The sequence below is a fragment of the Schistocerca gregaria genome, chromosome 11 (genome assembly GCF_023897955.1).
Source record: "Schistocerca gregaria isolate iqSchGreg1 chromosome 11, iqSchGreg1.2, whole genome shotgun sequence".
Taxonomy (NCBI): domain Eukaryota; kingdom Metazoa; phylum Arthropoda; class Insecta; order Orthoptera; family Acrididae; genus Schistocerca; species Schistocerca gregaria.
The window spans coordinates 91826539-91970717 of record NC_064930.1 but is presented as its reverse complement, the minus strand read 5'-3'; the positions used below and the strand labels follow the sequence as shown (position 1 = coordinate 91970717).

General features: G+C 43.1%; 1 protein-coding gene across 1 annotated transcript; it reads left to right on the top strand.

Annotated features, from left to right (window-relative positions):
• The first annotated feature begins 75730 nt into the window (after positions 1-75730).
• On the top strand, positions 75731-135896 carry LOC126294952 (homeobox protein Wariai-like). Its single transcript, XM_049987172.1, has 6 exons — positions 75731-75861; positions 94837-94966; positions 95088-95135; positions 113597-113846; positions 119505-119603; positions 135362-135896. The coding sequence occupies exons 2-6, from the start codon at positions 94879-94881 to the stop codon at positions 135840-135842; spliced, it is 966 nt and encodes a 321-aa protein (XP_049843129.1). The 5' UTR covers positions 75731-75861; positions 94837-94878; the 3' UTR covers positions 135843-135896.
• The last annotated feature ends 8283 nt before the right edge of the window (positions 135897-144179 follow it).

The window sequence follows — 144179 nt, the reverse complement described above, 5'->3', positions numbered from 1 at the left end:
CCTATAGATATGCCGAATGAAGTGAACACCCCACTGCTCTAAATTGGAGTGGTGCTTGTCGTCAGATTGCAAGAGAAGGTCGTGGTGGAAAACAGTCCCCTCGACCATGTTGTGGCTTTGATGGGGGATGACAGAAAGAGGAATATCACTCAGCAGGTCACAGGCGAACAATGCCCAGGGCTGGGCTAAGGATACTGTCTAGTTTAGGACTGACACATTTCTCATTTTCGACAATGCAGCCACTTCGTCAAACTCGTTCTCCAGGTTCTTGATAAAAAACTAGAGGCTGCAGACTAAATACCTTGGCGAACAAGGTTCTCTCTTTTCCATACTCCTTTGTTCCTCCCATGGTGCAACTACAGAGAGGGACAATTCAGGATCATATCTGTCTACCCTGCCCCTCTTAGAGATTGCTGGCCCCCGTTCACTAACATGAGATCAATTGCAGGTCATGCGCCCTGATGCCACGCACTCTGATCAGAGGCTCTCTCCACAGGCGCCACCCAGTTACAGTGAAGGCAACCTGGCACGATAGCTGTGGCCAGGAGTCCTGATTCCCCAAGAAGATGGGCATGTACCCCTTGGCACATGTGGGCAGTTTGCAGCTCAGGCATCAGCAGGACCAAGAGGGTACCTGACAACTGCCCAAGATGGTTGGCTACCGTGGTGGATAGTAGATGCAGAGAAATCGACTATGGTGAGGGGGACGAAAGAGGACAGTGGAGAATGGAAGAAGAAGATGTACCCTGGAATGTGACATCACCCAAACAGCTGAATTGTTGGCAGAGTTGAACAGCTGTGACAATACGAGGTGGTGAAGACCTAAATGTATAATGAATATCTGGTGCAGCACGTAAGGTGTCCTTCCCAAAATCGTCTGTACTTCTGTGCAGAATTTGGGAAGTTTTAGGTCAAACCTTACAAGGGGACCAGAAATTTCTTAATTTATTTATTTATTTATTTTTGTCATCAGTCTGCTGACTGGTTTGATGCGGCCCGCCACGAATTACTTTCCTGTGCTAACCTCTTCATCTCAGAGTAGCACTTGCAACCTATGTCCTCAATTATTTGCTTGACGTATTCCAATCTCTGTCTTCCTCTACAGTTTTTGCCCTCTACAGCTCCCTCTGGTACCATGGAAGTCATTCCCTCATGTCTTAGCAGATGTCCTATCTTCCTGTCCTCCTTATCAGTGTTTTCCACATATTCCTTTCCTCTACGATTCTGCATAGAACCTCCTCATTCCTTATCTTATCAGTCCACCTAATTTTCAACATTCGTCTATAGCACCACATCTCAAATGCTTCGATTCTCTTCTGTTCCGGTTTTCCCACAGTCCATGTTTCACTACCATACAATGCTGCACTCAAGACGTACATCCTCAGAAATTTCTTCCTCAAATTAAGGCCGGTATTTGATATTAGTAGACTTCTCTTGGCCAGAAATGCCTTTTTTGCCATAGCGAGTCTGCTTTTGATGTCCTCCTTGCTCCGTCCGTCATTGGTTATTTTACTACCTAGGTAGCAGAATTAATTAACTTTATTGACTTCGTGACCATCAATCCTGATGTTAAGTTTCTTGCTGTTCTCATTTGTACTACTTCTCATTACCTTCGTCTTTCTCCAATTTACCAGAACTTATTAGGCTGAAAAGTGGGAGACTCCATTCCATCGCCTCTTCCATTAAGCAGGAGTACCTTGGTTGTGCTATAACCCCCAAATCGACTGGGGGTGTAGTTTTAGTCTGCTGTTTACTAGACATGTTAAAATTTATAATCACTGTTAACTAATGTTAGCAATCTACAATCTTGCTTCATTATTCTTGGGAAAAACACCACCAGCCTGACAATAAAATCTCCTGGAAATATTAGTTACACATGTATACATGTACACTCTCTGCCCACTATCGCTGATAGCTGCGCAATGAGTTGCAAAGATATACCATAAATGTTCATTGCTTTATTTCTGAGTAGACCATCTCCTTTAGTTCAAGTCTGGTGAAAGTGAGAAATAAGCTGTTTTTACCTTTCTCAGTAATTCCGCCTGTCTCCTCATGAACAACCTATCTCTGGATTTACATACAAGGTGCTAGAATGCCTAGAACATGTTGTGTAATTCCTTCCTATGTGTGCTGTTGCGTTTGCTTCTCGCCCACTAACTGTTCCGTTGGCAACTACTTTGCTTTGCTTGTAGCGTGTAATGTGTAATGCAAAAGAATCAGCTTCAGTATAACTGTCACCCTCATTTAGCCTTCCTGTGCATAATTGTGATTAAATTTATGTGTGTGTTATCTCTACATTTACACAACACTGTGCTCTGGAAAATTATGGACTACTGCTTTGTAAGCGTGGAGGTGCCGTCTGATAGCGAGCCAGATGTTTTCCATCAGGTTCACACCATGCAAATTATGTGGACGAGATGAGTTCAGTGTCAGTCTGCTCCAGTCACTGTACCACAATGCTGTCTTCGTGACAGGGTCATCGTCGTTAAGGAAGACATAAAGTGTGAAAATGTACAGAGTATCTGCGTTAGTGTACAGGTAATCCTCAGCTGTCATGGTGGCATCGGTTACAGATGCCATGTAAGCCCAGATGATTGCACCCACCACATAGTCCAGCTCTCATTGTCCAGCATATATGGAGATGTGCATCTTTTGGGTAACTATTCACCTAGATGATGGCATGTCTGGACATGGCCATCAGCATAATGTAACCAAAAAAACATGATTCATCCTGCTACAACATAGGTTTCTAGTGATCCACTGCCCAGTCTCGATGAGCCTGCTCCCACGGCAGTGGTAATGACGGCTCTGGTGTAACCACAAGCGCCAGAACGAAGACAAAGAACGCAAGACCAGAGAAGGCAGTGAAACAACATGGGCCAATGGTGCACTGATTAGGACCGCACTGTGACAGGAGTGACACCTGCAAGAAATGAATATAGGCGCCGCTCCTGCCAGCCTCGGCCAGACATTAGTGGACAGCATTAGCATGGCCTAGCAGAGACTTGATAGTTGTGATCCACAAACTGAGAGACAGACTTGCCTGAACGTTGCATATTGCACTAGACTAATTTATATTGCATTTCGCCCATTGCTTGCGACACCTTTTTACATTAAAGTGAAGTACTGTCAATCTGCTTTAACGAAGTAAAACTATTAAAAGTTATTTGCTTGAATTGTTGTATAGCATTCTGAGAACGAAGCATCCATTAGGCATCCTATACAAGACGACTGGACAAGACCCAACAATGATGATTTAATTCTGTCCACATGCAAACTTGTATCAGTGCATACAGTATGAATATTCAATGGAGTTTTCAACGGAGGTTTAATGTAACCAAAGGACCGAAAAGCGGTACAATAAAGGATCTGTTTGAAAAATTTCAATGGACTTGGAACGTGACGGATGAACTTGCTGGAAAGGTAGGGCAACTGCGTACGGCAACCACAGAGGGCAATGCGCAGCTAGTGCAGCAGGTGATCCAACAGCGGCCTTGGGTTTCCGTTCGCCATGTTGCAGCTGCGGTCCAAATGACGCCAATGTCCACGTATCGTCTCATGCGCCAGAGTTTACACCTCTATCCATACAAAATTCAAACCCGGCAACCCCTCAGCGCCGCTACCATTGCTGCACGAGAGACATTCGCTAACGATATAGTGCACAGGATTGATGACGGTGATATACATGTGGGCAGCTTTTTGTTTACTGACGAAGCTTATTTTTACCTGGACGGCTTCGTCAATAAACAGAACTGGCGCATATGGGGGACCGAAAAGCCCCATGTTGCAGTCCCATCGTCCCTGCATCTTCATAAAGTACTGGTCCTGGCCGCCATTTCTTCCAAAGGAATCATTGGCCCATTTTTCAGATCCGAAACGATTACTGCATCACGTTATCTGGACATTCTTCATGATTTTGTGGCGGTACAAACTGCCTTAGATGACACTGCGAACACCTCGTGGTTTATGCAAGATGGTGCCCGGCCACATCGCACGGCCGACGTCTTTAATTTCCTGAATGAATATTTTGATGATCGTGTGATTGCATTGGGATATCGTAACACACAGGAGGCGAAGTGGATTGGCCTCCCTATTCGCCAGACATGAACCCCTGTGACTTCTTTCTGTGGGGACACTTGAAAGACCAGGTGTACCGGCAGAATCCAGAAACAATTGAACAGCTGAAGCAGTACATCTCATCTGCATGTGCAGCCATTACGCAAGACACGTTGTCAAAGGTTTTGGGTAATTTCATTCAGAGACTACGCCATATTATTGGTATGCATGGTGGATATGTGGAAAATATCGTACTATAGAGTTTCCCAGACCGCAGCGCCATCTGTTGTTGACAATTGTAACTACTGTAATTTCGAAAGTTTGTCTGTCTGAAAATGTACTGTTGTCCCAAGCATATTGCAACAAACGGTGTATTTCTATCGCTGCTCGTTTAGTTTGTATTGCCGTTTCAGATATACTGGTCATTTTTGAAACAACCTGTATGACACAGCTGTCTTGGATGCCTTACTATGCTTCGCAGCAGGTGCATAAACACACTGCCTGTGTCCAGTGGCCGATAGAAGCACAGTGAGGCTAGGACAGAGGAGCATGCTACTCAGAATGCTGCGTGCTTTTGGCAGCACATCAGTAGAAGCTGTGTGTGTGGTTCTGGGGTCTTGCCGGATTGACGTCATTATCCACCACAGAGCGGTGGTGTGCTGGGTCAAGAGGGGTACACATGCCTAGATTCCAGTAATAACAGGGGAAAACATTGTAGACATGAGTAAATTAAATAACTGCCACCTTGACACCTGAAAAATGGACTGAGAGATGACCGACAAAGGTCATCGTGTTTTCTCCTTCTTCCACAATTTACAGGTACAGCTTCATCACAAGCATACGGATCCAAGCCGTGCCATTGTTCACATTGCGACTGGGCTTGAACAGAGTGGGCCTTAGCTAGAGTACTGCACGCACGTGTGGGGCATATTACACTCCTGGAAATGGAAAAAAGAACACATTGAAACCGGTGTGTCAGACCCACCATACTTGCTCCGGACACTGCGAGAGGGCTGTACAAGCAATGATCACACGCACGGCACAGCGGACACACCAGGAACAGCGGTGTTGGCCGTCGAATGGCGCTAGCTGCGCAGCATTTGTGCTCCGCCGCCGTCAGTGTCAGCCAGTTTGCCGTGCCATACGGAGCTCCATCGCAGTCTTTAACACTGGTAGCATGCCGCGACAGCGTGGACGTGAACCGTATGTGCAGTTGACGGACTTTGAGCGAGGGCGTATAGTGGGCATGCGGGAGGCCGGGTGGACGTACCGCCGAATTGCTCAACACGTGGGGCGTGAGGTCTCCACAGAACATCGATGTTGTCGCCAGTGGTCGGCGGAAGGTGCACGTGCCCGTCGACCTGGGACCGGACCGCAGCGACGCACGGATGCACGCCAAGACCGTAGGATCCTACGCAGTGCCGTAGGGGACCGCACCGCCACTTCCCAGCAAATTAGGGACACTGTTGCTCCTGGGGTATCGGCGAGGACCATTCGCAACCGTCTCCATGAAGCTGGGCTACGGTCCCGCACACCGTTAGGCCGTCTTCCGCTCACGCCCCAACATCGTGCAGCCCGCCTCCAGTGGTGTCCCGACAGGCGTGAATGGAGGGACGAATGGAGACGTGTCGTCTTCAGCGATGAGAGTCGCTTCTGCCTTGGTGCCAATGATGGTCGTATGCGTGTTTGGCGCCGTGCAGGTGAGCGCCACAATCATGACTGCATACGACCGAGGCACACAGGGCCAACACCCGGCATCATGGTGTGGGGAGCGATCTTCTACACTGGCCGTACACCTCTGGTGATCGTCGAGGGGACATTGAATAGTGCACGGTACATCCAAACCGTCATCGAACCCATCGTTCTACCATTCCTAGACCGGCAAGGGAACTTGCTGTTCCAACAGGACAATGCACGTCCGCATGTACCCCGTGCCACCCAACGTGCTCTAGAAGGTGTAAGTCAACTACCCTGGCCAGCAAGATCTCCGGATCTGTCCCCCATTGACCATGTTTGGGACTGGATGAAGCGTCGTCTCACGCGGTCTGCACGTCCAGCACGAACGCTGGTCCAACTGAGGCACCAGGTGGAAATGGCATGGCAAGCCGTTCCACAGGACTACATCCAGCATCTCTACGATCGTCTCCATGGGAGAATAGCAGCCTGCATTGCTGCGAAAGGTGGATATACATTGTACTAGTGCCGACATTGTGCATGCTCTGTTGCCTGTGTCTATGTGCCTGTGGTTCTGTCAGTGTGATCATGTGATGTATCTGACCCCAGGAATGTGTCAATAAAGTTTCCCCTTCCTGGGACAATGAATTCACGGTGTTCTTATTTCAATTTCCAGGAGTGTACATTCAACACCCTCACACATATAAGATCTGTAACAGAGCATAACGACATCAAAGAAATGCTACGAGACACAGACAAATAGTGTGCTCTAAGCAACGGAACTGTTAAGGTTTAAAAAAAACTGTCCGAAATCCACAGACGAGGAAACTCATATGGCAGATCTCAGAAAAGCACATAACAACCACAACAACACGATCCTTGGGGAGGCCACAAACTCAGACATACCACAGACATTGATGTAGATGCAGGCACAGAAAATGACACAAGCACAGCAACAACATCAGACAAAGACTCATAACAGGTTCAATACCTAAAACAGACAAAAAATATAATTATAAGAAAGGAGGCATCACATGTGATTTTTTTCATTTACCTGATATGCATTTTCAATACAACAGTTAAAAATGGGAAGGAAAACGACTAATTGAAGAAGTGAAACACTCATTACAGCTAAGGAATATGCTATATGGTGAGGCGAATCTTAAAGTTTAAGTTCTGTGGTTCCACTCCAGCCTATGACAGTGCTTAAAGGTAAAAACATCATGCTCAGAGACATACAAGATAACAGCACACATATGACATGTATATGGGTAGCTACATCTAGCCATGGCAACACAAATAGTGCAATAGTATGCCCTAGATAAGATCTAATAAGTTTCACTACTCCATAGACAGTATAAACAAATACACTCCGAGTCACTCATGATGTATTTCATTTAGTAACGTTTCTGTCAAGGCCCTCCCACATGGAATGGCAAGCACAAAAATCATAATTTATATGTTACATTTTGTTTTAATAGTAAAATAATATTTGGAGATAATTCCTTTCCTACGTTTCTATTTTCTGTTCTAAATTACTATCATTTATTAATACTCTATTTCCTACAACTAATACATTGTTATTACCGTCCTTTTATAGCACAAAACTAATTTTACTAGTGATGTAGAACAATGCAGTATGGTATGTAAAATTGCATAATGCTCGACAAGCATTTTAAAATGTCAGGTAACAGATCTTTAAATATGCAACAAATGTAATGCAATGTGCACTCACAGTTTTTCGTGAAGTCAACTACCATTATGTGCTACCATCGACAATCGATTTGCAAAACTATAAGTCGATATCAGGATCCATTTACGCATAAATTTCCCCAAGCTGAGTCAAGATCTGTACCCAAAACACCTGTGACACACTGTCAATTGCAGGGATTTATTTACAGAAGACGTCGTACGCCACTGCACACGACTCGGCCTGACCACACGTGCAGCAGGATTGCCTGATTAACATGAGCAGCTATCTTGACCATTATGTAGTGACCACCGAAAATTTGTGCCATACTGGCTGTCGGATACGGACTTCTCGCTCATCACAAGCAGTCGCCTTTACTGCTAGGCTGCCTCACCACACGACTGTGTGTGTGACTTCCAGTGACATGGAGGCTGATGTTCCAACAGGTGTACTGCCAGACGACCTCATATTCAGCTCTCGTGGCAGACTGAACCTCCGTCTCTTACAGACGCCATTCATCCAACGGTGCTATTCCGGCTCATCCTGTGAAACGCAATTACAGTGTCTGCAAAACAAACATGGAAATAAAACTGACAGCTGAAAGTTTAAGCCAAGTGAGGTCGTTGGATAGGATGACCTACTAGTTGAGGCTACTGATTGTTGCAAATGTTAAACAAGTATTTTACACCCAGTACGGCGCAAGTTATCAATCGTTACTAAATAATGGAGCGTCAAAAACTAATTTGAAGAAAAAATGCAGGAAATCACATAAAAATTAAACTTTACAACATTCCATAAGCTTATTCTGCTGATGGATATTATTTTTACGTCTTTTCCTTCATAATGACCCATCATCATTTCCTTTTGACGACCATAACGAACTTGTACATAATTATTTATTCACATTAAAGTAATATTCTAGTTACAATGCATAAATATATCTGTAACACCAATTTTATACAAATTTACTTTAGGAGATGGGAAACCACCACTGAAATGATAGCTTTCACCCGACACACCTATTCATTCACTACATTTGGAGAGTAAAAGTTGTTTATGGTACCTTGCTCAAATAACTGCATGAGTGGACCAATTGTGGCCGAAACAGGTTGTAATTCACGCTCTGTTCTCACAAAAATTTCTCGAGAAACACAAAGATAAAAAATTAACAAATAAAATTCCTTTTCTTGACAATTATAACTTCTATTTTGTCGAAAAATACAATAAAGTTAAATTCTGTGTTTGGATTAGATCACTTGGCTAACGCCCTCCTAAGTGTTAAGGTGAATGTGGAAATCGTGCATGTATAGCGACAGTACTCACCGCAGGAAAGAGACGGAAGCATCGTCAAATGTGGGAGTGAGGCAGGTAGCTGTGTACTTTGCAGCTGGAAAAGGAGCCCTGCTGCAGTTTTTCTGGCTCATGTGCAGCTGACTTGTCGGGGTGACCTCGCTGTCTCCAGTGGCTGGAGTGCTGTGCAGAGACACAGGGTGTGGTCACGTAGTGCACACAGAGGACAGAGGCCAATCTACCGCAGACAATGCAGCTGAGAATTTGTCAAGACACAAGTAATAGAACACACACTTTCAACATCAGTAGTGGGTCCTCTGAGACGAAGGACTTACCCCTGTGCTAATTGGTTTAGCCCCCACACTAGTAGCATCGCTTAGCAAACGACAGGCTGAATAAATTAAAGTACAAATAAAAGGCACAGTCTACGGTCAACATTTAGGTAGAACAGATATGACAACTAGTCACCAGCGTAGTTTAAATACATAAAAACAACATTCCCACAGAAATAAAAATGGAAATAATCTTTACATATACAACTTGTACCATTATCATCAGATAGTATCGGTAACTGTTAGGGACTTGCCTTTAGGATGCACAGCTGGTAAACTACAGAAGAGCAGATTCTGAACTGTGCACCAAAAGAAATTTAGAAAAGCAGGGGATACAGAATGTGTGACACTGTGCAGCTATTCCCTTAATACACTCCTGGAAATGGAAAAAAGAACACATTGACACCGGTGTGTCAGACCCACCATACTTGCTCAGGACACTGCGAGAGGGCTGTACAAGCAATGATCACACGCACGGCACAGCGGACACACCAGGAACCGCGGTGTTGGCCGTAGAATGGCGCTAGCAGCGCAGCATTTGTGCACCGCCACCGTCAGTGTCAGCCAGTTAGCCGTGGCATACGGAGCTCCATCGCAGTCTTTAACACTGGTAGCATGCCGCGACAGCGTGGACGTGAACCGTATGTGCAGTTGACGGACTTTGAGCGAGGGCGTATAGTGGGCGTGCGGGAGGCCGGGTGGACGTACCGCCGAATTGCTCAACACGTGGGGCGTGAGGTCTCCACAGTACATCGATGTTGTCGCCAGTGGTCGGCGGAAGGTGCACGTGCCCGTCGACCTGGGACCGGACTGCAGCGACGCACGGATGCACGCCAAGACCGTAGGATCCTACGCAGTGCCATAGGGGACCGCACCGCCACTTCCCAGCAAATTAGGGACACTGTTGCTCCTGGGGTATCGGCGAGGACCATTCGCAACCGTCTCCACGAAGCTGGGCTACGGTCCCGCACACCGTTAGGCCGTCTTCCGCTCACGCCCCAATATCGTGCAGCCCGCCTCCAGTGGTGTCGCGACAGGCGTGAATGGAGGGACGAATGGAGACGCGTCGTCTTCAGCGATGAGAGTCGCTTCTGCCTTGGTGCCAATGATGGTCGTATGCGTGTTTGGCGCCGTGCAGGTGAGCGCCACAATCAGGACTACATACGACCGAGGCACACAGGGCCAACACCCGGCATCATGGTGTGGGGAGCGATCTCCTACACTGGCCGTACACCTCTGGTGATCGTCGAGGGGACACTGAATAGTGCATGGTACATCCAAACCGTCATCGAACCCATCGTTCTACCATTCCTAGACCGGCAAGGGAACTTGCTGTTCCAACAGGACAATGCACCGCTGTTACAACAGGACAATGCACCGTGCCACCCAATGTGCTCTAGAAGGTGTAAGTCAACTACCCTGGCCAGCAAGATCTCCGGATCTGTCCCCCATTGAGCATGTTTGGGACTGGATGAAGCGTCGTCTCACGCGGTCTGCACGTCCAGCACGAACGCTGGTCCAACTGAGGCGCCAGGTGGAAATGGCATGGCAAGCCGTTCCACAGGACTACATCCAGCATCTCTACGATCGTATCCATGGGAGAATAGCAGCCTGCATTGCTGCGAAAGGTGGATATACACTGTACTAGTGCCGACATTGTGCATGCTTTGTTGCCTGTGTCTATGTGCCTGTGGTTCTGTCAGTGTGATCATGTGATGTATCTGTCCCCAGGAACGTTTCAATAAAGTTTCCCCTTCCTGGGACAATGAATTCACGGTGTATTATTTCAATTTCCATGAGTGTACGTTTACCAAAATAGGGAAATAAATATATTTTTTCACATTAGCCAACGACACTCTCAATAAACTAGCGAACATTGAGCAATGAGTAAGATAAAAAAAAGGCAAACAGAAGCATTGTATACATACACTTATGCGTGATATTTAGTCAGAAGTTGTTATTCGAACGAAAATAGAAATTCTGTTTAATTCTTATATTCTATATATACAGTTCTATCAACCTGTGATAGGGAGATTTCCTGTAGAACGAAGGAAAGAGCTGGATCTAAATTAAGGAGACATGGGTTACATAACACAGGAGACAATCCAATGTTGTGTAAATACGCATAAAATCATTATCAGGAAATTTATGAACACACTGCAACACTCACTCACACACACACCCACACCCACAAACACCCACACAGCGAAAGGCTATTTAAAATTAGTACAGAAACCAGATGGCAGCTATAACAATTGACAGGCATGACAGAGAAGCAGTGTTTGGGAAGGGACTGAGACAGGGCTGTAGCCTATCCCTGATGTTATTCAATCTATATATAGATCAAGCAGTAAAGGGGAAAAAAAGAAAAATTCGGAGTGGGAATTACAACCCATGGAGACGAAATAAAGACTCTGAAGTTTGGCGAGGACATTGCAATTCTCTCACTGACAGCAAAGGACCTGGAAGAGCAGTCGAAAGAAATGGACAGTGTCTTGAAACGAGGATATAAGATGGACATCAACAAAAGCAAAAGGCGGATAATGGAATGTAGTCGAATTAAATGAGGTGATGCTGAGGGAATTAGATTAGGAAATGGCAAATTTAAAGCAGTAGATGAGTTTTGCTATTTGGGGAGCAAAGTAACTGATGATGGTCGAAGCAGAGGGTATATAAAATGTAGACCAGCAGTGGAAAGGAAAGCGTTTTTGAAGAAGAGATATTTGTTAACGTCGAGTATAGATTTAAGTGTCAGGAAGTCGTTTCTGAAAGTATTTGTATGGAGTGTAGCCATGTATGGAAGTGAAAGATGGATGATAAATAGTTTAGACAAGAAAAGAATAGAAGCTTTCGAAATGTGGTGCTACAGAAAAAATGGTGGAGATTAGATTGGTAGATCACATAACTAATGAGGATGCATTGAATAGAATTGGGGAGAAGAGGAATTTGTAGCACTTGAATAAAGGAAGGGACCCGTTCGTTGGACATATTCTGAGCCATCACAGGATCACTGATTTAGTATTGCAGGGCAGCGTGGGGGGTAAAAACTGTAGAGGGAGACCCAGACATGAATATATTAAGCTGGTTCAGGAGGATGTTAGTTGCAGTAGGTACTGGGAGATGAGAAAGCTTGCACAGGGTAGAGAAGCATGGAGAGCTCCTACAAACCAGTCTGGACTGAAGACCACAATAACAACATTAATCTATTTATTTATTTATTGTTCCGTGGGACCGAATTAAGGAGAAGTCTCCATGGTCATGGAACGAGTCTGTACATGAAATTGTGACACGATTGTAGAAACAGATAAAATGACATATAAGAAACATATTCAGGCGACAAGTCGTTAATTTAAATAAAGAAAATAAAAAATGTAACATTGGAATTTCCTTAATTTTTTAGCTCTTCCAGGAGCTCCTCGACAGAATAGAAGGATTGAGCCATGAGGAAACTCTTTAGTTTAGACTTAAAAGTGTTTGGGCTACTGCTAAGATTTTTGAGTTCTTGTGGTAGCTTATTGAAAATGGATGCAGCAGAATACTGCACTCCTTTCACTCCCTTATTAACATGAGAAATCAATGAAAGCATCGCGAGATATCAGAAAATGTCTCAGTGATGGTGTATTTTGCTGCACAGATACACATAAAGAAACTCAGGAGCTGGAAATACGCTCACAGACACAGAACTACACAGGAATGGACATTGTAGACATGTAGCTTGTCTTGTGTTTACCTGGTTTCTGCTTGTGGCTCAGACAGCAGCTTGAGCACTTCAATCAGATCTTCAGGCTGACAATGACTCGCATCTGCCCAGCCCTTCGTGGCCATCACGTGTAAAATATGAGTCTTTAGGAAGGAGGCGGCGGCCCTCTTAAGGCTACTACAGGAGTTCCGAACAGCGAGCACAGCTGTGGTCACCGCAGTCTCAACAGACAGCTGTGAGGCCAACTGCCGCTCGCACTGTGCCTTCAGGCCTGACAAGCCTACTTATCAGCCGCGACCACCAGCTGGGGGGCCATCCTGGCCAGCTGCGGCGCCTGCAGGGTATACATGTAGGCCACGGGGTGGCGCAGCAACGGGCCCCCCCACATCCGTCACTGTGGCCTCCAGCGTGCCGTGGCTGAAAACAGCGACGAACACGGTACTCCTGGCGGCCAGGACGGCCCTGTGGGCTGCCAGCCGTGTGTCGCCCGCCACCAGTCACCACGGCGCTGTCTCCAGCGTCCAGCAGGGTGCCCAGGTCCACAGCTGCAGCCTCTTTCCCCTCCTGGACCTGTCCTACTGTGGGCGATTCTGAAACACAGCATCACTGAATAAACCTTACCCCTTGCACAGCACCCTCCATGTGAGAACATGCTTGAGCCACAAGTGGATCTGCGTCAACCATCACTTCCTAATACTAAAAGAACCAAACTTCGCCATACCCCTTGTAGTACCATGTGGGTCATTTTTTACCCACCATAGAAAACCACCATTTCGTTCGTATTTTGGTGGTATTTTCAGTGTATTCATGTTGACAAATCGTCTCTAAAATGAATAGTACACAGTCAAATGTAAATTTTCTCTGAGTAAACATTTTTTTATTTTAAATGTTACAGAAGAAATTCCACAATCTTTCGTAAATTTGGTAAAGAAATGTTGTATTGTTTTTCTTTATAATAAGATTGAAACAGAACCAAAACATATTGTTTATGTATGATAGTATTTTTCCTTTTATATAAGAATAAGATAAGTACCAAATATTTGTGAAAGATTCTAAAAAGCAGTAGCTGACTAAAATGCTCTGCATTTTTTGTAGTTATTGCAATGAAAGAAATAAAACATAAGAACAAATAACTTCAGCCTATAATTATAAATATTTAAGTATATTTAAGACCAAGGACGTTACAGAATTGCCTATTCTGGGATTCAGAAAGCCGACAAGAGTTTTTGTTCGTCAACTTTTACACACATCCTCGTTGCACTTGACGTTTTATTTCCCTTTGTTGTTTTGTTGTCTGCAGGAAACCTGAATTTGAGAAGACCTTCTAATTCCTTATTGGCCATTGGCAGTATCGAGTGTAAGGGGAGACTCACTTTTGTCTGCAGTGTGTAAGAGGCAGCAAGGTCATCTGCTACTCTGAGGATAAGGTCCCGACATGAAATCTTCTTAGAGGTACGTAACTTAAAAATTGTGCGAGCGTTAATCATGGCGAGGTCAAGGAAAAGGCACGTACAGGGCATCGTTGGGTAACAACTCAGAGAGTATAGTATCTAGCGATTTGGTCAAAAACATTACAAAACTTCACAGTTTATGGAAGTTACCTCTCAGTATTCTGATTCATCTGACATCCAGCAGGCATGTTATTTTTTTCTTTATTCTTACTTAAACACCTTTACAAGAAAGGTAGGCCGGCAGCGGCCTATCTATGCCGCTCTTTGGTCAGAGACAACACACATGTAGCATGATGAGAGACGAAAAAACAAAACGAACATGGTGAATAAAAAACGGTAGTCAGACATATTAAACTACATGTAGTCATTCACAGGAGCAATGTCCGAATAAAAAACCTTCAGCACTTGTTCACAAACGGAGAAGACAGAAATTACACATGTGAAACGGTGGAGCACCAACATAGACACACTTAAGCACTAACTCGAAGACACACACAAACACTATCGACAATCTCTGGCCCACGAATATTCACTGTTCATGCAGAAAGCCAGGGACCTGCCAAAGGGAAGAGGTGGGGGTAGGACGGAGAGGAGGAGGGTGAAGATGCCAGTGACAGAGGAGAAGTGAGGGGGGGGAGAAGGAAGGGGGTATGGGAAGCCCGGGGGAGAAGAGTGGGGAAGGAAGAGACAAGAAAGAGAAGGGAGAGATGGTGCCCTGGGGAAAAACCAAAGGTGGAGGAAGGGGAGGATTAAAATTGGGAGGAGGAGTAGATGGAGGGGATGAGGGCATCATCAGAGAGGGGGAGTTGGCACAAGTGTGGAGAGATGGAGAGTGGGTGGGATGTAGGAGTACAAGTGCAGAAGTGGACGGGGGTGGGAAAGCATGGAAGAGACAAGTGGGTGAAGGGAATCAAGTCTCAGGAGGTGTAGAGGACCTGTATCAATTCAAGGAAAAGGAAGAGGTGTGGGAACGGAATGAGATCATACAGGATCCGCTTGGGGGAAGGTAGGCAGATACACTAGGTGAGGCAGAGCACATGGTGTTCCACGATTTGAAGGGATTTGTAGAAGGTGGAAGAGTCAGAGATCCAGGTGGTATGGACATAGCAGAGGATAGGGCGGATGAGGGATTTATAGGTGTAAAGGATGGTGGAGGGGTCCAGACCCCATGTGTGGCCAGAAAGGAGCTTGAGGTGGTGGAGTTGGGAGCGTGCCTTGGCTTGGATTGTCTGGAGGGGGATCCAGGAGAGGTGACGGTCAACGGTGACGCCAAGGTACTTGAGGGTGGGGGTGAGGTTGATAGGATGGCCGTAGATGGAGAGACAGAAATCCACAGAAGGAAGGGGTGGTTTGGCCTACAGTGATCGCCTGGGTCTTTCAAGGATTGACCTTGAGCAACCACTGGTTACACCATATGATGAACTGGTCAAGATGGGATTGGAGAAGATGTTGGCAGCATTGCAAGGTGGGTGTGAGGGGAAGGAAGGGAATGTTATCGGCGTACTGGAGAAGGTGGATGGGGGCTGAAGGTAGTGGCATGTCCACTGTGCATAGAAGGTAGAGAAGAGGGGAGAGGACAGAACCTTGCGGCACACCAGCAGAGGGGTAGAATGTGTAGGAATCCGTATTATGGATGGTGACATAGGAAGGACATTGCAAAAGATAGGACACGATCAGACAGACGTAGTTAATAGGAAGGGCGAAGGTTTGGAGCTTGAAGAGGAGACCGGAATACCATACACAGTCGTAAGCACGTTCAAGGTCGAGCGAGAAGAAGATGGCGGAGCGATGGGAGTTGAGTTTTTCAGAGGGGAAGTCAGTGAAGTGAAGGAGAAGGTCATCAGCAGCGAAGGAAAGCCACATTGGGTAGTGAGAAGGAGGTGGTGCTGCCTGAGATGCTGGTGGATGCGTCGGGTGGGGATGGAATGCATGCTACTCAGTATACGGTTATCTTTTACTTTTTCCTGTGGTAAGCTGCGAGAAGGTGGTCGCCTGACTTGGAAGTGTGTTGGATACCATGTGTCGTCTCCACTTCGTGCTGCAGGAAGAACCTCACTGAGTGATCTCCGAAGACCACAAACTAAACTAGTTCCTTTTCGTTTCAGCTCATCTGCCTGTTTCATGGAGGTGAAGAAGGTGTCAGTCGTGACGTTCCATAAGGGCGACGCGACTGACATCCGCTGTAGTGTAAGAGAACTGTTAGCAGTGCTTCAGACAGTAGTGTTGGAGGGGGCTAGGGGATTCTGCACTGTATAATATGTTGTCTCGAATGAAAAACAGCCACAGTTGCACTAAGTTTTGTTTATTTTAAATATGGACCATGGTTTCTGCTATGATAACATAACCTTGTTCAGAACTCATATACACAAATAAATGAAAAATGTCTTAGACCAGCAGCTGTGTCGAGACCAACAAAATAGCTTCAAGAGACATAAGACTGTTTCGAACATAAATAAAATTACATATGGCAACGTATGTCCTCCGCCACTACCTCTGTTATACTGTCGCTGCCACGATGAAAATAATGAAGTGTGATATGTCACATGTTATTTTGTAGTTTTGCAATGTTACTCCGCGTAGGTCTGCAAGTCGCCAGTCCATAGAAAACGGAAAGTCTCGCTGATATAAAGTATCATTCGACAACCGAATAACTTTTATTTAACTTTCTTTTTAGCCCATAGTATAACATACTGCAACAGCTCGTGAATAACGTCGAGGCGTGCCCAGAAACTAATTAGTGCCAGAAAACCAGTATTACCTGATATCAAACTGTGCATTAAATAGGTACGGGTCAAAAATGACCCACATCGTACTACTGGTATAATAGATAAATTTTTCGTAGTTGTAGGTGAGTGAGCTAGGGGGGAAGAATTTTGGTAAGTTGTACAACCCCATAAATGATGAAAAGTCACGGGAGCGTTCCGTCGTGCGATGATTATAGAGGCGGGTAACGTGGGTCAAAAACGACCCACGTAGTACTCCTAGTAGAAATACTGTTCTTCACAAGTCAGCACAACAATACGACATTCTTCCTGTGTCAAAATAATGAGTCACGCGAGTACCCACATATCCTTAACGACACCATTTGATCCAGCACATCTTAGATTCCACCTTAAACTGTATTACTAATGGTTTGTGACTAAACGACGGCAAATCAAGTACCTGCCGTGGATGGCCACGTACTCTAACACCTTGTTGCTTACTTAGGAAATAAAATTGCTGAAGGAGTAAGGTGCGAGGAAAAAAGTAAGAATGAGAACAAAACCTAGAAAAAAGATGTTAGCCTCTAAAACTGACTGCTAACACACTAGAAAAATGCTTCCAAAAGCGTGTTTGTAGTGTTGCATCTTGTAAATGTGAGACCTGGAGTCTGTGATATAAGGAACTGAAAAAAGGAATACTTTTGAAATGTGTTGTTAAAGGCACACCGTGGAAAGTCAAAGGGACTAATAAGATTACAAACAACGAAATCAATAAAATAATGCTGTCTATAAGGGGTTTGTTGATTATCTGTTTAGGTGCAATGGACATACATATATCATCAGAAAAATACCAGAGGAAGTCCGCGGTTGAAGTTCGAGAATCAAACTACGAGAGAAGCCAGCTGCTACATCCACACAGAGGTGACAAAATCATGGGACGGCAGTATGCACTTTTACATATGGCGGTAGTCCGGCATACAAATGGTATGAAGCGGCAGTTTATTGGCCGAGCTGTCGATTGTATTCAGGTGATTCACATGAAAAGGTTTCCAGCTTGATTATAGCCGCACGACGGGAATTAATAAACTTTGAACGCTGATTAGAAGGAGGAGGTAGACAAATGGGACATTCCATTTCGGAAATCGTCAGACAGTTCGACATTTGGAGATCCACAGCGTCAGGAGTACGCTGGTAGTACCTCTCACCACAAACAAGGCAGTGGCCGACGGCGTCCATTCAGAGGCCGAGAGCAGCGGCGTTTATCAGTGCTAAGAGGCAAGGAACACTTGGCGAAAATACCGCAAAAATCAATGAGAGGCATACGATAAACGCTTCTCTTAGGACAGTGCAGCGAAATTACGTTAATGGGTTACGACAGCAGGTGACCAACGCGAGTGCATTTGCATAACAGCACGACTTCCCCTGGTAAGATCTGATTGTAGAGTTCGAGGATGTAGCAGACTCCGACGAAGTCAACAAGACATAATGCAAGCTGGTGCTAGCATCATACTGGTGTGGACTGTGTTTAGATGGAGTGGAATGGGTAGGTTCAAATGGCTCTGAGCACTATGGGACTTAACATCTACGGTCATCAGTCCCCTAGAACTTAGAACTACTTAAACCTAACTAACCTAAGGACATCACTCAACACCCACTCATCACGGGAGTGAACTGGGTCCTCTGGTCCAATTGTGCCGATCATTGACTGGAAATGTTTATGTCTGGCTGCGTGGACACAGTACATTATCTGGCTGTAACTATGAGATAAGCATTTGTTCGCTAAGTATCAAAAAATTTTGATTACCACATGAAGCTACAACAATTCCAAAACTTTTCGGTACCTAATGCAATTTATAGATTTCCCATCACTTTGCAAATTTGCCAATATCAAACATTCAACTTTATTTAGTATACTCTGCCAAAGTGGACTGTGCCTTCTGTAAGTACTGTTTGTTTTTCGCTATGACAAGTCTGGTCAAGGTAGTAATCAGAATGTTGCAGCCCTGGGAAACTCCAAGTTTCTGGTGTGGAAACATGATCTTCAACATTTCAACATCCAGGCGTAAAATACTTACTATATAGCTACTCTAATCCATGGTCAAAATATTGTTCATATGATGATGAACAAGGCAAAAGATATGAAACATCACCAGGACCAAGGCTTGGCGAAGCTGGTGAGGAAGAAATAGAAAAGGACTATCATCGATGTGGTGAATATCTGTGAATGTCAGGAGATTGCATTAAGGCACCCTTAATGACTTAGATCTTACTGAAGTTGACAAACAAGATGACAAGTACATGGGTAACTTTCGTGCCATTGTAAAGCATCTCCCGATAAAATTTAGTCCTGATGTCTCGTGTTTCCGACGTTAAGTCTATGACTGTGCTGCATCTATGTAGGGGAATACCTGTGGGGCTTATGAATTCATACTACAGAACTACCCTTTACCTGCAGCTTATAATTTCTGCAAAATCCATCCATTTTTCGTTATTGAGTGTCCCAGTTGAAGCAAAAAAGGTTCTAAGTTTCTTTGTGTCCGTTCAAAAGGGATGTTAACTGTTTGTCACTATTTATAATTACAAACTGACTATACCTCCTCTGCGTTTCCGAACAAAATACAGTTCTATGGATCTGGCTCCACGTAACTCCCTGGAGCCAGAACTAAACGTTCAAATGACCAACACTTTGTGAGAACTGTTTTCCAAATCAGAAGCCTACTTCTCCCCGCTGCACTGTCGTCATCGATGGCATATAGACAATAGCTAACTCCTGTCGATGGGTACTGTCCCCAGTAATCATTGGGTTTCCTTAAATAGTTATTCTCCACGAAGAACCGTGCTGTCCCATTCTAACTCGTGACTGGATAAAGGCATGGTCTGGCGATAAGGGCAGCGACCTTTCACTGTTGCCTGGAGAGATATTTGTTGCTCTGTAGCTCTTGGTGCGCCTTCAGAAAATCTTGCAGGCTGCTATGGACTGCATGATTGTTGCATTCTGTGGCTTACACGTTACAACCATAATTCATGCAGCCACTGCCTGCCCTTCTCCCCCACCAGTGCTAGAAATCAAACATTGCCTGCCCAATCAAACGGAGAATAAAGGTAGGCTGTTCACACCTGCACTGGATCCTGCAAAGAAAACCTACACCGTCCATTGACCCAAGGAGGTATTGGTCAGAAGAAACACTGATCCGAGGAATGTGCCAGAAAAATCAAAATGAAGAAAGGACCAATGAGTCATCATAGGAAGCCATGGAAAATACTGACAGGGGGGCACAGCTCGCTTGTTTTGACATGCAAGGCACTCTTTCAACATCCTTGCATTGTCTCCATATCCTTCCAGTGGATGTATTGCTAAGAGCGACAAAATGACTTCCCAATGACCATCATGGAGATGCCAAAGAACTTTATGCCATAGGGTTCTGGGAATGAGCACCAGAGTGCGGCCCATTGCGACCTTCATCAGCAAAGTGCGATGCAAGGATAATAACTTTTGCTGTGAGTTACAGAAGGCTTGGAGGTCTGGGTACAGGAGACATTACTTTGTCTGCAGGCCATCCTTCTGTTGTATAATACAAAACCTCCTGGAGGACACAGCCTGTCACTGTGTGTTATCACACAAGGCGTGCACCAATCGGAAAATGGTCCTTTGATGATGGCACTCTCACTGTCCTCATGAAAACAGACTTCTGGATCCTCATGAAATTCTGGGTTCTGACAGATTTGCAATCGCGATAGGATATTGGCATTGGCATGGGTGTCGTTAGGACGATATTGGATACCACAGGCATATCCTTAGAGAAACAGAGCCCACAGTGGCAACTGGTGCACTGTGTGAGTTGGTATTGTTAGGTAGATATTGATGACGAATAACTCAAGAGACGCATTAGAGGTTTATGAACTGACTTGAGTGTGAAACGGTGGCTACAGGTGTAGTCATAGAAGCGTTTGCTGGCAAAGATGACCACAGCCTCCTTTTCTATGTGGTTGTACTTCCTCTATCCCGCTGTAAGTGTCTTGGATACAAATGCAGTGGGTTGCTCCACGCCATTCTCAATATGGGACAAAAGTGTGCCAGTCATCATCGGCCACTAATAACAATGGTTTCATTGGATTGTAGGCCATGAGACAAGTAGGTCTTCAGGTTTTGGAACGCCTTATTACATAAGGGTGGCCACTTCCAGGGAACTCTGTTACAAAGCGTGTGGTGCCACAATCGCTGAAGCATGGAGCATGAATAGGCGATAGCAGTTCGGCTGACTTAAACTTCAGCTGGGATGCATCAATCGAGGTCAGTAAATTTTGGACTGCAGGCACACAATGTAGTGGAAGACACATGCCTGATGTCGTGAGGATGTGTCCTAAATATTCGACCTGGTGGACGAAAAATGAACATTTGCCAAGATTACAACGAAGGTGAGCTGCTGTGAATGTGGAGAAGAGCAACATCAGCTGTATTATTTCCAGCAACCAGAAAATCATCAAGGTAGCTCATGATCCCTGAGACGTCCTTTAAGATTTGCTCATAGTACCTCCAAAAATTGATGTAACACTGGCGATGCCAAACGGAAGCTGTGTATACTGGAGCAATCGAAAAGGAGTGGTTATGGTGGTTATGATTACAATCTCGTGGGAGCTGTTACGCAGTGCGAGGTGGAGATAAGAATAATGAAGGTAATTTTTGGCAAATACCATAGAGCCAGCGAGATGGAAACAGTCTCCTGAAGCATGGGAGTGGGATATCTGGCGACTACAGATTGGGCATTCACATTTTCCTGGAAGTCACCACAAATGCAACTAGCACCTGATTATTTCTCCACAATCAAAATGGAATGGCCTATTGGCAATGTGTTACTGGGAATAGGACGCTCTCATCCTGAAGGTGTTTGCAAGACCTGTTGAACCTTATCCTGGTATGCAAACTCAACTCTACAGGCGTTAAACAATTGTGGAGCTGCAGTAGGTGTAAGGGATATATGTGACTGGAACCCCAGAATGCTCACTGGAAAACCACTGGTCCTAATTTGACGAAGATGTTGGTGATGTAGGGAGAGACCCAGGGCTTGGACTGTATCAGAGGTGGTGCAGATCTCAAGCCCCAAGGCATGGAACGAGTCTCGGCTGGACAGGTTAGAGACCCCAGGGTCCACAACTATCAGAATCCATGCTGGAGTTACTGTGGCACCACAGTAGCATCTGCTATGCAAATGTCCTATAACAGATACGTCTTCTAACAGAAATGATGTTGTTACTTAAAGTACATAACTTTGTTGTGAAGGGGTGCATGGAGGAGACTTAATGGTTTGTGTAGCCCAGTCGATTGATTACTGTAGCTGATGACCCAGTGTCAGTCTGGAAGGTGATTGGCTTGCTTTACAACTTGACTTGTATCGACAGCAACTGAGTTGACTGCAGGAGGATAGCCTGTACCAGTGTCGCTTCTGTAAAATATGGTTAGGAAGAATATTTCTTGGCGTCTGCCAGTCACAAGTCCATAGATATAGAACTGGAGGTGTGGCAGATTTTCAGCTTTGCGGGCACACTAATTCCTAGTAACACATTTCGCCTTGTGGAAACGGCATCGGGAACTTTTCCAGACTTGGGGCAACAACCAATGTGGCAAAGTTTCCAATTCGCAATAGGTTTCAAAAGCTGCTGCCGTGGCAGACTGCTCAGTAGCCCAAATGACAGGAAGTCATTAGATGAGCAATGTATCTTTGAGGTTCAGGAGGTTCTCCCGGAGGTTTTCATCCGGAGTGTGAGATAAAATCATGTCCAGATGGGAGCTGATGCAAAAGGGAGCTGGCATTGTGGCACATGGGGACCAGCATTCCTGGGAGAGACCGCAGAGCCTAGCTACCGATTTAGGAATGTAGATTCTGACAGCTAAAGAACTTGCTTTGAGCTACAGCAATGTGTGTCTGAGCACTGAAGTTTTATGTGGCTTTCATGCGTCCATGGCTGGACTATGGGTGCATGGCTTATGCATTGGCGAGGCCTTCTGATTTGAAGAGAATTGACACTGTCCACCTTGAGGGACTCCAGTTGGCCACAGGTCGCTATAGGACCAGTCCCTTACCCAACCTATGTGCCGAGGCTGGAGAATCACTACTTATCGTCCACCAGCATCTCCTCCCAGTGCATCAGGTGTGCAAGTTCCTCACAGCTCCAACTTCACCCACACACTATAATGTTGCTCATTCCCCTTATTTCCAACCGTTTAAGAGCCACAATGCCATTTGGGACCCACGTACCCCATGTCCTGGAGACCCTCAATGCAGAGACAGTACTGCCCCAAATCCAGGGCTTTAACTGCCTGCTGCCCTGGTTACTGGAGAGACCCACAGTGATTTTAGATTTGGGGCGCTACAAGAGAGATTACACTCCGGATTCCGTTTTCAATATTTTCTCACATTTTACCTGGGCACCACAACAATATAGCGGTTTTTAATGCATGGACCGCTACTAGGGGATTCTGTTGGTTGCTCTGTTTTTTTACCAGATCTTATCCTCAAGATCAGACTGCCTTCAGCGTTTACTGTCTTTGATGCAGAATTGTATGTGATCTTGGGGTCATTGGAGTAGGTGAGAGATTCTTCTAGTGATAAATTTCTTGTCTCTTCCGATTCTCTAAGTGCCCTTCACTCTGTGAAACGTTAGTACTCAGCAAGGAAGCTATTCCCTCCTCCAATTACAACGACTGGGAATTTAGGTGTATTTTTACTGGGTATCAGGACACTTCGGAATTGCGAGGAACGAAAGGACAGATCTGGTAGCCAAGAAGATTGCCTCGATTCTCAAGTATTACAGTGTGCCATCCCCCTGTATGTATCACCTCGCTGTTGAGCTTAAGAGTCTTGCAGAGGTGTGAGGGTAGCGGCTGGAAGAGACTGTTGTCCACATAAAAAGCTCCGCTCTGGAAAACAGATGTAGCGTCGGTGCATAGGAAACACGACAGAACGCAAAAGACAACTGATACATTTCAGTTGGTAATGTATGCAATAGTTAAGAAGAATCAGGATACTTGCATAGTATTCTTCAACCTAGAAAAAGCGTTCTACAGCGTAAAATGATTAGAAATACTCGGAAATTTGGGTAATATATAATATGTACGGGAGCGAAAAATAAGGTATAAGAACGGAAGACTATGAGAAAAGAGGTCGGCTTAATGAGGGTGTAAGATAATGAAACGGTGTTCCTACCCCGCTGTCTCATGTGTACATTTAGGAAACCGCAATGAAAATAAAAGACAAGTGCAGGAGTTGGATTAACGTTCATTGTTATAAAGTGCCATGGAGAAGATTCATTGAAAACATGTCAGTGAAGACCAGAAAGTATTGCAAGGTCTGTGGTATGGAATGGGGAGTCAAATGATTGCAGATATGTACTGAGTGTAAACAAATGAAAGATGAACGTAATGAAGAATACCAGAAATTAGATTAATTCTAAACTTAACGTCAAAGTCTGCGATCACAAAATAGAGGAAATTTGCTTCCTTGAAAGCAAAATTGCAGGTGAAGGAGAAAGTAATGCGGATTTAAGAGGCAGACTTGCAGAGGGAAAGATGGCTTTCCTCCATCGACGATGTCTACTACAATCAAACATAAGGAAAGTATTTCTAAGATTTTTCTTCCGGAGTACAGTCGTGTATGAATTTTGAACATTGAATGTGAGATAACAAGTGCTACTCTGAAGGTAAGAGGTTGGCACAGGGAGGAAGTCGCGACAGTGTATCAGACTAGGCAGACGGTATATGACACACACTGAGCAGGCACATGAGATGCTCAAATCTCACTGACATTAGACTTGCAATGTATATCCTAGAACAACTAACTCCCAATATTTTACATGAAATATCATGTAATATCCTGCCTTCTAGAAATAAGCATCAGATGATACGGCAGTACACAACCGAAAACCAACTCTGGGGAAATAGAGGGTATACATGGATTTCACTCATCTTTTAATGCAACAGTTCACCACGGTATTTGTCTTATCAAAATGAAATACACCATCATATGAAGTCTTTCGAAAAAGGCACCACACACAAAATCTCAAGGAATTCTAATTGGATGTTACAAATGTGGAGAACCTCAAATTATTAAAATAATTAATTCATACAATCAAATGTATTGAATATTTTGCAATTACGAATAAAAATGCTTTGGTTTTCAGACGAATATTCCAATCTTTGTATTTGTGAATATCTTAGAGCGTCGAAACAGAATTTGTTTTTCTGTAAATACCTTGTGTGATATGACTAAAGCCTTTCTGCTGTTCAGCCTGCCATTAGCAATTATAAAATCAGTAACTTATCAGTTAACCGGCTAAAACCTTTTCTCTTTCACAGGAAGTTTGTGTGGCATCAGAACAGGGAGTTACATATTTGTACAGCCTAGCGTCCCCTTCTGCTTCCAATTTCTGGTAACAATCTGCACGCAGCAGGCGTTAATTAGGTGTGAAGTTAAATTAATGTTTACAGACGACACCAACGTGGTTACTAAAAATTTATGGTCTACAGACATTTGTTTACCATGTGGTTCCTTTCAAACAATGTACATATCAAGTACATACTGTTACGCAAATGTAGACGAACATGTAGTTTCTTTCTATTACGTATTGCTACAGAAATGAAATAGCATTAATTTGATGGAAATTCACTCAGATAACAATCGTAATAGGGGACATTACATATATCACACTGTGAAGAGGTAACTCAACTGGTTTAGGTTTATTATTGGTTTAGTAATGTTACTAACAAGAGAATCACAATACTGGTGGTACAGTTGCAGCATGTGCCATATAACTGCTTCTTAAGGGCATACCTGTCTTCCTAAAATAACCATTAGTACCAAGAAAAGAGACTAGTACATTGCTCAAAATAAATTCAATGAATAAATGCTACAAGTTGTCTTTATAGATGGGAATAGTTAACACTCCTTCAAAATTTACTTTTTGTCCATTTGAACGGTTCTATGGAGCTCTGTTTCAGCTGAACCACAATGATGACATCCACTATTAATTTAAAAAATCTGCCATTGATGAAAGGACACGTTGGAAATAAACGTACCATGATTTTGAAGGCACACCTCACAGAATTCAAAAAGATAAAAACAGGGATATAATGTAACTACAATTTCTGATGGATGCCTCCTGAGATGATTACTATTATCAGATTCATGTTTTTAATTGGTTATGTAAGTATAGTGAACGTGAGAAAGTTTTTCTGTAGTCAATACAAATTTATGGAAGGCAGTGTACAATGTACTTCTGTAATCCTGGAATATCTGTATACCGTAACTACTTATTTAAAATAGATGCTGTTTAGTTTCGTCTGTTCGTGTGTTACATTGATCTAGATGGGACAACTAAACCTTTATGAAAATGTTGTTAACACATTCCACAAAATGGGTTGATTAGCACTCTAAAGATCTACCAACACGTATGTGACACATATGTAAACTGTATTCCAACTCATACTGTCTATAAAGTAATGGATATAGAAACTCAGTGATGTTACAGATTCCATACATAATAATCAAATGATTAAACGGTGACCAAAATCAGTTATTAAATCAAGAAATAAGCCTAGCACAATGACATAGGTTTGCACTGCATGAATTTCTTAAACCATGAAACGTTTCTGGAAGTAATGGAAAATAATGACACTTACTCGGATTGTCAGTTCCAAAGTGGTAGACGGTGAGTTCAGGACGGAATCCTGAAAAAAAAATTCATAAGTTACTTAGTGAAAATATAGAATATGTTTTTCATTACCTACTAAAACTGGTTATTCAGTATCATGTACAGACTTACGTAAATTTATACAAGTAAAATCTGTACCTGTACTGGGGTGAGAGTCGCTGCAGTCGGCAGCTGTGAGTACTGCGACAAAAGTGCAGGTGAACCAACTAACGCTTCTGCAGAACATGATGTAAGGACAATGCTGTCAGGCCAAATAAACAACTGCTGGAAAATCTGTAATTTTATGAGTAAATATAGCTCCACAATTCATTTACTTTCAACAAACTGGATAGAAAATCGACAAATCTAAATTAATATTATAACCTAATTTAGATTATGATGGTTAATGGGGATACCAGACTAGGAGATTCTAAAAATCCAATTTTTCTTGTATAAATCGCTAACTATCCAAGAACACTCTGTCAAAATTTCATAGCGAAATTCGAATTCGTTTAGATTTTGTGAACCTAGAATAGACGTACAGAAGGAAATTCTTCCGAAATAAGAAAATTTATCAAGGGATGAATTACTGGAGAAACGTTTAGATGGCCACACCAAAATGCGAATGAAACTTTTGATTCGACTATTTGGCGGTTAGCTCCCAAACACTTGCACTCCGGACTAAAATTGGTTGATTTGACAAGTTATTTAGCAGCTGGATTATTCAATGAAGGAATTTAATCCCTTCTGATGGTCATGAACGAGGCAGGAATCGTAGGAGCCACGTGAAGCTTCAATAATGCCGAACACATGGATAACCAGTGCGTGCGCCAGCAGAATCGACGTAGCTCATTGAATCGAAGGAAGGTCGGAAAGCTCGGAAAGCACTGCTGCAAGCGCAAAACGAAGCCTGTCAGGAAGAACAATGATTACTATATGGCTCCGGAATCGCAGATTAATTTGTAAACATTTTATATTATGGTTGACTTCCTTGAATTTTCAGTTTCCAAGAATTTACTTCTCAAACGCGTTCATTTCGAAATCACTTTTTTTCACATTTGCGTACAGTCTAACTCAAAAACTATTGAATCGATCATTATTAAAAGTGATAGTATGATTGTGTATTAAATTATGAATTATGTGAACCAACTTATGAGGAGATGTCATGATTTTAAGGGTATTTTTCTTATCTTAACTGGAGAAAAAAAACGTGAAGATCGAAGTAAATTGTTCCAACTACACAGTTTTTAATTTTCATTATGTTCACCTGAATTGACGTTCATATTCTTAGAAAATAAGTTATTAACGTAAAATCAGTTCCTTTCTGATTTCAAATGAAAATCGGAATAGCTACACTGCACGTAATTGGAGAAATATACCCACAGCCTTCAGCTGATATCATATAGCAACTTTGTTATTTTTGGCTGAAATTGATCAAAAAATTCACAAAAATTACGGACTTCGAACATGGTCTGGCGATTAGACGTCACTTGTATAATATTGATGTACGCGAGATTTTCACACTCCTACATCCATAGGTCCACTATTTGCCATGTGACAGTGAGATGGAAACGTGAAGCGACACATACAGCACAAAAGGGTACAGTCCGACCTCGTCTGTTGACTGACAGAGACTGCCGACACTTCAAGAGCGTCGTAATGTGTAGTAGGCAGGCATCTATCCAGACCATCACACAGGAATTCCAAGCTGCATTAGGATCCACTGTAACTACTATGACAGTAAGACGGGAGGTGAGAAAACTTGGATTGCATGATCGAGCGGCTGCTCGTAAGCCACACATCACGCAGGCAAATGCCAAACAAAGCCGCGCTTGCTGTAAGAAGCGTAAACATTGGACGACTGAACAGTGGAAGAACGTTGTGTGGAGTGACAATCACAGTACACAATGTGGCTAGGCGATGGCAGGTGTGGTTATAAAGAATGTTCAGTGAACGTCATCTGCCAGCGTGTGTAGTGCAAACAGTAAAATTCGGAGGCGGTGGTGTTATGGTGTGGTCGTGTTTTACATGGAGGGAGCTTGCACCCCTTGTTTTTTGCGTGGCTCTATCACAGCACAGGCTTCTCACTAATGAATAGTAATTCGGGAATGGTGATTGCAGCTTTCAATACGATCGAGCACCTGTTCATAATGCAAGGTATAAGGCGGAGTGGTTAAAAGACTATAACATCCCTGTAATGAACTGTGCTGTACAGATTCCTGACCTGTGTCGTATGGAACACCTTCGGATTCTTTTGGAAATCCGACATCATGTCAGGCATCACCGAAAGATATTGATATTTCTCTTCAGTGCAGCACTTCATGATGAATGGGCTGCCATGTCCCAAGAAACCTTCCACCACCTGATTGAACGTATGCCTGCGAGACTGGAAGCTGCCATCAAGCAAAGGGTGAACCAACACCATATTGTATTCTAGCATTAGTGGTGGAGAGGCCACGAACTTGTAAGTTATTTTCAGCCAGGTGTCCGGATACTTTTGATCACATTGTGGATTTTCAAGGTCAAAAGCTTACATGAGTCATCTGGCTCATATTAAGAGAAAATGCGGCACTCCCTCATACATTACTCACTCACTACCTTCATGTACAACCAAGGTTTTCTACAGCATTACACAGAATGTAACCAGTTTTCTGTATAGTGGTAAAGTCAAAACCAGTTCACAACAATTGTAGAAATCACACAATTTGTGGAACTGGACTGTGTCAAAAATGTGAGAGAAGAGCGCTAGCAGGGAAACCAACCTCATTGTAAGTTTTTGATGACTGGGTATTGTGTGCTGTCCTTAGGTTAGTTACCTTTAAGTAGTACTAAGTTCTAGGGGACTGATGAGCATAGATGTTAAGTCCCATAGTGCTCAGAGCCATTTTTTCATTGTACGTTTTGAAAATTACAGAATACACAAGGTCTTGTCCAGGATGGACTTTAGGGACATTCATCACTCTGTTAGTGAACTACTGGTGTAGGAAAGAGAGAAGAAGGTAGCGCGTGTTATGAGCAAGCTGCTTTCTGGTCCCAGAGAGCAGAGAAGGGAACAGTCGGCAAAGGGCCGTCAGATATGACTGAAAGCTGCAAATACAAGAGCGTCAGCTCTGCATGGCGACTGCATCACAAGAGGGCCACTTCAGTGTCCTCTGCTCCACAGGATGGGCCCATTGGCAACATGTGACCCCTTTCTCGATCTTCCCAAATGGCTGTTGGGTACATTCAGAAGAGGAATGAAATCCTACCCTGTCAGCGGATTTTTATAGATAGAACCTCATTTGCTATGAAGGGTTCTATATCTATACCTGTATCTACTTGATTGCTCTGCTACGCACAATAAAGTGCCTGGCAGAGGGTTAAATGAACCATCTTCAAGCAGTCTCTCTACCTTTCCACTCTCGAATGGCGCGTAGGAAAAACCAGTACTTAAATTTTTCTGTGTGAGTCAGGATTTCTCTTGTTTTATAGTGATGATCTTTTCTACCTATGTAGGTTGGTGCTAACAGAATGTTTTCGCAATCAGAGGAAAAAAAATAGTGATTGAAATTTCATAAGAAGATCCCATTGTGACGAAAAACGCCTTTGTTTTAATGATTGCTACTCCAATACCCATATTATTTCTGTGGCACTATCTCCCCTATTTCGCGATAATACAAAACGAGCAGCCCTTCTTTGAACATTTTCGGTGTCATCCCTCAGTCCCACCTGATGCGGATCCCACACCGCACAGCAGTACTCCAGAATAGGGCGGACAAGCGTGGTGCAAGCGGTCACTTTGGTAGACCTGTTGCACCTTCTAAGTGTTCTGCCAATGAGTCGCAGTCTTTGCTTTGCTCTAGCCACAACATCATTCCAATTTAGGTTATTTCTGATTGTCATCCCAACGTATTTAGTTGAATTTACAGCCTTCATATTTGTGTGACTTATCGTGTAATCGAAATTTAGTGGATTTCTTTTAGTACTTTAGAATAACTTCACACTTTTGTTTATTCAGGGTCAATTCCCATTTTTCGCACCACACAGGTATCTTATCTAAATCATTTTGCAATTCGGTTAGGTCATCTGATGAAATTACAAGACGATGAATCATAGCTTCATCTGCAAAGACCCTAAGACGGCTACTTAGTTTTTCTCGTACGTCTTTAATATAGATTAGGAACAATAGAGGGCCTAAAACACTTCCTTGGGGAACGCCGGATATTACTTCTGTTTTACTCGATGTCTTTTCGTCTGTTACTACGAACTGTGACATTTCTGACAGGAAATCACGAATCCAGCCGCACAACTGAGGTGATATTTCACAGGCACGCAGTTTGGCTAGAAGATGCTTGTGAGGAACGGTGTCGAAAGCCTTCTGGAAATCTAAAAATAGGAGTCCCCTGTCGATAGCACATATTACTTCGTGAGTAAAAAGAGCTAGTTGTGTTTTAAAAGAACGATATTTTCTGAGTTTCTGCTGATTATGTGTCAATAGATCGTTTTCTTCTCGGTGCTTCATAATGTTCAGATGTACCGGTTGGCTACATAAGAGCTGCAAGAACTCATGCTAGTTTCCAGGACAGTAGCTTGGTTGCTGCTATATGTGTAAAAGAAAATTTAAAGTATACATACAGGGTGGCAAACATAAAATTTGCACCGAAAGTATTGCTGAGATGGAGAGTGCTTTTGATGCGCAGTTATTAAGAGTGTGCTGGTAGTGAGGGGCTAATGTTGTTGGCCAATAAACAGTTTGTAATAATATTTATAGAGTGTATTTTATGTGCAAAAGTACACTTTTTAAATGAAACAATGCTTATTGACATTAAGAAACTAAAAATAGCGTAAATTATGACTTTAGTTGATATGTTTCAGGATTCTAGTGCAAGCTACTTACAATATAAATACTTTGGAAAGTTGCCACACTGTCACTTGTACAGTCCCCGTGGTAGTACACACTAAAGGACAACGTAAATGCATGCGCTAGTTATGTGGATTCTGGGCCATAACGAGGCAACTGACCATCACAGGTTGTGTTCAAAATGACCACCAACAGTGGCAGCACACGTCTCCTATGTGGCATGGAGCGACTGCTGCACACATGCTAGCATTTCGGCGAAGATCTCCTAGCAGGCTGCAGTTGTGTGTCGTTGCGCATCATGAAGTGCAGTCGGTATGTCCTTGCAGACAGCGTCTTTCAGCTTTCCCCACAGAAAAAGTCCCTGGCATGTACGCCACTCAGTGGGTATAGGTGTGTTGTGGGAGTATTATCGGCTTGTTTTGTCATCACGTTAAATAGGGGTTGAATGTCTGGATGGGTATGCCTGGGGGGAGGTTGAAATACATAGAGAAGGGGATGCTAGAGAGAGGGGCAGATGGTGGTGGATGGGGATAAAGAGGGATGGAAAGAGAGGTGGAGCACCAAGGAATGAATAATGAGAGCTTTATAGCGTGAACTCACGAATCTATGAATGTAATTTTATTAGAAGCTGGTTGTGAGGAGCGGTGTCGAAAGCTACCTGTAGGTCTAGAATTATGGAATCAACTATAGGTGCTCTGTCAATAGCAATAATTACTTTGTGTGAACAAATATCCAGTAGTATTCTATAAGAAAGATATTTTCTGTGTCAGTGCTGTCCCTGTGCTAATGACTTAAAGTACTTTATAAAGTTGGAACAGCCTGTATGTTCCAAAATCTTACTGACTATAGTGTTTGTGATATGGGTGTAAAGTTCAGAGGACCAGTTGTATGTTACTGTTCCTGCAGTTTCAGTTGCGAACGTATATGGCTCATACATTGCATACATCTCTGCCTGCACACTGTCTTCATCCATCTCCTCCTCACCCCTCTGTCTGTCCGTCTCGTCCTATGCCCTCATCATTTTCCATCTTACTGCTACTCATCTACTGCTACTCATTTGGCACCTGCATCCCCCCACTCAGTTCACCTCATTCTCCCTGTATCTCTAATTATCTCCTCCACACTCTCTCTACATCTCCTCCTCCCCTCCCTGAGTCCATCTTCTCCACCCCCTCTCTCCATTTTCTCCTTCCCCTTTTCTCACTGTCCATATCCTCCTCCCTACTTTGTCGATAGCTTCTCCACACTCTCCATCTCTTTCCGCCCCCAATCTGTTATTCCATCTAAATCTACCCTCTCTCTATATACATTTCCTCTTCCACCCTCTCCCTTCGCATCCCCATCCTTATCTCACCATGTCCTCCTGGCCTCTTTCTCTTATCCATCTCCTTCTGCCACCATTTCTCTTTCCATTATCTCCTACACCTCTTTAGCTTTCTGTCCTCATCTCCCTCTTCTCCAAACCCATCTCTTCTTCGCTGTCCATTGTGGATGAGTGGTTCTAGGTGCTTCAGTCGAGAACCACTTTGCTGCTACAGTCTTAGATTCAAATCCTACCTTAGGCATGGATGTGAGTGATGTCCTTAGTTTAGTTAGGTTTAAGTAGTTATAAGTCTACCGGACTGATGACCTCAGATGTTAAGTCCCATAGTGCTTAGAGCCATTTCGAACCATCTCTTCTTCCCCATCGTTTTTCCTCGCCTGTTCGACTCTCTCACCCATCTGCATCTATCCCCCACTCATTTCCCCAGTCCACTCTCCTCAATCATCTTCTTCTCCCAGTCACTCAGTTTTCATCTCCTCCCACTCCAATCTCTCCTCATATTTTCTCCTTCCCCGTCTCTCTTGGTCCATCACCTCCTATCATCTCACCCAGCCTCCACATACCCTGTCCATCATTTCCTGCTCCCTCTCTCAGTCCATCCCCCCCTCTATCTATTTCAACATTCCCCAGCCCTGCCCACCCACATATGTAGCGCCCACTAAAAAAGTCGATAAAGTATTGTGGAGTACAGCTTACACATCAGGGGCTTGAAACCAATCACTGCTCCTGACACATATGTTGTCATGCAAAGAAAATCGATAAACCAGGTCGTATCTACTTCAACGCTACAAATTGTCGTTCAGTACAGCCTACTCACTGTAAAACCATTTCGTACTCTCGATTAGTAGGCTTCACAGTAATTCAGGTTCAGGTTCATAAGGTCAGCCACTACATATGCCTATTGTATGGAGCTGCCAATATGCCATGGACTGACAGAATACGATATTGTCCATATTCCTAATCCTATCGAGCTGGAAGGCTAAAAGACAGGCAGTGATGATGCTCATTCCGGGACGTAATTTGTTTGCCATATTTCGGTCAATTGGGCCCAGGGGTTTCATGGGAGATCTTGGGCATACACTTTTTTTTTGGTCATCAGTCTACTGACTGGTTTGATGCGGCCCGCCACGAATTCCTTTCCTGTGCTAACCTCTTCATCTCAGAGTAGCGCTTGCAACCTACGTCCTCAATTATTTGCTTGACGTATTCCAATCTGTCTTCCTCTACAGTTTTTGCCCTCTACAGCTCCCTCTAGTACCATGGAAGTCATTTCCTCATGTCTTAGCAGATGTCCTGTCCCTTCTCCTTATCAGTGTTTTCCACATATTACTTTCCTCTCCGATTCTGCGTAGAACCTCCTCATTCCTTACCTTATCAGACCACTTAATTTTCAACATTCGTCTATAGCACCACATCTCTTCTGTTCCGGTATTCCCACAGTCCATGTTTCACTACCATACAATGCTGTACTCCAGACGTACATCCTCAGAAATTTCTTCCTAAAATTAAGGCCAGTATTTGATATTAGTAGACTTCTCTTGGCCAGAAATGCCTTTATTGCCATAGCGAGTCTGCCTTTGATGTCCTCCTTGCTCCGTCCGTCATTGGTTATTTTACTGCCTAGGCAGCAGAATTCCTTAACTTCATCGACTTCGTGACCATCAATCCTGATGTTAAGTTTCTCGGTGTTCTCATTTCTACTACTTCTCATTACCTTCGTCTTTCTCCGATTTACTCTTAAACCATACTGCGTACTCATTAGACTGCTCATTCCGTTCAGCAGATAATTTAATTCTTCTTCACTTTCACTCAGGATAGCAATGTCATCAGCGAATCGTATCATTGATATCCTTCCACCTTGTATTTTAATTCCACTCCTGAACCTTTCTTTTATTTCCATCATTGCTTCCTCGATGTACAGATTGAAGAGTAGGGGCGAAAGGCTACAGTCTTGTCAAACACCCCTCTTATCACGAGCACTTCGTTCTTGATCGTCCACTCTTATTATTCCCTCTTGGTTGTTGTACATATTGTATATGACCCGTCTCTCCCTATAGCTTATCCCTACTTTTTTCAATATCTCGAACAGCTTGCACCATTTTATATTGTCGAACGCTTTTTCCAGGTCTTTAGCCTTGCTTCCATTATTAGCCGTAACGTCAGAATTGCCTCTCTCGTGCCTTTACTTTTCCTAAAGCCAAACTGATCGTCACATAGCACATTCTCAATTTTCTTTTCCATGGTTCTGTATATTATTCTTGTAAGCAGCTTCGATGCATGAGCTGTTAAGCTGATTGTGCGATAATTCTCGCACTTGTCAGCTCTTGCTGTCTTCGGAATTGTGTGGATGATGCTTTTCGGAAAGTCAGATGGTATGTCGCCAGACTCATATATTATACACACCAACGTGAATAGTCGTTTTGTTGCCACTTCCACTAATGATTTTAGAAATTCTGATGGAATGTTATCTATCCCTGCTGCCTTATTTGACCGTAAGTCCTCCAAAGCTCGTTTAAATTCCGATTCTAATACTGGATCCCCTATCTCTTCTAAATCGACTACTGTTTCTTCTTCTATCACATCAGACAAATCTTCATCCTCATAGAGGCTTTCAATGTATTCTTTCCACTTATCTGCTCTCTCCTCTGCATTTAACAGTGGAATTCCCGTTGAACTCTTAATGTTACCACCGTTGCTTTTAATGTCACCAAAGGATGTTTTGACTTTCCTGTATGCTGAGTCTGTCCTTCCGACAATCATATCTTTTTCGATGTCTTCACATTTTTCTTGCAGCCATTTCGTCTTAGCTTCCCTGCACTTCCTATTTATTTCGTTCCTCAGCGACTTGTATTTCTGTATTCCTGATTTTCCCGGAACATGTTTGTACTTCCTCCTTTCATCAATCAACTGAAGTATTTCTTCTGTTACCCATGGTTTCTTCGCAGCTACCTTCTTTGTACCTATGTTTTCCTTCCCAACTTCTGTTATGGCCCTTTTTAGATATGTCCATTCCTCTTCAACAGTGTTGCCTACTGCGCTATTCCTTACTGCTGTATCTATAGCGTTAGAGAACTTCAAACGCATCTCGTCATTCCTTAGAGCTTCCGTATCCCACTTCTTAGCGTATTGATTCTTCCTGACTAATGTCTTGAACTTCAGCCTACTCTTCATCACTACTATATTGTGATCTGAGTCTATATCTGCTCATGGGTCGCCTTACAATCCAGTATCTGATTTCGGACTCTCTGTCCGACCATGATGTAATCTAATTGAAATTTTCCCGTATCTCCCGGCCTTTTCCAAGTATACCTCCTCCTCTTGTGATTCTTGAACAGGGTATTCGCTATTACTAGCAGAATCTTATTACAGAACTCAATTAGTCTTTCTCCTCTTTCATTCCTTGTCCCAAGCCCATATTCTCCTGTAACCTTTTCTTCTACTCCTTCCCCTACAACTGCATTCCAGTCGCCCATGACTATTAGATTTTCGTCCCCCTTTATATACTGCTTTACCCTTTCAATATCCTCATATACTTTCTCTATCTGTTCATCTTCAGCTTGCGACGTCCGCATGTATACCTGAACTATCGTTGTCGGTGTTGGTCTGCTGTCGATTCTGGTTAGAACAACCCGATCACTGAACTGTTCAAAGTAACAGACCCTCTGCCCTACCTTCCTGTTCATAACGAATCCTACACCTGTTATACCATTTTCTGCTACTGTTGATATTACCCGATACTCATCTGACCAGAAATCCTTGTCTTCCTTCCACTTCACTTCACTCACCCCTACTATATCTAGATTGAGCCTTTGCATTTCCCTTTTCAGATTTTCTAGTTTCCCTACCACGTTCAAGCTTCTGACATTCCAAGCCCCGACTCGTAGAACATTATCCTTTCGTTGATTATTCAATCTTTTTCTCAGGGTAACCTCCCCCATGACAGTCCCCTCCCGGAGATCCGAATGTGGGACTATTCCGGAATGTTTTGCCAATGGAGAGATCATCATGACACTTATTCAACTACAGTCCACATGTCCTGTGGATACATGTTACGTGTCTTTAATGCAGTGGTTTCCATTGCGTTCTGCATCCTCATGTCGTTGATCATTGCTGATTCATCCGCCTTTAGGTGCAATTTCCCACCCCTAGGACAAGAGAGTGCCCTGAACCTCTATCTGCTTTTCCTCCCTCTTTGACAAGGCCGTTGGTAGAATGAGGCTTTGACCGCCAATGCTGATTATTTATCAAAATTTAGGCAATGGCGGGTATCGAACCCGGGAACGAAGACGTTTGGATTATGAATCAAAGACGCTACCCCTTTTTATTCTTTTCGTTAATCTCATTTTGTTCGATACTGTTCGATGACTTTGTGCGTGGCGGACGTCGTATGATACTTGTTCTGGTTGTTCGTTGATCCGTTTACTCAGTTGTTTCGTACAGAGGATACCTAAACCCTCTGACCGAACACGCTGAGCTACCGTGCCGGCACCCCTAGACCACGGGTCTACTATGTGAACAAAAGTACCCCCATAAACATCAGTTTTTCATATTAGGTGCAGTGTTCTGCTACCTACTGTCAGGTACTTCATATGACCGACTCTGTAGTCATTAGTCACCGTGAGATAGCAGAATGGGGCACTTTGCGAAACTCACAATGTGGCCAGGTCATTGGGTGTCACTTGTGTCATACCTCCGCACACGAGATTACCACAATCCTAACTATCACTAGGTCCATTGTTTGCAATGTGATACAGCACAAAAGCGTACAGGCCGATCTCGTCTTTTGACTGACAGACAGCGCCTACATTTGAATGAACAGATATCTACCCAGACCATCATACAGGAATTTCAAACTGCAATACATTCCACAGCAAGTACTGTGGCTTAGGTTGGCGGTGAGAAAACTTGGGTTTCCCGGTCGAGCGGCTGCTCATATGTCAAACATCACGCTGATAACTGCTAAACGGCGCCTCGCTTGGTGTAAGGACTGTAAACGTTGGAAGATTCAACAGTGGAGATCCGATGTCAAGGTATGGGTAAGGCGAATTCCCAATGAACGTCATCTGCCGAGGTGTGTAGTGCCAACAGTACAATTCGGAGGCGGTGGTGTTATGGTGTGGTCGTGTTTTTCATGGAGGGGTTTGCACCCCTTGTTGTTTTACGTGGCACTATCACACCACAAGCCTAAACTGATGTTTTAAGCATCTTCGTGCTTATTACTGTTGAAGAGCAATTCGGGGATGGTGATTGCAACAAGATCGAGCACCTGTTAATAATGCACTGCCATTGGCGGAATGGTCACACGACAATAACATCCCTGTAATGGACTGGCCTGTACAGACTCCTGACGTGAATGCTATAGAACACATTAGCTATGTTTTCGAACGCCGTGCCAGGCCACACCGACTGACATCGATACCTCTCCTCAGTGCATCGCTCCGTGAAGAATGGGGTGCCATTCCCTAACAAACCTTCCAGCACTTGATTGAACGTATTTCTGCGAGAGTGGACGCTATCATCAAGGCTAAGGGTGGGCCAACACCATATTGAGTTCCAGCATTACCGATGGAGGGCGCCAAGAACTTGTACGTCATTTTCAGGCAGGTGTCCGGATACTTTTAATCACAGTTTACGTTATGCATAGCAGAATGTCTTCAATATAGCGAATGCCACATTCACTATAGTGCATAACATCTTTGTAGAGAAGTCTGGTGCGCTCTCCCGAGTATGTTCGGCATCTACAGGGGGCAAAATCTTCTTGTGATGCAGCAGGTATCCTGGCGAGAAGAGGCCCAACGTCGGAAACTGGTGGCACATACCCGGAGCCTTTGATGTGAACCCTCCTCCCGCACCGCTGTCGAGCTTTAATGACGTCCAAGACAAGAGATTGCAAGTAGGGTTAGTTTTCAATCCTGAGTGTCTCAAGCTGGGCCACATCGCAAATACATCTTCCATACAGGTTGATTCACGAAGATATGTGAATATTTTAAAATGTTATTATACGCGTAAAAATAAAGAAAAAAGTTCATATAAACGTAGGTCCGCCAACGTTTACTTAAGGGTAATAAAAGGTTTTGCCTGAAATTTAGCAACTTCGCTAATATGAAGACATCGCAAAACTGTACGAGGTTAAAGTAAAGCACTATTTCCATTTATCTTGTTGTTACTGGTCTGTTGAATCTAATAAAATAAGTCTCGGACGTGTATCTGCAGTGGAACGTCCAGAATAGGAAAGGTTGTTATACAAGTAAATTTGTTTACTTTTCATTAAGAATGTAGAAACGTTTAAGTCGTTGTTGGTTACCGTTAGTGAGTTGTTTCAGACGTTCCCTAACCGTGAAACGAGTTAGTTTTCTGTACTGTTCAGTGAAAGAACACAACAAGAACAGTGTATTTAAGTAAAACCATATAGTAACTGTTGTAGTTTGTAGATTATTTCTGAAATAGGGATGCCTTTCAAATTTACGACGTAGGAATGCGCCGATAAATGGTGTTTATTTATGGAAAATGTGATGGCAATGCTACAACTGAAATTAACGAATATCGCGTACGTTATCCAACTCGGAGGATTCCGAATGGACGAATCATTAGTGGAGTATTTCGAATGTTACAGGAGACATGTTCTCTACCTAGCGTTCATAATCAGTACGAGAGCTCCATAGGTGAAGACAATGATGAAGATATTATGGATGCTGTTCAAGGTAGCCCGGATACAGTACACGGCGTGTCCCCCAACGATTAGGCATTTCACAGTGTAAGGTATGGTGTACACTGAAGTACAATAATGTGTGTGTCTACCATAAACAAAAAGTTCATCACTTACGTCCGGGAGATCTTGCCCTCCGCTGGGAGTTGTGCAACTGGTTAAAAACTAATGGACAGTTACACAAATACGTTTTATTTATTGATGAGGCACAGTTTACTCGATACGGTATAAACAATTTTTTCAATGAGGACGTATGGTCTGAAGGAAACCCACAAGCAACAGTGCAACGCAATTTCGAGCAGCGATTTATCATATACCTGTTGTCTGGTATAATCAACATACACTTTTTATGTGATCATGCATTTTCCCAGGACGTCTATCTGGCGGGTTGTACTTACAATTCCCTCAAGAAGAAATGCCCCACTTGCCCGAAGATATTCCGCTTGCTACGCGATTGCAAATGTATTTTCAACATGACGGCGTGCCTCCACATTTCACCAAAGCAGTTACTGCACATTTAAATGAACATTTTCCCCAGAAATGGATTGGTCGTGGTGCTACACGTCTGTGGCCATACAGATTGCCCGATCTAACACCAATGGATTTTTGTGTATGGGGATGGGTGCAAGACAAAGTTAATACACGTGAGGCATTGCTTGCTCGGATTATGAATGAAATAGCCGAAATTAAGAACAACCCTGTGAAACTGAAACGAGCAACAAAATCTGTTCATTCAATTGCAGCTGAACGCACTCACGTCGGTGGAGACGTTTTTGAACATGTATTGTGATTGTGATTGTATTGCGAAATTGTATGTATTTTGTACAAGTTTCTTAACAGTGAGCTTTGTTTTTTTTCCGGTTTGACGGGAATTCACGTGTGCTGTGGTATAAATAAAAACAGATTATGTGGCACATTCATATAGTTTCAAATAACGCTTTTACCATAATATTTCCAAATTCCTTACAACTTCTGTTGAAAACTTTCTGCAATTGTCTGGAATTTAAAAAACAAACTGGCCCAAGTAGTTAATAAATTTAAAATTTTACAATATTATGCCTTTGCTTGTCTGGATATTCTGGGAAACTGTTGCAGATATACATCTGGCACATGTTTTATTATAGTCATCAGACCAATAACAACAAAATAAGTGGAAATCGTGCTTTACTTTAACGTCGTACAGTTTTGCGACGGCCTCATGTTAACGAAGTTGCTAAATTTCAGGCAAAATTTTTACCAGCCGTAACTCCCTAAATAAACATTTGCATATCTTCGTGGATCACCCTGTACATTAGGACTGTATGGCAGTATTCCAGCAGATCGCTGCTGCTTCTACTGTCGGATCTGACAAGTTGGCATCGAAAGTAGCATGCGCTCGGGAACCTGTTTCTACTGCACACAACAGTTAGTGTGACCAGTGGCGCCATCATGTGGACTGTGCCGCAAGAATGAGTAGCTGCTGAAATGCGTAGATGACGTGAACCGATACCGGAATGCCCATCAGGAGCTGTTGCGCTAGAGGTCGTAGAAACATTTGAGAAAATTGTGTTAAAACTCGGTTCTGCCTCTGGCTACTCTCGTTCTCACACATACCGGTTTTAAGGAGGGTACCATTGAGGACAGGAGACTGTCAGCTTGAGGAAAGTGATACGGACAGCACAGCTGGAAGAAGCACATAGATACTTACCAGATGAGTTGCGCTCTGTGCCGCTGGAGCCAGTGTAGTATTGCTTGTGGCGAAGACAGCCTTTTATCCATATCTTGGCCACTGCTGGACTGGGCTGACACCTCCCACCTACTCTGTCCGCAGTCTGCCCTCTGCTCCAGAACCCCTCCCACTCCCACCCCCTGCCCCCCCCCCCCCCCTCCCTCCCTCCAGCGCTCCCTCGTCAAACATTCTCGGCGTCCGACGTTGGAAGTATTCTTGCGCAACATCTCGCAGCACTGAGCTCAAGGGCACCTGATAATTATGGCAACCGCCCTGCTGCTCATTCTCACCTCGCGGCATCTTCCAAACCGACTCCGTGTACCTGCTCACCCCAGGGTGCTCACACCAGAGCTCGTTCCAGTCCAGCCCCTGAGAAGCACGCCCTGAGGATACTAATACCGACAACACTGCGTGTACACTTGACAGTGGCCTCCATTCGGCGACGAAGAAAACTCACCGATTTCGTATGGTATTGCACTAAATGATGACTACATCTGTAGAGCTACTTGTCGGGGGTGATCTGTGATCACACGCTGTCCCAAGTACTCCATCACTCGCATTTCTATGGGACAAAGATCGATAGATTTACTGGGACTATTAAGATGTGATCGGGTTCCTGAGCATTTGTCAAGAGGGAGACGTATCCATTCAGTCCTACGAATATGGCTGTTGTCATCTATGGAAACGGCAGTGTCTACAGCACGCTCATCAAGAAGTGCAGAAGTAAGTGGTAAGGTGGTAGAACGGTAAGCACATGGGCTTCTGGAGTGAAATGCTGACCTTATTTGTGGACACAAAAATTTATTTTCAACACGTTAATTAAAACAGAGCACTGTTAATAACACAATGCTTAATTAGCAAATTGGGATGATCTACACCGGTTATTCAATTGTATAAAAGCAATGAGAATAATTCAAAACATAATTTTAAAGAGAAACAGCCTCATGGCCACAACTTTAAATTAATAAGAAATTACTTTACAGAAATGTAACCGTATCACAACTACAGATCTGAGCTCACTAATCACTTGTGAATATGAAAAATTACAATTTGTGAAAGCCATTTGGTTTGTAAACAAATAGTCAAACAGCACGGTCTCATAAATAAGTGAATTAACTGTTTTGGAAAACACTCGTCAATATGATGGTGCGATAGCCTGAAAGATCTGAACAGCAATAAGCACCCTCTCGACGTTTGGCATTCACATCGGCCGCGCGTCTGAATTCCGTGCCAGAGAACTCAAGTGAGAACAACACGCAGGAAGGCCTGCGCAAACCAATAACGGCTTGTAGAAGACACAGACCCAGTATTAATACACAGTTCACTAAAATACTAAAACCAACAGCCAAGTACTGGGTAGCGTCAAATGCAGGGCGAGATGTTAAACGTTATAGTGTGAATTGCACTTACTGTTAAAGCAATAGTTCATTACACAGTCTCCAATGACGTCAAATTTCACTTGACAAATTTATAAACCACAACTACTTAAACGTGACAATGATCAGAAAATCCGCACACAACCTTAAAAAGGAAAACACCGTTTGAAGGTGCAAAGTTGTTACTATTAGCCAGCCGAAGTGGCCGAGTGGTTCTAGGCGCTAGAGTCGGGAACCGCGAGACCGCTACGGTCGCAGGTTCGAATCCTGCCTTGAGCATGGATGTGTGTGATGTCCTTAGGTTAATTAGATTAAGTAGTAGTAAGTTCTAGGGGACTGATGACCTCAGAAGTTAAGTCCCATAGTGCTCAGAGCCATTTGAACCGTTTTTGTTACTGTTATACACTCCTGGAAATGGAAAAAAGAACACATTGACACCGGTGTGTCAGACCCACCATACTTGCTCCGTACACGGCGAGAGGGCTGTACAAGCAATGATCACACGCACGGCACAGCGGACACACCAGGAACCGCGGTGTTGGCCGTCGAATGGCGCTAGCTGCGCAGCATTTGTGCACCGCGGCCGTCAGTGTCAGCCAGTTTGCCGTGGCATACGGAGCCCCATCGCAGTCTTTAACACTGGTAGCATGCCGCGACAGCGTGGACGTGAATCGTATGTGCAGTTGACGGACTTTGAGTGAGGGCGTATAGTGGGCATGCGGGAGGCCGGGTGGACGTACCGCCCAATTGCTCAACACGTGGGGCATGAGGTCTCCACAGTACATCGATGTTGTCGCCAGTGGTCGGCGGAATGTGCACGTGCCCGTCGACCTGGGACCGGACCGCAGCGACGCACGGATGCACGCCAAGACCGTAGGATCCTACGCAGTGCCGTAGGGGACCGCCCAGCCACTTCCCAGCAAATTAGGGACACTGTTGCTCCTGGGGTATCGGCGAGGACCATTCGCAACCGTCTCCATGAAGCTGGGCTACGGTCCCGCACACCGTTAGGCCGTCTTCGGCTCATGCTCCAACATCGTGCAGCCCGCCTCCAGTGGTGTCGCGACAGGCGTGAATGGAGGGACGAATGGAGACGTGTCGTCTTCAGCGATGAGAGTCGCTTCTGCCTTGGTGCCAATGATGGTCGTATGCGTGTTTGGCGCCGTGCAGGTGAGCGCCACAAGCAGGACTGCATACGACCGAGGCCCACAGGGCCATCATGGTGTGGGGAGCGATCGTCGAGGGGACACTGAATAGTGCACGGTACATCCAAACCGTCATCGAACCCATCGTTCTACCATTCCTAGACCGGCAAGGAACTTGCTGTTCCAACAGGACAATGCACGTCCGCATGTATCCCGTGCCACTCAACGTGCTCTAGAAGGTTTAAGTCTACCCTGGCCAGCGAGGTCTCCGGATCTGTCCCCCATTGAGCATGTTTGGGACTGGATGAAGCGTCGTCTCACGCGGTCTGCACATCCAGCACGAACACTGGTCCAACTGAGGCGCCAGGTGGAAATGGCATGGCAAGCCGTTCCACAGGACTACATACAGCATCTCTACGATCGTCTCCATGGGAGAATAGCAGCCTGCATTGCTGCGAAAGGTGGATATACACTGTACTAGTGGCGACATTGTGTATGCTCTGTTGCCTATGTCTATGTGCCTGTGGTTCTGTCAGTGTGATCATGTGATGCATCTGACCCCAGGAATGTGTCAATAAAGTTTCCCCTTCCTGGGACAATGAATTCACGGTGTTCTTATTTCAATTTCCAGGAGTGTAGTTGCCAACGACAAGGAAATTGGAAATTCTAATTTAAATTGGCCGCTCACCTTTGTACATATAATAGACTTTGATGCATAAAATTGACCACTTAACGCATTAACAGTAATAATAACAAACGGAATCGCCGAATATCCGCCACAGTTGTAATGCAACGGAACCATGGCAGAGCGCAGTTAGAAGGACTTGCAGTACCAAGTATCCCGGACACACGGCCAAGTGGTTTAAGGGATGACTGGCGGAAAATCAAAGAGGCTACACGGAGCAATGACATCCAAAAGTTCAACAACCAATGGCTCACCATTTACAGTCAGTCCAGCGGATCGCCGTTAACTTGCACGCCAGCGTAAGGTCCGGCGCTCTGCTCAGGATTCCAGTCAGACGCGGCTCTCAAGCAGAGCCTGTGTTGGCCGGTGCCTGCTTCCGCCAGACCCAGGCGCCGGAGTGCCAGCACGCCTCTCCTCCAGATGCGCGGCCGTCCTAATTAGAGGGCGCTGACCAGCCTGGACGCCGCAAATTGCGAAACTTCGACAGAGGAACTACCCAGCCGAGAGCGTCGCAGGAAGTCACGGCTCAGTAACGGCAACACCTGGACGCCGAGAATGTACCAAAGTACACACGGTGGTCCATGTTCACGGTAACCTGAATGAACGGGCCTGAGTAACGGTACACGAAACAACGTGAAAGCTCGCTGAGCCGCTTCCAGAGTGGAGTGCACCCTCCACACGTACCGGGCAAAACGCCTCGTTGGCTCTTCGGTGCTCTCAGGGCCTCGCGTCACTTGACGAGAGAGCAGACCTGTGATACGTCGGGCCAAACGGCACACCTCCAGCCGGCTACTGCCCAGTTCTTGTGCTGTCTGGCACAGCTGAAGACCAGCAGTCTCATGTTCTGCTGGCTACCAACGCTAAATGTCCATTGTATACTGTTCTCTTAGCAAAGTTCATTCGCAAACTTGTTGAAATGGCCAGTCATACAGTGACAGCAGCAATTAATAATAGGTTTGATGCCTGCTGTCGCTGAGGAGGTGTGACACTCGTCTTGCTGTTTACGATCTCTGTTCCCACGTCGCATTACATGGAGGTGAGCGTTAAGACACGTTGGGCAGTCCGCTTTGGCACACACTCAAATCAGCCAACTTTATTCAAGTTGTAGTCCTACCTCATTAAACAACTTCCGTTGATTGTTTCTGATGACGTCATCAGTCTGTTAATTTCTGTATAACTACAGCAATCTATATCCATTTCAACGTACTTACTTTATTGAAGCCTCGGTCTGCTTGCACAACTTTTACCCCCATTGTCTACGCATCTTTCCACAATGAAATTAAGAAGTCATTATTGCATCAAGACGTCTCCTATCAACCAGTTTCTTCCTTCACTCAAGTTGCGTCATAAATTTCCTTTCCCCCAATTCAGTTGAGTACGTCCTCACTTAATCAAATGAAAGTATGTGGTTCCAGAGATCTCTTCAAGTGTGAAACATCTGTAGAGGTTCAAATCCTGGTCTTGGTACGAGTTTTCATTCATCGCTCCAGTAGATATATATATACTGGGGCGATGAATGAAAATTCGTTCCAAGACCAGGATTTGAACCTGTGTGTCGTGCAGCCTAGGCAGATGTGCTGTTTAGTACCCAACCCTGCTACAGTGGCTTTGCAGAACAGTGTGCACTATCCTTGCATGACTCCCTGTTCAGTTCAAATTCCCGTTTCTACCAAGCGGCCTGAGGTGTGAATATGGATTTGGTTTGGGGAGGGAGGTGCTCTAGGATAGTCTGTGGAGTTGTGCAAAGCCATTGTGCCAGCGTGACGTACTGGTTACTGCTTCTCCATTGTGCACATGATCCTCATTTCAAATCCCTGTCTTGGTACAAATTTTCGTCTATCTCTTGTGTCTTCCTCATTTGTTATTCAGTCCACCATATTTTCAACATTTTTTTAAATACAACGATGGTGTAAAAGCTTATTTTCACTTCTTGTATGATCTGCTAATCATCCACGATTTACTGCCAAACAAATACCTTCACGTCATACTCCCAAACTCTTAAACTGATATTACACCTTACAAACACCTCTTTTTCCGTATTGCTTTTCTTGCTATTGTCAGTCTACACTCTATATCTTCAGCACTACAGTCTTCATCACTTACTTTGCTATCCAAATAGTAAACTTCATCTACTACTTTTAGTGTCTCATTTCCTAATCTAATTACCATGACACTGCCTCACGTAATTCCGTCACACTTACTTGTCGTTGTTTACTAATACCGATGTTCACCTTATAATATATTATGAAGTCGCTATCCATTTATTCCCAGTGCTCTTCCAAGTCCTTCGCAACCCTGATAATATTAGGATGTCGTAAGCATAGTTTAAAGTTTTTATTTTTCCACCCTCAGCTTTAATTACCTTCCAAAATATCTCCTGATTTTTCTTCAAAGCTTGCTCCATGTACAGACTTAATAGAAGCGGTGATTGTTTACAATCATGTCTCTCTCCATTCTCGACACTTCTAACGGCCTTCTTGTTTCTGTACTTAATTTGAATAACCTTTCACTACCTACAGTATCTGATCAAAACTATCCTCACATCTGGCTGAAAATGACTTACAAGTTCGTGGCGCCCTCCTTCGGTATTACTGGAATTCATTATGGTGTTCGCCCACGCTTAGCCTTGATGGCAGCATACACTCTCGCGGGCATACCTTCAGTTGGGTGCTTGAAGGTTCCTTGGGGAACCGCAACTCATCCTTCACAGAGTGCTGCACTGCGGAGATGGTCCGACGTCGGTCACTGAGGCCTGGTACGCGTTACAAAACATCTCGACGGTGTTCTATAGGATTCAGGATAGGACTCTGTGCAAGCCAGTTTATCCCCGATATTGTCGTGTCACCACTCCGCCACAGGGCGTGCATTATGAACGGGTAGTCGATCTTGTTGAAGGATGCAATCACCATCCCCGAATTGGTCTTCAACAGTGGGAAGCAAAACGCTACTTAAAACATCAGTGTAGTCGTGTGCTGTGATAGTGCCACGCAAAGCAATAAGGGGTGCAAGCCCCCTCCATGAAAATAACCACCACACCACAACACTCTAAACATTCATGGTGGTGTCTGATTGTACTATAACGTGTCTCGCTATCACTTTCGCGCAACGACGCTGTGAGCGTTTTTTTTAGGGAATTAACTAGTTTGAACCAGGGACCTGTTGCTGGTAAGGAGACGCCAGACCACACATGACATGTAGAATTCAGAAGAGTTCAGTGAGACTAGCGATGATATAACCAAATACTAAATGATCTCAGCGTCAGCTCCACTGCACTCCCTGTAAAAGAATCTTAATTCTAACTATATATATAGTGGAAAGGGTTCAAGGCTTTCCTATTTTTAGTTAGCTGGTAAAATAACGTCGAAAAAGCAGTTAAGTTTACCATTGGAAATTTATTCTAATCACAAAACATCGTTTATAAATTGCACTATTGATAAAAGGAAATGTTTTAATACAGGATGGTAAAAACCAACAGCGTTCAACAAAAATGTGAACGAATATTCCCTAAATGGGTTTCCAAGTTCTACAATCGATCGAAGGATGACCTATGCCATATCACATCTATAATCTAGGTTTAATTTAAGTTTCACAAAAGAGAAAACTATCAAAATGGTCTACAGTGACCCTCAATTATCTTTAATAACTTATCTAACTTGTCGTAAATTACAGTGGCTGATGTGGCTTCTCAATAACTATATAAAAGAAAAATCATCGCGCTTCAGATCTGTTCTTCAAGTGGCAAATGTGAACACCATGAGTTTTAATTAACGATCACCATTAGTTTTACGGAAAAAAGGGGTGTAACAGATGAGACTTCTGCAGTTCTGAGTGAAGCCTTATGCGCTCAAAAATGCGTGCGTTCATTACCTTGTCGGTGTCTAAGCAGCGTCAGGGCGGCAGCGGCCGGCGCAGCAGCCATCCAGCCCGCCGTCTCGGAACTAACTCTCGAACTTCTCCTTACTACAATTTACCGAAGTTAGTTCAAAAAAGCTATGTGGCTGTGTTTTCATCTGACCAATCTGGGTCTCTATGTTAACCTTACGCTCCGCCTACAAAAATTCTGTCTATCCAAAGGGGAAAAGTTATACTTTTCGTGGTGGGACAATGTTTTTAAAGTTTGCAACGTAACAGAGACGCTAAAAAGTCTCACGCTAAAACCTGCAGCTGGTGTGGTCCTTTTAGCGTTATCGTAAGATGTATACTGTTCTTCTGGAGGGCTCTATCTTTTAACATGGGCTGGGGAGTGATCCTAATGTAACAGACACGCGAAAAAGTCCCACGCTAAAACTTGCGGGTGGTAGTGGCCCTTTTGGTGTTATCGTAAGATCTGTACTGCTTTTCTGGAGGGCTCTAGCTTTTAACATGGGCTGGGGGTTGTCCTTGACATACCTGAGACGCGAAAAAGCCTGACGCTAAAACGTGTGGGTTGTATAGTTGTACAGGTAGGCTCGCGGCGTGGGTGCCCAGCCCCTCCCCACGGTTCTGCTCTCGGCTTCTGTCCTCGTTTCTCCCCTCGGAACTGCGTCTGCCTCACGGTGGAAAGGTACGACATGCATTTAGGCATTCTTGTGTTAGTCTGTGGTATTCCATTTGCTCACTCGTTACTCGTATTACTTTGGTTAATTTAATGTCACGATTTATTCGGAGCTATGTGACATACTACTGGATTTGATTATCATGTCAGGGTTTTCATGTGTTGGATTTACCTGACACCTTACATATCACCACCCTTCGAACTTAATTTTTGTACTGAATTTAGGCAATGATTGAATCGTTGTCTAAGTCAGTCAAAAATTTTCTAATTTATCTTAATTTTGTTGCACACTGTTCAGCCACATTATTCTGTTCTATGCTAGTTTGTATTACTAATTTATATTTTTATATTATTCCACATTATAATTAAAAATGACAAGAGAAGAATATTTTTATACTATTATAGTTTTTAATTATTTTCTTTCTTTATTTAAGTGTGAAGTTTTTTTAAGAAGTTTGTTTTCGAAAGTGAGGAGTCTTTCACATCGATTTTCTTAGAAACATTTTTTTTTATAAATGTAGTAATTGAGTAAAATCTATTCCTAACACATTTTCTAAATATCATGTACAAGTAAAATGCTTTTGTTTCTTGACACTCATTTCAACATTGTTAAACTAACAAATAAGAATTATTTCCAAAAAATTGCTTTGACAAAGAAATATACATACACAAGTATTGAGATATTATCCTAACAAATTTTACAAATGCTAAAAAAAATTGCTTTGACAAAGAAATATACATACACATGTATTGAGGTATTATCCTAATAAATGGTACAAATGTTAAAGAAAAGGAAAACATCCAACAAGATAATTTTTTATTCTTTGCTTTTATAAGGAGAAACTAAGTAAAATATAGTTATTCTTTCATTTTTATGAGGAGAAAATAAGTGGCATATTGTTTCTTTATATACTGTCCATTTCAGAACTAATGACTATTTTTATCGATAGTCTATTTTTTTTACGTAAGTCCATAGTCAATGACTTATTTTTTAGTTTATTAGCTGTCTGGTGTGCTTAACTTATTTAGTTTTTCACACGTTTCTTTTGTACAATTCCTACATCACATAATTTGATTTCACACACTCACACAATCCTATGAATGTTCAAGCATGAGGTTGGCGAATGTTTTTGCATGAACATGATGGACTTGAGCGAGATGGATGTGGGCAAGTATTTGATGTACAGCTTCGTTCGTCGTTCCTTGATGGCTTTGGAAGTGTGTGTTGCTGTTGTGGAGGTCCCATAATGGAATGGAGCTGTGAGTGCAGAATCTCGTGGTTTACTGGCTTTGTATGCGTGAAAGTCATCGTTATGTGTCGCTGAATGCGGTCGTTTTTCGTTGTAATACTTCGCAGACAACTAGTTTACAATAGGACAGGGATTTGGGAAGGTATGTCGTCTATTCTACACCCATCTTCTTTCTTGGTCTCAATCTTGCGAATCTTCAACTTCTGTTCTTCCCGCTTTTTCTCTGCTTCTTACTTGCTTCTTGGTTCTTCTCTGGGCAGGATATGGAAATATTTATTGATATCTAGTCGCTTTGAAGTTCTCGTCCTAGTAACAGTTTGATAAATTGTTTGGGCGCGTCATTTTTACTTTGTGGAAGTTCTTCTTCAGTTTCGTGCATCAGCGTGCTGTTTAATAGCAGTAGCGTGACTTTTACGCATATTTTTTTGCCAGCGGTGGCTTGCCCAAGCGGTCTTCTCGTCCGGCCGTTTTTTGCTCGCTCCGCTGAGTCGGGGGCGCCCTGGGGTTTACGAGCGGTGAAAATCCGGTGTCCTGGCGTCCCGTGGCGCCTCTGCAGGGCTGTCACTGTGCGGCTTCCTGTTCCATCCCAGCAAGGTTCCACCTAGCGGGCACATTTATTGCACACATTCGCTACAAGGGCCGTCTATTAGTTTCCCCTTCCTTGCTGGAGTTTTTACAATGGTTCTTACAAAAAGTTTTACTTATAATCATCTAACATACATCTACTATCTACTTGTTTGCGCCTACTTAAAAAAATTTACAAATTTCGGCGCCCTTTCCATGTTACAATTCTAAGATATTTGGAGTCTTAACGTCTACTCAAGAATCCTCAAATTCGTTTTTTTTTATTTTTGTGTAGTGTCGTGATGTATAGCATTTTAGTATTTCATGCTGTTAGACTATCTACGCTTTATCCCTTCACCTTAATCTATGGTACTATTGTGTTATTATTGAAACTACTTTCTTTTTCCCATCTTCCTCTCTCTTCATTCTTCTTTCACCTGACGATCTTATCTGCAACATAATCTTGAAATATTGTGCTGATTATTTACCAGTAATAAAATTAATCTTCAAACTTGTACTGAAAGTGTTTAATACTGCCAACCTTAGGTAAAAATACCTCTGCTTTATCTCGTAAAATACCTTCTAATTCTCTTTTACTGTGTTCCGAAATACCTTGAACTTCTTGCAGTTTTTCGTCGATTTCTTTATGGACTTCTAACATGAGTTGAGGCGATTCCCCCTTTTGTGCATACCATTCTAATTCTTCATCCTCTTTATCTCGCGTCATTCTTAATTGTTTGTTTATAACTGGTATTTCTTCTAATTTTAGCTTTTGCTCAAAGAGAAGTGTGACATTCCCGAATGTTACGCTACCTTTTCCCATATCTATTATCGCTCGTCTCTCATTTAAAAAATCTACACTTATAATCAAATCTACAGTTAGTTTAGGTATAATCACAAAGTTGGCTTCGATCTTTTGACCTTGGCACGAAAGAGTTAACATTGTTTGTCTCGTAACTGCCGCAGCATTGTTTCTAATAGGACCTCTTACTTTAATCTTTTGTGTTTTCAGAACTGGTAATTCCTCATTGGCATTACACTGCATGAATAAATTTTCTGAGATCGCAGTCAGTTCACTTCCGCTATCAATTACAATATTGACTGGGATATTCTTTACCATGGCCTTCACAATTGGTTGAATTTGAAAGGGTTGGTTCTGTTCCTCTTCTTCTTGCATCAACGAATCCTCCACTGAATCATACATGAGTCTTTTTAGGAATTTCCCTTGTGAATTCGAACTTTCTGTAGGATAAGCTTCGACTGCTACTTCTCTCTCTTTTATTTCCTCTTCTCTATTTCTTCCTTCATTTACGCTTTCTTCTGCATCCTCTACTTTTTCCTCATCCTCGTCTATCTTTTTCTTTTTCGCTACTTCCACATAATCGCATCTAAATGCTCTAATTATCGCTTCATAACTTCCTTCATTATATACGTTGGGTTGTGTGCCCACTTGTAACTTATTTTCAACTTCTGTCGACCGCGCATTATCCTCGTTGAATTCTCTTTCCCTGGTTTTCATCTCAAATAGCTCTGCAATACTCATTACTTCGTCCTCTCCTCCTACATTCGTTGTGCATGCCTCTGGTAATTCATCTTCCTCGTCAGTATTCTCCCACTTAATTTCGTCCCAACATGATATTGGTATTTTCTCTTCTTCGTTTTCATCTGGTCCCTGCGGATTTGTTTCTTCCTTCTTCTCTTCTCGTGATAAGATTTTTACTTCTCTGTTCAAGGTGCTGCAATTGTCCTGGGTCGGTGCGTCATTCTCTTTGGCATGGGCGCATAGCTGTCAACTCGAACGTTTATCGGGTTTTGGGGGTCTTACCTCAACCTCTTCTATCTGCATTCGCTTTTCTTGTTCAGCTTGCTGATAGTGATTTCTTTGTTGATAATTTGTCGGTCTATTGAGTCTCCACTACCCGTTCCGGTTGTCGTTATTCCCTCTGTAATAGTAGTTGCCGTTCCTGGGTGAATTATAGTTATTGCCATATTCTCTTCTAAATCCATAACCGGTTCTTTGTTGAAATCTATCACGTGGTTCTAAATTATTGTTTCTTCGTACTGTGTCTTGTGGGTTCCACTGCTTTTTGCTTTCGTTTTCAAGTGCGCTTCGTCCTTTTCTTGCGTCATCTTCCCAAAATATGAACTCTAGTTCCCTTAGAATACCTTTAAATGCTTCGATGTCATTGCCTCCGCGACCTACTAATGATTGCTGGTATTTCAATGGTAGCTTCATCGTGCATAATTTAATCAACTCTCCTTCACTGTATGGTACATCTAAGAATTGATTTTTGTTTGCCATTACTTCGAAAAATTTCACGGGACTCTTCTCTCCTGAATTTTCAAAATATGGGTTCTGTAATAATCCGTACTTCACTCTGTTCTGTGCTTCGCTGGACCAATATCGTGAGAGAAACTTCTCTCTGAAATCTTCGTACGATCGGCATGTCGTTGCAACATTCTGCATGGTTTCTGTGACTGTTCCTGACATGTGTGCACATATAAAGTCTAATTTGTGTGCTAGCGTCCAGTGTTCTGGTAATCCTACTCGGAATTGATCAAGAAAAGTTCGTGGATGTAATGAGTTTCCTTCTCGAAAGTGTTGAAATTTTCTGACTGTGAGGAAATGATCGTTGTCGTACTTCGTCATAGTTCCATATGAAATTCGCGATTCTTCGCCACTTTTGTTTCTGATCATTTCTCTCGTCGTTCTTACCTGTTGTGGTAGATCCATTGGATATTGTCCACTGTAACTTTCGCGTACCCGGGGTGCAGGCTGTCTGATTTCACATATGCTACTTTCCGCCTGTGATTGGAATCGCAAATACATAATATCTTCGTTAATTGCTTGATTTTCCGGAGCTGTTACAGATACGGATGTAGTTACAGACTTTGTGCTTGTTCGATCCTGTTCACTACGCTCTTCAATGGTTTGCAACAACTCTGTTCGCAATTTCTGAAATTGTCGCTTCGTTTGCGCTTCTATTTTGACTATGCGGTTATCATATCTTTTCAGCGCTGCTTTTGTGATACGTTTGTGTAACACACCGTTTTCGACAATTTCACGCGCTGTACCTGCTGCTTGTCTAGTAATTACGTTTATCTGTTTCTTTAGTTTCTTGACTTCTCCCTGGGTGTTGTTACGTAATGTTTTGATCTCGTCCTGAATGTCATTACGCAATGATTGTACGTCCGCTTGTACCTTGTCAATGTCTATTCTCAATTGATTGTGACCTATTATTAAGTTTCCTATCACTTCTCGGGATTCTTTTGCCTCGTCTTCAATGTGATTTAGGTGTAACTGAATTTTTTTGTTTTGTTCTTTAATCTCACGCATTTGTCTCGTGGTTTCCGCATTCTGAATTTTAATTTGGTTCGCAATTTCTTTATTTCGCCTTGTCATGGTTTCCGTAATTCGTTGTAATAATTCTGCCAGAATGGTGGGTCCTATTGCGTTTTCTTCCGACGTCCTACGCTCTGTGTTTTCGCCCAAGTGTTGGTTCGCAACAGTTTGCATTGATCTCTGCTGTGACACGTTTCTGCTCGCATTCCTTGTACTCTGTGCTGAGGGAGCTGTGATTACTTGTACTGTGGGTTCTACGTATTCAAGACGCGAGTTAGAATCCTCATCGACTGTCTCACTACTTTCCTGCTCCTCTGTCGTATGCTGACCTACGTTTTCTATGCCTTGACGTACATTATCCTCGTTATGGTGCGATATCTGTCCTATTTCTCGCGATACTGCATCGTCTGTTGTACTGTCCTCTATTCTCTGTCGATTTTCATGCTGGGTCTCTACCTCAATTCGGTCAAAGTCACGATGTGCCATTGCTAATGTTTCCGTATCCCTTATTTTCTGTTTTAAAAGCAATTCAAGTGCCCTACTTCGCGTCAACATGCGCTCATACGATCTCACACGTTTCATAAACTTTTTGTACACACGACTTGACACTACCAAGACTGACAATCCATTCACTTACTTGTTGGGTCAGAACCAACTTGTCAACGATGTATCCGCCACCTGCACGCTTGTATTGGAGAGAAAACTTAATTCTAACAATTTTCAAAACTCTTAATTTAATTATGCAATTGTCACTGCCAGACTCATTTCTATTTAACAATTCTACTATCTATCGCGCCAGCTACTGTTTTCGACTATGTATAACTTGAGAAAAAATTTTTACTACGAAAATTTTTTTAACAGGATATTTTTCTGATCTAGTTATGCATGTAGTCGACCTTCAATCATGGTATTTTACCATCCTGGCAGGGTCGCCATTTTCTAAACATTCATGGTGGTGTCTGTTTGTACTATATCGTGTCTCCCTACCACTTTCGCGCAACGACGCTCTGAGCGTGTTTTTTAGGGATTAACTCGTTTGAACCTGAGACCTGCTGCTGGTAAGGAGACGCCAGACCACACATGACATGTAGAATTCAGAAGAGTTCAGTGAGACTAACGATGATATAACCAAATACTAAATGATCTCAGCGTCAGCTCCACTGCACTCCCTGTAAAAGAATCTTAATTCTAACTAAATATAGTGGAAAGGGTTCAAGGCTTTCCTATTTTTAGTTAGCTGGTAAAATAACGTCGAAAAAGCAGTTAAGTTTACCATTGGAAATTTATTCTAATCACAAAACATCGTTTATAAATTGCACTATTGATAAGAGGAAATGTTTTAATACGGGATGGTAAAAACCAACAGCGTTCAACAAAAATGTGAACGAATATTCCATAATGGGTTTCCAAGTTCTACAAGCGATCGAAGGATGACCTATGCCATATCACATCTATAATCTAGGTTTAATTTAAGTTTCACAAAAGAGAAAACTATCAAAATGGTCTACAGTGACCCTCAATTATCTTTAATAACTTATCTAACTTGTCGTAAATTACAGTGGCTGATGTGGCTTCTCAATAACTATATAAAAGAAAAATCATCACGTTTCAGATCTGTTCTTCAAGTGGCAAATGTGAACACCATGAGTTTTAATTAACGATCACCATTAGTTTTACGGAAAAAAGGGGTGTAACAGATGAGACTTCTGCAGTTCTGAGTGAAGCCTTATGCGCTCAAAAATGCGGCATCGCGTGCGTTCATTACCTTGTCGGTGTCTAAGCAGCGTCAGGGCGGCAGCGGCCGGCGCAGCAGCCATCCAGCTCGCCGTCTCGGAACTAACTCTCGAACTTCTCCTTACTACAATTTACCGAAGTTAGTTCAAAAAAGCTATGTGGCTGTGTTTTCATCTGACCAATCAGGGTCTCTATGTTAACCTTACGCTCCGCCTACAAAAATTCTGTCTATCCAAAGGGGAAACGTTATACTTTTCGTGGTGGGACAATGTTTTTAAAGTTTGCAACGTAACAGAGACGCTGAAAAGTCTCACGCTAAAACCTGCAGCTAGTGTGGTCCTTTTAGCGTTATCGTGAGATCTATACTGCTCTTCTGGAGGGCTCTATCTTTTAACATGGGCTGCGGAGTGATCCTAATGTAACAGACACGCGAAAAAGTCTCACGCTAAAACTTGCGGGTGGTAGTGGCCCTTTTTGTGTTACCGTAAGATCTATACTGCTTTTCTGGAGGGCTCTAGCTTTTAACATGGGCTGGGGGTTGTCCTTGACGTACCTGAGACGCGACAAAGCCTGACGCTAAAACGTGCGGGTTGTATAGTTGTACAGGTAGGCTCGCGGCGTGGGTGCCCAGCCCCTCCCCACGGTTCTGGTCTCGGCTTCTGTCCTCGTTTCTCCCCTCGGAACTGCGTCTGCCTCACGGTGGGAAGGTACGACATGCATTTAGGCATTTTTGTGTTAGTCTGTGGTATTCCATTTGCTCACTCGTTACTCGTATTACTTTGGTTAATTTAATGTCACGATTTATTCGGAGCTATGTGACATACTACTGGATTTGCTTATCATGTCAGGATTTTCATGTAAGGTGTTGGATTTGCCTGACACCTTACAGGGGCACCATGAACTTGTAAGTCATTTTCAGCCAGGTGTCTTGGTACTTTTGATTACATAGCGTATAACGATGTGAAGTAACACCAATATTACAAATGTATCGTCAAATGTACAAATATACTGTGTATTTTTTCTCTTGCAGTGTCCCCTATGTTAAAAGAACGGTAATGAAACGATTTAGGGACATTTTGGAGTTAGTTTGAAAGCCGTCTGCTAGCTTCGCTAGTAAGGAGTTGCCAGCGATGACGCAGGCCCCGCCTCCATCAAAGCGGCGACGTCTGACGTCACACCGGCAAAGCGGATGCGACTGGTGTGGCTTTGAGAGGCGGTGGTGGTTTCTGGCGACAGCGTAGCGACTTAGCGAGCGAGGCGACAGGGGACTGACTGCTTCCCACGGAGCAGCCCTTTCGTCTTCCCCTGTAGTCCTTTCATCTTTAATTCATCTTTAACCTTTGTTGTCCTGCTGTGCTTAAGTGCATGTAACACGAAGCTCATTCAATACTTAGAGAGACAAATTTGTCTGGGAAAAAAAAACTCTTAGTAGGACGAGCTTGGTTGTTTCATGGCTTTAAGTTGGCATCACTGGAGTGAGCCCTGATCAGCTGACATATCAACGTCATTTTGTTTGGAACGTCAAAAATACATTTACAGATGGCGAGTCCGCTTGAAACGTCCACATCTGTTGACCAATGTTCTGTTATTCGTTTTTTATTTGCTGAAGGCGAGAAACCAGTGAATATATGCTGTAGAATGTCTGAAGTTTTTCGCGACGGATGTCTGAAGTGTGCAGATTTTTACAATTGGGTAGAGCAGTCCTAAAACCGTCGCGAATCAGAGACTGACGAATACCGTTCTGGCGAACGAGCTGCAGTTTCAACTCTCTCAGTCGCATTGATGACGTTATTCGTGGCGACCGCCGTGTGACTGTGGAAATGATAGTTGATAAGGTTCAAGGTAGTACTGCTACGGATCACAATATAAGAAGCTGAAGTACCGCAAAACACGTGCAAGATGGACCCCAAACCATTTGATGCGTCTACGCAAGGAAAGAATGTTGTGAGTGTGTACAGATCTAAAGGAACGCTATGAAAGAGAAGGTGAGCACTTCCTCAAGAAAATTTTAACTTGTGATGAAACATGGGTTCACTAACATGAGCCATAATCATGAAGACGTGGACTGGAAGCCCAACAACTCAACTGAAAAGAAAAAATTCAGAACCCAATCGTCAGCAGGAAAAGTCATGTTGACAGTGTTTTGGCATGGCGAAGGTCCCGTTTTTTGTGAAATCAGCGTACGATTAACATCCCGTACAACTAGGAATTGCTTTTAAACAAGGGGAGGCCGCCCATGATAGAGAGACGTCATGGATCTCATAGGAGAGGTGTGATTCTCCAGCAAAACAACACACTCCCTCATTTTGCTCACTAAGCCCTGAAACCATTTACAGTGTGTGCTGGGAAGTACTGCCTCATCCCCTTTACAGTCCTGATTTAGCTCCTACTTATTTCCATTTGTTTGGTGAGCTGAAGGAGGCATTATGTGGGAAGAGGTCCCAGGACAACGACGACGTGAAAAAGTTTGTGGGAGATTGGGTCAAACATCAAGATGTAGAGTTGTTTGCTGCTGAAATGAAAAACTTTATACTCCATTGGAACAAGTGCATAAATGTTCAGGGTGATTAGACGACGTGAAAAAGTTTGTGGGAGTTTGGTTCGAACATCAAGATGTAGAGTTCTTTGCTGCTGAAATGAAAAACTGTATACTCCATTGGAACAAGTGCATAAATGTTAAGGGTGAATATGTTGAAAAGTAGTGAGTATTATTTAGTAAAGGTAAGCGCCTTTTTCTCCAACCAATTTGTTTCTTTAGTTAGTGAATGACTCTCGTATTATGTTATTAATTGTCACATTAAGTCCCTTATATGCAACTAGATAAGTGAATTTTTTGGCCTAGATGCTTCGCCTATTCTTCTTTAAAAGGCAGAGGGTGACAATTATTGACCTAAACGAAGAAAAACGTAATTACAGGGTGTTTCAAAAATGACCGGTATATTTGAAACAGCAATACGAACTAAACGAGCAGCGATAGAAATACACCGTTTATTGCAATACGCTTGGGACAACAGTACATTTTCAGGCAGACAAACTTTCGAAATTACAGTAGTTACAATTGTCAACAACAGATGGCGCTGCGGTCTGGGAAACTCTATAGTACGATATTTTCCACATATCCACCATGCGTAGCAATAATATGGCGTAGTCTCTGAATGAAATTACCCGAAACCTTTGACAACGTGTCTGGCGGAATGGCTTCACATGCAGATGAGATGTACTGCTTCAGCTGTTCAATTGTTTCTGGATTCTGGCGGTACACCTGGTGTTTCAAGTGTCCCCACAGAAAGAAGTCACAGGGGTTCATGTCTGGCGAATAGGGAGGCCAATCCACGCCGCCTCCTGTATGTTTCGGATAGCCCAAAGCAATCACACGATCATCGAAATATTCATTCAGGAAATTAAAGACGTCGGCCGTGCGATGTGGCCGGGCACCATCTTGCATAAACCACGAGGTGTTCGCAGTGTCGTCTAAGGCAGTTTGTACCGCCACAAATTCACGAAGAATGTCCATATAGAGTGATGCAGTAATCGTTTCGGATCTGGAAAATGGGCCAATGATTCCTGTGGGAGAAATGGCGGCCCACACCAGTACTTTTTGAGGATGCAGCGACAATGGGACTGCAACATTGGGCTTTTCGGCTCCCCATATGCGCCAGTTCTGTTTATTGACGAAGCCACCCAGGTAAAAATAAGCTTCGTCAGTAAACCAAATGCTGCCCACACGCATATCGCCGTCATCAATCCTGTGCACTATATCGTTAGCGAATGTCTCTAGTGCAGCAATGGTAGCGGCGCTGAGGGGTTGCTGCATTTGAATTTTGTATGGATACAGGTGTAAACTCTGCCGCATGAGACGATACGTGGACGTTGGCGTCATTTGGACCGCAGCTGCAACACGGCGAACGGAAACCCGAGGCCGCTGTTGGATCACCCGCTGCACTAGCTGCGCGTTGCCCTCTGTGGTTGCCGTACGCGGTCGCCCTTCCTTTCCAGCACGTTTATCCGTCACCTTCCCAGTCCGTTGAAATTTTTCAAACAGATCCTTTATTGTATCACTTTTCGGTCCTTTGGTTACATTAAACCTCTGTTGAAAACTTCGTCTTGTTGGGACAACACTGTGTTCTAGGTGGTGGAATTCCAACACCAAAAAAATCCTCTGTTCTAAGGAATAAACCATGTTGTCCACAGCACACTTGCACGTTGTGAACAGCACACGCTTACAGCAGAATGATGACGTACAGAATGGCGCACCCACAGACTGCGTTGTCTTCTATATCTTTCACATCACTTGCAGCGCCATCTGTTGTTGAAAATTGTAGCTACTGTAATTTCGAAAGTTTGTCCGCCTGAAAAATGTACTGTTGTCCCAAGCATATTGCAAAAAAGGTTGTATTTCTATCGCTGCTCGTTTAGTTATTATTGCCGTTTCAAATATACCGGTCATTTTCGAAACACCCTGTAGTTACAAACCTCGACGTGCCCACGTTTTATACAGCATGTAAACGTCACAACAGATATTCCGATTTAGGCTATCACATGTTCTATATGCCTGCCACCATGGTCGATGATATGGCGCAGGGGAATAGCAAAATTCTGCATGATACGCTGAAGTGCCAGAAGATCGATGCTGTCGGTGAACCCCTGAATGGCCCTTTTTAGCCCAGCAATGGTTTTGGGGTTGTTGATCTACAGCCTGTCTTTAATATAGCCCCACAGAAGTTTCATGTGTTGAGATCCAGCGAATATGGCGACCATTCTAGGCCCATGCCAGTGGCCTCTGTGTACCCCAGGGCCAAAATGCGGTCCCCAGAATGCTCCTCCAGGGTGTCACTCTCCTGCTTCAAAGGGTCGAAGGTAGTTTAGAAAATAGGTAACCTACTGTACAATACTTACAGGTTCAAAGAAATCTTTTGACCCTGTTGATTCAACTACGATCTCAGAGGTTTGAAGGTAGAAGGCGTTAAGTACCTAGCGGAAATTTGTTTCCAGCATGTACAGAGACCTGACTACACTTAATAGAGTTGATAGACACTAAAATGAACAGGTAGCTGACAAGAGAGTGAGATAGCGTTGACAATACTCCCGAAGTCTATCTGTAGAGCGAGAAAGCTTTGAAAGAAACCAAGAATCATCTTGTTAAGTTCATTAAAGTATACTTTGAGGTTTCGCAGCAACATTGTAATTATGTGAGTGATGCAGAAGAAGCAGAACATTAACTGAATGCAATGGACACAGTTTTGAGGAGAGGTTACAAGATGAGAATCAATAAGAGAAATATAGGATATAAGAATGCTATCAACTAAATCAAGCCACCCTTAGGGAATTATGTTAGGAAATGAAACTCTAAAGGTTCTATATACCGTTTGCTATTTGAGTTTAAGAGTAACTTATGGTGGCTGAAGTAGAGATGATATAAATATAGAATGGAAATGGCAAGAAGAATTTTTGGAAAACAATAATGTTTTTAAAGTATAATATAAATTTAAGTCTTAGAAAATCCTTCATGAACATATTTTTCTGGAGTGCAGTCTTTTACGGGAGTATATCGTGGACGATGAGCAGTCAAGAAGAGAACAGAAGCTTTTGTAATCCAATGCTGCTGAACAGTGCTGAAGATTACATGGATAGATCAGATGAGGATACAATAAAGTGAATTGCGAAAAAAAATTATAGCGCAAGGTGACCAAATGAAGGGATCGGCTGGTAGGAAAAGGCCTGAGCCATCAAAAAATGGTCAGTATGGAAACAGAAGGAAGTTTGGAACGAGGGGGATATCGGGGGGGGGGGGGGGGGGGGAGGGGGGGAGTAGTAAAATTGTAGCGTGTGAGAAAGCATTGAATACAGTAAGCAGGTTGAAAGGTATGTAAGTTTCAGTAGTTATACAGAGGTGATGAGGCATGTCTAGAATAATGTGGTAATTTGCTGTAAAGCATTCTTCTGACCGAAGACAACAACACTTTTATTTTATTGTTTACTTATTTATTCACGTTGCGTAGAACCAGTATAGAACGAAGTTGTATGGATGTGGAACGAGTCATAATTATATATGAGAACAGTAGTCTACTTATTGATGCTAATAGATACAAATGGCAATATGTGTAAAGGAACAAAATGCAGTAACAATTGCAAGCTTAGGCACTTCGTAATGTAAAACAGAAGTATAACACAATACCATAATAAATTCCAATTGTTTCATATTAAGCTATAACTTTTCTAGAAATGAAGTGCATTGTTGTTCTGACAAACACTATGTGATCAAATGTATCCAGACACCTCCAAAAACGTACGTTTTTCATATTAGATGCATTGTGCTGCCACCTACTGCCAGATACTCCATATCGGCGACGTTAGTGATCATTACACATCGTCAGAGAGCGGAATGAGCGGCTCCAAGGAACTCTCGAACTTCGGACGTGGGCAGGTGATTTGCTGTCACTTGTGTCATACGCCTGTAACCGAGATTTCCACACCCCTAAACATCTCTAGGTCCACTGTTTCCAATGTGATAGTGAAGTGGAAACTCGAACGGACACGTACAGCACAGAAGCGTAAACGCCGACTTTGTCTGTTGACTGACACAGATCGCGAGACAGTTGAGGAGGGTCGTAATGTTTAATAGGCAGACAACTATCCAGACCATCACAAAGGAATTCCAAACTGCATCAGGATCCACTGCAAGTACTGTGACAGTTAGGCGGGAGGTGAGAAAACTTGCATTTCATGGTCGAGCGGCTGCTCATAAGCCACACATCACACAGGTAAATACCAAACGATGCCTTGCATGGTGTAAGGAGCGTAAACATTGCGTGGAGTGACGAATCACGGTACACAATATGGCTATCCGATGGCAGGGTGTGGGTAAGGCTAATGCCTGGGTGGATGTCATCTGCCAGCGTGAGTTGTGTCAACAGTAACATTCGGTTATGGTGTAGTCGGATTTTTCATGGACGAGGCTTGCACACATTGTTGTTTTGCGTGGTGCTATCACAGGCCTACATTGATGTTTTAAGCATCTTCTTTCTTCCCACTGTTGAAGAGCAATTCGTGGATGGTGACTGCATCTTTCTACACGGTCGAGCACCTGTTGATAATGCACGGCCTGTGGCGGAGTGGTTACACGACAATAACATCCGTACAATGGACTTGCCTATATAGAATGCTTACCTGAGTCCTGTACAACACCTTTGAGATGGTTTGGAGCGCCGACTTCGTGGCAGGCCTCACCGACCGACGTCGATACCTCTCCTCAGTTCAGCACTCAGTGAAAAAGGGCTGAAATCTTCCAGTAACTGATTCAACGTATACCTGCGAGAGTGGAAGCTCTCATCAACGATAAGGGTGGGCCAACACCATACTGAATTCCAGTATTCCCGATGGACTGCGCTCGAACTTTTAAGTCATTGTCAGCCAGATGTCAAGATACTTTTGATCACATACTGTAGGTCATCATGTCATGTCATTGCAACAGCGAATATTACAAGTCAGTGTGTTATATCTGGTTTACAATATTGAAGCGTTTATGGCAAAGAACTCTTCATGGGAGAAAAGGAGAGATCAAGAAGATATTCTTTTAATTCAGTGTCAAGTTGTGATGTTACTGTAGTAAGATTTTTTATGTTCATAAAAAGTACTTTAAACACCTTTTAGTACGAGGCTCAATTTCTTTCCCATCCATTTTCAAGTCGTGTTTTGATCTTGTGTGATAGTCATGACGGTTCTGTGCATGATTAGGTGCTTAACTAAATAGGACGTAAGAGATAGGATATATTTTGAGGTCCCTGTTAATATTTCTTGTCTTTTAAAAGGATTTCTGCATGCTTGATTTCCACTCAGTCCTCTTAGAATTCGGATTGGCCTTTTGTGAGTCACGAATACTTTATTTGCCATTGGTTTTCTCCGAAACTTTATGCCATATGACAACAATGAATGAAAATAGCCAAAATAAGCACCCTTTATATCGTCAGTATTTTTCATCTCCGATATAGAGCATAAGTCCTGAACTAAATCTATTTCTCAAGTCCAGAATGTGGCACAAGCAATTTAAGTTATTGTGGGTGTGGAGGCCTAAAAATTTAGAACGATATACTTGATGTATATCTTGATCATTACAGCATAGACTATGTCCTCGTGCACTTTCTGAGACCCATGGAAGTGATTGTGCTGTTTTCTCTTTATTTTATTTAAAGTCAGGTCATTGCAGGCGAACCATTTATAGATATCACTGAACGCGAAGTTGGCAGATTATACAATGTCTCTGTCAGGTGTTTTATTTTTCATCTAAAAGAGCTGTAGCTTCTGCAAAGAGAGTATAACGATCAAAAGGATGTTAATGACGCCTTGGCTGTTTGGACTTGCCTCTGACCACACTTTGATTGAAATTACCTAATTTCTCGGAGTATCAGCGTGGGTTGCCCAACGTGTCTGCAAGGAATAGTACGAGGGTGGTTTGTGTAGTATCACCAGGAGAGGTCAGCGCTAGCGCAACTTCGTAAAGAAAGATATGGAAGCAAAGGACAATCATGCCGATTTCCAGAATACACAGAGGGACTCTGCTCCTTCATATTCAACTATTGCCAAGTGGGCAAGTGAATTTAAATTTGTTCGGGAGAGCTTAGACGAAGCTCCAGGCAGTGATCGGCCGAGACATGTTCCTACTCCAGAAATCATGGCAAAAGTGCACAAAATGGTCACGGGGGATCGCCCATTGAAAGTGCGTGAAACTGCTCAAACTTGCCACATGTCATCTGAAAGTTTCCATGGCATTTTAACTGAAGAAATAAAAATAAAAAAAATTATGTGCTAGATGGACGTCGCGACTCTTGACGCTGGATCAAAAACGCATGAGAATGGACATATCGGAACAAACTTTTTACAAGAAACGAACAAGATTTTTTGCGTCGGTCTGTTACCACAGATGAAACTTGGGTGTGCTACTACAGAGACCAAACAACAGTCATAGCAGTGGAAACATGCTGATTCTCTGCACGAAAGAAAGCAAAGGTCATGGCATCAGTGTTCTAGGATGCAGAGGGTATTCTGTTTGTAGATTATCTTCCCACTGTTAAAACAATTAATGGAGAATACTATGCTAACCTCCTAGGCAAATTACAATAAAAGATACTCGAAGAAAGGCCAGGTTTAGCAAGGAAGAAAGTCATCTTCCATCAATGCAACGCCCGCCTGAACACAGATCCGGCGCCATGGCAAAATTACACGAAATAAGGTACGAATTGTTGCCACACCCAACTTATTCACCTGGTATGGCTCCGGCAGACTTGCATCTCTTCCCAAAACAAAATTTTTCTTGGTTTTCGAAGATTAACTCCAAACGAAGATTTGACAGTCGGAGTGGACAACTACGAGCACTTTGCAGACCTGGAGGGAACTCATTTTCGGGATGGCATCAAGGCACTCTAACATCGATGGACCAAGTGCTTTAATCTACAAGGAGAGTACATTGGAAAATAAAAAGTTTCAGTGATGTGAGTGGTTTTATTCTATTCCGTTCGGAGAACTTTTCATAGCCCCGTTGTATATCACTGGCAAGCATATAAGGTGACGTAAGACCAGTGGTTGTTAAACGATCCTCACTGCAGGGACCGAAGTCGAGGACGGTATCTTGCCAATCACAGTCGATTTCAAACCAAACAGGAATTTCTAGTATCGGAGAATCCAGGGCAGTAAGTTTCCGAAAGACATTTCTCACAGAAAGACCTAAACCTGCTGGTCTTCAGCCCTACAAACAACAGAGAGAGTGTAGAACAAGAGGCTGGAAGCTGTAGGGGTGTCACGGTTTCGCCTCTAATCAAATGATGCGAGGCCAATAGTGCAGCGATAGCGTAATCACTCGTCCAACTCGTCAAGTATGGGGCAAGTAGCACAGGCTCAAGATATTTCTGTGATATTTCGGTGGTGTTTTTCCGTACTATTATTATAGTCTTTTCATTCAGGTTAATGCTGACATGAACCAAGATGTTGCCCAGGAAATTTTCGTTCTTTTGAATATTCGTGACGAGTATGTTGTGGACACTCCGTCTTTCAAGATGACAGCCGTGTTGGAAGGGCTGCGTGGTACGTTCCTTGTTTGATGCACACTCGGGTATCCAATTCTACATCGACTGGCCCTCTAAATCGACAGATCTTAATCTGTGGGATAATTTAGGACAGCAAAAATGTAGCAATTAGGAGTCCTTCAGTTTTGTAGGTATACAAATGTACATTGAGGTGACGAAAGTCGTGATATACCTCCTACTGTCGCGTAGGACCTTCTGTTGCCGGCATAGTGCCGCAGCTCGACATGGTATGGACCCAACAAAGAGAGACGTCCGTCTCCTATAGTAATATTAAGCCATGCTGTCTCTACAGCAATCCATACTTCCGAAAGTGTTGCCAGTGTAGGATTTTGTGCACCAACTGATATCCGCATTACAGGACATAAATGTTCTATGGCATTCATGTCGGGAGATATGGAAGGCCAAATAATTCGCTTGAGTCGTGCAGAATGTTATTCAAAGCAGGGACATGACGCATTGTCGCCCATAAAAGTTCCATTGTTGTTTGAGGACAGGAAGCCGTGAATGGCTGCAAAGGGTCTTCAGATTTCTTTTTTGAGTAATCAGTCTTCTGCATGTTTTGATGCGGCCAGCCACGAATTCCTCTGGTTTTTGCCCTCTACAGTTCCCCCTAGCTCCCTGATGTCTTAACAAATGTCCTGTCACCCTGCCCGTTTTCCACATATTCGTTTCCTCTCCGATTCTGCGCAGAACCTCCTTATTCCTTATCTTACAAATCCACCTAATTTTCAACCTTAGTCTGTAGTACCACATTTCAAATGCCTCGATTCTCTTGTGTTCCGGTTTTTCCATAGTACTTGTTTCACTTCTATGCAATTCTGTGCTCCAAACGCACATTCTCAGAAATTTCTTCCTCAATTTAAGGACTACGTTTGATGCTAGTAGAATTTCCTTCTCGCTATTCTCATTTCTGCTACTTCTCATTACTTCAGTCTTTCTTCTATTTACTCTCAATCCATATTCTGTACTAATTGTTCATTCCATTTAGCAGATCATGTAATTCTTCCTCAGTTTCACTCACGATAGTAATGTCATCACGAACCGTACCACTGATATCCTTTCACTTTGAATTTTAATTCCACTCCTGAACCTTTCTTATATTTCCCTCATTCCTTCTTCGACGTAGACATTGAAATGTAGGGGCGAAAGACTACATCCCTGTCTTACACACAGTTAAACCCGAGCACTTCGTTCTCGGTCGTCCACTCTTATTATTCACTCTTGGCTGTAGGACATATTGTATATTACCCGTCTCTCCCTATAGCTTGCCCTATTGTTTTCGGAATATCGGACATCTTGAACCATTTTACATTGTTGAACACTTTTTTCAAGACGACAAATCACATGAACTTGTCCTGATTTTTCTTTAGTCTAGCTTCAATCATCTAACACATCTTCAGTTTTCTTTTCCATTCTTCTACATATTATTCTTGTCAGCAACTGGGATCCATGAGGTCCAAGCTGACTGTGAGGTAATTCTCGTACTTGTTATGTTTTGCAGTCTTCGGAACTGTGTGGGTGATATACTTCTGCAAGTTAGATGGTATGTCGCCATACTCATACATTTTACACACAAACTGAATAGTCGTTTTGTTGCCACGTCCCTCAACGATTTTAGAAATGCTAATGGAATATTATCTATCCCTTCTGCCTTATTTGATCTTAGGTCCTCGAAAGCTCTCTTAAGTTCAATTTCTGATACTGGATCTCCTATCTCTTCTAAATGGACTCCTGTTACTTCTTCTATCACATCAGTCAAATCTTTCCCCTTGGAGAGGCCTTCACTGTACTCTTGCCACCTATCCGCTTTCTTGCCCGAATTTAACAGTTAATTTCCCGTAACACTCATGTTACCCCCCCTTGCTTTTGGTTTCACCGAAAGTTACTTCAATTTTCCCATATGTTGAGTCAGTTCTTCCGATAATAGTTTCTTTACGTTTCTGCACGTTGTTCATGCAGCCATTTCGTCTTAGCTTCCCTGGATTTCATATTTATTTCATTTCTTAGCGACTTGTATTTCTGTACTCCTGAAATTCTCTTAACATTTTTATAGTTCCATCTTTCATCGATCAAGTGAAGCATTTCTTCCGTTACCCATGGTTTGTTCGCAGTTACTTTCTTTGTAACAATGTTTTTCTTCTGAACTTCTGTGATTGCCATTTTTAGCGATGCCCTTCCTTCTTCAGCTGTAGCGCCTACTGAACTGCTCCTTACTGCTCTCTCTCTAGCCTTAGAGATCATCAAGCAGATCCCATTATTTCTTAGTACTTCTGTATTGCACTTCTTTGCGTACTGATTCTTCCTGATTAATCTCCTAAACTTTAGCCTACTCTTCATCACTACTACGTTTGGATCTGAGTCTATATGTATTCCTGGATACGCCTCACAATCCAGAATATGATTTCGGCATCTCTGTCTGACCATGATGTAATCTAACGGAAATCCTCCCGTATCACCCGACCTTTTCCAATTATACCTCAACCTCTTGTGATTCTTGAAGAGAGTATTCGCTGTTACCAGCTGAAATTTATTACAGACCTGAGTTAGTCTTTCTCCTCTCTCATCCCTTGTCCCAAGCCCATATGCTCCTATGGTATTTTCCTCTACTCCTTCCCCTACAACTGCATTCCTGTCCCTTATGACTATTAGATTTTCATCTCCCCTTACGTACCATATTACCCTTTCAATATACTCATACTTTCTCTATCTCTTCATCTCTCGCGACGTTGGCACGTATACCTGAATTATCGTTGTTGGTGTTCGGTTACTGTCCGTTCTGATGAGAACAACCGTATCTCTGAACTACAATGGCACACTCTCTGTCCTACCTTCCTATTCATGACAAATTCTACTCCCATTCTACCATTTTCTGCTAACGTGAGTAAGTTGTACTCTCCTTACCAGAAATCCTTATGGCCTTTCTATTTCGCTTTATCGAGCCCTACTTTATCCAGACTGAGGGTTTATATTTCCCTTTTCAAGGTTTATAGGTTCTGCACCACGTTGAAGCTTCTGAGATCCCACGCTCCAACTCGTAGAACATTATCCTTTCGTTGCTTATTGAATCTTTTTCTCATGGTCACCTCCCCTTTGGCAGTCGCCTCTTGGAGATCCGAATGAGGAATTACTCCGGAATCTTTTACCGATAAAGAGATCACCATGACACTTTTTCAGCTATAAACAACATGTATTGTAGATACACATTACATGTCTTTAATGGAGTGCTTTCCATTGTCTTCTGTGTCCTCATGCGGTTGATAATCGCTGATTCTTCTGCCTGCAGGGCAATTTCCCACCCCAAGAACACGAGGGTGCCCTGAACCTCTGTCTGGCCGTTGGCAGAAAGAGGGTTACTTCCGATCCCAGAAGTTTTCGGCCGCCAATGCTGATTATTAAACAAAAATTCCCGAAGTGGAGTGTTTAGAACCCGAGATCGAACACGTTTTGGTTACTGATCAAAGGAGCTACCCCTAGAACGGCCTTCACATAGCTGAACATAGCGATGATCTGTTCAGTTGGACTAGAGACCCCAGTCCGTTCCAAGTTAACCATAGATCACACGATAACCGACCCACCACCAACTTGCACAGCGCCTTGTTGACAATTTGTACCCATGGCTTCGTGGGGTCTGCACCACACACAAACACTACCATCAGCTCTTATGAGTTGAATCCGGAATTCACCTGACCAGACCACAGTTTTACAGCCGCCTACGGTCCAACTGTTATGGTCGCGAGCCGAGGAGAGGCGCTGCAAGCGATGTCGTGCTGTTACCAAAGGCACTCACGTCGGGCGTGTGCTGTCATAGCCAATTAACTACAGACTCCACTCCACTGTCCTGCTGGAAACTTTCGTTGTACGCTCCACATTGATTTATGCGGTTATTTCGTGAAGTGTTGCTTGTCTGTTGACACTGACAACTCTACTCGAAAACGGATGTTCTTGGTCGTTAAGTGAAGGCCGTCGGCTGAACTGTGGTATTCTCAGCAGACTCTTGAGACTGTGGACTTTGGAATATTCGATTCCCTAACGATTTCAGAAATGGAATGTCCCGTGCGCCTGTCTCCAACTTCCATTCGTAATTCAAAGTCTGTTGACTCCAGTTCTCCGACTATAACCTCATCGGAAAGCTTTTCGTATGAATCACCAGAGTGCAATGACTGCTCCGCAAATGCACTGCCGTTTTATGCCTTGTGTACGTAAGAGTATTGTCGTCTGTACATAGGCCTATCCGCAGCCTACGACTTTTGTCATGTCTCGTGTAATCGTGAGTTACCGCTTGACAATTATTGAACAATAGGAAAAAAAATCGTATATTAGTTAGAAACAACGGCGTGCACACACTATATTCAAGATGTAAACGTCACCACAGATATTCGGATTTGCCTTAGGACATGCTCATTATGCCTGCCATAATTGGCGATGATGTGGCGCAGATGAATAGCTAAATTCTTAATTATCCACAGAAGTGTCGGAACATCGATGCTGTCAACCACCTCCTGTATGGCTCTTTTCAGCTCAGCAATGGTTTTGGGGTTATTGGTGTATACCTTGATTTCAGTCCTTGTGTAGGGTGCGGTGTTTTTCGCAACGAGATACGGTGGCGTGTATCAAATTGATCATATAGCTTATTCACGTGGTTATTTATTGAATTTCACTAACAAAACACACAATAAATTAAAAATATCTTCAAAGAAAGACAAAGAGGACATAAGAGCTTAACAGCAATATAAATATTATTCGTTAAGATATCTTTCCGTCAGTTTTGGATTGTGATAACAAACGGTAACATCGCCTCTTTCTCACTTGCATCTTTATTACAATTCACAAATAAAACTCATTATAAATGACATATATCTTTACAGAAAGGCAAAGATGACGTTATAGAACAATAACAATGGTAACATTACTTACTCAGTTGTATCATCGTATCTTCTGGACTGCGGTAACACATGAGGGATTTTACCACAGTCAGAACAAAACGGTTTAATATGCATCAAACAGACTTGATTTTGACACATTTTGCGTCAATATTTTTTCGGTCTTTTCTTTGCTGCGCAGGTATTACACCTTTTAGAATCAAATTCTGCCAGGAAGTTTCATTACACCTTTTCCTCTTGCTTGCAGTTGTTTTTTCTTCCTTTCTGCTTTCGTCTTCTGCTTCACCCTCACACAAGGGCCTATAATGTTGTAGCCTCAGTTGAAGATCCCTGTGGACTCTTGTGGTGTCCTGACTTCTTCGAACCAAGTGAGGTAGAACTAATGTATGAGACAGTTGTTTCAGGAATCCTTTTATTCTGATACAATTCTGATTGATACCACAATAGATAATTTCTGCATTCATTCCAGTCACATTGATCACTGCAAAAAATATAACCATCGGCCAACGGCGCACGTTTCTTGCAACACTGAACGAAGTGGACTCCATCTTTGGTGCTATTAATAAATGTTATAATCGATAGCTTTAGTTTATTTCCAGTGTCAGCACTTACTAAATTGTCGTCTAGCAAACTTGATGCTAGGATCACGCATTTCCCCTTTCTAGGAACACAGTAAACTAGAGAACACCGTTTCTTGAAGCCAAAAAGTGAGCTCTTGGCAATCTTTCCTTTACAAGCAGCAAACTCTGGAGGAATCTCACGCTTGTTATCCTTCATAGTTCCAACAAAAGAAAGAGTTTTCCTCTGTAACTCATCCGTCAAGCAAATGCTAGTAACCCAGTAGTCTGCACTCACATTTCGACCTGAATCATAAATAGGCTGACGTAGTCGCAGAACAACATCATAATGTTTATTGGTTAGGTGATATAATCCTTATAGTTGCAGCCCAGAGTATATTTCCAAATTACATAGGTAAAATACTTGGGAATCCACAAGAGCATATATCTTATTCCCATATTTGTTTGGTTTACTAGGTATCACAGATTCCTTCCAGTTTGTCATGTACTGTAATATTTTCTCCGATAGTATCACAGTCAGTTCTGTACAGATATAGAAAATACACTCCTGGAAATGGAAAAAAGAACACATTGACACAGGTGTGTCAGACCCACCATACTTGCTCCGGACACTGCGAGAGGGCTGTACAAGCAATGATCACACGCACGTCACAGCGGACACACCAGGAACCGCGGTGTTGGCCGTCGAATGGCGCTAGCTGCGCAGCATTTGTGCACCGCGGCCGTCAGTGTCAGCCAGTTTGCCGTGGCATACGGAGCTCCATCGCAGTCTTTAACACTGGTAGCATGCCGCGACAACGTGGACGTGAACCGTATGTGCAGTTGACGGACTTTGAGCGATGGCGTATAGTGGGCATGCGGGAGGCCGGGTGGACGTACCGCCGAATTGCTCAACACGTGGGGCGTGAGGTCTCCACAGTACATCGATGTTGTCGCCAATGGTCGGCGGAAGGTGCACGTGCCCGTCGACCTGGACCGGACCGCAGCGACGCACGGATGCACGCCAAGACCGTAGGATCCTACGCAGTGCCGTAGGGGACCGCACCGCCACTTCCCAGCAAATTAGGCACACTGTTGCTCCTGGGGTATCGGCGAGGACCATTCGCAACCGTCTCCACGAAGCTGGGCTACGGTCCCGCACACCGTTAGGCCGTCTTCCGCTCACGCTCCAACATCGTGCAGCCCGCCTCCAGTAGTGTCGCGACAGGCTTGAATGGAGGGACGAATGGAGACGTGTCGTCTTCAGCGATGAGAGTCGCTTCTGCCTTGGTGCCAATGATGGTCGTATGCGTGTTTGGCGCCATGCAGGTGAGTGCCACAACCAGGACTGCATACGACCGAGGCACACAGGGCCAACACCCGGCATCATGGTGTGGGGAGCGATCTCCTACACTGGCCGTACACCTCTGGTGATCGTCGAGGGGACACTGAATAGTGCACGGTACATCCAAACCGTCATCGAACCCATCGTTCTACCATTCCTAGACCGGCGAGGGAACTTGCTGTTCCAACAAGACAATGCATGTCCGCATGTATTCCGTGTCACCCAACGTGCTCTAGAAGGTGTAAGTCAACTACTCTGGCCAGCAAGATCTCCGGATCTGTCCCCCATTGAGCATGTTTGGGACTGGATGAAGCGTCGTCTCACGCGGTGTGCACGTCCAGCACGAACGCTGGTCCAACTGAGGCGCCAGGTGGAAATGGCATGGCAAGCCGTCCCACAGGACTACATCCAGCATCTCTACGATCGTCTCCATGGGACAATAGCAGCCTGCATTTTGCGAAAGGTGGATATACACTGTACTAGTGCCGACATTGTGCATGCTCTGTTGCCTGTGTCTATGTGCCTGTGGTTCTGTCAGTGTGATCATGTGATGTATCTGACCTCAGGAATGTGTCAATAAAGTTTCCCATTCCTGGGACAATGAATTCACGGTGTTCTTATTTCAATTTCCAGGAGTGTATTTCCCAAATCGCTGTTATCTTGCGTAATCGTCTCCTTTCATCGCAAGTTGCCCGATTGTCAAATCTTAGACACCCCATAAAGAATTTGAAACGTTTTATGTTTACTACGAGGCTAAATTTCTCAATGGCTTCCCCATTAGTTATCCACAGATCCTCTAAGCTTTCTCTGTTGCTTTTGTTTACTCCAGCTAAAAAGAAGAGACCGATGAAGGTTTTCAATTGAATTATGTCAATTTTTTAGGTCTCTTCCACGCTGGAATGAAGCTTTGAGGCTCCCTATATACTGATTTGTACACAAAACTATAATAGGCAAAATTTTGTCATCTATAAGGCAATTCCAGAATTCCAAAGGTGTTCTCGCTGCATTTGCTACACCTATAGGTCCAGTAATTTCCGAATAATATTAAGAGCCCTGAATCGTACTCTCTGCGATGGTGGAACTTCATTCAATTTGTCTGTTTGCCCCTTCCAATATAGTAATGGCCGTTTTCCTCAAGTAATTCCTCATCTTCTTCACTGTCGTCTTCTTCTGTTTCTGAATCTTCCAGACAAATTTCTATTACGTCATCACCATCTGTGTCCACTTTGTCTTGAAAATCCTCTTGAAATTCGTTACTATCCTCTTCGAATAGCATCTATTGGATTTCTGTAACTTGATTTGGATCCAGGAGTTTATATGTCTTACTGTAGCCCGAAATCACGAAACATATCCCACCTAAAAGCATAACGTTCTATAAAAAACGCAATCGGGAGCCTCTTATCAATTTGATACGTGATATTCAGACAACTGAAAAGACGACTAAACACTCCTAAAAGAATGTAAGTTCATTTTAGAATCTCAATTACCTCTCTACTAGTTACTTAGTTATGTTGATAATCAAAGAAACTACCCGTTGAAATGTAATGGGAATGGGCGTGGTGTATCAAACCTAAGCAATCACCAAATATCTCGACAACACAGCAGTGGCGTTGATACTGAAGCATACAGCAATGGCTAGCGTCTGGAGAAGTGAAGCCACTTTGGAGAAGGTGCCGGCGCTGCCAAATGCTGACGAATAATTTACAACAAATATTTTATCGGCCCGCCCAACGGAAGGTTAATGTAGCCACACAAAAAGGAGAGGCGTGTGTGAATACGGTGGCCGATCGATGCACGTGCCAGTCGTCTCCGGGTACCCCACAACCAGAAAGCGGTCCCCAAAGTGTTCCTCCAGCATATCACTTTCCTGCTTCCATGACGTCGAGATGGGTACTACACGAACCACGTCTTGTCGAAATTAGGGTCACTTTGAATAACGGCGATGGAATAATCTTCCAAAACTTTCACGTACCGTTCGATACTAACGATACTAGCAAGCAGTATCGCATCGATCATTCCGTGACAGGACATTGCACACCACACAGCCACCCGCTGAGGGTGAAGAGACTTCTGGACTGCGAAACACGGATCCTCAATCCCTCAAATGCGCCAATGGTGCGTACTGACCAACTCTTCCATATGAAAGTGGGCTTCGTCGCTAACTCTGTGTCGTTAGGGTGAACTTCTAAAATTTTCGCTTTTCATTATAGAGACTCTGTTCATTCCAAAAGACCGAGTTATTAAACAGGAATCGCATGGTAGTACCTAGCATTGAAAATCCAAAGTCTTGTGCTTGCTTGTACTTTGTATCGTGATTACTAGGAGAAACGCATAGTATTCGGTTCAGAAATGAGAAAAAACATCTTTTAAGATAACAATTACTATTTCATAGGAACGTTCTTCTCAGTGCTCAACTATTACAATATATATTCAGCTTCTTACAAGAGCATACATTGTCAAATATTAACATTTTCTCATATCTCGCAGCAATGGCGGCTGTCGTTTCTTTTTCTAACAGTAGAGATACACCTGATTTGAAAATACGTTCTTCGTTGTCAAGTCCACTATCAGGAAACAAAAATTGTTAGTTAAGTCACTAAATCCACAAATTTGTTAAAAATTACGGAACGCTAACAAGCCAATGATGTTATTTACAATCTGCGCTCTTGCAGGTGAAAGCGATAATACAGGTTATTTATAGCCGAGAAGATTTTTTTTTTCGTAATATTCCGCATTAGAATTAAAGCATAGATTTGTTCTACGAAATAGGGTCATTTACAGTTATGCAGACATAAAGTTATTACATACAAATGTATTTCTAGTTGTCTGAGCACTCAGTATTTACATTTATATCACAGTTCGACTTCTCTTGTGACTAATGTTCAGCCTGGAGGACGTATCTCAGGACTGAAAGGCAGTAAAATGGAGAGCTCGTGATGGGCAAGCATGTGGCCACCACAGGGTCGCACCGGCAGAGACCGCGGAGGAGAGCAATTGTAGTAATCATCAGCGTGGCCTTGGCATCTGTGGCGTGAGCTCAAACGCCAGATGAGAGAGTGGTTGCGGGGGAGGGGGGGGGGGGGGGGGGGTCGGCGGCGGCTGGAGCGGCTGGAGCGGCTGGAGCAGAGTGCAGGCAGCGGACGGATGAGGCGGGGGCCGTAAGTCAGGGCGGTCGACCGCCACTGCGCCGTTTGCTGCATCACGGGAGGTGTCTGGTGAGTGCGAACGTACTTAATTCACTATTGCTCTCTGTGGTTGCCTCTCACTTCACTCGACTTAGTAGTCTCCTGTGCCCTGTGTAACACACCCTAAAGAGCCGTGACCGTGGAACTGAGGGAATACAAAGAAAGAACGGAGATTTTTTTTTATTTTTTTTTTAACTTCTCTCCACGACCTGTAGCACGACAGCTGTTGTAATGCATTCCTGTATCCTTTCACTTCTGCTCGTGCACATCTTAAAGCACAGTTAAAATAATAGCACTACTAGCAATACTTACGTGTCGCATATTTTTCGAACAGATTTCTAAACGAATGTTAGTTTTTATGTAAAACAGAGAAGGAAAACCAGAGACAAGATGGAAGCATTACATTAAGTGGCACTACATCGCAGACGTATTCATCAAATTTTTCCTAAACTAAGTAATAATATGCAGGCAATTTGGACGTTGAATTACGGCACACAGGGTAATTCAAAAGACTGTGCATATGTTGAAGGACCTGATAGAGAAGACGAAATACAACGACGTAGGAATACGAACTTACAGTGCTGGAAGTAAATCTGACCCAGAGAAAGCTTTCGGGTGTTACGAACTCCGAGACAATGAATGCTCACTGGTCTTAAGTTTAGCAAATTTCTCGTTTACTCAACAATTCTTTACAGGACACAAATGTGTTCAAATCGGGGATTAGACAAAAAACACTGTGTCTAAAGAGGTTCGTTCGTTGCCTTCTTTTCTTTGTAGAGAGCTCCAGAATTTTCTGATGAGACGTTATTTCTGTACAGAATGCTGAGATCGCTATTAGAAACACGCTGCTGAATAAAGAATACACTATCTTTGTTGAACTTCAGGAGCGAGTGCATCGGTTGTCGATGTTGCTCCTGACATTTCAGAGCTGCTACTAGCTCAGTGTTGCTTTCGAAGCTGTAAGATGCTGTGAATTGCATATAGCCCTATTCCGCGATCGACAAACCTTCCCTTCGTAGGGTGAGTTACGATCCTTGACTTGTGTACTTCTGCTACCGGCAAAACAATGGATTTCTTTTTTTGTACTGTGCTTTACAGACATTGCAAAATCGCCTGCATAGTTTAACAACAACAGTGTGACGACTACCTACCTTTTTGGGACCTCAAATGTTATGTCTGTTCCCACCTCCACCCACGTTGAGGTATGTATCATTCCTGTGAAACCCCATCTTTTCAGTTATGGTGGTCAGAGTCCTCCTAAGGAAGAGCGAAGTTATTAAGGTCACTACTCGTTAGTTATCCAAGTGGAATTCTATGATTCACACAATTAAAGGCTTTTGTAATGTTACAAAACGTACCACCAGGATAATGTTTCTTAATTAGCTCTGCAAACACTTTAATTTCTGAGGTCTTGTAATGTTCTCTCAGTGGAGCAGACTTTTACAAAACTATGATACAGTTAACACGTTCTGCTCAGTTAAAGGCGTCAGTATTGTATGATTGCCACCTTTTCGTAGGGTGTGGAAGGAGTGAAGAAGGTCTGTAACTGCAGGTGCTTCGCTTAGCTCCAATTCGTATAGATTTGTTCCTACAGTTCATTTTTATGTGTCAGGAAATGTCCTCCAGATCATTCACTGATTACACAAAAGGGGTAAACCTGTGAAGGTAGCACAAGATTTGAACATTTTTATAGAAACTCCACCATAAACAACACAGTTAATCATTTTTAGTGACCTCATGAATTAGTCTTCTTAAGTTGCTGTATCTTTCGCACTAATGTCTGTTGGTGGAGCAAGCAGTATCTGCACAACTCTGATGCGTCTGTACTGGATTTGCTGCCACTGTGAGGGACACGTCAGTATCGCCATATGGCAGAGCATACCACAGTAGGGTGTCGGTTTCGCAGGTTTCTCAGGTCCTTATCACAGAGTTGTTTGTTTTAGTTTGTACCTACAATACGTCTAGTAACTGATAAAAAATTTACATAATTTATTTATAAGAAATTGTGCTTCATTTTCTCTACTCATCCCTCACCGACACAATTAATATGGAATTGCCCTTCCACCCCTTCAGATAATTTGTACACTCGTGGTAATAGCAACTGTAACTGGATTGTATGGTACACAGAGACGACGAAAGGTGACCAACTATCAACAAGAGATAAGAAAAAATTGAAAACCGTTCCTCTGAATGTTGATAAAGTGAAAGATGGAGCGATCAATGAATACTACACTCCTGGAAATTGAAATAAGAACACCGTGAATTCATTGTTCCAGGATGGGGAAACTTTATTGACACATTCCTGGGGTCAGATAAATCACATGATCACACTGACAGAACCACAGGCACATAGACAAAGGCAACAGAGCATGCACAATGTCGGCACTAGTACAGTGTATATCCACATTTCGCAGCAATGCAGGCTGCTATTCTCCCATGGAGACGATCGTAGAGATGCTGGATGTAGTCCTGTGGAACGGCTTGCCATGCCATTTCCACCTGGCGCCTCAGTTGGACCAGCGTTCGTGCTGGACGTGCAGACCGCGTGAGACGCGGGACAGACGCTCAATGGGGGACAGATCCGGAGATCTTGTTGGCCAGGGTAGTTGACTTCCACCTTCTAGAGCACGTTGGGTGGCACGGGATACATGCGGACGTGCATTGTCCTGTTGGAACAGCAAGTTCCCTTGCCGGTCTAGGAATGGTAGAACGATGGGTTCGATGACGGTTTGGATGTACCATGCACTATTCAGTGTCCCCTCGAGGATCACCAGAGGTGTACGGCCAGTGTAGGAGATTGCTCCCCAAACCATGATGCCGGGTGTTGGCCCTGTGTGCCTCGGTCGTATGCAGTCCTGATTGTGGCGCTCACCTGCACGGCGCCAAACACGCATACGACCATCATTGGCACCAAGGCAGAAGCGACTCTCATCGCTGAAGACGACACGTCTCCATTCGTCCCTCCATTCACGCCTGTCGCGACACCACTGGAGGCGGGCTGCACGATGTTGGGGCGTGAGCGGAAGACGGCCTAACGGTGTGCGGGACCGTAGCCCAGCTTCATGGAGACGGTTGCGAATGGTCCTCGCTGATACCCCAGGAGCAACAGTGTCCCTAACTTGCTGGGAAGTGGCGGTGCCGTCCCCTACGGCACTGCGTAGGATCCTACAGTCTTGGCGTGCATCCGTGCGTCGCTTCGGTCCGGTCCCAGGTCGGCGGGCACGTGCACCTTCCGCCGACCACTGGCGACAACATCGATGTACTGTGGAGACCTCACGCCCCACGTGTTGAGCAATTCGGCGGTACGTCCACTTGGCCTCCCGCTTGCCCACTATACGCCCTCGCTCAAAGTCCGTCAACTGCACACACGGTTCACGTCCACGCTGTCGCGGCATGCTACCAGTGTTAAAGACTGCGATGGAGCTCCGTATGCCACGGCAAACTGGCTGACACTGACGGCGGCGGTGCACAAATGTTGCGCAGCTAGCGCCATTCGACGGCCAACACCGCGGTTCCTGGTGTGTCCGCTGTGCCGTGCTTGTGATCATTGCTTGTACAGCCCCCTCGCAGTGTCCGGAGCAAGTATGGTGGGTCTGACACACCGGTGTCAATGTGTTCTTTTTTCCATTTCCAGGAGTGTAGTATCGCCTGTGGTCGAAATTCAACCAATAGAGTTTATAAACTACATCGACATCTACATATGCACTCCGCTAGCCACCTAGCGGTGTGTGGCGGGAAGCACAATACGTGCCAAAGTCATATTTCCCTCCGTCAGTTCCACTCGCGGATCACGCGAGGCAAAAACAGTTGTCTGAACGCCTCAGTAGGAGCTCTAATTTCCTATATCTTTGAATGGTGACCATTGGGCGATTTCGGAATTTAGTGAACAGCCCCTTCCGCTTAGCGCGGCGTCTATCTGCAAGTGTGTCCGAATTCAATCTTTCCATGAGATACGTAACGCTAAATGTACCAGTAACGAATGTTGCTGCCCTTCTTTACACCTTCTCAATCTCTTGAATCAGACCCAACTGGTAAGGGTCCCATACAGAAGAACAATAAGAGTGGACGAACTAACGTATTGTAAGCTATTTCAACGGCTGCACCGCTTCAGGAATCTACCAATAAACCGCAAACTAGAGTTTGCCTTACCCGTTACTTGCGTAATCTGATCATTCCACCCAGATACTTGTGTAATCTGATCATTCCACCCAGATACTTGACGTATGTTACCGCTTCCAAAGACTGGGCATTTATTTTGTGCTCGTACATTCATGGCGATTTTCGCCTTCTTATACGCAGTGCGTTACACTTACTAATATTGAGAGATAACTGGCAGTCATTACACCAGGCATTTATTTTCAGCAAATCCTCATTAATTTGTTCACAACTTTCGTGTCATACTATTAATTTGTAGACTAAAGCATCATTGGTTAACAGTCTAGTGCCATCAACCAGATCCTTTATGTAAATCGTAAAAAGGAGCGGACCTATTTCGCTGCCCTGGAGCACACCTGATGTTACACTTGTTTCTGTTGAGGACACCCAATTCAGGACGACATACTGCTCCCAATCTGATAAAAAACTATCTATCCAAACTCTTATGACATCTGATAGACCGTAAGCGCGCACTTTATGGAGCAAGCGACAGTACAGAACTCAGCCGAACGCCTTTCGAAAGGCAAGAAATATAGCATCAACTTGAGAGCCGGCATCTAGAGCCTGTTGTATATCATGCACAAAGAGGGCCTGCTGTGTCTCGCAGGACCGCTGTTTCCTAAAACCGTGCTGGTTTCTGCAGATGAGCTTCTCAGAGTCTAGAAAGTACGTTATGTCTGAACGTAAAATATGTTCCATGATTCTACAACAGATCGATGTCAGTGAAATTGGCCGGTAATTATGTGCATTCGATTTTCTACCTTTTTTATAGTTTGCTATGACCTGGACCTCCTTCCAGTCCCTTGAAAGTTTCAGCTGTTCTAATGATCTCTGATTGATAATGAATAAAAATGGTGCTACTTTTTTTTCTTTTTTTTTTTTTTTTTTTTTTGTCATCAGTCCACTGACTGGTTTGATGCGGCCCACCACCTTTCCTGTGCTAATCTCTTCATCTGTTTTCCTCTACAGTTTTTGGCCTCTACAGTTCCCTCTAGTACCATGGAAGTCATTCCCTCATGCCTTAGCAGATGTCCTATCATCCTGTCCCTTCTCCTTATCAGTGTTTTCCACATATTCCTTTCCTCTCCGATTTTGCGTACAACCTCCTCATTCCTCACCTTATCTATAGCACTACATCTCAAACGCTTCTATTCTCTTCTGTTCCGGTTTTCCCACAGTCCATGTTTCACTACCATACAGTGCAGTACTCCAGACGTACATACTCAGAAGTTTCTTCCTCAAATTAAGGCCGGTATTTGATATTAGTAGACCTCTTGGCCATAAATGCCTTTTTTGCCATAGCGAGCCTGCTTTTGATGTCTTACTTGCTCCGTCTGTCATTGGTTATTTTACTGCCTAGGTAGCAGAATTCCACAACTTCATTGACTTCGTGACCATCAATCCTGATGTTAAGTTTCTGGCTGTCCTCGTTTCTACTACTTCTCATTACCTTCATCTTTCTACGATTTACTCTCAAACCATACTGTGTACTCATTAGACTGTTCATTCCGTTCAGCAGATCATTTAATTCTTCTTCACTTTCACTCAGGATAGCAATGTCATCAGCGAATCGTATCATTGATATCCTTTCACCTTGTATTTTAATTCCACTCCTGAACCTTTCTTTTATTTCTATCATTGCTTGCTCGATGTACAGATTGAAGAGTAGGGGCGAAAGGCTACAGCCTTGTCTTACACCCTTCTTAATACGAGCACTTCGTTCTTGATCGTCCACTCTTATTATTCCCTCTTGGTTGTTGTACATATTGTATATGACCCGTCTCTCCCTATAGCTTACCCCTACTTTTTTCAGAATATCGAACAGCTTGCAGCTTTTTATATTGTCGAACGCTTTTTCCAGGTCGACTAATCCTATGAACATGTCTTCATATTTCTTCAGCCTAGTTTCCATAAATTAGCCGTAACGTCAGAATTGCCTCTCTCGAGCATTTACTTTTCCTAAAGCCAAACTGATCGTCACCTGGCTCATTCTCAATTTTCTTTTCCATTCTTCTGTATATTATTCTTGTAAGCAGCTTCGATGCATCACCTGTTAAGCTGATTGTTCTCTTGCCGTCTTCGGAATTATGTGGATGATGCTTTTCGGAAAGTCAGATGGTATGTCGCCAGACTCATATATTCTACACACCAACGTGAATAGTCGTTTTGTTGCCACTTTCCCTAATGATTTTAGAAATTCTGATGGAATGTTATCTATCCCTTCTGCATTATTTGATCGTAAGTCCTCCAAAGCTCTTTTAAATTCCGATTCTAATACTGGATCCCCTATCTCTTCTAAATCGACTCCTGTTTCTTCTTCTATCACATCAGACAAATCTTCACCCTCATAGAGGCTTTCAATGTATTCTTTCCACTTATCTGCTCTCTCCTCTGCATTTAACAGTGGAATTCCCGTTGCACTCTTAATGTTACCACCGTTGCTTTTAATGTTACCAAAGGTTGTTTTGACTTTCCTGTATGCTGACTCTGTCCTTCCGACAATCATATCTTTTTCGATGTCTTCACATTTTTCTTGCAACCATTTCGTCTTAGCTTCCCTGCACTTCCTATTTATTTCGTTCCTCAGCGACTTGTATTTCTGTATTCCTGATTTTCCCAGAACATGTTTGTACTTCCTCCTTTCATCAATCAACTGAAGTATTTCTTCTGTTACCCATGGTTTTTTCGCAGCTACCTTCTTTGTACCTATGTTTTCCTTCCCAACTTCTGTTATGGCCCTTTTTAGAGATGTCCATTCCTCTTCAACTGTGCTGCCTACTGCGCTATTCCTTATTGCTGTATCTATAGCGTTAGAGAACTTCAAACGCATCTCGTCATTCCTTAGAGCTTCCGTATCCCACTTCTTAGCGTATTGATTCTTCCTGACTAATGTCTTGAACTTCAGCCTACACTTCATCACTACTATATTGTGATCTGAGTCTATATCTGCTCCTGGGTCGCCTTACAATCCAGTATCTCATTTTGGAACCTCTGTCTGACCATGATGTAATCTAATTGAAATCTTCCCGTATCTCCCGGCCTTTTCCAAGTGTACCTCCTCCTCTTGTGACTTTTGAACAGGGTATTCGCTATTACTAGCTCAAACTTGTTACAGAACTCAATTAGTCTTTCTCCTCTTTCCTTGACCCAAGCCCATATTCTCCTGTAACCTTTTCTTCTACTCCTTCCCCTACAACTGCATTCCAGTCGCCCATGACTGTTAGATTTTCGTTCCCCTTTACATACTGCATTACCCTTTCAATATCCTCATACACTTTCTCTATCTGTTCATCTTCAGCTTGCGACGTCGGCATGTATACCTGAACTATCGTTGTTGGTGTTGGTCTGCTGTCGATTCTGGTTAGAACAACCCGATCACTGAACTGTTCACAGTAACAGACCCTCTGCCCTACCTTCCTATTCATAACGAATCCTACACCTGTTATACCATTTTCTGCTGCTGTTGATATTACCCGATACTCATCTGACCAGAAATCCTTGTCTTCCTTCCACTTTACTTCACTGACCCCTCCTATATCTAGATTGAGCCTTTGCATTTCCCTTTTCAGATTTTCTAGTTTCCCTACCACGTTCAAGCTTCTGACATTCCACACCCTGACTCGTAGAACATTATCCTTTCTTTGATTATTCAATCTTTTTCTCATGGTAACCTCCCCCTTGGCAGTCCCCTCCCGGAGATCCGAATGGGGGACTATTCCGGACTCTTTTGCCAATGGAGAGATCATCATGACACTTCTTCAACTACAGGCCACATGTCCTGTGGATACACGTTACGTGTCTTTAATGCAGAGGTTTCCATTTCCTTCTGCATCCTCATGTCGTTGATCATTGCTGATTCTTCCACCTTTAGGGCAATTTCTCACCCGTAGGACAAGAGAGTCTGACCTCTCAGCCACAAATAATTCTGATCTAATAGAGAGCGTCATGACGGATGCAGGGATTAGTGAACACAAGGTCACTGTAGCGAGGCTCAAACCATATCAACCAAAACCACTAAAAATAAACGCAAAATATATCTGTTTAAAACAGCAGTCAAAATTCGCTTGATGCAATTCCTTCCAAGCTAATTATATAAGTGTACATCTGATACGGCTCAAATTCAGAGATACAGTATCGACAGCAATAGATAGTTTCATACCGCAAACGTTAATAAGAGATGGGATGATCCACCATGGTACACAAAACCCGTCAGAACACTGTTGCAGAAGCAACGAAAAAAGCATTCCATGTTCAGAAGAAACCAAAATCCCCAAGACTGTCTATGTTTCACGGAAGCTCGATATTTAGTGCGGACGTCAGTGCGAGATACTTTTAGTAGTTTCCACACGAAACATTGTATCAAAAAATGGTAAAAATCGTAAAGAGATTCTGGTCGTAAGTAAAGTACACCAGAGGCAAAAACAGTCAATAACATCTGAAACGACACCTTAGAACAATTTATACAAGACTGTGCTTAAACTGACACACAATATTTTTTATGCGCAACGCAGTCTGACTTTCAATAATCCCTACAAGAGAATGGCCCTGACTAACATTAACCTATATGTTTCACAAATCACTTACCTCACAAAAATCTTCGTTACTCGAACTACTGTAATACAGCAAGCGCCACTACTGCCAGCTAACTAAAAGATTCACACTACGGAAGTCACTAACTACTGATAGGCACAGTTAGCAAATGAAAGATTTTAATAGAGAACAAACAATGTATTTACCTTTATAGTCATATTATATATGTCAGTTCATGGCACCAATTCTTACAAATTTCAAAACTCCGCCATCTCTCTCCCCACGTCCACCACTGCTGGCGGCTCACCTCCAACTGCGCAACGCTACGCGCTCTTAGCATCCAGCTGCCTCTGCTCAACACTACAATGGCAGACAACAATGCAAACAAACCCAGACTGCGCACAGCGCAGCCAGTGATTTTCATACAGCGCGCTACATGGCGGCGGCGTTACCAATAAAAAAAACTAAACAGCCTACTTACATAGCCCTCATGCTCCCCACAAAAAAAATTTACAAATTGTTTTGTGCAGTGGCCAATACTGATTTGAACATTTTTTTAATAATTACAATGACAAAGAAATGAAATGCACACACTTATCGATACAATGTTGGTCAAAAGCAAAAATTTTCTCACAGCCCATAAAGACAGTCATGATCATTCATCAATGTAAAATTGCAGTGTTTTTCTCAAAGTTTGAGCAATAAAAGAAATTGCACTTGGAAGTAGTGGATTTGTAAGCAGTCTTGAAGAAGTAGTGTTGTCCTTCCAACGGAAAGACTGTGCTGACTCTTGACATGCAGACAGGTAATGGGCCACAGCAGAGTCAGTCGACATTGAAGACTATCGGTAGGTAGGTCATCACAGAGCAGACCCACTGTAGTCCTCGTAGAGATTACTATTGGTGGGCCACCAGAGGTGCAGACCCACTGCAGTCCTTGTAGAAATGATGGTATTGGTGGGTCATCAAAGGTGTAGATCCACTGTAGTCCTTGTAGAGATGGCCAGCAGCCATCTGTTTGACTGTGCGGGCGCACAATCACCATTGAAGAGTCTTGCGGATAATATAGCAAGTCCATAACCACCACTTGTGCACTCACAAAAATTGTTTTTGAAATGTCCTTACAACGAGCAATGCTGTTATCCAGTCCCTTACTGATTTATTAAGACATGTGCAAACACTATCAGTCCCTACTTCTCACATATTGTCCATATACTATGACCGACAGAAACGTGTGCAGTGAAATGTAATTTACAAGTTACTTAATTTGATGAACTGGTGTCAATTACAATTTTATAACATAAGAATGCAATAACAAAGGTACAAAATACTTCTTTAAAGATCATAACACTACAGATAACATTTGCAGTACTACAGGCTTTACAAAAGAATCGAAATAGCAAATACATCAGTGTTACAAAAATTACGACATAAGTACATACATAAAAGATCAGAATAACTTTTGAAACATCAACTTCACACATGAGCATTAGAACAAAACAGAATAAATAATGTGTCAACATCTTTACAAAGTAAATAACATGTTATTAATGCAAATTATATTTGAGGATAACAGTATTCCCCATCATAGTGAATGTAGCTTAATATTAGAAAAATTCTGCAACATAAGTCTTATCAGATAAACATATAAAGACAGGAAGAACATAAATACACAAGGGTACACAAACACATAGCGGGATAACACAAAAGGAAAGGACAGGATTTGTTTTACTGCAGTATTTTGTAAACAAAACTTTCGTTACTTCTCGGAGATCTCCCTTCGGTCTTCATTATTTCCAAAAAGTTCTAACTATACCTGCTTTCTGTACTTTTCTCGTATAACCTCTCTTGCATTTCTTCCAATTCATCACAACTCGTTCTCTCATATAGTCTACCCCTTCTTAAGCTAACTTAAATCTACTGAGCTCAGATGCTAAACTAAGGGACGAGGCAATGCAGCAGCACAAAACAATTAATACAAACAGGAATGAAAACAATGGAAATTGTCAAAGCAAGCTACAGTAAATCTAAATTACAAACAATGCAACATTACAACTAATATGAGCCAATGTGCGGCAACAAGAAAAATAAATCAGTAGTAAAACTAGGTTAACAGAGTAATACAAAGCAGCAGCAGCAGCAAATACAATAACTTATATCTAAACATGACAAAGCTCAAGCAGAAAAAATATTACACTAAAGACAACAATGCAGATAAGGGAAATGTATATTCACATCTTAATATCTATATAATTAAAGTAGTGCACCATAAAAACTAATGCTACAACAAATTACCAAGTGCTTGAAAAGAAAATTATATATACAGTTACTGTTATTAGTCGCTTCTTATTGCTCTTTCCATTCCAAGAGCTCCTTTTTCGAAGAATGTGGATCATAAAATAATTATTTAATAGATCTGTCGACAGAAAGTGTTCAAATTAGCAAATGCATTTAATTTTATAAAACCAAAGCTGCAACACAGCTGGAAAACAGATATAAAATGAAATAAGCAACTATGGACAAAGCATAAAAATATCATTCAATAGTCATGTGACATTTTATAAGTTAGTAGAATTCTCTCAATTTTCGTAGAAAGACGTTTGTTATAATCAGGTGTCAGATGTAAGTATCTTTCTCAGTAATTAGCGTGTCGTATTTGCGGTGCTTTCTACAAAGGAATGTCAATAGAGAGGATAATGGCCCTTTTTTTTTACCTGTGCCTCTGAAAGGCACACACTCTTGGCTTTCTTTTTTCAGGTGGTTGTCGCGCAGCTGGGTGCCCACGACGCATTACGTGCAGGTGGTCACTTAACTGTCTTAACGAAATATTTACGACACCAGTTTCTGCTACAGTGGCAGTCTCATATACAAAATTTCACAGGTCAAGAACTTGCGTTACAAATCTGTAGAAACAAAATCCTGTAAATATAACAGTGTCCAAAAAATTTTCGGCGGCATTGTGGTACATTCACGCATTTACATACATATCATCTCTTAAAGTACGATTCTTGGTTTCCAACCACCTTTTTCACAAACCAGAGTCCCTAACCACTACTCATTATTCCTTACCTTATTACACATATACATATTCGTCCACACTTCTTCAATATTTCATCATAACAAATACGTAGCATAATCAAATTCCTCATATAGCATCAGCTTATTGATCATAAACATGCCACAACAGCATAATACACATCGTCATCGTAATAATAACATCATAACACCACAGTCAAATTCTCAAAATGGTCGTAGCTTCCTCCAATAATTTCAAAACCTAAAAAAATTCTCTGCTCATGTCAAAAGTGTCATCTACCTCAAACGTACTTTAAAAATCATGATCCCATACCAAATATGTCATTGAAAGCTCTCATAGTATCACAATGGTTCCGAAAAAAGGTGAACAGTTCACAAAGTACAGACAAAATAGAATTTCATAAGTGTGAAGTTATCCACCTGCGTAATTGCTTAAACATGTGTCACTGACATTGTAAAAAGATGTTTGTTTCTCTGTCAAATAATCAGATAGCTGTGTAATTCTGTGTTAGAGAAATATGGTACCGATGTGTAAAGTTGTATAAGCAAATACCATATTAGCTAGGGCTCCTTGTGCTTGCCAAACACATGGTACACAAAGTAAGCGTGTACCCCCCTGAGGATAATGTAATTATATCCTCAGGTGTTACAGATTACAGCAATGGAATGAAATGTATCACGGAAAACTTTCTTTGTAATTCAAATATGTTGAAAAATAAATAGTTTAATGCGTGTCCTGTAGCGCTAAATGTGCGTCTTGCTGTAAGACAATCTCTGTGGAAGTGTCGTAGTTGTTGTCCTCCGAAAGCTAAGTTCTGCAGAAGTCAATGTACTTACCTTATGATAAACGAAATTGAAATGCATTGCGTATTGATATCTTAGTTATTACGCTTATTGCCGTGATGAAGTAAGTACTGTACTGTACGTATTGTTGTGCTACAGAAAAGGCTGTCTCATTGTAGCTATACCACAAAAGTTACCACTAAAACATGTTTTACTTTCCAGAAGAATTCAGAAAAACAGTGCAGATATAAAACAGATACACCGCAAAACCAACAATGTAAATCGTGTCACATATTAGTAGCGTCGTGATATAATCGTGTAGCTATCAGAGAAACCAAATGCTAAGTCATCTTTAATCTCACCGAATGTACTTCAAATAAAGAATGTAATTTCAAGTAAACCAAAGTGTTGCATTAAAATCTCATTAGCAGTACTGGTAAACGTTCTAAGTATGTGAGCCATATAGTCGTTACGTAATCGTGCAACTAACAGGCAAGAATGTACACACGAAATAACACAGTGATGTCTGTTCACTATAACAATGCACTCGTAAATACTGTCTAAATATGTTCCGTAGGTTCTAGATTGGATAGTAAACTTCAGACATTGTTGCATGTTAACAGTTTCTAAGTGTGACAAAGCATACTAGAAATGTGAAGTGAAATGTTTTATGGCAAAGACAAAGTTAAAAAGCAGATTATACTTCAATAAACGGTTTTACTTGGGAAATGTGGTGTAAACCTTTTACCCTTTGTAGTACTCAAAGTTTCAACTTGAACGCAATTATCATGTGGTATACGTCGCTAAAGAATATGGAACTTTTCTCAAGGTTAGCGTCTATGTGATTTTTCTCTGAGCCAGCCGGCGCAGGTGGCTGCCTGCGGTGCGAGTCATTATCTGTTTCTTTTGTGGCGCGCGCCGTTATTGGGATTAGGAGACCTAACTTCTACGAATTCACCTTGCCGAGAGGGCCCAGCTCTGTTTGAATCCCGCCAGTTCTGATGAAATTCCGGTCTGTCGTTACGATCATATCGTCTGTCATCATGTCGGTAGTTCCTGTAGTTTCTTTCTTGTCGGTTAAGTGGTGGAGAATTTCTCCCTGAATTATCACTGCATGGTGGACCGTTGCGTCTGAAGTTATTCTGTCTCCCGTGATAATAATTATTTTGGGTACCATATCGTCTGTTTCTCTGATTGTCTCTGTGATAGTCACTACCGCGGAGAGGTGATCTTTCCCTGTAATTATTATTACTCTGCCAACGGTTGTCATACGGGTGGTGTCTGTTTTGGTCACGATTTGTATTGTGAGAATAGCCTTGTCGTGTCCAATTATTATTTCTTTCATCGCGGAATTGCGACGGATGTGACCTGTAATTGTTGTGTTCCTGTTTTCGCGTTCCGCGATTGTCAGTGTCAATTTCTAATTCTTGTAAGAGTCCCTGAAAAGCTTCAATGTCGTCTTTGCAACGGCCTTCCAAAATAATATGCCGTAAATGTTCAGGCAATTTGATTAAGCAAATGCGGATGAGTTCTGACGGGCTGTATGGGTTTGACAGGTACTGATTCTTGTGCAACATGTCTTCAAAATATTTCACAAGACTGGAAAATTCAGATTGTTCGAAATGTTTCATCATCATGATGCCATGTTTTACTCGGTCTTGTGTGGCTTGGGACCAATATGCTGAGAGGAAGGCATGGTAAAATTCTCCTTCACTGTGGCAATCGTGAATGACCGATCGCATTCTTACAGCTGGTTCATTCTCTCAGTAGCCACACATAAATTCTAATCTGTGCTCTAGTGACCAGTTGGGAGGAAAACAATGAGAGAATTGATGAAGCCATGCTTGTGGATGAATGTCGTTATCAGAATTCTTAAATGTTTTGAATTTACGTGTAGTAATGAACAGCTTATAGTCAAAATCATCGTGTCGGCGAGTCGCATATCGGTCATTGTTATGTCGTGTCGGCGGTTCCATCTCAAAATTCGGTGCACCTTGCCAATTTCTTTCATAATTTCCGAAATGCCTTGTGTTATTATTTTGTGCCTTTTCCGTACTTCTAAGTCCCTCTTCCCTTGTTGGAGCGCGAGTGTCCTCTGAAATATGTAATTTTTGTATTACCTGCGTCAACTGATCTTGTATTTCCCGGATTTCTCTTTTGTACCTTGTATTGATTTGATTTTGATTTTGTTTGAATTTTCTAATTTGTTCATACTCCTCTGTGTCAGTGAAGGCTACGGGTCTTGTGTCATTCATATTATATATATCAGTTCATGACACCAATTCTTACAAATTTCAAAACTCCGCCATCTCTCTCCCCACGTCCACCACTGGTGGCGGCTCACCTCCAACTGCGCAACGCTACGCGCTCTTAGCATCCAGCTGCCTCTGCTCAACACTACAATGGCAGACAACAATGCAAACTAAACACAGACTGCGCACAGCACAGCCAGTGATTTTCATACAGAGCGCTACGTGGCGGCGGCGTTACCAATAAAAAAAACTAAACAGCCTACTTACACATCACTGCGCGATAGCGATGTAAATGTTACCGATGATGGTGCCACTAAAGCTGAGTTACTAAATACAGTCTTCCATAATTCCTTCAAGGAAGAAGATGAAGTAAATATTCCAGAACAGCAGTTATCATGAGTGACATAAAAGTAGATATCTTAGGTGTTGCGAAACAAATCAGTATACTGTACTCGAACATTATGAATCACCTTGAAGAAAATGACTTATTCATACGTAACCAACCCAGATTCATAAAATATCGTTCTTGTGAAAAACAGCTAGCTCTTTATCCCCAAAAAGTAATGAGTGCTGTCGACAAGGGATCTCAGATCGATTCCATATTTCTAGATTTTCAGTTCTTAGATACCGTTCCTTACAAGCGATTATTCATCAGCTTGTGTGCATATGGAGTTTCGTCTCAGTTGTGTGACTGGATTCGTGATTTCCTCTCTGAGATGTCACAGTTCTTAGTGGCAGACGGTAAATCATCGAGTAGAACCAAAGTGATATCTGGCGTTCCGCAAGGTACTGTCATAGGCCCTCTGCTGTTGCTTATTTACGTAAATGATCTAGATGATAATATGAGCAGCCCCCTTAGATTGTTTGCAAATGATGCTGTAATTTACCGCCTAGTAAAATCATCGGACGATCAATTCCAATTAAAAAATGATGTAGAGAGGATTTCTGTATGGTGCGAAAAGTAGTAATTGGCACTAAACAAAGAAAAATGCGAGGTTATCTACATGGGTACTAAAAGAAATGCGATAAATTTCCAGTATACGATAAATCGCACAAATCTAAGAGCTGTCAATTCGACTATATACCTAGGAATTACAATTACGAGCAACTTAAATAGGAAAGACCACGTAGGTAATATTTTGGGGAGAGTGAAACAAAGACTGCGCTTCGTTGGCAGAACACTTAGAAGCTGCGACAAACCTATTAAAGAGACAGCGTACATTAAACTTGTTCTCGGCTGGAATATTTGGTGGGTAGTATGGGATCCATACCAGGTAGGATTGACAGAGGACAGCGAGAAAATGCAAAGAAGGGCAGCTCGTTTCGTGTTATCGCGCAATAGGGGCGAGAGTGTCACTTATATGATACGCAGGCTGGTGTGCCAGTCACTGAAACAAAGTGGGTTTTCTTTGCGGCGAGATCTATGACCAACTTTCTCTTCCGAATGGGAAAATATTTTGATGACATCCACCTACGTAGGGTGGAATGATCATCATAATAAAATAATAGAAATCAGAGGTCGAACGGAAAGATGTAGGTTTTCGTTTTTCCCACGCGCCATTAGAAAGAGGAATGGTAGAGAAGTAATATGAGAATGGTTCGATGAATCCTCAGCTAGGCACTTAATTGTAAATTGCAGAGTAACAATGTAAATGTAGATGTTTATCCCCTGTATATCCTAAAACAATGAAACGCTTTTTTTTATTTGTAACTAAGATGTGAAACACCAATTTTCATAGATGTAACTTTAAAAGTACCTTATCAGTTCTTCAATAATGATTTATTGTCAAAAAATTATTCCCCCCTCCCCCACTATTTCATCACTATAGGGGCTACATTTTCAAAATGCTCATACACACATTTCTTTATTCCTGTTTGAGACACCAGATTTAGTTTCAATAGTGCCTTCGCAGCCACATATTTTCCAAAAACAATTCATCCTCTATTTCGGAACCCTTAGGCACGGAATTTCGAAAAATTCCATCTTATTCGGCGCCTACAGTATAGGATGAAAACCCTCATCGAATTTGAAGCATCTACTCTTAGTGGTTTTGTGCTCGGCGAATACGAGTCTGTGAGTGAGTCAGTCAGCTGCTACATTGCTTGTGTATATACAGGGTGGTCATAAAGTCCGAGAACACTTTCAATTATTTATTGCACAACAACTAAACATTGTACAGATGTCATACATTCTGCATTTTGAAGAGATATTCTGAAAGTGTTTCTTACAAGCATTCTATACGGGAACCGTGAGTGACCGAGCAGACGTCAATATATCCAAATTCTTGCCACATCCGCCCCAGCATGGCCTCGTCGACAGTCGCTTCCCGCTTTCTCTCCCGGAGCTCTGCTACATCACGTGGTAGAGGCGATACATACACCAGATTTTCATCGTGAAGTTCGTGGGTACCTGAACACACAGCTGCCCACTTCAAAGGGTCGCCTGTGCTAGAGCAGGGGACAGCTGTTTCTCGAAATGGCCCTCCCTGATCACCAGATGTCACTCCGTGTGACTTTTTTCTATGGACACACATTACAGACCTGGTGTATGTACCGCCTCTACCACGCGATGAGCCGGCCGCGGTGAGCGAGCGGTTCTAGGCGCTTTAGTCCGGAACCGCGCGACTGCTACGGTCGCAAGTTCGAATTACGCCTCTGGCATGACTGTGTGTGATGTTCTTAGGTTAGCCAGGTTTAAGTACTTCTAAGTTCTAGGGGACTGATGACGTCAGATGTTAAGTCCCATGGTGCTCAGAGCCATTTGAACCATTTTTTGAACCACGTATTGTAGCAGAGCTCCGGGAGAGAATACGGGAAACCACTGCCACAGTCGACGAGGCCATGCTCGGACGGGTGTGGCAGGAATTCGGATATATATTCACGTCTGCTGGGTCACTCATGATTCGCATATTGAGTGCTTGTAAGAAACACTTTAAGAGTTTCTCTTCAAAATGCAATATTTATGACATCTGTACAATGTTTAGTTGTTGTGCAATAAATAATTGAAAAATACGACCACACCATAGCACCACCGCCTCCAAATCTTACTGTTGGCACTACGTAGGCTGGCAGAGGTTCAGCGGGCATTCGCCATACCCACACTCTGCCTTCGGATAACTTCATTGCGTACCGTGATTCGTCACTTCACACAACGTTTTTCCACTGTCCAGTCGTCCAATGTTACACCGAACGAAGCGTCGTTTGGTATTTACCGTAGTTTCCGCCGTTCGTATTTAGCGGCCTACGAGCAACCGCTCGACCGTAAGATCCAAGTTTTCCCGCCTCCCGCCTAACTGCCATAGTACTTGCAGTGGATCGTGATGCTGTTTGGAATTTCTGTGTGGTGGCCCAAATAGATGACTGCCTATTACACATTACGAACCTCTTCGACGGTCGGTGGTCTCTGACAGTCAATAGATGACTTCGGCCTGTACGCTTTAGTCTTGTACATGTCCCTTCACGTTTCCCCTTCACTACCTCACCGAAAACAGTGTACCTAGGGATGTTTAGGAGTGTGGAAATCTCAGAGTCGTATGGCACAACTGACACCCAATCACCTGACCACGTCCGAAGTGCGTCAGTTCTGTGGAGCGCTGCATTCTTCTCTCTCACGATGTCTAATGAGTACTGAGGTCGCTATGGAGAACCTGGCTGTAGGTGGCAGCACAATGCACCTAATATCAAAAACTAAAAACGTATGCTGTGTTTAGGAGATTGCAACACTCATATTCGAGTCTGCGCTCAATAGTCGCTGTTATATTCCTAAGACCGTAGTTTCCGCCGTCACCACCCTGGAAGGTACCCACCAGTCCTGGCCTGCCTCAGGCTCGTTCAGCCAGTAAAAGCCGACGTCTAGGGCAAACACACACACTCTCACCCCTCTCTCGCTTTACACGACACATCAGCTCTTAGTGTCGTACACTACAATTTCGTTCGTTAATGCGAAGTTGATACTCATCCCTCTAAAATCAAATAGACAGCACTTTCTCGTACTTGATCAGATGTAAACAGAATTACGGTATCTTAGCGATATCTGAAATATTTGAAGGAATTAACTTAGCTGAATGAGCCAGTATATATATTTAACAGAACGAAGTGATATCAAGATGATGCTATCCACGATACATTGAAACATTAATGTACACTACATAATTCGCATTATAGCTTGGAGCAACAAAATTAGTTTTGTATTATATTTATTTACAAAATCTCACATTGTACAAGCGTCTGAAAATTTTATGATTTTTTAGGAAGAAGTTCTTTACTTCGCCAAATTACTGCATCCTAGCATTATGTCGTGCAGAAGCTGCACCTGGTTTATCTGCTTCTTTGTGGCAGTAGTCTTAGCTGCTGGCTCCAGTGACCCAGATTTCATTACAGGTACAACTTTTATTTTTTTAACTAAAATAAGTATGGTATGATCATGAATAACAATTTTACAATCTGTAATGATATACGTGTTCTATTTTTCCATTGAGATTTGAATCAATTGCTTTTTCAGAATCCGATCCTGAAGTCACAGTCTACAGTTCAGAAAACGACGATGAAGGTAATATTTTATTCCATTAATCCTAGATACATTGAGAGAGGGCATATTAATTGGGGTCGAATTCTGCTCTGTTTTTCCATTAAAATTTTTTTACACTCTAGGTACTGGGGAAGAGAGTTAGCACCGTGGATTAGGTATCACTGGTTTCGCCTGATGGGAGCATGTACACGGGTCGCACAGGATCCTGGTTTACTGAAGCACCACCTCAAGGCCGTACATTTGGTACATGATCTGAGCCAAACATTAAAAAGTAACAAGGCTCAGTTAACAGGAGCAGGACGTGAAATGGACCGATTTGGAGCAGGAGAGGCACCTCAGGACATTTTATTTTCCACTGTCTGTACTTTTATAAATACATTCATTAAAGTTTGTCATCATGACCAGGAAGGGTTCAGGACACATCCATAGCAGCGGAAGTTCAAAAACATAATTTAAAAAAAAGGTCTTTGCATGTGATATTTCACCATTTTTACACTTCCTATTGGCTTCATTTGATGCTATAATTACACTTTTCTTCATAAGTAAGAGGTTCTTCGATTAATTTTGCACAGCATACAAACCATATTTACAGATACATGAAACTCTAGAATTTTCCAAATCTATTAAAAACTGTAGTAAAATATGAGGTAAATAAATATAAAATTTCAGTTTTTTCTAAATATGAAGTTAAAAATGTAACGTCTCACTCATTTTTTCACAAATTAATTAAGTTCTAGGGTTCGTTTGCCTCTATGTATAGTATGTATGCTGTACAAAATTCATCGAAGAATCTCTCCTACTTATGAGGAAAAGTGTACCTATAGCAACAAATGCAGCCAATAGTAAGTGAAACAATGATGAAATATCACATGCCTAAAAAAATTATTTTGTAATTTTTTTTAAACTTCCACTGGTGTGAGCGCGAATCCTCAATCTTTCCAAGTCATGCTGATAAAGTTGTATGAATTTATTTGCAAAAGTATAGACAGTGGAAATTAAAACGTCCTGTGGTGCCTTTCCTGTTCCATGTGAGCCCGTTTGACGTCCTGCCGACATACCCACACCGCAGCCCACATTACGGTGAATGGTGGAGGGTGCTTTATGCCACTAGTAGTCACTACCACTTGCAAATAGAGCGAGGGAAAAACGACCTTGTAATGACCTCTGTAGGAACCCAATTTCTCACAGATTATCTTCATCGTCTTTACGCGAAATTTACGGTCGCGTCACTAGAGTCGTTCTCCAAGTTTGAGCAACAGTACCTTGCAGAAAGCGCGTCGCCGTCCCTGTCGCTTCTAAATTTCTTTTTCCTTTATTGTAATTTTAATCACCTCAATACAAGGTGGGCTGGCAGCAGCATATTACCCTGCTCTTCAGCCTTGAGTGGTACAATAACATGACATGGCACAGACATTACAATAAAATCGGCGGGCAAAAAATGTATATACAAAAAAAAAGTAAACATGAAGCCGTTCACGCTGGATGAGAAGAACACTAACACTTGGTGACACAGCGCAAATAACACGGATGACTGCGGCGGCACACGTGAACGGTGGTGGCGTGACGGCGAAAGGACACTGAACACAAAACGAAGGCACACACACGAGACACTGATGGTGATAATCTCCGGCGCGCGAATGTTCACTGAGCGTGTGCGAGTCTTGCTTCTAAACACGTATCTTCTCTGATATAAACCAGTTTTGTCACAAGCAAATGTGAGAACATTTCAGTAATCGGCTAATTTATTGGCATTTAGCATGACTCATTCACTTGATATGGTTGTGGAACGACATCGATGACCAAATCGCAGATTTTAAAGTTCATTACACAGTGCCTAGGCAACCACAGAAACAAACACAAGTGAAAGGCTCGTCAGAGACCATCATAAAAACATCCCAGTCTCCATCATGCGATCTGTAGTGTGTGATGTGAACATATTCGGGTACTTTTTATTATGCCAACTGGTTACAATATCTTTGAAATGAGCAAACGATGCCAGTGTTTACATTATATGGCGTGAAGAGCCAACTTCGCAGTGTGCATGCAAAAACCCGCCTTAAATAAGAATACTTAAAATGGAATCTTGCAAGATACCGTAGTGATACATGGTCCAGTGTAAAAGACAAGTTAAAAATTATTATGAATCACAATCATATTTCAAAATTGGTCAGTTATATAAAATAAATTGTGACAAACATCGTTGGAATTTAAAATGTTTACATCACAGCATCATTGATTGTTATAAAAGACGAAGCGTAGAATCATACAAAAGTGGCGGGGGGGGGGGGGGGGGGGGAGAGCTGGGCGAGTGTATAGTGAATATCTGAGTTCACAAAGCATCTGCGTAATGCTGGCATGCTGCTCGCACCTGCCGGAAGAAAATGTAGCAGATCGCCTCTCAGTTGCATCGGTGTCTTTCCCCAGTTGGACCTGGTGGGGATCACAATAACTCAATCGGTATTCAAGAGTAGGTTGCACTAGCGTTCTATACACCGCCTCCTTTACGGACGAGCTTTACTTTCTCAAAATTATCCTAGTAAGATCATCATAGAACTAACACAAATTACACGAAAAACGTGGTAAGAAGAGCAGCTTTCAGGTGGGTGGACATCGGGACTAACAGATCGTATATAAAAGAAAGGCGATAAGACGGGACAGGGAAACTGCAGAGAAATTTCTTTAATACCTGTGACCTATAACGTACTCTCAGAAGCACTGCTAAATAGAGTGGCAGATCAACAAATTGATGAGTACCGAGGAGGCTTAAGAAAGGAGAGATCATGTGCGGAACAGATCCTGAATCTAAAACTGAAAATCGTTTATCAAAAACAGAGGATCAAAATGTTCATGCTTACATTCATATTCAAGAAAGCCTATGATTCTGTAGACAGGTACATCTTGAGTGAGGTGGAAACTGCTGACTGTGATTTTCAAAAATGGCAAGCAGTTACAACAACACCTACAATCTCTATGACTTGCAGAATGCATCTTCGCAATATTCTGCAGCACAGCCATTACCTGCTGGACAGTATTCCCCTTCTCCTTCAGGCATTCATCCAATACAACTCTTTTCCATTCTGCATGTAGCAGGCTACGGGCGCAATGCTTGGGTGCGTGCTTTCCTGGAACATGACTGTTAAACTCCTGCTGCTCAGACACCAGCAGCTCTTCGATAGAACACATTCCACACAGCGCCGAGAATGGCGAGTGAGGCATTATGAGAGGATGTGTTGCTGTAGGGGGTAGTGAATGGGAATAAGCAGTGACGCTCATCAATATTATACAGGGTGGTCCACTGATAGTGACTGGGCAAAATATTTCACAAAATAAGCATTAAACGAGAAAACTACAAAGAACGAAACTTGTCTAGGTTGTAGGTGGAAACCAGATGACGCTATGGTTGGCCCGCTAGATGGCGCTGCAATAGGTCAAACGGATATCAACTGCGTTTTTTTTTTTAAATAGGAACCCCCATTTTCACTACAGTTTCGTGTGGTACATAAAGAAATATGAATGTTTTAGTTGGACCACTTTTTTCGCTTTGTGATAGATGGCGCTGTAATAGTCACAAACGTATAAGTACGTGGTATCACGTAACATTCCGCCAGTGCAGACGGTATATTTGCTTCGTGATAAATTACCTGTCTTCAAATGGACCGTGTACCAGTTGCGGAAAAGGTCGATATCGTATTGATACAGGGCTATTGTGATCAAAATGGCCAACTGGCGTGTGCTGTGTATGTTTCTCGACCTGCAACAATTGATGATTCCCAGATCGGTGTTTTAGCTGCTGTCGCGGCTAATCCGCACACCAGTAGAGGACAAATTGCGCGAGAATCGCGAATCTCAAAAAACGTCGGTGTTGAGAATGCTACAACATCGATTGCACCTGTACCACATTTCTAGGCACGTCATGTACAGTTCTACCACTGAGAACAAGAGAAGTTACGGGAGGATGACAGATTTTTTTGCACGTGTCCTAGTTAGCGACGAAGCGTCATTCAACAACAGCGGTAACCTAAACCGGCATAATATGCACTATTGGGCAGGTGGACTGGTCGTCGAAACACCATACCATAGCCCGCACGTTCACCGGATCTGACGTCTTCAGATTTCTTTTTGTAGGGAAAGTTGAAGGATATTTGCTATCGTGATCCACCGACAACGTCTGACAACATGCGTCACCGCATTGTCAATGCATGTGCGAACATTACGGAAGGCGAACCTCTCGCTGTTGAGAGGAATGTCGTTACACGTATTGCCAAATGCATTGAGGTTGATGGACGTCATTTTGAGCATTTATTAACTTGATGTGGTATTCACAGGTAATCGCGCTGCAACAGCATGCGTTCTCAGAAATGGTAAATTCACAAAGTTACATGTATCACATTGGAACAACCGAAATAAAATGTTCAAATGTACCTGCGTTCTGTATTTTAATTTAAAAAACCTACCTGTTACCAAATGTTCGTCTAAAATTGTGAGCCATATGTTTGTGACTATTACAGCGAAGAAAGTGGTTCGAAGTTCTCATCGAAAGGGCATGTGGGGATGGAGAGTGGATGGGGATTCATGAGCCAGCTGGGCAAAACCCATTATGTCATCTGGGGATGGGGTGGGCGGTATAGGTTAACTAAGTGATCGATGTAACTGACTTACATATCAGTTTGATATGATAATTGTCCAACGCACACCATCATGCCACTATTTACAGTGATAAAGAAAGGGGAGGGAAGTTTATGATAATGGAAGGCTGTAGGAGGAAGGAGCAAAAGAACACGAAATCGCATCATCTGGAACTGTTGTACCTGTTTTGGTTGATGGCCAAACGGCATAATCAGTATAGAACTTGCTGTTGAATATGTAAATCCCTGAGTCATTACCACGCAATATCAGCAAGAATTCTATTACAGGTAAAATACTCCATCCAGATCACCTTGTCGTAAGGAACGAAAAAGTTCTATCCACAAGAATGCATTGTAAGGTCTTCGTAGTACATTCAAAGATCTGAGAAGAAATGAGCAGCTCTTAGATTGCACATCCTTCGGTAAATCCTAGGTGTGTATTTTACTTTCAACAAATGTAAGTAAAATCACAGCGAAAACAGACGAAGTGACTGACAAAGTTTTCCTTACTTCCAAGCTGAGTTACAAAAATCATCTGTGATTCAGTGTACATGCCATATTAATAGCTAAGACTTTCATCGCTCAAAACGAAATATCATACAAAGTGGAAATGCATCAGTCTTAGAGCACTTTAATTCGTAGTTTAATTACCCTTTCTCATTTCTTTTTATCACAGATTAAAAAAACAATTACAGTAATGTGTGAATGCATGCAGTTAACTGTCGTAACGCAACCATTAACTAGGTACGACGATGTATTGTTTTTCTGCAGAAAACGAAACTGAAATTAGAGACTCAGTGTTAGTCTGAAAAATCTCTATAAACATAGACACCAATATTATACTGGATTTTACTTTTGTTGGAGTTTGAAGGGATAGTTTCATTATAAATAAAGTAACGTTAACATAGTATTGTAAGAGTTGGGGGCACACTTTTGGCACCGTACAGTGGTTTTTCTGGGAAGTTCTTGTTGGGTGGTCGTTAGCTCATGGTGGTGTAAGTACAAATCTGTTGACACACTGAAGAGATAAAGAAACGGGTACACCTGTCTAATGACGTGTAAGGCCCCCGCGAGCAGGCAGAATTGCCGTGCCATGGACCAAACTAACGTCTCAAGTAGTGCTGGAGCGAACTGACACCATGAATCCTGCCGAGCTGCCCATAAATCCGTAAGAGTACGGGAGCAGGGGGGCGGCTGGAGATATCCTCTGAACAGCACGTTGCAAGGCGTCGCGGTTGCTCTGTGATGTTCATGTCTCGGCAGGTCCCCCGCTGGGCCGCTGCCAAGATTGCGTAATATGATTTGCGGGTTGCGTTAACCGCCTTTGTAGGCGCAACATGCTGCTACATCCTTGAGCCCCCCGGTTCTAGATGTACCCTTGTCCGGTTAATGGCTGACGCTAAAAATCAGTTTACAGAAATATAACTTTATTTATGAAAATATACAGTACAATCACCAACGAACTTTACATATTCACATACACCTTTACCTTTTACCCAAATGAATACAGACTCATTTAGAGATAATTTTCTCCTATTACGAGTATACAAAGACAAAGAAGAAGGCGAAACATAAGCAGATTAACCAAAGTCTTTATTAGCAAGTTCTGCCATATGATAGGTGCGAAAGGCAATAATGTCTCTGTCAACGAAACTTTCGAGTGCAGCAACATTGGGTACTCCTGTGCCTCCACGGGCAATGGCTACAGCAAACCATCCGTTACCATGATCAAACGAATCATTAATATCTAAACCAAAATTAAGTCGTCATCCACAGAAAACAGAAGGTCCGTCCAGCAAGGCTTGAGCAGCGACAGACTTGACTGGTATACGATTCTTCTTGTCTCCAGATGTTGTAGCAAACTCAATGTTGTCGATGGTTTTGTAGACTGTCTGCTTAGAACAGTGTTCCTGGAGCCACTCTGTAACAATTTTGTACGTCTGGGGTGTCGCACTGTCCTGCTGGAATTTCCCAAATCCATAGGAATGCACAATGGAAACGAATGGATGCATGTGTTTGGACAGGATGCTTGCGTACGTGTCACCTATTATAGTCATATCTAGAGGCATCAGGGGTCCCACATCACTGAAACTCCACACCCCCAACACTGTTGCGGAGCCTCTACCGGCCCCTGCTGACATGCAGGATTCATTGATAGATGCACTGCATACCCGGGCACGCACATCTTCTCGATAAAATTGGGAACGAGACCGTTTGACCAGACAGTATGCTTCATCAACAGCCCAATGTCGCTGTTGATACGCCCAGGTGTGGCATATTATTTTGTCTCGTGCAATCATCAACGATACACGAGCCAACCCTCGGCTCTGGAAGACGATACCGATGATGTTTCGTTGAATGGTTCGCATGCTGACACATTCTGATGCCCAGCATTCAGATCTGCAGCAGTTTGCGGAAGGGTCGCACTTCTGTCATGCTGAGCGTGTCTCTTCGATGGTAGTTGGCCCGTTCTTGAAGGATCTTCTTACGTCCGCGGCAGTGTCCAAGATTTCATGTTCTACTGGATTCCTGGTATTCACGGTACCCTCTTGAAGTGTTTGTAACGGAAAATCCGCACTTCATCGCTGCCTTGGAGATGCTGTATCCCATCGCTCGTGCATCGACTATAACACTACGTTCAAACTCACTTAAATCTTGATAACTTGCCCTTGTAGCAGCAGTAACCGATCCAAGTAATCTGGCAGACAATTGTTGCCTTATATAGGCGTTGCTGATCGCAGCGCCATATCCGTTCCGATTGCATATCTATGTATTTGAATACGCATGCCTACACCAGTTGCTTTGGAGCTTTAGTGTATTTTCCGTTACCATTGTGACAATGCAGAGCAGTAAGGACTAAGTCATGCTGTGTGTCTGATTCCTGATGCGAGACAGTGTACATAAACATGGTTCCAGCAGTGGAAGGTGTAAATTACATGTGCTGATAAAATACAGTTGGTGGCAATGATGTAGTAAGAGAAAAAGCATTAAGCAGGTAGGCAGTGTGGCTTCCAATAATGAACCATCATCTATAGTAACATGACATGGCTGAGAAATTTGGAGATACTGAGAGACGACACACTAACATTTGTACAGTAATCTGCGAAAGGGTAAAATATAGTAATGCTTGTTGATAAGATGTTTCTTCTATAGTAAATTTAGGGGACTTAGTGCTGAATTCGAAGATGTTTTTCACCGGATGTCAAGTTTTCACGTCTCTCTGGCTTCTTCTACATTTGCTTTTGGAGTTACTGAAGATACGTTCTATAGTTTTAACTACGTACTTCAGTCGTCGTCTTTCTCTAGCCCTTCTTACATTGATGTACGCTTCTATTACTGCTTTTAATAGCACCTTACCTCTCATTAGATACACAGCGTTCTTTTTGTTTTACAACAATATTGCAAGAGGTCCTCTTCTTCCACATCCTTTCAAGGGCTTTGTAATTTGTCATTTTAGCCACCCATTTCATTTTCAGTGTTCAACTGTAACACCTCCCATCGAAAGACTTCTCTTCTTTCCCTAGTCTACAGACAATAAGTCTCACGGCCATACACGGCCACACTCTTGACATATGTATACAGGAAAGTTTTCCTAATTTGTGGCCTGTTACCGAGGTTAATATCTTTTTTTTTTTCCTGAAGGCACTTTTGCCTTGGACAGATCTGTCTGTTATTTCTTCTTTGCTTCTTTTATCTCTAACAAACTTGTTTCCTAAATAGGTGAGTTAAGTTGTTGCACTTGTTTATCAGATATACATATCGAGACAGCCGTATGTCGTCCTTTGTCTCAAGCCACCACCTTTGATTTAGATACATTTTCTTCCTGTTACCCTTTTTCGCCATAACTTTATCAGTATAATATGGAATCGAGATCCTGTTCACTTTAAGGTAAAACAGCTGAGTCATCAACCCTTCTATTCTTTCCTCCAGTTTCTCTACATCTAACGTGCCTCTACCATTATCTCACATTTTTAACTGACTGCTCTGTCTACAGATGAAAAATAATAGCTGATAGTGCATACTCTTGATGGCGTCGCTTCTGATTATGTGCCTCCACATGCATAGAGCGACCGCCAGAAACTATCGTTTATACAAGGAATCACCAATCTCTGCGTTTATTTCCCCCTTTCTTCAGTGACTCAAACTTTACTTTGCCATTTTATATTATAAAATACTTTCTGTATATCTACAAACTCTATATATGCTGTTATACTCCTTTCCATGAATTTTAGAAGTAATGCGAGTATTACCATGATCCATGGACCTTAACGTTGGCGGGAGTCTTGTGTGCCTCACCTATACAGGTAGCCGTACCGTAGGTGCAACCACAGTGGAGGGGTATCTGTTGAGAGGCCAGACAAACGTGTGGTTCCTCAAGAGGGGCAGCAGCCTTTTCAGTAATTCCAGGGGCAACAGTCTGGATGACTGCCTGATCTGGCCTTGTAACAGCAACTGAAACGGCCTTGCTGTACTGGTACTGTGAATGGCTGAAAGCAAGGGGGAACTACAGCCATGATTTTTCCCGAGGGCGTGCAGCTGTACTGTATGGTTAAATGGTGATGCCGTCCATAAGAATGATGCCGCGCGTATGAATTAAAATCTATGGAGAGGAAATAAAAACATTGAGTTTGCTGACGACATTGTAATTCAGTCAGAGATGGCAAAGGTCTTGAAAAAGCAGCTGAACGGAATGGACAGTGTATTAAAAATATAATCAACAAAAGGAAAACGACTATAATGGAATGCATTCTAATTAAATCAAGTGATGCAGAGGGAATTAGATTAGGAAGTGAGACGCATAAAGTAGTAAATGAGTTTTGCTACTTTAGGAGCAAAATAACTGATGATGGTCGAAGTAGAAAGGATATGAAACGTAGACTGTTAAGTGTCAGGAAGTCCTTTCTGAAAGTATTGGTATGGAGTGTAGCACTGTATTGAAGTGAAACATGGACGATAAACAGTCTAGACAAGAAGAGCACAGAAGCTTTTCAAATACGGTGCTACAGGAGAATGGTGAAAATTAGATGGACAGATCATGTAACTAATGAGGAGGAACTGAATAGAATTGGGGAAAAAAGGGAATTTGTCGCACAACTTGACAAGTTGTATTGGAGGTATGAGTGGAGGGTGAAAATCGTAGAGGGAGACCAAGAAATGAATACACTGAGAAGATTCAGAGGGATGTAGGTCGCAGTCGTTATTCTGAAGAGGGTTGCACAGGATAGGGTAACACGGAGAGCTGCAACAAACCAGTCTCTGAACTGAAGGCCACAACAACGGCAACGAGTATTGATGACAATATTCCTCCTCTGATACATTTGTTTTCAGGAAAGGCAAATTTATTTTCTATTGACATGGCGCCAATTGTTCGAGGTAATTGGGTGTTGCATTCTGTGAAGGGTTCAGAACTGTGCTATGAGTTCGATAGTTTTCACATTTCGAGACATTTCCCTTTTTTAGGATGAACGTTATAAACTTGGTACAGAACTGCACAAATGTTGAATTGGTCATGTACTTAAACGTCATCAGGTGGTGAACGAATAACGTTATTATTGTGCGTTTTAAGATAACGCAGGATCAGGTATCAGATATATGGTGTTGTACAGGTGACCAGAAATTATGTGTCACGTACCTGTCAGAAGTAGTCTGTACTGTACTGTACTGTACTACAATTTTCATATAATCTCACTTCTTCTGCACAACTCGATGTATGTGAATTAACGAGAAACGCGTAATATTAACGTCATTCAATCACCACATGATGACGTTTTAGTAACAGCGGGAGACCAGGGCTTTGGAACCAAGAATTTACTTCAAACTTTGTACAATTTTAGCAGGCCATTAAAACAAATTAAATGTGCGACTAGTGAGATGCACTACTTTGGCAAGTCCGAGAAAATCGCAAGACACGTTTTACGCGTCAGTTATGTAACTGATGTATCTGTGCGTAGGTACTGGAATCTAGAGTTAATGGCGGACAAGTGGTTCGCATTCGAGCTCCGTAAGACGAGCGTATATCAGGCGGCAACCGGATTCCCGCTCAGACTGAATTTTTAATTTACAATTGTTTCATCACTGGTCATGTTGTATAATTTATGACATCTGAGAGGTAATATAATTAGAAAACCACGTGAACTCGTATGAAGCTTCTACATAAATTTTACAAGAGAGCTGGAGCGACACTGAGTGAAAACAGTAAAGAAAACGAGCAGGTAAACTACGAGAGAATCCGAAGCAAATGAGATGGAAAACACCTATCATCGGAAAAATGAAATTAACCAACACCTTGCGACGGAAAACAATATTCAACATGTTGACGAAGAGGTCTCGATATGGAGACATTCGCAAGCAATTCCAACAGGCCGATATCATCTACTGCATGAAGTTAATGTGATCTTCCTGCTCGCCTTCTACAACGTATTGAGCGAAGTGTCCCAGCAACCACATAATTGGATGGGTTTTCGACCGTGGAAAGATGGGAGAATCTGGTCACAATATGGTATCCGTAGTGTTTCAAGTTTCAAAAGATCGAGTAAGGAAAGCTAATCGTGTCCTAATCCAAGACCAGTTTGCCATATGGCCTTCACAAGTAGAGTCATGCGGTACCGTATTTGTACGGGTACAACGACAACATAAACCCGTGTCGCTACGCTCAATACGGGAAGTCGATCGTTCGTTGGAATCGAGTTGTTTACTACTTTATACCAAGAGAACGCTACGCGCATAGGCAATATACGAAAAATGATATTGCAACTTACTGTAGCCCAGTTTGTTTGCGGCGATCGTCTTTCAACGAGGTTCGGGCAAAAGGGACTGCTTTCCAACGAGTCTGTAGGAATTTCGTAGTGAGGACGGGTCTCCATAAAATGTCAGCCCCTAAATAGCTCACCCCAAGATAGAAGCCACGAATGTGTTTTAACTTATGATGTAGGTGACCAGTATCAATAGGGGGTTCAACAGTAGCAGGACGGAGACAGAGAAATAAAAGAGATTCGAATGTGTGAGTTACCTGAGTTATCGAGACAGTACGTGGCACATACAGCGTCTTCCTTCGTATGTCAGCCAGCTCAAGCCCGAAAGGAACGAGGCTTCGTCACCACCTCATACCGTAAGCGAAAGATATGTCTTTTCCATAAGAAACGACCAGACCATTTCTGCAGTTTCTTCGCCATCATAGAGGTAATCGGATAAACTTGGGCTACAGAATAAGCTTTGCACGACAGATATGTGTGCATTACTCGGACTTTCTGGAGCAGAGTAAGAGAACGCCTTTAATGTTCTAGTATCGCTCTCTGAATTTTTTCAACAGCAGACTTCCAGTTGAGCGTCCCCATTTTGAGTTTGCAACAGTCATTTATGATACCTAGTGACGTATGCCAATCCACCACAGTAGCCCACGAAGTCATCCAAACCTCGCAAAGCCTGCATTTACCTTCCTTGAGTAGTGCACCAGAACTCCGACAATAATCGTCGATTACAGCTTTGAGTTGAGGTATCCCCGCAGAATAGTGGAGCAGAACCATCACGTCATCAGCGTATGAACGAACCGCTCGACCAAAACGAACTCTTAACGTCCGGCACCCACGCACAGATACATTATTTACATTATAGACTCGCAAGACTTCTCTTGCGATTTTCTCGGAATTGACACGGCAGTGCACCTTACGCTTCTGTAATGGCCTGTTGAAGTGTCCAGAGATTGCAGTAAATCCACAATCCAAACGTCACGGCCTCCCCTTGTAAGTAACCCTATCACCATTGCGCAGTGCTGTTCCAGTTTTTTAATATGGCCTCATGCTTCCTGTACGACATCTTGTCGCATGTTGCGGATTACAAGGTCTCTGTGAAATCTGTGGGCAGTTTTACCTCTTGGCGTAAACTGGCCAAAAATACATAAAAAAAATTGATACATCCATCTTGAGGTTACAAAGTCGCTCAAAATTTATTGTTTTAACTGTGAATATGGGGCACATGAAGTGATTACAGATCAGTAGTACAAGTGTTTCTGAAGTGCGATGTATCGACCAATGCTGAAACACCTGCATTAGTGCGTGATGTGGCCTCCACGGGCGTCAGTGCAGGAGCTGACTCTGTATCCAGTCGATCATACAGTTGACGAATGCTGTCCTGGGATACGTTACGCCACGCATGCTCGGCATGTTGACATATTTATGTAAGAGTTGTTGTTTAACGAGTCACACCTCGTCCAATCATACCCCACACGTGGTCGACTGGAGACGAGGCAAGAGATCGTGCTGGCTAGGGAAGTTGACACACGTCTTGCAGAGCTCGCCAAGTGTGGGCGAGCATTATCCTGCTGAATCAACACATCACGCTCCTGTCGCAAGAATGGCAAAAAAAAACAGGTTAACAACATTCTGCACATACAGAGCACTGTTTAGCGTCCCCTCCAGAACTACAGCCTGTCGCAACCCCAGCCCTTGAGGAGTGCTCGGTGTGTCTTGCACAAACACCCTCTGACGGACAGCGCCCGAACAGGACTATGTCGAATGCACAAACGACCGTCACTGGGGTGCTGGCAGAACCCTGTTTCACCGCTGGAGACCACGGCGCCCCATTCCATCTTCCGACGGCACCAGGCGAGCCGTGCGCGTCGATGCTGTGGCTTGAGTGGAAGACACGCTAGACGTGTGCGTGCCGTAGTCCCACAGCCAAATAACCAGTTAGCGAAAGCATGGGGATGACATGTCTGGACTCACAAACCCTCTTATCTGGGCTGTGGCAGCTGTATGATCTGCCGCTGCCGCCCTTACAATACCATGATCCTGGCGAGTTCCTGAGCTGCGAGGACGTCCATAACCTCGTCCAAAGGTGTGAGAATATTTACATGACCACTGGTACCGTCACCGCTGCACAAATGGCGTGCCGCGTGCAGCTCGCGTGGAAATCCTACGAAGGGACCGTCCAGCCAGTCGGAAGGCCACTTGGATTCCGCAGACAGAGATCCTGCGAAACGCAGCTCCCTCTGCTCCTCCGTGAGATGCACAGCGCAGTGGAGGGCGGCGCTCAGCTCGCTGCCGTGTTCCTTGATTACAGTAAGGCATGTCACACCCTTCTGTACTGCCGTGTAATGAGAAAGGCATCTGCTTAGGGAGTATCGGAGCAGACTTGCGATTGGATTTAAGACTTTCTTGCAGATAGAACTCAATACGCCGGTTTTAATGGAAAAATTGATACATTTAAAGGTAATATGCGAAGTACCACAGGGGTGTGTGAGAGGACCGTTGCTGTTTACAATACATATATATATATATATATATATATATATATATATATATATATATATATATATATATATATATATATATATATATATATGATCTTGGAGAAAGTGTCGGCTGCTCTTTGAGGTTGTTCACTGATGATGCACTTGTCTATACCAAAGTAGCACCTCCAGAAGATACTAAGAATTGCCAGAATGACCTGCAGAGAATTGGTTATTGGTGGAAGCTCTGGCAGTTGAATCTAAATAAATATATTGTGCACACATAAAAAAGAAATCCTCTACTGTACAGCTACACTATTGACGACAAACAGCTGGAGACAGCGTCTGCCGTAAACTATCAATGCGTAACTATTCAGAGCGACCATAAGTGGAATAACCTTATAAAACAGATAGTGGGAAAAGCAGACACCAGACTCAGAATCGCCGGAGGAATATTAAGGAAATGTAATTCATCGAAGCAAGAAGTGGCTTATAAGGCGCTTTTTTCCCGGATTATTGAGTATTCTTCATCTATCTGGGATACCTATCAGGTAGAGGAGATAAAGGAGACAGAGAACATCGAAGGAAAAGCAGCACGTTTCTCAGGGGATCGTTTAGCTGGTGAGAGAATGTTAAAGGAACTCGGCTGGCAGACGCTACAACAGAGGCGTCGTGCATCACGAACAGATTTACTATTGAAATTTCGGAAGAGCACTTTTCAGGGGGAGTCGGATAACGTATTACACACATCTCGCGTATTGACCACGAGGAGAAAATTGGAGAGATTAGGGCCAATGCAGAGGCTTCTTGCCACGCACTATTCGGGAGTGGAACAGGGTTGGAGGGATCAGGTAGTGGTACCGAAAGTACTCTCTGCCACACATCAGGTCGCTTGCCAAGTATGATGTAGATGTAGATGAATTTGACCCCGCTGAAACTCGTTGTCTAGGCGGTATGACGCATAGGAAGCACGTGTGGGTCTCCGTGGCATGCTTGCCTGCTCTCTTCACATGTTTGCACCACTCTGAGCCTTCTTCCTGTGAGCATCCCCTGTTAAAGGGTAGACACACTTGCCACTCTCATAGCTATGCAACTCTGCTATATGTTTGCGGACGACACTAAAACCATATCAGACGTTTTCCACCCTCTAGGTGGAAAATGTCGACATCAGCACAAAACGTCGTCTTTCGAGGTGCATTACTTTTTTATTTTTATCAGACAGTGTATTTTATACACCACAGTACATAACTTATCTTTGACTTCCATTTCCTCAGTTACAAGAAGTTTGGCTGTTATATTATCTTTCCCTGGGATTAGTCGCTTCTCAAGATTTTTAGATTTAGTTGCAGTATTAAATAGTGGTGTAACATCTCATTTAAGGGATCAAACTGACCGTCTAATGTAGGCGTTGTAGACAATGAGTGTAAAAGGAACTGGGAATACCTTCAGTAAGAACGGGACCTTGTAACTGAGATATTATATCAAGAGAATTGTCTAAATTTAAACTATGTGCCGGACCGATGCTCGAACTCTGGAACTTTGCCTTTCACAGGCAAATACTCTATCATGTGAGCTACCCAAGCACGACTCACGATCCATCCTCATACCTCGTGTCATACCTTCCAAACTTCACAGAAGCTCTTCTGCGAATCTTTGCAGAATTAGCACTCGTGGAAGAAAGGATATTTCGGAGACATGGCTTAGCCAAAGCCTGGGGGATGTTTCCAGAACGAGATTTTCACACTGCAGCGGTAGAGCACTTGCGTGCTAAAGGTCCCGAGTTAGAGTCTCGGTCTGGGACTCAGTTTTAATCTGCCATTCTCAGTACTGAGCCGGATTTGAATTTTATGTGACTTCCTGTGCAAATACACTGATGCACAAAAGAAACTGGTATAGACATGCGTATCCAAATACAGAGATATATAAACAAGCAGAATACGGTGCTGCCGCGGACAACGCATATACACTCCTGGAAATTGAAATAAGAACACCGTGAATTCATTGTCCCAGGAAGGAAAAACTTTATTGACACATTCCTGGGGTCAGATAAATCACATGATCACACTGACAAAACCACAGGCACATAGACACAGGCAACAGAGCATGCACAATGTCGGCACTAGTACAGTGTATATCCACCTTTCGCAGTAATGCAGGCTGCTATTCTCCCATGGAGACGATCGTAGAGATGCTGGATGTAGTCCTGTGGAACGGCTTGCCATGCCATTTCCACCTAGCGCCTCAGTTGGACCAGCGTTCGTGCTGGACGTGCAGACCGCGTGAGACGACGCTTCATCCAGTCCCAAACATGCTCAATGGGGGACAGATTCGAAGACCTTGCTGGCCAGGGTAGTTGACTTACACCTTCTAGAGCACGTTGGGTGGCACGGGATACATGCGGACGTGCATTGTCCTGTTGGAACAGCAAGTTCCCTTGCCGGTCTAGGAATGGTAGAACGATGGGTTCGATGACGGTTTGGATGTACCGTGCACTATTCAGTGTCCCCTCGACGATCACCAGAGGTGTACGGCCAGTGTAGGAGATCGCTCCCCACACCATGATGCTGGGTGTTGGCCCTGTGTGCCTCAGTCGTATGCAGTCCTGATTGTGGCGCTCACCTGCACGGCGCCAAACACGCATACGACCATCATTGGCACCAAGGCAGAAGCGACTCTCATCGCTGAAGACGACTCGTCTCCATTCGTCCCTCCATTCACGCCTGTCGCGACACCACTGGAGGCGGGCTGCACGATGTTGGGGCGTGAGCGGAAGACGGCCTAACGGTGTGCGGGACTGTAGCCCAGCTTCATGGAGACGGTTGCGAATAGTCCTCGCCGATACCCCAGGAGCAACAGTGTCCCTAATTTGCTGGGAAGTGGCGGTGCGGTCCCCTACGGCTTTGCGTAGGATCCTGCGGTCTTATCGTGCATCCGTGCGCCGCTGCGGTCCGGTCCCAGGTCAACGGGCACGTGCACCTTCCACCGACCACTGGCGACAACATCGATGTACTGTGGAGACCTCACGCCCCACGTGTTGAGCAATTCGGCGGTACGCCCACCCGGCCTCCCGCATGCCCACTATACGCCCTCGCTCAAAGTCCGTCAACTGCACATACGGTTCACGTCCACGCTGTCGCGGCATGCTACCAGTGTTAAAGACAGCGATGGAGCTCCGTATGCCACGGCAAACTGGCTGACACTGACGGCGGCGGTGCACAAATGCTGCGCAGCTAGCGCCATTCGACGGCCAACACCGCGGTTCCTGGTGTGTCCGCTGTGCCGTGCGTGTGATCATTGCTTGTACAGCCCTCTCGCAGTGTCCGGAGCAAGTATGGTGGGTCTGACATACCGGTGTCAATGTGTTCTTTTTTCCATTTCCAGGAGTGTATAAGAGAAGTGCCTGGTGCAGTTCTTAGATCGGTTACTGCTGCCACATTGGTAGGTTATCAAGATTTAAGTGAGTTTCAGAGTCTTGGTATAGCCGGGGCAAGAGCAATGGGACACAGCATCTCCGAGGTAGCGATGAAGTTAGGATTTTCCCGTAGGACCATTTCTGACACCGGTGCAGCCTGAGGAAGATCCTGCAAGAATGGGATCAACGACGAAAAAAGAATTGATCAGCGCGACAGAAGTGCAAACCTTCCAGAAATTGCAGAAAACTTCAAAACTGGGTGATCATCAGGTGTCAGTGTATGAATCATTCTACGAAACATCATCTATATGGGCTTTCGGAACCGAAGGCCCACTCGGATACCCATGGTGAGTGCATCACACAAAGGTTTACGGCTGGCCGGGGCTCGGCAACACCGACATTGCACTTTTGATGACTTGAAACGTGTTGCTTGACCGGACTAGTCTCTAATTGTATCCAGCAGACGAACACGTCCAGGTATGGAGGAAAGCTCATGAATCCATGGACCCTGCATGTCAGCAGGGAACTGCACCCGCTGGTGGCCGCTCTGTAATGGTGTGCGGTGCGTGCAGCTGGAGTGATGTGGGACCCCTGATATGTCAAGATACAACTCTGACAGGTGACACATGCGTAAGCATCCTGTCTGACCACGTGCATCCATTCATGTCCACTGCGCATTGCGACGGGCTTGGGCAATTCCAGTAGGACAATGCGACACCCCACACGTCCAGAATTGCTACACAGTGTGTCCAGGAACACTCTTCTGAGTTTAAACACTGCCGCCGGCTATCAGATGTGAACATTATTGAGCATATCTGGTATGCCTTGAAACATACTCTTACGGATTTATGGAGAGCCGTGAAGGATTCACGGTGTCAGTTTTCTGCAGTACTACTTCTGACATTAGTCGAGTCCATACGACATCGTGTTGCTGCACTTTTGCTGGGCCCGTACGTGGTAATAGGCAGGTGTACTAGTTTCTTTGCATCATCTCGATTTAGTTCTTTTTTGTGCAGATTAAGAAGAAATTCCTTAAGCGATAGCATTAAAGATATGGTTCTATTCAACCTTGGCATGAATCCTACACAGTAAGGATACCGTTTTGTTGCGACAGACGTACGATGGACAACATTTGCCAGCTTTTGCTTGACACAGACCTACATGTGGCTCTTACAAGTATGGGGGCCGCAGAGGCTTGCTGAGTGGCGCCGTGTTCCAGAGCTGTCCACAGCGGAGCCGGCGTGCGAGCAGCTCGCGGCTGCGCAGCTGTCCGTTGACACGGCGGCCGCCACCGCCGTGTCCGCCATGCGGCACTCGTGCACCGGCCTCACGCGGGCCGCCGTCGCCTTCATAAGCGCCCGCTTCCTCAGGGTGATGGCCACGGAGGGCTGGGTCGACGCTGCACGCAGCTACCCGCGCACTTTTGTGGAGTTAGTTCGCCTGCTGGCAGAGGCACAAGCAGACACCAGGTAAGCACGAGAGAGGCAACTCGTCTGTGTTGCACAGGTGTTCATGTGTGTGATTAGCCAACTGTATAATTTCGGGCATTCAGTTTCATTGGATATACCCATACGAGGAAATACGCTATCATTCACGTTCGCTTTCCGATATTCAAACTTACAGGAATTCAGTCAGGTAATATTTACAGCGACCACCGAAATTTCGGCGGGAGTACACCCCACCATTTTAAAGGCACAAACTGTAACGGATACGCGATGTACAAACAATTTTAAACACTCTTTCTTGGGGTAATTCAGGAAAGATAACACACACTAGTGCCCTAAAAGATGACAGAAGTCAGAGGTATCGATAGTGAAATACTACGAGTTGGCATGTGAGGTAATGTTGACTCTGTTCCTCTGTTTTTTGACAAGGGACAGAGCAGGATTACAAGCAGATTTTAAACAAAAAAACCGCTATCTCTGTTTACATGGTTGCTCGCTAATTCAATCTCCACAGCCTCCTGAATACCACCGTCCCAATAGGTGGACATTTATGCCGATACCTCGGTATTGTTACATAACATAGGGTGACGAAACATGGTTCCGCAATAGCTGATCTACTTGGCTTCTGTAATCATGTGTGGCGTTTATGCTCAGTACAACAGCCAAGAGGGAATAATAAGAGTGGACGATCAAGAGCGAAGTGCTCGTATTAAAAAGGGAGTAAGACAAGGCTGTAGCCTTTCGCCCTTACTCTTCAATCTATACATCGAGGAAGCAATGATGTAAATAAAAGAAAGGTTCAGGAGTGGAATTAAAATACAAGGTGAAAGGATATCAATGATACGATTCGCTGATTACATTGCTATCCTGAGTGAAAGTGAAGAAGAATTAAATGATTTGCTAAACGAAATGAACAGTCTAATGAGTACACAGTATGGTTTGAGAGTAAATCGGAGAAAGACGAAGGTAATGAGAAGTAGTAGAAATGAGAACAGCGAGAAACTTAACATCAGGATTGATGGTCACGAAGTCAATGAAGTTAAGGAATTCTGCTACCTAGGCAGTAAAATAACCAATGACGGACTGAGCAAGGAGGGCGTCAAAAGCAGACTCACTATGGCAAAAAAAGGCATTTCTGGCCAAGAGAAGTCTACTAATATCAAATTCCGCCCTTAATTTGAAGAAAAAATTTCTGAGAATGTACGTCTGGAGTACAGCATGGACTGTGGGAAAACCGTAACAGAAGAGAATCGAAGCATTTGAGATGTGGTCCTACAGACGAATGTTGAAAATTAGGTGGACTGATAAGGTAAGGAATGAGGAGGTTCTACGCAGAATCGGAGAGGAAAGGAATATGTGGAAAACACTGATAAGGAGAAGGGACAGGATGACAGGACATTTGCTAAGACGTGAGGGAATGACTTCGATGGTACTAGAGGGAGCTGTAGAGGGCAAAAACCAGTCAGTAGACTGATGATATGCCATGCCATAGATACAAGGAATGCGATATACACCCACCTTATGCTAACCAAGATCAGCCGTAACGGAACCTAAAAGCACTCTGATTTCCGTAAAATACGACCGACGCTGTTGGAAGTGCTTCGTATGTAAGGCAAAAATGCAGTAGACCTAGGTGTCACACAGTATTATCATGAGTCACCCGATGCACAGTTGGTCGATAGCGCAACGCACCTTCAATCTGTCTTTCACTATAACCATTTCGACGAAATGTAGTTTCACGATGGGCCAGGTCAGCTGACAAAGTCTCAGTGTCGGAAATAAGACGTGCCCTGTGTACCAAGGTACGAAGTACCCCTTCACGTTGAGCAGTATCGTGAGAACTATCAGCCTGTAGATACAAGTCAGTGTGAGTAGGTTTCCGGTAAACTGCATGTCGCAATGGTCCACTAGCCTTCCCCCTAACCAAAACGTCAAGAAAGGAAAGGCAACCATCATCTTCCACCTCCATAGGAAAACAAATTTTCTGGTGGAACGAGTTCACATGATATAAATTAGAGTGCTTTTCTGTTCTGTTAAGGATGATCTTGGTATGCATAAGGTAGATGTATATCGCATTCCTTGTAGCTGTGGCATGAGGTACATTTGTCGGGCTATCAGGAGCGTGGGGGACAGATGCACTAAGCATAAACGGTACACACGATTACAGCAGCCAAGTAGATCTGCTATTGCCGAACATTGTTTGGATACTGGTCACCGTAAGGTATATAACGAGATATTGAGATACACGTCCAGCTATTGGGACGATGTTATTCAGGAGGCTGTTGAGATTGAATTAGTGAGCAAGCTTGTAAACAAGGGTGGAGGTTTTTGTTTAAACTCTTCTTCGAATTGTGCTCTCTCCTTGTCAAAAAACAGAGCGACAGAGTCAATGCTACCTTACTTGCTAGTTCGCAGTCTTTCACTATCGATATCTCTCACTTTGGTGACCTTTGGTGGCACTAGTGTTCGGTGTGTGTGTGTTATCTTTCCTGAATTACTCCTAGAACGGAGGTTTTAAATTTGTCTGTACACCGCCTGCGCGTTACCAGTTTGTGCCTTGAAAATGGTGGGATGTACTCCCGCCGAAATATCGCTGTAAATATTATTTGCCTTATTTCCCGTAAGGTGTTCGAAAATTGTATACAGTAGAAGAAACTCAAGCCTCACACTTTGTGATAGTTCGCGATGCTTTCATTCGCTTCTTATGAATTTAATAATTAGCATTATATTGTGCAAATGACAATATGAATTTTAAATATGCCTGAGATTTCGGAATTTCAAATGTTTTTAAAAGAAAAGTAATTTTAACTGTTAGTACATATCTATTATAACACATTAATTTGTTTTTATAGATTTTAGGCTGAAATATAATACATCGCATAAATATCATATGAATTCTTTTACTAGAAAAGCTGAGAATTTTAAGCTATGCAAGAATCAATAGAATACATGGCATTGATTATTTCCATAAAAAAGGTAATGTTGGAGGAGGCTAACTCGTTATAGGCAGCAGCATGAAAGTAAGGTAATTCTAAATGTAAATAATAGTTTCTAGGTATGGCAAGCTTACGAACATTAATTTATTCAAACTGAAAAGTATTGCAATCGAGATAATCTTGTCAATACTGCATTTAATAGTCTGCATGTTACAATACTAATCTCTTTCAGACCAGTAATGTGCAAGTGAAATAGATTTAGAATTAGTAGAACAAAAAATCAGTTACAAGTGACAACATTTTGTAAAAATTTTGATTATATCAAAGTCTGAAAGAACAGACACGTTGGATTCATATAACCGATGCACGTAGGAGGGCAATGGATCCACCCTAGTCAGTGCAGATGCACGAATAAATCCAGTCTCCTGTGGAAGTCTCAGAGTGGCGAACACGGCGTCCGTGGACAGGGACTGCAGGCAGGCGGCGCGCTGTGGGAACCTGGATCGGCTGTGAGGCGTGCCGAGGCAGCCAGCGCAGCCGTGGTGCCTGTGACCCGGATGGTGCAGTGGTTGACGCACCTACCTAGTGAGCAGTAGGTCACGGGTTTGAATCCTAGTCCTGTACACATTTTCACTTTTGGCGACTCATTCCAAATAATGTCTTGCTTCAACTGGCACCAGTGATCCCTTCACTTACATAAAAACTTCCTGTTTCAAGATCGCAAAAACTGTTAAGAGGTTAAACAAACTGAATTCATTTGGAAATATCCCATGTGCCATCAAAGAAGAAGATCTTTTACAAGGTACAATATGGTCCACGATAGATGAGGTGTACTGTAACTGCCAATACTTTACATAACTCTGTTTGAAAATGTACTGAATTTAATTAGCTATAAAACTCTGTAAATGAGGAATTCACAAAATTCCCCCAAAACTTTACTAGTTAACACAGCACTAAAATGTACAGAACTGCTGTAATTTACAAACATTGTACAAAACGCAATCTCACGTCCCACAAAATGAAAAAGAGTAGAAGACGCTGGAACCAGCATAGGTTTATATAATGCGTTGCATCACGTAAATGAAAATCTTTCACTAGATTGAAACACCCGATCATGAAATGATGCACATTCCTAAGTACGAGCGTCATTCAATAATTAAAGAGACAGATTGGTCTAGGGAAGAAACTGCTGGTAGAACAAGTTTGTTACTTTAGTGGTTTGAAGTTGGCATCCCTGGAACGAGCCCTTTGCAGCTGATGTATCAGCGTTGTTTTGCTTATTGCATCAAAAATACAATTCAAGATGACGAGAGCGTTTGAAACGTCCCCACTAGTTGCACAGTGTTCTCTTATTGGGTTTTTACTTGTTGAAGGCGAGAAACCAGTGAATATACACTGTAGAATGTCTAAAGTTCATGGTGAAGGTTGCATGAATGGTGCAAAGTTCTACAAGGGGGTAGAGCACTTCAAAAATTGTCACAACTCAGTGACTGACGAACACTGTTCTGGCCGACTAGATACAGTTTCAACTCCCTCACTTGAAAGTCTAACTGATGACATGATTCGTGCCGACCACCGTGTGACTGTGGAAGTGGTGGTTCATAAGGTTCAAGTTAGTACTGGTATAGTTGATAACATTGTATGTAACTCGGTGTTAGTACCTCGAAACATGTGCAAGATGGGTCTGAAAGCACTTGACGTGGCTATGCAAGGAAACAAACTGAGAGTGTGCACGGAGTTAAAGGAACGTTGTGAAAGAGAAGGTGAGCCCTTCCTCAACGAAATTTTAACTTGTGATGGAACTTGGGTTCAGTATTATGAGCCAGAATCAAGTAGACAAAGCATGGAGTGGCAGCACACCAACTCACCTGTCAAGAAAAAAATTCAAAACCGAAGCATCAGCAGGAAAAGTAATGTTGACAGTGTTTTGGGATGCTGAAGGTCCAATTTTTTGTGATTATCTCGAAGAGCAGCTTACAATCAACAGAAAATACTACTCTGATTTGCTTTTAAACAAGGTGAAGCCAGTCTTGAGAGAGAGACGTCGTGGATCTCAGACGACAGGTGTGATTCTCCAGCAAGACAACGCACTTCCTCATATTGCTCGACTAACCCGTGAAACCATCGACATAATGGACTGGGAAGTACTGCCTCATCCCCCTAACAGCCTTCATTTAGCACCTCGTGTTTTGCATTTGTTTCCTGCACTGAAGGACGTATTGCGTGGGAACAGGTTCCAGGACAATGAGGACGTTAAAGAGTTTGTGAGAAATTGGTTCAAACGTCAAGATAAAGAGTTCTTTGCCGCCAGAATAGATAAACTTGTAGCCCGTTGGAACAAGTACTCAAATGTTGAAAAGCGGAAACAGTATTGTTGTTGTAAGAAGAAACGCTATTTTTTCCAGACCAGTTTGTCTTTTAAATACTGAATCATCCCTGAGCATTGTCCTCCAGGTACAATAGGTACAGTTACCATCCATTTGCGCTGTATTTTATACAGCCTGCTGTTAGGCATACTTCAGCTACAGGTCTGGGAAACTCAGGGTAAGCAACGCACAAAGCGATTAACTCATTGGCGACTCATTCATCTTAGTGAACCAAGTATTTGTCGTTGAGAGTGAATGGTCTATTTATTGTGTGTCGACAATACCTCAGTAGAACTGGCTGTAGTAAGCCGCCACCCGCCCTCCGTGTAAACACACGTTTCCCGCACTGTGTGTGTGTCTCTCTCTCTGTCTCTGTGTAGTGTGCCAGCCGCTGCAGACAGCGGGAACACCTCTGCAGCGCCACACGCTGGTCTTCACTCCAGTGGCCCACCTCATGGCGCCAATGTTTCCTGCGTTTGGTGAGTTCCACCTTCACATTTGCACATCTCTCCACGTTCACACACTACAAATTGTGATAAAAATCGTATGGCTCCTAATTTTACTTTTATAAAACGTTGCGGCTCTGGTGGTTAACGGTAACTATATTTCATTCAGTCTCTACATGTTTCTCTGGGTACGCACGTATAACAAAGCTCACTCTCCATATTGAATGTCTTACATTAGATTTTACACATATTTATATGACATGACAATGTGGATCATGTTCAGTTCAGAGCACATGTATTTCACTCAATTCAGTAATATTTATGTGCCAAAATTCTTTCCCAAGAGTTGTTTTACATATTGATGTGCTGGATACAGCTTGTACTTTCATTGCTGGTTATACAGGTTGTTTCTCCAAGATATGCAAATATTTCAATATATTATTCTACATGGTAGAAATCAAACATTAGTATTAGTATTAGTAACACAACTATCAGTAATTAGATTAGGTTAGATTATATTCGATTAGTACTTCTTCCATAGATCATGAATACGGCACTTTCTACGTGTCAGGTTAATAAAAGGTGTCTATACAAGATATTACATTTCACAAAATATTACATGACCCTTAATATTTTTAATTTTTTGTGGGGTTTGAGGAAATTACCCACTTACTGAATCCAAAAATTCATCTAATGAGTAGAAGGAGTTACCATTAAGAAATTCTTTTAATTATCTTTTAAATGCTATATGGCTATCTAGCAGACTTTTGATGCTATTACATAAGTGACCAGACTTTTGTGGCAGCATAATTTACCCCCTTCTGAGCCAAAGTGTATATTTTGTGCGGCTACAGTGAAGATCTCTAGCTCTTTAACTAAGTGCCTGCATGATGATCGTGGATGAGCTCCAGCAATTATTCTGATTACACGCTCTTGTGCAATTAACACTCTGCTGAACTCAAACGTTTCAGCAGATCCTCAGTGTGTTTTTCCCAGTTCAACACCTCATCAATGCATACACCTAGAATATTCTACCTTAGCTACCTATTTCTGATCGAAGTCTATATTTATTAATGGTGTCATTCCATTTACGGTGTGGAACTGTATATACTGCGTTTTGTCAAAGATTAATGAGAGCCCATTTACAGAGAACCACTTAATGATTTTCAGAAAAACATCGTTTACAATGTCATCAGTTAATTCGTGACTGTTGGGTGTAATAGCTATACTTGTAACATCGGCAAAAAGTACCAGCTCTTAATCTTCGTGAATATAGAATGGCAAGTCATTAATATATACGAACAACAGCAGAGGACCCAAGACCTAATCTTGTGGCACCCCATTCTTTGTTGTTCCTCAGTTTGAGGAATCACCAGTTTTTTGCATATTATGTGAACTGCTTATTTCAACTTTCTCCACTCTTCCAGTTAGGTATGATTTAAACCATTTGAGCACTGTCGCATTCATACCACAGTACTTGAGCTTATCTAGAAGTATTCCACAATTTACACAATCAAAAGCCTTTGATAGATCACAAAAATTCTCAATGAGTGACTTCAGGTTACTCAGAGCATTTAATATTTCATTAGTGAAAGTATATATAGCACTTTCCGTTGAGAAACCCTTCTGTAAAGCAAACTGACAGTTTGTTAAAACTTTATTTTTACAAAGGTGTGAAGGTACTCTATAATACATAACTTTACCAATAATTTTAGATAATGCAGCCAGAAGAGAGATTGGGCGGTAGTTTTTGACATCAGATGTGTGCCCCTTTTTATGCAGTGGTTTAACAATGGCATACTTCAGTCTACCTGGAAAAATACCCTGCTTCATAGAGCTATTACATATGTTGCTAAGAATCACACTTATTTCTTGGGAATAAGCTTTTATTATTCTGCTGGAAATGACATCAATTCCATGTGAGATTTTATTCTCGAGAGAGTTTATTATCTTCCTAATTACAGAAGGAGAGGCGGAATCTCAATTGTATCAAATGGTGTGGGTAAGGCCTTGTCCATTAACTGCCTTGCTTCTTCTATTGAACATTTAGATCCTATTTTCTCTACAACATTTAAAAACGGTTATTCAAGATGTTTTCGATTTCTGGCTTGTTGTTTATCCAGTTTCCGTCAGCCTGTACTCTTGGTTGTCCTGTCTCCCTTGTAATAATATTCCAAATTGTTTTGATTTTGTTATCACAGGTATTAATCTCAGACATGATGCACATGCTTCTGGACTTTTTAATAATTTTCCGAAATGTAGCACTGTAGTTATTATAATATTTGGCTGTTTCTGGGTCATTACTGTTTCTTTTTGTTAGATATAGTTCCCTTTCGTGGTTAAAAGATATTTTTAATCCTTTAGTAAGCCAAGACTTCTTGCATGGTTTCTTATAATTAGATTTAACTACTTTCATGGGGAAAGAGTTTTCAAATTATCTTACAAGTGTATCATGAAATAAGTTAAATTTTAAATTAGCATTGAGTTCCTTGTACACCTCATCCCAGTCTAACTGCTGAAGATATTCTCTGAAATTTCTAATTGTTGAGTAATTAATTGAACACACAACTTTGGAGAGTAGTTTTGAATTACTGAATGGAGCTATGTCATATACTGTAACTAGCTAAGCATCATGATCAGAAAGGCCATTCACAATAGGACAAGAATTTATGTTTTTAAACCTATCTTGATCCATAAAAGCGTTATCTATCAATGTGTTGCTGTCCTTTACCACCCGAGTAGGAAAATTAATGACACATGTCAAACTGAAAGAACCGAGCAGGACTTCCAGGTCATTCTTCCTATTACACTCTTTCAGTGAATCAAAATTGAAGTCACCACAAATAATAACTTGCTTTCCCCTATCTGACAGATAGCATAACAAGGCATCCAAAATTTCTAGGAATAAATGAAAGTTTCCTAAAGGGGACCTATATACTGTTACAATTATAAAAGAGCCCTCCTTCAGTTTAAGTTGATGGGCACACGCTTCTATATGTTGCTCCAGACAAAACTTTTTTGTATCTAAGCTTTCTATACTGTGATAACTTTTGACATATATGGCAACTCCTCCTCTAACCTTATTATCTCTACTCATATGTGCAGCTAGTTTATAACCACTGGTATTTATCTTTTCCATATCAGACACAATGTGATGATCAGACAGGCGTAGTACATCTATTACATTACCAGATACAATGTCATCTAAGCAAACCAGGAGCTCATCTACTTTACTCTTAAATCCCGGAATATTTTTGTTAAATATGGTAACATTATTATTTACTTTCCTCTTACGAGAATTTTATGAGTTTTGGACCTCTTCACCACGTGCCTGCCTGAAGTTCTCATTGGACACTGATATTAGTCTAAAAAAGAGGTACATCCATGAGTAATAGTGTCCCACCTTATGGATTTCGCTAACAACCCTGCCAGTTTACCCTCCGTTTCCTATTGAGAGTAGGCCATGCCTTGTGAAATCCCCCCTATCAATAGCTTCGACAGGCCAATCCAATGTCTGAAAGAGCGGCTGCCGTACGCAACTGATCCAACTCCATATTTACCTTAATGACAGAGCTGCTCAACTGGGGCTGATCATGCGGCACGAAAGCAGGCACCAGCCCAACGTTGGTACGGGTCGTTATCGAGGCTATTTTCACCAGGTCACACTCAATACTGTAGCCCTGATTCCTATCGATGCTGTTCCCCACTCCAACCACTATCATCACATGATCCTGTTTTGTGAATGGTAGCGTTAGTAGCAGTAACAGCAGCAGCAGTAGTAGTAGTTGCTGAAGAAAATTCAGTATGGTGGTAACAGCAAATAGGGCCTTTATAGTAAGATGGTAACATCGTTCACTATTTCAGTAGCAGTATAGGCAGTCCTTACAGTACGTATAAATATAACTGTGAAATTAGGCAAGATAATTCGAAATAACGAAAATATATTGACTTTTTATGTAACTCCAAAGGAATACAAGAGTGTGAGAGGCAATACAGGCCATAGAAAAACCCCATGTCAAGCGGCAGATGTGTAGCATCTAAATGTTGCGGACATAAGGGCACATGGAAGTCAGAATAATAAAAAAAGTAATTTATTGATATTCTGAACTAATTTTAATGCTCAGAGTAGAAAAAGAGTGAGGAAACATGAAAGATTGTCATGAAAAGTTACATACATGAAGTACTCGGTTATTGCCTTTAAGAAAGTGGAATATGATACATATACACTGAACCATCAAAGAAACCGGCGCAATTGTTAGATCGGTTACTACTACTACAAGGGAAGGTTTTCGAGATTTAAGAGATTGAACGAGATGTTCTAGTTGGCACACGAGTGATATGACACAGCATCTTCGACGCAGTGATGAAGTAGGGATTTTTCCCGCATGACCACTCCACACCTGTGCCATGAATATCAGGAGTCCAGCAAAATTTCAAATCTCTCACATAACTGAGGCTGTAAAAGATCCTGCAAGAATGGGGCCAACGACAACTGAGGACAATCGTTCAAGATGACAGAAGTGCAACCCTACCCCAAATCGCTCAGATATCAACAAGTGTTAGCATGTGATCCATCCAACGAAACATCATCGATATGGGCTTTCAGACCCGAAGGCCCATTAATGCGCTCTCGGTGTCTGCACGACACAAAGATTTACACCTCACCAGATCCGACATTGGACTTTTGATTACTGAAATATGTTGTCTGCTCGGATGAGAGTCGTTTCAAATTGTATCAAGCGGATGGATGTGAAGGGTATGGAGACAACCTCATAAATCCATGCACCCTGAATGTGATCCAGGGGACTGTTCGAGCTTTGGGAGTCTCTGTAATGGTGTGTGGAGTGGGCAGTTTGAGGGAAATGGGACCTCAGATACATCTAATTAAGACTCTGTCAGGTGACACGTATGTAAACATCCTGTGTGATCACCTACATCTTGTCCATTGCTCATTCCAATGGACTTGGGCAAATCCATCAGGACAATGCAACACCTTGCACGTCTAGAATTGCTACAGAGTGGCTCCAGAAACACTCTTCTCAGTTTAAACACTTCCGCTGGCCACCAAACTCGCCAGACACGAACTTTATTGAGCATGTCTGTTCTGCCTTTCAACGTGCTGTTCAGAAGAGATCACCCCTCGTACTCTTACGGATTTATGTACAGCCCTGCAGGACCCATGCTGTCAGTTCTCTCCAGCACGACGTCAGGCATTAGTTGAGTCCATGTAACGTCATGTTGCGAAATTTGTGCGTGCTCGCTGAGGCCCTAGACGATATTAGGCCGGTGTATCAGTTTCTTTGGCTCTTCAGTGTATAAATAAAAACCCTCTGAACAATGGAATGGAAAAGAGAGGCAGCTGATTTTAGTCCATCACTTGGCCTTGACTAGCAGGCATAGATATAAATGGATTACGACGAGGTCGGCTGATTATATGGTGATCTTCCATTGGGTTGTTCAGATGTGGTCTACAGGATCTTCAATATTCAGTATGTTCCCATGCCACTAAACATTTGGCCACTGTAATATATGAATGATCCAAAATATGATTATTGCACAATTCGATCAACCAGCGAAACAGAGACCCAGAATGACGTCATTTACTAATCTTGATAGCTGCTTATGACGCTTCAGCATGCGTACAAAGCCTCTCTGCGTCCTTCAAAGTGATCACTGAACATCTGAGTCTGCTCACGATGCTTATACAGTCTACGGGGCCTGGTAACAATACTCAATAGACTGACACTAATGGACTTTATTATCTGCTCTCCCAGAGAATCAGTTGTGCTCGAATGAGGTGTACATTAACAGAGCTACAATGACGTCTGGCGGTGTCATCTGCGTGTATCACTCTAAACGTAAGTCCAAAATTCTGACTTGTAAGAACTAACTGACTATTGCAGTCGATTTCTACATCGTTATTTGGCTCCATGGGAAGAATAACTTTTAATTTTTCTCTATTGACTATGTAAACATGTACAAACTGTGCTTATCCATTTGAAAAATCAGTAATTGTCTTATATTATTACCACATTTGCTTTATATTATGGAACAATTAAAACCATGTTGCTATTTGAAAAGATCATATGTATTCACTGTCTGCCTACCTCATCATATAATGGAAAACATTGTTGTTACTTGACAGTGCCCGAAAGGCATTTGGTCTAAAACTCATGGAACTGTAACGCTTCGATAGAGCTGTGAGCTCATAAAATTTAATTGCTAGGATTTGTACATCTATTTCTGGTATGCAATGATCAATATTTGCACTGTAGCACACGTAAATCACGACTCACGTAAGTAGCAGCAGTTGGTAAAACGGAAACGTTGGCTTGGCTAGTTCTAGTCTGACTCTTTGCTGGAGCGGTGCGTGGCCTTCAGGTGGCCCCACTGTGGACGGACACAGAGGTCGCATCCTTTTGTGTTGTGGCATCTGCATGGTCCGGTGGTGACTCCCACACAGCTGCTGGACTGTTTGTCGTGTATCCACTGTCCGGCGGGACACACAGGACGTGTGGAAACTGACGCTGCCGCCATTATGGTCCCAGGGCAGAACCAGCTCCAGCCCCTGTGTGCTCTCATGGCACGGGAGCGTGGCTGGACACGTCTTGGGCAAGTAAAACTTTCAGGGAGAGACATTGCAAATGCTAACAACTATGCACCATTGCTGTAATTCTACCTTTCCTATATTTATATCCAGTTTTTCGTATTTTGAGTTTATTTCGATGTCACTCTTCCAGACAACAGGCACTAAATAACACAAAGACACTTTTGGCACTGCTGTTTACCATCTATGCCTCCTAAAGTCTGGTCCCTAATCCCTGACACACGATCTACAGAAATCTGGTGATCGTTGCACCACGTTAAGTCCACAAAATGGTTTTCTCCATTCCAATTTCTGTGTGATTTACCTCGTTGGATATTGAAACCATGTGGTCCAATAGTTTTGGTATCGCGCCAGCACCGCAGCTGACCCTTTTATGCACCTTTCACATGTGATATATTTTGTACAGACTGTTGCTTCCTGTGCTGAGCTACTGGGAAGCGGAGCTCATGAACTGTGTAAACTGATCAGCTCAATGGTAAGTCAATGATCTTAGTGAAACCCCTACTGTCGTTGTCACTGTGTGTTCTACAATTCATTTGTGGAGGACTGGTCTGCAGTAAGCTGCCCTCTGTTCTCCAAGTAAACACACATTCCCAGGCAGAGACAGCAGCACTACCCCCACGTCTGAGCCCCACAGCGACCATGGCGGCTTCCTGTCGCAGGTGGTCTCCCCACGACCCCACAGACCACTCCCCAGTCTGGTGGCGCCGACGTCTCTCCCTTGCAGTGACTACCATCACACCATGTGCACGTTGTCAGCATCACATGTGGGGCGTTAGCCAAGAACTATTCTCACAAAATCGAATGCCACTTTGGTCGCGTTTTTGATAAAGCAGAAGTTATGATTCTCCTCGTTCGAGTAGGCAAGGAGCAAAGTGATTATGCACATCCTTCGATGCTTTCGGTGTGTCTTACATTTACTTCAGAACACAAGTGAGTCAATCAGTGCAGTTACACAGGAAAGCAGCTATAAAACTGAATTTCCTCTCCAGTGATGGTTAAAGTATTTGTGAGTTAGATGGCATTTTTGTTTTCTATCGTTGTTTCCTATCTTCCAAATTAATCTGCAGCGAATAGATTTTGAACAGGGTTTTTATCCATTGCATCACCACGAAGCCTTGACATTAAGGGAACAAATATATGTTAAAATAAGTCCATGGCTGTTCACGAAAGGAAATGTTGAACGAATAATGAGTGCAGAAATACAAAGAAAGTGACATGCCACAGTGCAATTCGGGTATTCCATATTGTGCTGCGTATGTCTTTAACTATATGTGTTTTGCATACTTTCCATGCTGTGCCGCACATGTATGTAGATTTCCTGCTTATCGCAACCAGTTGCCTCACGGGGAGTGAGACACTGGCACCAATGGGAGAGCAGAGTCAGTGGATAGCGCGGGCTTGCCCTGCTGTAGGGGATGTATATGAGGTCCTCTGTTGGTAGTGCTCGGAAATCATTCATTGAGACGACTCAGTGAATGTACGAGTCTTGTTAGTCACACTCAGAAGTCCTGACAGTTGAGGCAGCTGCTCGCCATAATGAAGTCCAGACAGTCCTGTTGCGGGTGTAGTTGAGTGGAGATGCAGCAGTGGGCACCTGGCCAGTTGTAAACACCCAGCAGTGTGTGATGTCCTTAGGTTAGTTAGGTTTAAGTAGTTCTAAATCCTAGGGGACTGATGACCACAGCTGTTAAGTCCCATAGTGCTCAGAGTCAGCCAGTGATGCAGTGGACACCAATATTTGGCTTTATGAACAATACCGTTATATTACAGTGAACAGATCGGCTCACAACGAGACTTCATCGCCAATGCAATTCGTTTTAATGTCGAAAGGAATTGATTAGGAACCTACATGATACTTATGCAGGCCCAGAACTAACAACACTCATGGTAATCAACATGCCTAGTGAAACCAACAACTGAGTATTGCATTACGCTGTAGTCTCTCACACAACTCAGGACAGGGGGAAATATGGGAGCTAAATAAGTATTTTACATTGATAAGTGGGTAAGAAATGCTTCAGAAATGCTTGGGTGTATTCGAAAAAACTTGTTGTCTCCTGTACTGTGATTGAAGAAATTGTGGCCTTGATTACACAGTATCGTCATGCATGCATGACCTGCCGATTCCATGTGCATTTAAAAGCCTCAGGAGCGTAGACAGGCAACTGAAGTTCACATACCACAACATACATTCGTGGAAGGCGCAGATCGGGACAGGACCCTGCCAGGTGTTTGTTTAATTGGGCACATGGAGACAGTGTGAGTTTGTTGACACAGAAAGAGGTGCATGATACAACAAACAAGAAGGAAATATTATCGGAGAGATTAAAGAGATACAATAACGCGAGGAATACTTCGTAAGAAGTCGTGAATCCGGTCAATAAAAGTAAACAAGGAGCCACATATCCCCAAAACACGGTGATCAATGTTAACCTGAGGACTTCTGTCAGAAATAAGACATGACAACGGAAGAACTTAACACCACAAGAACACCAATACAAAAAATGAAGAAAGCTTCCAGGAAGCAACCACAACAGGCTACCAAATGCGAAAAAAGCATGAACGGATTAACCAGAGAAGATTGTATGAGTTATATGAGAAAATAGAACCGACTATTACTGTGGTTTAAAAAGGAGGGGAAAAAGCGTTGGTAAAGAGGCTAAGAAAACCATATTCGGAAACATAGTAATGTTAGTGTATAAATGGAAAGAAAAATTTTTTGACAACGAAAACCAGAAAATAGGAATTAGGCAGGGGAAGAGTAGGTGGGAATGATGCCAATAAGAAAAACTATGTACAGCGATAATAATGTGAAGATTTTCTTCTGTGGTAGGCTATAGAGTTTTATGTGGACCAATAGAAGAACTTACAGATCAAAATACAGGCGCTGGAAGACTAAAATAAAGTGTTTCAATTATAAAACCTATACAATCTTAAGTAAAAATACAAGCACTGGAGGACAATGATCGCACAAATAGCGAAGCTCCGCGTTCTGACTTTGATTGACTGCCCACCTTATCTATCTCTGCCAATGGCGTCGTTCAGTTGTGGTATGGAGCAGCGTGGTATCACCACATCAGTCTCCAGCTGTTTTCGGGTCCCTTGACGTCAGAGCCGGCATGTCTCACTCAGTCAGTCAGCTGCTGCGCTGAGCGGCCACCTGGTTTGAGACGCCATGTCATAGGTAGTGTGGAGGTTCGAGTCCACCCTCAGGCTTGGGTGTGTGTTGTTCTTAGTATAAGTTATTTTAAGTAGAGTGTAAGTAGGGACCGATGACCTCAGCAGTTTGATTCCTTACGAATTGACACACCCACCCACCCACACACACACACACACACACACACACACACACACACACACACACACAGTTAGTCAGCTGGCATAATGAGGCTGCCTGCATGTCGTCCCAGGGCTCCCAGCAAGGAAATATTCTGGACAGTGCCAGGTATCCACCCTGTGTCTTCTGCATATCTCCAGATATGGTGATCACTCAACTATGTAAGCAGATATGTTTGCACACAAACATTATATACAATTTCCCTACAAGAAGAAGAAGCCAATAAGAACTAAATATTTGGTCATTGCGCAGTAAGTAACCTAGCTGATGTGGCTGAGAATGAAATTTCATTTAGAGTTGGAATAAACAGTAAAACATCTACAGCTCTGAAATATGGACCAGGAGTATTGGCATGGCTGCAAGATCTGTTATTAGTTAACATTTTTTCACACTGTGGTATAGAAAATAGAATAAGTGGCAATACGCAGCTAGTATCTCTGGCCCAGCTCTGGCATTAGGACAGAAATTAAATGGCGTGATTCTCAAAAAGATACAGATGCTGAACCTTATTATTAGTAAAGAGATAAAAACTTCGGATGTACACAATGTTTGCACTGCACTGTACTTACACAAGAGCCCATGGCAGGAGTATATGTAAAAATATGAAAATGGGCATACGGCATTGTTGGCCAGGAGGCCCCATCCAATGAAGTTCGGTGTTCAAATGCAAGTCTTACTTCAGTAGACTCCGTGTTGGGCGATTTGCGCGCCGGTGGTGAGCTGAAATGATGATGAGGACAACACAGCATCCTGTCCATGAGTAGAAAAAATCTCCAACCCAGCCAGGAATCTAACCCGGGACTGCTGGATAGGGGCAAGCACGTTACCACCCGGCTAAGCAGGAGGACTTGAAGAGAAAATATACACGTACTGATGAGACCGCGAAGTTGAATGCTTCCTGGTGGCATTGGAGAGACGTCATGTGGCAAAGTAAGTGAATTATCAGACGAGAGACGAATTGCTAATAATTTATTGACAGTGCGGGCACAAGTTGGTGATGCGATCAATAGAAGTTACTCTGACAAAGGGCAGTTTGAGATGGCCCACCATCTGTAATGAGCGTTTCGGAACTGGCGAAGCTTGTTACGCCCTACTGTCGATAGAACTTATACGGATTGGTTCACGTATTGTAGAGTAAGTGACAAGATGTTGGGCGTCCATGCCTCATCTTAGAAAGTGGAGGTACCAGGCTTGCCCAGTCTGTGAAGTTGGATAGGCATCGACCTGTGGCAGATCTGGCAAAGAGAGTTCAATGCTGAAGTGGGGACAAGTGGTTCGGAGCTCACCTTTCTGCACGCATTGTTCAACTTGAGGCTGCACAGCAGACGAATCCTGGATGTTCGCACGTTCACACAGTGCCACTAAGATGGGGCCACACATCAATGGACACGTGGCGTCTGGTCGGTGAATCACGTTTCACGTTACACTAGGTCGATAGTCGTGTCCCGATGCGCTGTCATACAGGTGAACGGTTGTATGAAACAACACCACATCATGAATTCGGCATGGTGGGGGAGCAATATTAAGCTGTAGTGGATAATCATATAGGCTTTCATGGCACCAGTGGAACTAATGAAAGGCTGCATACCAGCTGTAGGATACGTCAACACTGTTGCAGGGCAGATACGTCTTTGATGCTTTATTGTTTTCGCAATGGCGATTGAATCTCGTAGTAGAACAAGTCTCTATTACAACTGTGGTGAAGTAATTTGAGGAGCATGATAGTACACTGACATTGATGTACTGACCGCCAAATTAATCAATGTGAATCTGGTGGGACACATCTGGGATACTACTGGACTCCAGCTCCACATTCACAAACCGTTAGCCTATAGATGATGCTACTTTTGTAATCTACACATAGACATGGCTGCTCTCATCACGTCTTGATCGACCTCCAACGACGGAAAAGATACCATGGCACAAGTGTGTACTAGATGGAAACCTCTGTGTCTCACGAGAGCGTTTTAACGCAGCAGTGTGCAAATGATGACAAATTGTTAACACAGGAACCACATTGTCACAAAGTGATGGCAGAAGAACACCAATGAATGTTATTCTTCGTGTCTCCATGACATGTACGAACAATGAAATAACACAGAACGTATTTTTAAAGGCTAAGCAGACAAAGTCTATTACCAATATATCACCACTAATATTAGAAACGAGGCAAGCACTTGTGAGACTGAATGACAGCGTAGACCATAGATCAGCATTACGGATTACATTGGAGACTATAATGGCAGTGCAGGCACTAACAGAACTGTTAATGGGCGAGGACAGAATGCAACACCACATCCAGGGATAAATTATGTACAAAATTTTTTTAGGCACCCACCACCCCAAATGTGAATCCAGAGACAAGTAGTGTGCTGGCGTAAGCTGGCGCCAGCACTCCAGGTGGCACAGAGGTTGCAAGAAGGTGGATAATTGGCACCAGAGCAAGTGTGCATATGAGGAGAGAGGTCAAAGACAACCTCGCAAGAAACGCGCCGCTAACTCCGTCCAGACCATTAGTATTTAGATCGCCGCCATGGACCGGAGGGCCGATCAGTCAGTCGTCCAGTGAGTCAGCGAATCGACCCTTCAGTCACAGCCAAGTAGCACAGTAGTGTACATAATGGACTAGTACTCCACCATCAGTGCGGCCAATGTGATCTGTTACAGAAGAGCTTGCGCCAAAACACCTGACTATCTCAAGTTAAATAACTTCTTGTTCCTGTGAATATAGAACCACATTAATACATGTATGCAGTTTGTGTTATAGAAGGAGGATACTGGCCAGCAAACAAGATCCTCTGCTGGCTTCCCATGGTACAAGCCTACAGGGACAACGAGGCGACACAAAAGTTAGAGCATCTGGAGGATATCGTTACAGATGGAATTACTGTGGCGGATAACAAGAGTGACCACTCGATTTTGCCAAATATCATCAACGATAAACAAGAGAACTTTGACAGAATACTTTTGGAGTTTTTTGAGCAGTTATTTGCGAAAATTGGCATAAAGTTTTTTCACGTTCATATAACGAGCTTTTAATCGAACCAGTAATTCCTACGATTTTATTGACGGGCTGATGGTGCTCTCCCAAAAGAAGTAAAATGGATCATCACTTCTATGTTCTATACTGATACTATTACTTAATTCTGATTACAAAATCGATATTCTTACAAAACAGTGCACTAAAATTGCTTCTGAAAGGGAATAATCTAACCCCATAGAAACACTCTGCTACAGCAGTTAAAAGCAGGTCATATACACTGCGGAATGTACAAATACATTCTGAGTCTCACCTCAATCTACAAATCACAACTAGGATATTTTGCTTGGATTTTGACAACGTGAATGGCTTATTTAATGTTTTAGTTACTACGGCTATGAGAAAAGTTAGATTAAGTGAACAGGTGTCAAACATGAGGTAGGTTGCTATAATGCTGCCAATTAAAAGCCTGATTTGTCAAGTATGGCTGCTGTCAGCTACATCACACGCAAAAGACGTGAAAACACTTCTCGAAACACTTAAAGCACTTGAGATTTCTAGCATGAGGACGATATCTCAGCAATGAAATCGGTTTGGTGACCTACAAGTAGGAAGATCTGCGTGAAATGAAATAAGTTTTAAGTACATACGTCTAAGTGACAGAGGGGGGGGGGGGGGAGTAATTGTAAATAAAAATGTCAACTCATGAAACTAATTTAAACATGAAGTTGAATAAATTGAGGAGAACATAATGCAAATCAGTAACCTTTACAGATCCAAACACCATGCGTAAAATAAATTTAGCAGCAGTCCCTCCTTGCCCACGACATTTGCTAACAGAAGAAAGGCTGTGGTGTTTCAGTTCCTATGACGTGGCCACAGCCCGAAGGCTGCATTTAGTACCACATCGATACTGAGCACACAAATGCTGGTGGCAGTTACAATCGCTGGAACTCCATCAGTGGTGCTGAACATCACTGAGGTGACGAAAACACAGAAAAACAACCGCAGTGCTACACAGAAATATCTTTCATTATAACTGTAACTCCCCAACAAAGATAATACAGTCTTTCAGAAACTCGTCCACCGATAACATCTGTTGAATTGGAGCATGGAGAACTCTTGATGGTGAGGCAGCCAACTCATCATGTTCCAGAATAGTGAAAGCACATTGTAGACTAAGTCTGATCATAGTCAGTTTGCATCTGTTTACCATTCCAACAGCAGAAGTCTCAGATAAAACGGCTCCACGTGAACCATACTAGTTGCTCCGTTTTACAATGCCTGGCTGGACAGCTTGGGGTTTATGTCACATTTGTAGGTTTTTTTTTTAATTTATGGAGATGACTTTGACCTCTAACAGTAGTATTTCAGAAATAAGGAGCACCATTGCTATCATAGCATCTTACACTGTGGGTCCCTGTGAACCGCTACACACACCATAGGCAGGCACACAGCCTCCACTGGGGGTACACCTAGTAAAGGACTCTGGAGATCAAAACCACTTCCAGGATGTTGGCCACTGTAGTCGTTCACAAATAACTTTCCCTCTCCCGTCATTCGACAGGAAAGAGTCAAGAAGCGTTATACAGATTTGTCACAATATTAACAGCCATTCCAAGTGTATGAACTGTACGATTTTCTATCGAAACAGCTACATCAGAAACATCACGTAAATGTAGTATTCGTAGAACAAGAAAGTTGGTGGACTGATTGATGGATACTGGATTTGTCAGCTGTAATATGTCCTGTGATAGGATAATAACATGAATTTGTTCTATATCACCTTTAGATTAAAAAAAATTGCTACACCTTATTCAAAAGGAGATGCAACACAAAGTTTGTAGTATTAGAATGTTGTTATTATCTGTTAGGCTCATTATGGTGAATCTGATACGCGCAAAAGGAATGGTGCATTTCTGTGGACATAGAGCAATGGTGAGAAGTCTACAGTGTGTTCAGGAAGACAAGATTTCTTTGGAGCAGAGCTTCGAATCGTAATCTACTCAAGTGCTAAAGACATTAATTTGCTCTTATAACCTGCAGGTTTTGTTGTTGCCTACAGACATATGCAGCTGCAAGAATTTACATTCAAATTGTGTGTTTGTGTGTGGGTGTGTCTAATAGATTGTATCTGTGAGTGCTCTTATTTTGCAAGCACGCTTTTTGTTAAGTGACCACTTGTGCAGAAGTATGTGCCAACAAATTCTTTCTTTATAGGGGCAGAGTAGATGAGTTACATTCAGTGCTGTATCTGAAATATTTCGACCATTAGGTTTCCTCATAAAAAGTAGCTTTGTCTGTTTGATTAAGTTGTTTCAGGATATTTGGGAATAACTCTGCTGATTTTATTCTCCATTACAGGAAATATTCCATAAGTATCAAGGAATGTGATTAGCTTTTTGTGCTGCGTTTCCTTAAGTCAGAAGGCATTAGTGCACACAGGGCACTACTAGTGGCTGCATGAAGCTTGCTCTTTCAGTCAAGGGCAGTGACACCTTAACGCTAGCATCTGGTTTTTGAAGTACGTTAGTGTAGGGAATGAATGTAAGAAAATGTAGCGACTGAATTTCTTGAGAGATGCGGTGTGGGAAATATAATTAGGAGTGAATCAATGATTTGAGAAGACGATACTGCTGTGGTTACGTATCTTAAACTACCAAGACTTCAGCTTACTCTGTGCCGTAGAAGTGAGAGAATTGTAGATTCATTGGTTGTCACTGCAAGGATGTGTTTTCAGAGGTCACAGTCCTGCTTTTGCGATAGTTTTCTACATGATGTCTTCGTGTTTCTAGTAATGTGTGAGAACTACTACGGGTTTTTTTTTTTTTTTTTTTTTTTTTTTTTTTTTTTTTTTTTTGCAGGAGCCTTCGTGGAGAGGAGAAGGACCAGAGACTGATCCAGGCAGCTAAGGAGGGGGCAGTGGAGGAGCTACTGATGCTACTCAAGGCTAAAGCAGATCTGGGGGCCACGGACGAGATCAACAAAACAGCGCTCCACTGGGCAGCTGCTGGGGGCCACATAGTGGCAGCAAGGTGCCTGCTAATGGCAGGTGCTGACGTGGGGGCGAGGGACAACTCGCTGCAGACTCCCCTGCATGGGGCTGCACTGAACGGCCACGCAGCTCTTGTGCAGCTGCTGGTGGCGTCCTCAGCCGACCCCAACGCCAGGGATGAGGAGGGGTGGACGCCGCTGCACTCTGCAGCATTCGCAGGCCAGGCAGAGGCGGTGACAGCACTGCTGGAGGCTGGGGCCAACAAGAGGGCCGTGGATAACATCGGCAAAACCCCCAAGGACATTGCCAGGCAGTACAACCACCAGCAGCTGATAGACGTGCTATCATAAAGCTAGCAGTCTCACAAATGTCTGTCAAATAAAATAAATGAAGATTTTTGACAATACCTGTCATTTGTTTTAGAATAATGCAACCAAAGAAACTGCAGTCGTCCTCTGTATCTATATTATGCAACATTTATAGCTACTGTAGGACCACCAAAAGAATAGTGATAGAGGGAGACATACACTAATCTACCAGAACACTCTGACCACCAACATACTACCAATGTAAACACATCAAAGCGGCAGCAGTGCCACTTGGCGACGAATGGCTGCCAGTCATACACTTGCACAGAGCTCCTAGTATCAGTGAATGCGCTATCTGTGTTTGATTCTGTCTGAGTTTGATCGAGAGTTGTTTGTGATTGCCCAGAGGCTCAGCTCTAGGATTTCGGAAACTGCACGACTTGTCTGAGGAGTGCTGAGGCGAGTGTCTTCATCATGTGGTGCTACGTCCAGGAGTCCTGGAGTTGGGCAGCCACCCCTGATCACAGGTGAGTGTCGTAGGCTGGGTAGACTGGTAGAACACTACAAGTGCCGATCTGCGGGCAGAGTACAAGTGGGCCTGAACACACAGTGCACCAAACACTCCTAACAATGAGCCTCCGTTGCCTACAACCCATGCATGTGCCAATGTTAACACCACAAAATCGGTAACTGTGACTGAAATGAGCATGTGACGATTGGCACTGGACATTGTTGCAGAGGCAGAGCGTCGCCTGGTCTGATGAATCCCAATACCTTCTTCGCCATGCCATGCTTCTTCTTCCAGGGAAACAGCTTCTTGACACACGTACTGCAGGAGGGGGACATGCTGCCGGTGGGTCCATTATGCTCTGGGGAACATTCACGTAGGCGTCCATGGGGTCGTGGTACCACGACGATCAAGGAGTATCGTACGCTCGTGGCACACCACGTATACCCGTTCAGTGGCGATGTCCAGCTGATGTGCTGACGTCCCAAGTCACCATATCTGAACCAGATCGAACAAATCTGTGATGTGATTTTATGGGGCATCAGATCTCATCGCCCCCACCATCGACCCCACCACGGAATTTATGGGAAGGTGAATTGTATCTGCAGATTTAGTGCCAGCTCCCTCCTGTGACCTACAAACGCCGCATTGCTTCCATGCCAGACACGTCGCTGCTATTATACGTCTCTAAGGTCGACATACTGGCTATTGGGCAGGTGGTCACGTTGTTCTGGCTGATCAGTGCATAATGTAAAGTAAAAATAAGCGGGCTTCCTCTTGTGAAACTTGAACAAAAATCGAAAAATACACTACTAATTCTGCAAAATATTTAATTACTGAAAATATCTTGGCAGGCACATGTTTGGTGCGACGTAAAACTACCATAAATTTCTCCATAGCAAAGCATCGGTATAAAAGTTCTGTAGTTGGAATGCATCATTAGTTCAGAGCTAAGAATAATTTACCTATATCTGCCACACAGATCGTCCAGAAACTTGCACCTGTAGTTAAGATGTGAAATTATGAGGAATATTCACACCACTTTCGCACTGATTCTAGAGTGAATTTACACGTTTGAACAACTACTTCAATGACATTCAGACGTTGGTACTAATATTCACACTATGTTACCTGCTTATCACCTGAAATCGCTTTATCAGTGTATTTTCAATTAAAAACCTCCAGTGCTGCAGTAAGCAGACTTATTAGCACGCATAATCTAACGTAGATCACCACTCTCACGTAATGGGGAGCTACAGCAAAATTTCCAACTGGCCACAATTCCCTCCTATCGATATTTAGTGACTTCCTTCAGACTGGCGTTATGTCGGCAGAGGGCCAGCAGGTACCGCCACGCGACCTGCTGTGTAGCAGCTGGCAGTTTACCGAACTACGGCTCGTAGAAACTGGAAAACTGAGTGAGAAAATTTGTGTAGCCAGTCCAGTCAGAAAACCAAATGTGTTACACGATACATAAATACTACTCCACTCCCAAGGAGTAAAAGCCAATAGTGCTTGTACTATTCAGAAAAATAGCTGCACAGATGGAAATAACTTTGCAATTTGTCAAAAATAATTTTAAAAATTTTGGTGATCAATCTCAGTTATCAAACAATATTTTGCTGCTGACTACCAAGTAATAGGCCCAGACTATCTTGGCGGGTATAATATAATGACAATGTGATATAATATAACCCTGTTTGAGACGGATTTTCATGAGCAGAGTGATCTTTCGTGAAACATATAACTCCTCTAATTAGAGTAAAGAAGGCTGAAACAGCTGCAAGATGCAGTGAGCCTCTGTTTTACTTCGAAACAGAATTTGAACATTGCACGCAAACACAAATCTCTTAAGCCAGGCACTTGTCCACCGAACTCGCAAATGCCGAGAGAGACTGAAAACAGGCGTCTCCCTGGCACTGAGCGCCATCCCTGAGCTTGCTTTGGGCATCAGACAGCTATTGGACAGTGGAGCCAGCCGCCACCAGGACCCGTTCGGCCAAGCTGTTGTCTCTATGTCCTTCTGTGAGGTCCACAGTGAGTGAAAGAGCCACGCTGCCCTCACGTTGTGTGTGGTCCACCGCTCGTTCTGCCAATACTTTGGTAACTGCCTTTCAGGAACATCTCACATTAACGTAAGGTGCGCATGAACCCCTCTGATAAACCAGAGCGACTAGATGCTGATTCTCCAAGTCGTAATCTGTGTTGTGTTTAACTTACGTCGTCACAGTACTGGTAAGTAACCATGATGATCATAATTAGGAATGGGCAGCAGTCCGAGCTGACCTGTCATCTATCATTTCCTCCTGCTCACAGTAAATTTTTCCGTTGGGAATGTGTCACTTAAATGCAAGTGGTGTGGCATGAATAAACTACTTTTCTCTCAGAAGGAACAATAAACCTGTTGTATCAGTATTAAAGTCGTGAAGAAAGGGTTTAACATTGCCAACTTCACACCACCGAACCGGCAAACATTCTCGAAGATAGTGACACAGTTGCTCACATACACTCACAATATCACCATCCTGCTGGACAGATGGAATCATGCTATGCTGGTTGTTGCAAACATAAACTAGACCACTTGGTCTCTTCTGTCATCGCAGTCTATACTTACAAGCAATGTAAGAAATGTATCCAGCTCACCCACATTCTGTCCCTACACTTGATGCTAGAGTGAAAAAGTTGTTTGCTTGACGATTCAACTGAATTTCTGTTACTCCTCACACATAGCTCTGTGAACAAAGAAATGACTATAAGTAAGCTGATGTGACGGAACGTCCTCACATCTGACCTTCACCTTGAAAAATATCAGACATAGCTGTCACTCATACAGCAAACACTCATACGGCTGTTAAATACGCTATGGTGTGTATGACAACAGTAAATTTAAATAAGATTGTGATCTATAAAAATCACTAACAATGCTATAAACTGTACTGAACACACACCTACCAACCACTGAGATCGTAACGGTTATGCGCAGTGTTTGTGTTCCTCTGTACTCTTTCAAGAAAATTAATTCTAATAAATTTTATTTCACATTGGAGACGAAGCACTCAGCGTGAAACCATAGTATCCAATCAAAGAAATGTGTATTACACAGAACTATTCTTTATTTCATCGTAGTGATCTGCCGCTCCTGAATTAGGTGAAGAAAAAGATGATAAACGGGAGAAACAGCTTACCACAAATACACAAGTCGTTTCAGCGTGTCATAGTTTTTGAATGTGCTATATGAAATAGTGCTTTATAGTAACCGTGTACTAGGTTTGCATTCTAAGCTTTCTAAAGGATTATAATGACACTGAAGCAATTATTATATGAATTGTGCACAGGAGAAAGTATTCCAGGCATAAATTGAGTACGAAGTATCTGGGTGAGAGGTGAATCACTAAACAATAAAGACAATACTACAGAGTAATATTAAACATAGCACGTAAGTTCAAAATACAAGAACAATGGAATGCGGTAGTACAAAAATAAATGACATCGACATAGAACTATTAGCTCCTCAACGGACCTGACCTGTTAATATAGAATGACATCTGCTTGACGTAACGTACCAGCAAAGGCCACACTGACAAGGAGAGGCCCCCAGCAGTGAGATCGACATTTTTTAAACTGTCTATACACTGACGTACTTTATGATCCCAGGTATCACACGGTGCAGCCATTCACCCTGGTGGGCCCTTGTTTACGAGTAACTGACAAAAAAATAATTCGGCAATTCTGTGCAACACGCAACAGCACTACTTCTTCAGTGTAGTCTGGTTATGTGGCTTAAGATACACAATTACAGCGTCACATGCAAGAGCTCTTGGCGTCGAACACGTCAGATGCAGTCAAGTTTTTTCTTTATCGAAATGAATCTAATCATAATTTTTATTCAATTAATTGACTGAAATGAAATTTTTAAATTCCAACCTTTTGTCACATTATTTTGATCACCGTATGAACTTTTTCATGTCTTCCATTTTTATTCTTTATATCATTCGTTCTGCGCGTGAAACCTTTGGTCGTGTGTTTTGAACTAAGTTCATTTATTAATTTCGATTTAATTTCTTGTTTTGTTACCCTGTTTTATCGTACACATTATTGCGTTCATTGTATGTATCTATCATTTGGCCAGAATTTTGTTTTACTTATAAATCCTTCTTTATTTTAAATTTTCATCTCTGATGTTTTTTGCATAATTAAATAGGCATTTAGGCTATATGTTAAATGTCTGCATGACAATTACCACGCAAAACAAATTGCACAACTGGTAACAAAAATCCATTTTTGACACTATTTCGAAATATAAATAGATTATTCCATCTTTTTTTAACTAATAGATCGGAATGTTCAAACAATTGTAACAGATAAATGTGATTAAATTCACATTCACAAAAATTCCGAATGTAAAATTCATATTGTGATTAAAATAATGTGACAGAGGGATAGAACTTAATATTACATTTACATCATTTACTTGAATAAAAGTCATTTCGATAAAGATTTAAAGGTAAAAGAAATTTATAACACCTGACAACATTTTAACCCCTGACCTCTATCACGTGGAGCAGTTGTCCTATCCGCTCTACCGTGCCACCAGAGTGTGCAGTGTAATTTTATTAACACTATTGAGTAACACATAAAAATCTGGAATCTTTTTTTTCGTTAATTACCCCAAACGATGGCCCAGCAGGGTGAATGGGTGCAGTGTGTGATACCTGCGGAGTTAACCTACATACCTGTATAGGTAGTTTCAAAAAGTCGGTAGCACCGCTGGGTACCTCTTCTTGTAAGACAGAAAACTGAAAACTTCTCTTTCAGATGTGGCTTTCTGAGCAAAGAGGGTGGTTGGAGACTGTGGTGTCTGTGGAGCTCCTGGGCAGTGGTAGGGACCACTCCACAGACGTACTCCTCGGTACGGAATGGCAGCAGACAGCAGTCGGCAGCGGTGAGCAGCCGAGACAGCAGAGGCAGCACCAGACGTCCTTCCTTCAAGTGGCTGCCCTCATCACCAGGACTGAGTGGCTGTCGTTGTCGGGATGGCAACGTGCGGCGTGGTGGAGCACAGTTGCCAAGCTCTTGTGGACAACAGGTTTAGGTTAGATGGCCTCGGGCAAGTACAGAAAGGGCAACAGCCTCAAAGGGTGCGGGGCAAAGTGAGGACTTGTGGGGACCAAGCAGCAATCGGTATTGTAATTGTAAACTGTCGAAGCTGCATTGGTGAAGTGCCGGAACTTCAAGCGCTGATAGGAAGCACCGAAGCTGAAATAGGTACAGAAAGCTGGCTGAAGCCAGAGATAAATTCAGCAGAAATTTTTACAAAGGCACAGACGGTGTTTAGAAAGGATAGATTTTATGCAAATGGTGGTGGCGTGTTTGTCGCTGTTAGTAGTAGTTTATCCTGTAGTGAAGTAGAAGTGGATAGTTCCTGTGAAATATTTTGGGTGGAGGTTACACTCACCAACCGAGCTAGGTTAATAATTGGCTCCTTTTACCGACCTCCCGACTCAGCAGCATTAGTGGCATAACAACTGAGAGATAATTTGGAATACATTTCACACACATTATCTCAGCATATTATGGTCTTAGACTCAGATGTTTTTGGCGGGTGGTAGGGACAGAGCATCGAGTGACATTATACTGAGTGTTCTATACGAAAATTACCTCGAGCAATTAAACAGAGAACCGCCTCGTGGAGATAACATCTTTGACCTACTGATAACAAACAGACACGAACGTTTCGACTCTGTAAGTGCAGAACATGGAATCAGTGATCATAACGCCGTTGTATAATCCCTGAATATGGAAGTTAATAGGAATATAAAAAAAGGGAGGAAGGTTTATCCGTTTAGCAAGACTAATAGAAGGCAGATTTCAGACTACCTAACAGATCAAAACGAAAATTTCTGTTCCGACACTGAAAATGTTGAGTGTATATGGAAAAAGTTTAAGGCAATTGTAAATTGCGTTTTAGACAGGTACGTGCCGAGTAAAACTGTGAGGAACGCGAAAAACCCACCGTGGTTCAACAACAAAGTTAGGAAACTACTGTGAAAGCAAAGAGAGCTTCACTCCAAGTTTAAAAGCAGCCAAAACCTCTCAGACAAACAGAACCTAAACGATGTCAAAGATAGCGTAAGGAGGGCTATGCGTGAAGCGTTCAGTGAATTCGAAAGTAAAATTCTATGTACCGACTTGACAGAAAATCCTAAGAAGTTCTGGTCTTACGTTACATCAGTAAGTGGCTCGAAACAGCATATCCATACACTCCGGGATGATGATGGCATTGAAATAGAGGATGACACGCGTAAAGCTGAAATACTAAACATCTATTTCCAAAGCTGTTTCACAGAGGAAGACCGCACTGCAGTTCCTTCTCTAAATCCTCGCACAAACGAAAAAATGGCTGACATCGAAATAAGTGTCCAGGGAATAGAAAAGCAACTGGAATCACTCAACAGAGGAAAGTCCACTGGACCTGACGGAATACCAATCGGATTCTACACAGAGTACGCGAAAGAACTTGCCCCCTTCCAACAGCCGTGTACCGCAAGTCTCTAGAGGAACGGAAGGTCCCAAATTGGAAAAGAGCACAGGTAATCCTAGTCTTCAAGAAGGGTCGTCGAGCAAATGCACAAAACTATAGACCTATATCTCTGAGGTCGGTCTGTTGTAGAATTTTAGAACATGTTTTTTGCTCGAGTATCATGTGGTTTTTGGAAACCCAGAATCTACTGTGTAGGAATCAACATGGATTCCGGAAACAGCGATCGTGTGAGACCCAACTCGCTTTCTTTGTTCATGAGACAGAGAAAATATTAGATGCAGGCTCCCAGGTAGATGCTACACTCCTGGAAATGGAAAAAAGAGCACATTGACACCGGTGTGTCAGAGCCACCATACTTGCTCCGGACACTGCGAGAGGGCTGTACAAGCAATGATCACACGCACGGCACAGCGGACATACCAGGAACCGCGGTGTTGGCCGTCGAATGGCGCTAGCTGCGCAGCATTTGTGCACCGCCGCCGTCAGTGTCAGCCAGTTTGCCGTGGCATACGGAGCTCCATCGCAGTCTTTAACACTGGTAGCATGCCGCGACAGTGTGGACGTGAACCGTATGTGCAGTTGACGGACTTTGAGCGAGGGCGTATAGTGGGCATGCGAGAGGCCGGGTGGACGTACCGCCGAATTGCTCAACACGTGGGGCGTGAGGTCTCCACAGTACATCGATGTTGTCTCCAGTGGTCGGCGGAAGGTGCACGTGCCCGTCGACCTGGGACCGGACCGCAGCGACGCACGGATGCACGCCAAGACCGTAGGATCCTACGCAGTGCCCTAGGGGACCGCACCGCCACTTCCCAGCAAATTAGGGACACTGTTGCTCCTGGGGTATCGGCGAGGACCATTCGCAACCGTCTCCATGAAGCTGGGCTACGGTCCCGCACACCGTTACGCCGTCTTCCGCTCATGCCCCAACATCGTGCAGCCCGCCTCCAGTGGTGTCGCGACAGGCGTGAATGGAGGGACGAATGGAGACGTGTCGTCTTCAGCGATGAGAGTCGCTTCTCCCTTGGTGCCAATGATGGTCGTATGCGTGTTTGGCGCCGTGCAGGTGAGCGCCACAATCAGGACTGCATACGACCGAGGCACACAGGGCCAACACCCGGCATCATGGTGTGGGGAGCGATCTCCTACACTGGCCGTACACCTCTGGTGATCGTCGAGGGGACACTGAATAGTGCACGGTACATCCAAACCGTCATCGAACCCATCGTTCTACCATTCCTAGACCGGCAAGGGAACTTGTTGTTCCAACAGGACAATGCACGTCCGCATGTATCCCATGCCACCCAACGTGCTCTAGAAGGTGTAAGTC

Bases quoted from the DNA above. Each gene is read 5' to 3' on its own strand.
- LOC126294952 (XM_049987172.1), top strand. From the start codon at position 94,879: ATGTCGTGCAGAAGCTGCACCTGGTTTATCTGCTTCTTTGTGGCAGTA. The intron at 95,136-113,596 runs GTAATATTTTAT...GCCGTGTTCCAG, and splicing joins TTCAGAAAACGACGATGAAG to AGCTGTCCACAGCGGAGCCG. The intron at 119,604-135,361 runs GTGAGTTCCACC...TTTTTTTTGCAG, and splicing joins GCCAATGTTTCCTGCGTTTG to GAGCCTTCGTGGAGAGGAGA.